Here is a 114,423-nt window from a genome sequence, read left to right on the forward strand (position 1 = left end):
CCGCACTTAAAATACACTTTCTACCACGGCAGATAAATGGAATCTTGAGCGATGTAACCTTCGGGGTCTGGCTTCTCTCACTCGGCATAATGCCCCGGAGGTACGTCCCGGAGGGGGTTGCCAGCTTCTTCCTTTTCAATGTCGAGAAGTATTTTATCCATGGCTTCATTCATCATCCTGATGATAGACAGTCAGGTTGTTCCAGCAGGGAACGATTTCAGACACAGCTGCTCTGAGCAGTCCTGTACCCAGCCCTCAACAGGCACCCGCTTTCATTTCTCTCGAGGAAACACCAAGGTGGGGAAAGCCTGGCTCCACCGTAGGTCCACCATGAACCTGGGCAGAAACTGCCAAGCTGCCCTTCCAAGGGGCTGGCCCTTCTGCATTTCCAGCAGCCTGGACGAGAGTCCGGGTCCCTCCTCGTCCTCGCCAGCACTTGCTCATGACAGCTTTTTCCTGTTAGCCTGGAGGCAGGAGATCAAGGTTGACACAGTGTTCTGGGGTGTGAGGTGCCAGTGGTTTTATATTCTACTTTTCTGTTTTGTCCGATTTTTTTTTTCTTTCCCAACGTCAAGAATATGTTACTTTTACAGTTGGGGACAACCCCATCTCCTGCACACAAACCTTCTGGGTGTTTCCCAAATAGGAGAAACACACAAACATTAAATGCTGATAAGACAGCAGCTTAGTTTTGCTCGGAAGTCGCATTAAAGGTACAAGGTTTCCTTTTAAGGTGATGAAAATGTTCTGGAACTAGAGAGAGCTGATGGTTGCGCAACATCGTGAATGTACTGAATACCGCTGAATTGCCCAACTTTAGCCAATGTCTTACATTTTATGTTACGTGAATTTTTTTTAGTTCAATTTTTTTTAATTCAATTTTTCGGGGCACCTGGGTGGCTCAGTGGGTTAAGCCTCTGCCTTCGGCTCAGGTCATGATCCCAGGGTCCTGGGATTGAGCCCCGCATCTGGCTCTCTGCTCAGCGGGGAGCCTGCTTCCTCCTCTCTCTTCTGCCTGCCTCTCTGCCTAGTTGTGATTTCTCTCTGTCAAATAAAATAAAATAAAATCTTGAAAAAAATTTTTAAAAAATAAATAAATTCAATTTTTCTAGAAAGGTGCATCAGAATAACCTGAGTACCTCCATGAGAAACCACTTTGCCTCCAGCTGGTAGGGAAAAATGACCAAGGGAGACAACACCCAGAGTGGTGGGGATGAGGGTCCCCAGGGAGAGTCTCACAGACGGTTGGGAACACGTTGCTGGTATGTTACGGCGGTGGCCGTGTGGAAGCCAGCTGGTTCTTCTCTCTGGAGTGGAATATTCACACGCCCTGCAGTGTGCCCGAGAGGAGTTGCTGGCTGTGTTGCAGGTGTCCGCAGCCGGGCAAACCTGAAATCTACCTCTACCCGAAAGGAGGTCAGAAAGCCATCCGGAAGTGCGCCCCGAGGGCTGGGCATCAAAGTGGCCACAGCTCAGACACAGAACCACCACGTGAAAAGGAGTAAAGCTCCCTAAGATCAAGCTAGCATGAGCACCTTTATAAAGTGAAACACAATCCAACTAAAAATGTATACACACTTTTTTTTTTTTTTCCTAAGCAGGCTTCATGCCCAGTGTGGAGCCCAATATGGGGCTTGAACTCACGACGCAGATCAAGATCTGAGCTAAGATCAAGAGCCAGACAGTTGGGACACCTGGGTGGCTCAGTCAGCTAAGCGTCTGCCTTCAGCTCAGGTCATGATCCGGAGGTCCTGGGATCGAGCCTCCCATCGGGCTTCCTGCTCAGGGGGAAGCCTGCTTCTCCCTCTGCTTGTGCTCTCTCTCTCTCTGACAAATAAATAAATAAAATCTTAAACAAACAAACAAACAAAAGCCAGGGGGCACCTGGGTGGCTCAGTGGGTTAAAGCCTCTGCCTTCAGCTCAGGTCATGATCTCAGCGTCCTAGGATCGAGCCCGGCATCAGGCTCTCTGCTCAGCAGGGAGCCTGCTTCCTCTCTCTCTCTGCCTGCCTCTCTGCCTACTTGTGATCTCTCTCTGTCAAATAAATAAATAAAATCTTAAAAAAAAAAAATTCAGAAGCTTAACTGGCTGAGTCACTCAGGTGCCTTTATTTGCCTCTTTCGTATCAAATAGGGGTACAAAAAAATTAGAGCACAAGGGCTGAACAGGGGGTTCGAGGTGAGGACTACTTGGTAGTTCGCTGGGGCTGCTGAAACACGTCACCACACACTGGGTGGCTTTCACACCAGGAATTTATTCTCTCACAGTTCTGGAGGCTGGATATATGGAATAAGGCATCAGAGGGACCATGTTCCCAGCAAAGGCTCTGTCTGGTGCTAACTGGCCTCTTCAAGCCTGCGGGGGGCTCCAGGCATTCTCTGACTTGCGGCCACATCACTCCAAACTCTGCCTCCGTGTCCACATGGCCTTCTCCGTGTGTGTGTGTCTCCTCTTCTGTCTCTTACATGGACACCTGGCATGGGGTTCAGAGCCCACCAGGATGATCTCCTCTCAAGGTCCTTCGCTTAAGTACATCTGCAAGGACTCTTTTCCCAAATGAGGACACATCCGGAGGTTCTAGGGGTCAGGACTTGGTTGTATCTTTTGGAGGAACACCATTCGACCTAGTATAGGAGGCAAATGTTAATTACGGCTTGTTAGGTTTTTAAAAAATGACTAGTAACCAAGTAAACAAAAGTGGTCATAGAACCTCTAGTGATGAGAATTTGGCCAGACCTAGCATTATTTTCTTTCTCATCCTTTCCATGTGATATCCTAAAAAAGCCCTTGTGGGGGTGCCTGGGTGGATCAGTCTGATAAGCGTCTGCCTTTGGCTCAGGTCATGATCCCAGGGTCCTGGGATTGAGCCCCGAAGCGGGTTCTGTGCTCAGCAGGGAGCCTGCCTCTCTCTCTCCCTCTGCCTGCCTCTCCCCTTGCTTGTGTGCGTGCTCTCTCTCTCTTTCTGTCAAATAAATGAATAAAAATCTTAAAAAAAAAAAAAAAGAGTATCCAGGTGAATCCCACCCTCCTCTCCCCCAGTGTTGGATTCAAAGGTAGTGGGTTTCACTGCTCTGAGCCTCAGTCTCCGCTCTTGGAAAATGGGCCAATGCCACCTATGCTCAGACTTCCCATGATGACAGTTGTCAGATGACGCTATCCCCATGTTTGTTTCACAGGAGGGGTTTCTCAACCTCAGCGCTTTCGACATTTGGGGCCAGATTTCCCTGGGGTGGGAGAGGGGAGGAGACTGCCCCATGTGTTGTAGGACTTCTAGAAGCATCCATGGCCTCTACCCGCTGGATGCCCATATAGAGTTGCCAAATTTATCAGATACAAAGCCAGGGTGCCTGGGGTAACTTTGATTTCAGATAGACGGAGTAATTTTTTTTTAAGATTTTATTTATTTACTTGTCAGAGAGAGTGAGCACAGGCAGACAGAGTGGCAGGCAGAGGCAGAGGGAGAAACAAGCTCCCCACTGAGCAAGGAGCCTGATGTGGGACTCGATCCCAGGACACCCGGATCATGACCCGAGCTGAAGGCAGCTGCTCAACCGACTGAGCCACCCAGGTGTCCCTAGACGGAGTAATTTTTTAGCCTGAGTATATTCCAAATATTATACAGCAGAAACACTGACAAGTGTGCCAACGCAATTCAGTGCAGAACAATTTTTTTGACAAATGGTCCTGGGGCATCTGGACGTCCTCATGCAAAAGAATGAAGTTGGATCCCCTTGGTGCACAGGAACAAATCTCTGCGACCTTGGATTAGGCCACATTCGCTTAGAAATGACCCTGAGGGGCGCCTGGGTGGCTCAGTGCGTTAAGCCGCTGCCTTCGGCTCAGGTCATGATCTCAGGGTCCTGGGATCGAGTCCCACATCAGGCTCTCTGCTCAGCGGGGAGCCTGCTTCCCCCTCTCTCTCTCTCTGCCTGCCTCTCTGTCTACTTGTGGTCTCTCTCTGTCAAATAAAAAAAAAAATCTTTAAAAAAAAAAGAAATGACCCTGAAAGCACCAGGTAATAACAGGAAAAACAGATAAGGTGGACTTGATCATAATTTAAAATTTTGGTCCTGCAAATAACACCATCCAGAAAGTGAAAAAGACAACCCATGGACTGGGAGAAAACATTTGCGAATCATACATCTGACTAGGGACTTGTATCCAGAAGAGAGAAAGAACTCCTACCGGGCAATAGTAAAAATACAAATAACTTAAAAGGGACAAAGGACTCAAACAGGCAGTTTTCCTCCAGAAAACAACCTTCAAAAAAAAAAAAAAGAACAAAATCAGAGGACTCATACTTCCTGATTTTGGAAATCACTCTCAACCACAGTAATTAAGACAGAGTGGTACTAGCGTGAGCATAGACAAATGGAATTGGGAATTGAGAAGTCAAGCCTGACGTTCGCGATCCGTTGATTTTTTTAAAAATTTTTTTTAAGATTTTACTTATCTATTTGACAGAGAGAGAGAGATCACAAGTAGGCGGAGAGGCAGGCAGAGGGGGAGGGGGAAGCAGGCTCCCCGCTGAGCAGGGAGCCTGATGTGGGGCTCGATCCCAGGACCCTGAGATCATGACCTGAGCCGAAGGCAGAGGCTTAACCCACTGAGCCACCCAGGCACCCCGCGATCCATTGATTTTCAAGAAGGGCCCTATCTTAGTCTGCTTGAGCTGCTATAATCCTGTAGACTTTGAGGGGGTGGGATTAAACACCAGGCATCCATTTCTCTCTGCTCTGGAGGCTGGATATCCAAGTCCAAGGTGCCAGACAATACGGTTCTTGGTGAGAGCTTTGTGGCTTATAGATGGCCACCTTCTTGCCGTGCCCTTGCCTGGCAGGAGGGGGACAACATGCTCTGGTGTCTCTTCTTATAAGGGCACGAATCCTGTCATGAGGGCCCCATCCTCAGGACCTTGTCTACCTCTCGCTACTTCCCAAAGGCCCCACCTCCAATACCATTGCATTGGAGGTTCGGGGTTCAACCCATGCTGTCCGTGATCTTTCCCCTTTCTTCAGGATGTCCTTTGATACAGAAAAGTTGGCACTTTTCATCAAGTCCAGTGGCCTAGTTTTCCTTTGGCTGATGATGCTTTTACTGTCAATGTCTAAGAAATCTTTGTCTATTTCAAGATCACACAGATTAGCCCCTGTGTTTTCTTATAAGAGTTAAGTGGTTTTAGCTCTTCCATTTTGATCTTGGATCTATTCTGAGTGAATTTTTGTATATGAAGTGAGGTAGTGCTCTGAATTCTCTCTCTCTCTCTCTTTTACCTGTGGATATCCAGTCGTCCCAGCATCATTTATTGAAAAGAATGTTTTCCCCTATATTGGGGCACCTGGGTGGCTCAGTGGGTTAAAGCCTCTGCCTCAGCTGACAAGCGTGCCAACCTCAGCTCAGGTCATGATCCCAGGGTTCTGGGATCGAGCCCCGCATCGGGCTTTCTGCTCTGCAGACAGCCTGCTTCCTCCTCTCTTTCTCTGCCTGCCTCTCTGCCTACTTGTGATCTCTGTCTGTCAAATAAATAAATAAAATCTTTAAGAAAAAAAAAGAATGTTTTCCCCTATATCATGGTACAGAAGTCAAGAGTCTCCAGAAAAATAGAACCAATAGAACAGAAAGTGAGAGAGAGGGAAAGCGGGAGAGGGAGAAGGAACGAGGGAGAAGGGAGGGAGATTGAGAATTTATTTCAGACAGCTGGCTTGGGTGATTATAGAAACTTGGCCAATTCAACATCTTCTGGGTAGACCACCAGGCTAGAGACTCAGGGATGGTTGCACTTTGAGTCCAAAGGCAGTTTCCTGGCAAAATTCCTTTTTTCTTGAGGTCAATCTTTTTCTATTAACTCCTTCAACTGATTGGATAGGGCCCACCCATACTATGGAGACGAATCTGCTTTTCTCAAAGTCTGCTGATTTAAGGTTCATCTCACCTAAAAAATACCTTCATGGAGACATCTAAAACAATGTTTGAGCAAACACGTGGGTACTGTGGCCTAGTGAAGTTGACACAGAAAATTAACCATCATAAGTCCACCTCTTCTCAGCTGGGCAATCATATACATGTCCTTAGATCATATTTAATCTTCAAATAAAGACACTAACAAGGTCATAATTTCACCTAACATGATACAACTCTTCTGAGTACAACCAGAAATGCACTAATCCTTTCTCCAGAAAGAAGGCAAGGGACGTTGGGCGATGTTTATTCTTGACTTTGATATCCTGTAGGTCAAATACTGTGATGTGAAACTGACCTCACTTAAACGCTATAATATAAAGTCAATACATCATGTCACATGAGAAGAGGAGCAAAGAAGGAAGGAAACAAAGCTATTTGCTATCTACATTATACACACACCTTCGTAACGAGAGAAGGAAGAAATACTCATGCCAATTCTAGTCCCCCTCTCTGTGACTGGTCTCGTGGGCATAGCTGGTATTAACTGTATTCTCCCGCCACCCATTCCATATTCCCTTTGCCCTCAGCAAGCACCTGGGTGGTCATAGTTTTTCACTTCATGGGGTGAACCAACTCTTGATTCCTGAAGCGTCTGGGCCATGAGAGGTCCTGGCTGAATTGAGTTGCAATTTTCTGTTGACCTTAATGGTCATACTGAGGACATGGTAATTCGAAGAGATAACTTCAGGGACCTCCCATATTCCAGAGCAGACATGCTCCTTCTTACCTGCATTGCTAGTTGCTGGCCATTTCCCCTTGATGGTCAGGATCAGTCACCCCTTGCAGGCACAGTAACTCCCTTCTTTGCCTGTTAATTTCAAGGCATGAGGAATCTGGGGTGGCCAGGTGACCATCTTAACTTCCAGTCCGATGGGATCATTGTTTCTCCTGGTCTACGCATTCCTCCCCTTGGAATGAAGACCTCTAGACTGGGAGAGCATGAAGTCACAGGAACAGGAAGCAGAAACTTCGCTAGTGGGTTACCAGGGGTACTAGTTCCTAGATCTTTGATTCCTGGATCCTTGAACCTGGTTGGGGGAAAATCAGCCCCAGATACTGGACGCTGATTCAGAGCACAGGCAGCCTCCCAGAGAATCACACCCCAATCCCACAGTGTAGTGCAACTCGTACCTGAGTCTTCCTATGGCTCTTCTACTGCTCTACTGAACCAGCTGCTTCAGGGAGGTGGGGAACATGGAAAACCAGTGAATCCCATATGCATGGGTCCCTTGCTGCACTTTCTTTGCAGGGAAGCGAGTTCCTTGGCCAGAAGGAACGCTGTGGGGAACACTGTGATGGTGGATCCTTCCCATAATGGAACCACCGTAATCAGCCTAACACTAGGTGGCTGGCTGATGATTTCAGGGAATGGGGCCATACTGGGGGCTCACCGTGGGTCTCAGCTACAGGGCAATCAGCTGTGGCTGCAGCCAGACTAGCCTTGGTGAGTGGAAGTCCATATTGCTGAGCGCACGCGTAACCTCCATTCCTGCCGCGTGGCCACACGGTTCACAAGCCCACTGGGCAATAGCGAGGGTGGCTGGGGAGAGGGGCTGCCTGCAATCCGTGGAAGCCCTTATCCTATCCGCTTGACTGAAAACCCTCCTCTGCTGAGGTCAGTCTTTGGTAAGCATTCACTCGGGACGTAAATATCTTCACACACACACCCCCATTCCGGGAGGTCCATGCACATACCGCTTTCCCAGATTTCTTTGTCATGAATTTTCCAATCGTCTCCTTCCAATTCTCCGACTGTCCAAACAAACCATCTGCAGCAGCCCATAAATCAGTATAAAGTTCCCTGTTTGGCCATTTCTCCTTCCAAGCAAAATGAACAACTAAGTGCATCGCCTGAAACGCCGCCGGCTGGGAGGACTTCCCTTCACCCTTGCCCTTCTGGGATGTCCCCAGAGGGACAGCAGTGTCGCAGTTGGCCCCTTCCGGGGGTGCCTACCTATTATAGGATCCCTGCCTCAGATGGCTTCCTCTGTGAGCCCGTCATAATGACCTTCACAGGAGGCCACAGATACAGATAGAGAGAAGGCAGCAGAGGACACGTGGGGGACCATGGGGTTCCCCATGTGGCTTAATTCTTCATGTGGCTTACCTGAGCCTCTGGGATCCGCTTGGGCCAGACCTTGCATACACACCACATCCCTTGAAGGTAGAGGGCTGCTGTGCCTATCCACCTTTCTGGGTTGCCGTGTCAGACGATACCGTCTTCATGGCGGGTAGCTCGGGTTGCACGCTAACTTCGTGGCTCGTGGTGAAGCAGTCAGTCATCACTAAGGCCCAGTAGCAGGCCTAGAGCTCTTTCATGAGAGGAGGGTACTTATCCGCAGAGGAGGGCCGGGCTTTGCACCGAAAGCCTGCGCTGTGATTCTCTTACAGCCCCCCAGCCAGCCACGGCCACTTTGAGCGCCATCGTAACTGCTGGGTCTCGTGGCTCAAGTGGCAAAAATTGAACTAGGTTTTTTGAGTCACCCAGTAAACAAGCCAGAGGAGCACACCCAAATGAGGGATCTGTTGTCTCCAAAATCAAAGGGGCCCATTAGGCGTTGTGCTTCTTTTTCGGTTGTGGTAGGGGACCAATGCGACAACTTAACCTTCGCTTTAAAAGGGGTATCTCGACATTTCCCCACACTGCCGGGTCTCTAGAAATTCCACTGAGATAAAGGGTCCCTGAAATTTTTGTCAGATTGACTTCCCGTCTACCCGTATGTGAATGTCTTGCCAATAAGCCTAGAGGATTTTCTCCTTCCTTGCTAGGCTCAATCAACATAAGGCTACTGATGTCATGGCCCCGAGTGGTATCTCGTGGAAGGGATGCCTGATACCTAAATTGTGACATAAAGCTGGAGAGTGGGTACAGCCCTGAGATAGGACGAGGAAGGTTTACTGCTGGCTTTGCCAGCTGGAAGCAAACTACTTCTGGTGGGCCTTAGGGATAGGATGGGAGAAAATGACATTTGCCCGCCCAAGAGCTGTCTGCCCAGGAGCTGCCCACCAGGTACCAAGAAGTGTGTTCATTTGCTTCAGCAGTGAAACCACATTGGTAGAGCGGCTGCAGTTAGCGTTACCACCTGGTTGAGCTTGCAGTAATCCATCAGCAAGCTCCCAGCTCCATCCGTCCTCTGCACAAGCCTCAGAGAAGCGTTGAATGGGAATGGAGTGAGAATCCCCACCCCTGCATCTTTTAAGTCTTTGGCTGTATCACTGATCTCTGGAATCCCAAGAGTGTCGCTTCAGTTTACCATTTTCTTAGGTGGAGGAATTTTTAGTGGCTTTCCCTTTGCTATACTCCCCTCTCCCCATAATAATCCTTACTCCACAGGTTGGGGAACCAATAGGAAGATTCTGCCAATGGTACTGATTCTAACTGTGCATTCCAGAACTGGGGAAATAACCACAGGATGGGTTTGGGGACTCTTGGACCCACTCCAGGAGGCCCTACTCTGACTGGCAGACAACAGTGATGTTTTGGGTCTCCTGGAATTAGTGTCAGTTTAGAACCAGTGTCCAGGGATCCCTGGGTGGCTCAGTCGGTTAAGCATCTGCCTTCGGCTCAGGTCATGATCCAAGAGTCCTGGGATCAAGTCCCATATGGAACTCCTTGCTCAGCGGGGAGCCTGCTTCTCCCTCTGCCTGCTCTGCCTGCCACTCCCCCTGCTTGTGCTCTCCCTCTCTGACAAATAAATAAAATCTTAAAATAAGTAAGTAAGTAAGTAAATAAATAAATAGAGCCAGCATCCAGTAATCCCTGAGAAGTCTGATTATTATTGCCTTTTCCCCAATGCACAGTCACCCTCGTAAAGGGTCTGCCATACGCCCCATGGGGGAGGCTGAGAGAAAGATTGATAGTATAAATTTTCAGTAGTATACAGGAGTCTTTCCTCAAGGTGACGCTGCCTCCCTTTTATTCAAGGGACTTAGGTTTGTGAACTGACTCAAGTCCATCTAGGAGTTGATTGAGGGACTGTGACTCTCTGTTTTTATGATTCAAGTTAGACTTTTGTTCACTGGATCTAGAGCTCCTCTGCTTATACAGAACAAATAAGAATTTAGTAAGTTTCCCATCTATTTCACCTGTGGGAGTACCATGATCAACTAGCCCAAACCACACACTATTCTGTGGGTCAGACTTTTCTGATTGCTCCTTTGACTCTGCTATCCATTATGGTAACCACACCTACCTTGTCTTTGGTGATTGAGGGCCACCACTGGGCCCCTACCACCCCAAAGTCCAATTACTCTCATTACATTTAGGTTCCCCAAGTCAGGGGCCACAGTTGCCACTCTAAGTTCTGGCCTATAGAGATGAGTGATCAGAGAGCTCATCTCAAGGACGCTGGGGCTCCCTCCAACCCCTGCCCCCCCAAATTCACCTCTCACAGTCATAGAGAAAAGTGTGTCCTGTGGAACCTCTGAAGGTGGTCTTAAACAGCAATCCACTCTAACATTCCAATCTCTGGTAAGTCTTTGACTTCTTTTCTCTATTGTAAACCATAGTTAACGTTAAATTGTTTATCTCTCCTTTCAGTTTTATCCCATTTCGCCTCATGTATTTTGGGACTTTGTTGTTAGGTGCATATATGTTTATAATGATTATATCTTCCTAATAGATTGAAACATTTATCGTTATATAATGTTCTTTGTCCTAACATTGTAGTCTTACTTTTATTTTATCTGATATTAGTATAGCCAATTCAACTCTATTTTAGTTTTTGTTTGCATGGACTATCTCTTTCTATCCCTCTACTTTCAAGCTATTTGTGTTGGTTTTTTTATATTAAGATTTTATTTATTTATTTGACAGACAGAGATCACAAGTAGGCGGAGAGACAGGCAGAGAGAGAGGGGGAAGCAGGCTTCCTGCTGAGCAGAGAGCCTGATGCAGGGCTTGATCCCAGGACCCCGGGATCATGACCTGAACTGAAGGCAGAGGCTTTAACCCAATGAGCCACCCAGGCGCCCCAAGCTATTTGTGTTTTTGAGTCTAAAGTGACTCTCTTGTAGACAGCATTTGTTGGACCATTTTTTTAAAAAAGACTTTATTTGAGAGAGAGAGAGAGAGCATGAGCAGGGGGAGGGGCAAAGGGAGAGGGAGAAGCAGGGACCCTAAGATCATGACCTGAGCCAAAGGCAAACACTTAACTGACTGAGCTACCTAGGCACTCCTATTTGGATCATTTTTAAAAAGATTTTATTTATTTATTTGAGAGAGAGAGATCAGAAGTAGGCAGAGAGAGAAGGGGAAGCAGGCTCCCTACAGAGCAGAGAGCCCGACATGGGGCTCGATCCGGGGCTCGATCCGGGGCTCGATCCGGGGCTCGATCCGGGGCTCGATCCGGGGCTCGATCCCAGGACCCTGAGACCATGGCCTGAGCCGAAGGCAGAGGCTTAACCCATTGAGCCAACCAGGCACCCCTGGATCATTTTTTTTTAAAAGCCATCTGACAATCACTGCCTTTGATGTGAAGAGTTTAATCCATTTACATTTAAGTAATTACTGATAAGGGCTTATTGCTGTCCTGTTGCTATTTGTTTTTTATATGTCTATGTCTTCCCCCCCAACAATTTCTCCATTACCAACTTTTTAAATGTTAAATAGATAATGTTTCAGTGTACTATCCAAAATGTCATTTTGCAAATGTGACTGTATGTAGAAATTAAGGAGGAAATCCTTAGAAGTGGAATTGCTAGGTCAAAGGATGGGAGGAGGAGGCATTTGAAACTCTGATAGGTGTTAGTAGGTGGGTTTTAAATGCTTCTATCAATCTAATTGAATATTTTCCAAAGAGGGCTTTGTGTTTTATTGAAACCATCCATTGGTTTGCTGGAATTTCCTCTTAAACTGTGACTTCCTGGGGACCTAATTATTCAATTACTATATTCCCACATTTTAATGCATGGTAAAAGGCCAGAAAAAGATGTAAAGAAAGAAAAAGGAACCTATTATCATGTAGTGACGGGAATATTGGAAAATGAGGAACCAAATAGGATCAGGAAATTTTAGTTTAGCTGTGCAAACCCAGGAGCACTGTGAACTGACTTCAAGCATTTAGAGGGCCCCAGAATCTTGCTACAAAAAAGGGAAGCGGAGGTGGGGAGGTTCTCTGAGTTGCTATATAAAAAAGGAAGTTGAGTCTTCGAGTTAAGTTCATAAATCAGTAGCTGAACTTGGACAAACTTTTACTGAGCACTTACTGTGTGGTGGCATTATTCTCCCCTTGGGGAAGACTGTGTGATGTGAACAAAGCCAACCTCTGTCCATGTGGAATTTTCCTTTATAAATACTTAAGGTAGTGAATAAGTTCATGTATTCTTCATCCCATTTTTTAAAATATTATTTTTTTTTTTAAGATTCTATTTTTAAGCAATCTCTACACCCAACACGGGGCTCGAATTCAGTCTGGAGATGGAGTGACAAGCTACACTCACTGAGCCAGTCAGGTGCCCCTCTTCATCCCATCATTTTTTTTTTTCTTTTTAAGATTTTACCCATTTGAGAGAGCGAGAGAGCGGGAAAGAGCACCAGGAGCGGGGAATGGCAGATGGAGAGGGAGAAGCAGACTCCCCACTGAACAGAGAGCTGGAGGGTGGGCTGGATCCCAGGACCCAGGGAACAGGACCTGGGACGGAAGTCAGACGCCTAACCGACTGAGCCACCCAGGTGCCCCCTTCATTCCATCTTAATGGACAGTATTTCCCTAAAGGAAATTTTAGGCCCAGAGAGGTCAAGTCACTTGTACAAAGTCACACAGCTGGCAGGTGTCCAGGTCTGGATTCCACCGCACAAGTGCTCCCAATCACTTTGTTATATACTGCCTCTGAACAGTAAGATTAAAAGTTATGTAGTTATAATTAATAATTACAATATGTCATGTTATTATAGCTAATATAATTATTTTATTAATAGTTAACATTATTGTTATGATTATCATCGGAAGCAGCAGCAATCACCATTACCCTGTGCCAGCAGGCTCCGTACTAAGGACTATCCCCATTCCTTTTATTCAAGCAATAAATACTGAGCACTGGTTCTGTGCCAGGCAACCCCATTTTACAGATGGGGAAATTGAGGCCGGGAGCTTCTCTCGGTGATGGGGGTACATCGTCCCTGCCAAGCCTCCTCAACTGGGTGTTCCGACACCACCTGTGTAAATCAACCAGACAATGCTCAACTAACCCGAGGCACAGTCGCCGCCCCTACGGAAGCAACCACGGCAGCCACGCCGGGCCCCACACAGCAGCGGTTGGGGCGGGACCACGTCCTCGTGCAGCCGGCGAGACGGCGGTTAAAAGCCCCGCCCCCCGCGCGTGCGTGCTAAGTGTTCCGCCAGCCTGCTCGGCTGCGGGGGCGTCCGGGCGCGGTTGGAGGCTTCCGCGAGGAGCGCGCGCGCTTGCGCCGGCGTCGGGCTCGCGCACGCGCACCTGCGCCGGCGTCGGGCTCGCGCACGCGCACGACGGCGGCGGCGGCGGCGGTTCCTGCCGGGGGCTGCGAGCAGCGGGCGACTCCAAGGGGAGAAGCGGCTCTGAGGGGCTCGGCGGCAGCGGCGGCTCGGCACGCGTGGTTCTTGTCCCGGCTCGCGCCGCGGCAGGCGTTTCAGTCCGGTTTAGGAGCGTGGGCGCGGCGGCGGCGGCGGCCCGAAGCCTGCGGCCTAGGCCTCAGCGCGGCGGCGGGCTCGAGTGCGGCAGGGAGCCGGTCTGAGGGCCCAGGGATTCAGCGGCACCATGAGCGTGGAGGCGTACGGGCCCAGTTCTCAGACGCTCACCTTCCTGGACACTGAGGAAGCCGAGCTGCTCGGCGCCGACACACAGGGCTCGGAGTTCGAATTCACCGACTTCACCCTCCCCAGCCAGACGCAGACGCCCCCGGGTGGCCCCGGCGGCCCCGGAGGAGGTGGCGCGGGCGGCCCGGTTGGCGCGGGCGCGGGAGCTGCGGCCGGACAGCTGGACGCGCAGGTGAGCGGCACATGGCGGCGCCGGAAGCCCGGGCCGGGCCTCGGCGCCCGGGAACTTTCCCCGGGTCCCGCACTCTGGCCGGGTCCGGAGTAACCTGTCCCTGGTCCTCCACTCAGGCCCGGGCTGACCTTCCCCGGGTCCCCCCATTCCGGCCGGGTCCGGAGTAACCTGCCTAGGTTCTCGGTCTTCAGTCGGGCCCAGGTAGATCTGTTTAGAGTCCAGCTCTGGTTTGGTCCGGATGATTTGGTCAAGATCTATCTCAGGCCCGTGTCTTAGGTCACCAGCCCGAAGTCTCTTCCGGGCGTGTCCGAGGTGACCTGCCCTCGGTCTGTCCCTGGCCAGGTCGGGGGTGATCTGTCTCCGGGTTTCCCTCCTGCTGGGTCCGTGCCCTTCTCAAGCCGCTCCCGGGGTGGTGATCTGCCCCGTTCCCCTTGTGGCCGATTCGTCCTCCCTGCCCCACCCCCCACCTGTGGTTCCCCCACCCCCCTAATCATGCCGGCTGAACCACGGGTTCAAATTTACCCGGGCTCGGGGACGCTGGAGAGGGGAGGGTCGAAGCTCCCAGAGCAGAAACGGAATTTTTTCCTCGAGTGGAGAAGCTCATACGCGGTGACTATTGAGATTATTCAAGAGACAGGTTGCGTTTTGTTTTTCCTCCTTGCGTTGCCTGTTGCTGAAACCGACCTGTTAATGTAACTCCACAGCCCTGCCTTGGAAAAGTTAGGCTTGAGTTTTTTCCTCCAGTGGGGCAGTGATAGTGGGTTTTACATAAATGGCACTGCCACGTTGGACAGTTTGTTTTCAGTGATGTGAATGTTTAGGGAAGCTACTTAAGTATTTTAAGTTTGGGTTTGTGTTGTGGGAAGTATCTCGCTCAGCCCTCTTGAACCTAGGTCCGTGCCCTGAAGAGGCAGAGGGAACTGGCTGGAGTCTTGGGCTGGGATCCCTTGTCACAGGAGTCCCTTGGCATGAGGACCCACTGTCAGGGCTGGGGAAGCCACCCCATCTCAGCCACAGTGAGCTCAGACTCTGGGAGGGCTTGCATTCTAGTTGATTGAGTCACTCCCGTGGGTAGACCACCCACTTGGATTTTCTTTTAGCCCCTAATAGAAGCAGAAAACATTTGACTCATTCTAACCCCAGATTCCTTAAAAATAGATGCCTGATGGGCGGAGCATCAGGGAGACAGGTGTGCAAGTATGTATGTTTTTTCAGTTTGGTTTACATATGGTGGAGGAAGGCAGAGTGGGGAGAGTTTGCCTGGAGAAATCAATGAGCTGTTGGAGGCTCATAACAACACCTGTAGTTTCATACTCTGTAGACCTCTCTTGTTCCTACAGCTGTGAAAAGGGGGTATAGGAGTTTCATTTTTGTTGTTTTTAAACATACATGAAATCTGGACTCATGTTTAGGTGGACCAGATAGCGCTGTCTATAACTTGTGTCCAGAAGGCTGAGGAGAAAGAGCTCCGAGTTGAGCAGTATGCCATGAATCATGGCAGCTCAGGAATGGGAAAGGTAATTGTTCTATTGGAAATTCTTTTTAAACTATAACTAATGTAATACAGCAGCTCTGACTTCAAGTTTTGTTCCTTGCATTTTGTGTGCAATTAATTGCAGGGTGTGTCCTTCTCTTTAAGTTGAAATGATCTGTTTTTCTGCACCTGGACACTGAGCTGTATAAAATAAGACCCTTAAAACTCTCCACTGTAGGTAGATGTTGAGTTGAGCTCACTTGAGTTCTGATGACATCAAAAGGGTTTATCCTTCCTTGCCTTTAAGTTAACTCTGATGATCCACTCACCTGTAGCCTACCTTTTGTGTTTGGGAAATGGGAGTAATAACCTTTGTATTGCAAGAGAAGGCCCTGAATTTGGGGACGGGAAAGTCTGAATAGAATTGGAAAGTGAAAAAAAGTTGTTTATCTCCTGTGCCAGTTGGTGGCATTGGCTGCCTACAACATCTGGGATTTTCCTTATTTGTCCTTAAGAGTTGGCTGTGTGGCTAATGGTATGATGGGGCTTTCAGAAAGACTCAAAAAACCCAATCTGAATGCATTTTGATTTTATCTTACTGGGTGAGTGGCTGTGACTTATCAAATGCTGTGCAGCCACTTTTGTTTCACAGCTTTCTTGAGATAGAATTCATAGACCGTAGGGTTTGCCCATTTAGAGCGTACAGTTCAGTACCTTTTAGTACATTCACAGGTGTGCAGCCATCTCCATAATCAATTTTTGGACATTTTCATCAACCCTGAAAAGAAACCCACACCTCTTAGCCTGTTCGTCCTGCCTTCTCCAACGCGAGGCAAGCACTAATCTTAATGTCTTGGGTTTACCTACTGTGGACATTTGATATAAATGATAATGTGTGGTCTTCTGTGTCTGGCTTCTTTCACTGAACATGTTTCAAGGTTCATCCATGATGTAATATGAATCTACTCCCATTTCTTGCTGGGACTGAATAATATTTCACAGTACAGACAGACCACATTCTGTTTATCCGCTTACCTGTTGGTGAACGTTTGGGTGGTTTTCTGCCTTTAGTTGTCATAGGTGATGTTGCCGTGGACATTTGTGTGCAAGTTTCTGTGCGGCGGTAGGTGAGTTTGCTGAGTTGTGTGGTACCTCTGTGCGCGACCCTTCCAGGAGCTGCCAGACTGTTTCCCAACATGCAGCCACATTTGATACCAGTTTTGCTTAGTTGGTTTTACCTGAAAGTTTGTTTAGAGGCGGAATGTGTGTCCCTGCCAGAGTAGGAGAATCGCAGGCAGGGGTGACTTCTACTGAGCTCTGAGTCCATTCAAATAACACTTGTTTTCTTTTTTTTAAATTAACATATAATGTATTATTTGTTTCAGGGAACATTTGTATTCTTGTTCAGGAAATAAAACTGGTATTTCTCAAAGCCCTTGAGATCCTGGGATGAAAAGTGCTGACATAATCCTGCCAAGTGTCTTAAGATCCAAGGGACCATTTTCTTTCGCTTATCTAAGTCTTTCCTGGGCCATTTCCCTACCCCTCAAAGGGCAGGAAAGGTAATTTCAGAAGTGCTTTGCATAATAGCTGGTGTTACAAACCTTCTGCCGTGTCTAGTTGTCATATTTCCTTTTGATGGTTGCTACTGTCGTGTTGTTTTTTAAATATGAGAATTACAGTAAAAATCTGAGTTGGGAACACTACCTGACTTTAAAAGAAAGAAAGAAAAAGAACGAACAAACTATTGATACACACAAAGATGTGGCTGCATCTCAGAATAATTACACAGAGTAAAAGTACTCTGACCAAAAAGTGTATACTCTGTGATTCTGTTCATAAAAAGCTCTAGAAAGTGTTAGCTAACTAGTAGTAATAGAAAGCAGATCAGTGTTTGAGGGAGGAAGGAAAAAAAGGAGGAAGGGATGGCAAAGGGCATAAGGAGACTTGGTGGTAGATGTATTCATTATCTTGATTGTGGGTGTTTACATACATTGATGTATGTCAGTTTATAAAATGTACATTTTAAACCTGCACTGTTTGTTGTATGTCAGTTATACCCCAGTGAATCTTGAAGACCACCCGGAGATACCACTACCCACACATAAGGGTGGCTCAAATTTTTTAAAAGGCTGGATGGAAAACCACTTGGAACTTTCATACCTTGCTGGTAGAATGGTTCACACCCACCTCTGTGGTCCAGCAGAGAAGCAAAGGCAGTTGTCCACATGTGGGACTGCTCTGAGCATTTATAGCTGCTTGGTTCGTGAGAGCCCCAGATGGGAAACAACCCCAACGGCCATCAGCAGGTAAACAGATCAGCAGAGGCTCCTCATCATTTATAGTCTTCTCTAAGTAGGCTCCGTGCCCAGCTTGGGGCTTGAACTCATGACCCTGAGGTGAAGCATTGCTCGCTCTACGAACTGAGCCAGTCCCTATCGGTTGTAGTCTTGAGTACATACACTTGGGCTTCTTTTTCCTATTTAAGCAGTGAGATACTTGGCTAAAGAGTTGCTACTTGGTCTTCAGAACCATAGTTGTGACTGCCTCCAGAATTCATCATGGAAGGTACTGTACTAACCTATTCATGACCAGCTAGGTAAACAGATCATCTTCTGCTTACTGGCATGTAGCTTATGAAGAGGAGGAATGAGTTTGATACAGTCCAGGGGTTCCTGAAAGTGGTGAGTTAAAAATTTGAGTGACTTTTCCCTTCTGGTTTCATGAACACTCAGTTCAGCTGTGATATAAGCACACCTTGAGAAAATTGGAGATAAAGGGCTGATAACCTTGCAGGAGCTCTGGCAAGTGTTCGTCCAGCACTTTCCCCTTATTGGATTTTCTGGGTATGTTTCCAGATGGTTAGAACTCTATGGGCGATTAGGGGAGAGGAAGGGCTTATGTGTCAGTCACATAAGTGAAATGACTTCTTTATTTACCCCAGTTTCTTAACCCAGATTCAGTATGATTGGAGGCAAAATTAACACTAGTACAATATCAATATATTTTTTAAAGATTTTATTTATTTATGACAGATCACAAGTAGGTGTTGCGGGGGAGGTGGGAAGCAGGCTCCCTGCTGAGCAGAGAGCCTGATGTGGGACTCGATCCCAGGACCCTGGGATTATGACATGAATTGAAGGCAGAGGCTTAACCCACTGAGCCACCTAGGCGTCCCTACAATATCAGTGTTAACTAAAAAAGTTCTTTTTCTGGCTCCCACAACAACAACAACAAAAAGGAGACATCTTTCTAATAGCTTTATTGAGGCATGATCACATACTGTAGAGTCTCTTGTTTGTATGTGTGCAGTTCAGTGTTTCTTAGTAAATCTGGGGAGGTTGATCATCCCACAGTTGTTCATTGTCTTTGATTCTCCTTCACTTGTCTTTTTCTTTCCTTCTCCTTCATTTTTGCTCCTGTTAATCTTTGTAGTGTGTCCTCAGCGGCTCTAATGTAGGGAAATGGAGTCATCCTGTGCTCAGCCATTCCCAGCCACATGTTGGGGAGATTCACCGCCCTGTGTGCTGGGCCCTCCACTTGAGCCTGGCCACACTGCTTTCAGGGTGAGCCTGGGTGCCCTCATATACCTGTTCACGTTTACTCTTGTCCCCACTGTACAGGCTGTCAGGCCAGCCTCTTTGGCATAGTCCTTGGTTTTTGCCACTCTTGGCAGTTCTTACCTCCTTGCCTTGCTGAGCTCTGTGAGGGCTGGAAGTCAAAGTGAATCCTTTGCCATCTGTAGCTGTTTTGTTTTTGTTTTTTTTTTTAAATATTTATTTATTTATTTATTTGACAGCGAGAGAGAGAGAGAGAGAGAGATCACAAGTAGGCAGAGAGGCAGGCAGAGAGAGAGAGAGAGAGGGAAGCAGGCTCCCTGCCGAGCAGAGAGCCTGATGTGGGACTCGATCCCAGGACCCTGAGATCATGACCTGAGCCGAAGGCAGCGGCTTAACCCACTGAGCCACCCAGGTGCCCCTGTAGCTGTTTTGTTAGAGATGACAGGTGCTGGCCAGACTGCAATTGACCTTAGGGATCATGAGGACCCAGAAAAGGGAGTGGTTTGCACTGCACAGGGAAAGCCTTTATAAGTAGTGGTCCTTGAGTTGTTCAGAAAGGCATGCCTCCTAGGCAGAGGGGTGAGCATGGGGCCCTATGCTTGGCTTGGTGTAGAGGGAGAGTGGGTGCAGACACAGGCAGGGATGCCATGCCAAGGGCTTGGGCTGAATCCTGGGGCCTCATGGAGCTGTGGAAGTGCTGGGACCTCACTTCCCTTGGAGAAAGGGCCCTTGATGGTGGGTAGACCCCGCAGAGTGTGGGTGAGGCCAGAGGGGAGCACAGGCAGAGTGGCATGGTGCTCAGATGTTTGCCCATGTGCGCTAGTGTGTGTGCATGAGCTGTCACTGTACCAGGTGGCCAGAGTGGACACTCCTCCTGGGACAGGTTCACTGTACTGGATACCCTGTTTGACCTGAGTCCTCAGAAGGAATTGTGGCTAGAGCAGACACGAGTTCTTGTGTGTGGTTTTCTTCAGAGCCCAGGATCCCCCAAGGGTGAGGCAGGGCTCCCCTCTGGTGGAAGGTGTGGGGCAGTGTTTCTGGTTAGTGGAGCCTTTGGAGGCACTGCCCTGAGAGGAGGGGCAAGAGGCCCCACCAGGGCAGCACGCACAGAGGCTGGAGGGGGCAGATTCTGGGCTGTGGCTCTCAGCTGGGGGGGGCAGTTGGGGTGGTCACTCTGGCAGGGTAGTCTTTCGGTGGTGCATGGTATTCCTGACCACAGAGAAGGGTCATGACACCTAGCTCTGCTCAGTGGGACTCAGAACAGAATGTGGCCTAGAAGGTGCAGAAGGGCAGCGAATCTGGCTGAGTCTTTGGTGTTCCTTTTCAGGTCTCAGGGTCCCCCTCTTGGGGGGGGGGGGCTTTGAACTCTTCTTGCCAGAGGATCTTTTGTTGAGAACAGAACCCTGCTACCTCTGATAAACACTGGATTCCTAAGTCCTGGGACCCCATGGCTGGGAAAGGGTCATTGTGCTGTTTATATGTGTCGGGCTGGTAGCAGCTTGTGAGCTGGACTACCGAGCCAAACCAGGCTTCTAAGGATCCCTGCAGACTGTTGCCAGGATGGCTTCTAGACATAGGAGGCTTGTTGAGCTCTGTGGGTAGCCCTTTGTCACAACTGAGGATAGCACCTTCCCGTCTGCTTACCTCCTTGCAGAGCTCAGCTGCCGGGATGACAGTGAATCTGGGGATGTGGCTTTCCATATCCTAGACTGGAAGGCGTTTTGTCAGAGCTGTGCTTGTTTTCCATTACTCTTTTTGAGTGTGTGGCTCCATGGAGTTAACCTGGATTCCAGGAGGCCACCTTGTCCAGCCGTATTGTGTAAAAATGTTGATTATGAATTCTCTGTAAGTAAAACAAACGCTGATACCCATTTCCTCAGTTTAGCCATTGTGAAGATTTTCCTCTCCCCATTTCTCTTCTTTTTTTTTTTTTTTTTTTTTTTATTTTATTTGACAGAGAGAGATCACAAGTAGGCAGAGAGGCAGGCAGAGAGAGTGAGAGGGAAACAGGCTCCCTTCAGAGCAGAGAGCCGGACGTGGGACTCGATCCCAGGACCCCGAGATCATGACCTGAGCCGAAGGCAGCGGCTTAAACCACTGAGCCACCCAGGCGCCCCTTCCCCATTTCTCTTCTAAAGCAAATCCATCTTGTCATTTTCACCCTTCCTTCTGAGGTTGAGGCATATGAGTTAGTGATACCCAGTCATTTTGACCTATCGTATTTAGCATGCAATTCTAGAAATGAAAGGCATCTTTCAGGGCGCCTGTGTGGCTCAGTTAAGTGTCTGCTTTCAGCTCAGGTCATGATCCCAGGGTCCTGGGATTGAGCACCATGTTGGGCTCCCTGCTCAGCAGGGAGCCTGCTTCTCCCTCTCCCACTCTCTCTGCTTGTGTTCCCTCTCTTGCTGTCTCTCTCTATGTTAAATAAATAAATAAAATCTTAAAATTTTTTTAAAAAGGCATCTTTCTGTCACAGCACTGCTGTTGTCAGAGGAACAGGACCGACAGTAGTTTTTCTGGGATCATCTAATACATGGGGTTTCCCTATCTCCACAGTCAGATTCTCACTAGTCAGAAAATGGCTTGGCTTGGTCTGGTTCTTTGTGAGGTTCAGTGTTAATGTGATTGTCTCGTCTCCTGGTCCTGCTCTCCAGGACAACCCCTTCCTCTTCCTTTAACACCTCTGAGGTGTCATTGTCCTGTGAAGTATCCTGGTTTTTGGACTGAACCCCCATCACACCTTGGCTGCTCCCTGCAGGTGTGGAGTGGGCTCCTTTGAGAGTGGTGATCCCCAGGGCTGGGCAGGCAGGGGCAGCCCAGGATGAGCTGGGGATGCTTCGGACATGTCAAGGATACTGGGAGCATTGAAATGAGCAATAGGGCTGAACTCAGCATGCTGACCAGAGAAAGGGTCCACTATAAAGGGAGAGGCCAGTGAAGATCCTTTTCTCTTTCCTTTCCTCTTTCTTTGTTTCTTTCCTCCTTCTTTCTTTCTTAAGATTTTATTTATTTGTCAGTGACTGAGCATAAGCAGGAGGAGTGGCAAGGGGAGAGAGAGAGAAGCAGGCTCCCTGCTGAGCAGGGACCTCTCCCCCCACCCCCGCCCCCCACCATGCTGGGCGATGATCTGAGCCGAAGGCAAATGCTTAACCAACTGAGCCACCCAGGTGTCCCTGAAGATCCTTTTCATCCAGAACCTGGGGACCACCCTCTCGAGTGGGACCATGTGACGTCATCTTTGTGGGTCAGACATGGTTGACTCTCAGCCATTACATGTGGTTAAAACTAATGAAATGAAGGCTAAAAAGACATCAACAGGTCTTGAATGTTTAAAAAACTATAAAAGACATTAGGATGTTGGGGAATTGTGACTATGCTTATTAGATAGCAGTATTCTGTTGGTTTCATCAGTATTATTCCTGAGTGGGAGGCTTGTGATTGTGTGGAGAAAGTGCTTGTCTTGGGGCCTGTGACTCTGAAATGGATCAGGAAGATAAACGTGTGTGTGTGCAAAGCAAGTATGGCAAAATGTGAATGACTGGTGGATCCAGGTGACAGGTGTGTGAGGTGTTCATTCTCTGTAGTTTTGAAACTTTCTCAGAAGCTGGGGGAGGCCAAAACTTCTGTTAGCCTTTTCCTGAGGTGAGGCTCAGGGGTTCTGCCGCCGCCACCCCCCCCCCCCCTGCCGCTCCCGCCTCGGGCCATACCGAGGGAAAGGTGATTTCCCATTCTTTATTTAAACCTTGGGATAAAAGAATACTTAATGAATTATTTTATATTCCAGCCTTTAGGCTTTTGGATGTGAAGACACAGCCTACACTATGAGGGCCTCCTGGGGTGTGGGCTCGTTTCTAGGTGCTGGGGTGATAGCTGGGACCCTTGCTGTGGGGCCCCACAGATGGGTAAGGGGAGGCCTCCCTAGGACCGAGAACCAGCTGTGCAGAAGCCAAGGGACAGTGAGTGCAAAGACCCTGTGGCACTGGCAACCTCAGGGACTGAGGGACTGTGAAAGATCCATTTCTTTCTGAGTGGTACAGCACTTTTGGCATAAAAATCTGTAGCCTAAAAGTTCTTACCAGCACATTTAGGAGTAATTTTTGAATTTACATGCTTTTCCTCTGTGGGTCTGAAGTGACCTCTCTTCCTGTTACTCTGCTATGCACAGTCTGAGTTCTGTAGTCAGTTGTATGAAACGGTCCCTGGCAGAGAGTGTCTGCAGGCCTTGATCAGCTCAGCAGCTCATAGGTTTACTTCAAATAGTACTCAGAGCAGAGGTGAAGAGGGAATCGTTTTCCCAGTGATGTCGTGCCTGGAGGTAGGCTTTGCATTTGGTGGAATGGGGATGGTCCTGTCCCTCAGTCTAGCAGGCACTGGGGTCCTGGCTGGAAGGGCGAGGTTGATAACCTCAGAGGACAAGGTCCCTTCTGTCCTCCTGTCATGTCACCTGGCACGGTTGTGGACCTTCTCTGTGCTGGGCACTCTTTAGTGCTTTGTTTTAACTAATTTAATTATAGTTTCTAAGGTCAAATGTATTTTTGAAGTTAATGTTTATCTTAAAACTTTCCAGAGAGTAGAGGGAGAAACTAACAAACCAGCTATAGAAGTCAGTTTGTATTGTGGCCAGATCATAGCTGGGGAGGAGTGGGGCTGAGTGGGAGCTGGAAGTGGGTGTGTGGGTGGGGGGCGCATGCACACGTTTCCCAACCAGGAGGCTAGAGGGCTACTAGACCTTGGGAAATCTGGACTCTTCTCTGCAGCCTCCCCAGCTTTAGAGAGGTGTGGAAAGTCTACCTGACCTTATATCTGTATCATGTTGTCTCCCAAGAGTTCTGAGAGCAGACCTAAATTTCCTGCCCCTTTTTAATCGGAAGGGGTGTGGTGTGGTGCAGGGAGCTCCCCACGTGGCTGGTCAGGATGTGTCCTCTGCTCGTTCAAGCCTCCCCCTGAGGAGGGGAGGTGAACTGTGGGATCTGAGGCCCAAATGGGGCAGGAGTGGATTGAAAGAGGGCACCGGGTCGTGTGCACTTTTCTATATTACTCTAGGTACTAATTCTGTTATTTCAGGGAAGTAAATACTCAGATATCACCAAGGGCATTTATTTATATGTAAAAGCTTATGCAGCCTGGTAAAAAATTTTATGAGTTGTTTTAGACAAGGAATCTGTAAGCATTTTCTTAAAGGACTAAATAGTAAATATTCTAGATTTTGTGGGACAAGAGGCAAAATTGAGGATATTATTAGTTATTTAATCCAACCATTTAAAAATGTAAGTGCCATTCTGAGTTTGAGAGGGGGGTCCCGCATGCTGATTCCTTACTGGACTACCTTCTTTGCCCTCTGTTGATCCTAGGTTTTACGGAGTTTTTCTGCGGAGATTAGATTGGAAAAGTAGCACATTTCTCTTTGGAAAGGTGAAAGCTGATCAAAGTTAAGTCATAGAAGGTGTCAATACCCATTTATCCAAGCTCAGGTTACCAGAGCTATGGAAAGAATAGTTTCAGATCAAGTAAAAAGTTCCAGTTTCATAATATTCTTAAAAACTCTGTTACCTCAAATACTTGATAAACCAGTTTATTGGGTTTAAGGGGTCACAAATGTTGATTTCTAATTGCTGCCTTCTGTATTGTGTTATGTGTACTTACTTCACTGCCATTAAGGTGAAATCCAGGTGCCATAACGTGGCTACACAGTTTCGGAAAACCAACCAGTGAGCGTGCCTGGGCACAGTCACACTAGTAGTGGCCCCTGCGGGTGGCCTCGCACTAGCGTTGCCACTGCATGTGTCAGGAGAAGCGTCGTGAGACAGAGGTGACTTTTTGAGTGATAGCCAACTATCAGAATTCCAGAGCACAACTCAAAAAGTCAAACAGTTGATTAAAAATAGGCAAAGGACTTCACATTTTTCCAAAGAAGATATACAGGTGGCCAACAAACAGATGAAGAGATGCTCAGTTTCATTTGCTATCGGAGAAATGCAGATCAAAACCGCTGAGAGACATCACCTCGCATTCATTAGGATGGCTATTTAAGAACAAGCAAAAATGATAATGGGTATGGAAGAGGCTGTGGAGAAGTTGTAATCCTTGTGCACCATAGGTGGGAATGGAGAATAATGTAGCTTCTGTGGGAAATACTATGGCAGTTTCTTTTAAAAAGTTACACAGAGATGGGGCACCTGGGTGGCTCAGTGGGTGGGCCGCTACCTTTGGCTCGGGTCATGGTCTCAGGGTCCTGGGATCAAGCCCCACATCGGGCTCTCTGCTCAGTGGGGAGCCTGCTTCCCCCTCTCTCTCTGCCTGTCTCTCTGCTTACTTGTGATCTCTCTCTGTCAAATAAAGAAATAAAATCTTAAAAAAAAAAAAAAAAAGTTACACAGAGAATTACCATAAGATGTGGCAAGCCCACTTCTGGGCATATCCCCAAAAGAATTGAAAGTGGAGACTTGGTCTTTGAATATGTTCAGAGCAGCCAAAAGGTGGAAGAAACCCAAGTGCCCACTGAAGAATAAGTGGATAAACAAAATGTGTGTCTATTCAGTGAAATGTTACTCAGCCTTAAAAAAGGAAAAAAAAATTTTTTTTTTTTTTGAGAGAATGAGCACATATGTGCAGCAGTGGGGGGAGAAGATGGAATGGGAGAGAGGGGGAGAGAGAGTCTCAAGCAGGCTGCACACCCAGCTCGGAGCCTGACATGGGGCTTGATCTCACATCCCTAAGATCATGACCTGAGCTGAAATCAAGAGTCAGATGCTTAACTGACAGAGCCACCCAGGAGCCCCAGCCTTAAAAAAGGAAGTTCTGACACCTGCTACATAAAACATGGATGAGCGTTGAGGACATTGTGCTATGTGAAACAAGCCAGTCACAAAAGACAAACTATGAGACATTTATATGGTGTCTCTAGGGTAGTCAAATTCACAAGAGACAGAAGTTAGAATGGTGGGTTCCGGGGGGCTAGGGGAGGGGAATGAGGAGCTGGTGTTTAATGGGGACAGATGAAAATTGGGCAGATGGAAAAGTGCTGGAGAAGGATGGTAATGATGGTTGCAGAATAATATGAATGTACTTCATGCCACTGAGCTGTGCACTTAAAAGTGGTTACAGTTGGGATGCCTGGGTGGCTCAGTTGGTTAAGCAGCTGCCTTCAGCTCAGGTCGTGATGCCAGCCTTCTGGGATCAAGTCCCGCATCGGGCTTCTTGCTCAGCGGGGAGCCTGCTTCTCCCTCTGCCTCTGCCTGCCACTCTGCCTGTGCTCACTCTGAGAAATAAATAAAATCTTTAAAAAAAAAAAAGTGGTTACAGTGGTTTGCACACAGTTTTAAAAAGAGATCAGGGATTCCCAAAGAAGTGCTTGTAATTCTGTTACAGCACCATCTTTACATTAAAATTCAAAAGTTGATTTTGACTTTTTTTTTTTCTTTTCTTCAAACAAAGTGTAGTTTTCTTGCTTTTAACCTAGTTGTTGCCTACATGAAAAAAGCATGTTAAAGTAGTGGTAGAAGCTGTGAAATGGGGTTCTGGTCTGGGCTGAGACCATAATAGACAAAGATGTTGACCCCCTACTTAACCCAAATTCACCACTGCAATTTCCAGAATGCGCCCTAGGGGGCAACATCCCCCCATTCCCACCTGCTCCCTCTCCATCCCCAAATGAACTGCTGTCTTTTTTTTTTTTTTTTATGATTTTATTTTCTTATTTATTAGAGTGCAAGTTTGTGAGTAGCAGGGGGCAAAGGGGGAGGGAGAGGAAGAGGGAAGGAATCCCAAGAAGACTCAGCAGCACGGAGCCCAGAAGCATAGGCTTATCCCATGACCTTGAGATCATGACCTGAGCTAAAACCAAGAATCCAAGGCTCAACTGACTGAGCCCCCTAGGCGTCCCCGAACTGCTGTCTTTAGAATCTTAGAGGTGACTTGGCTGGAGCAGTGGAGAGGGAAAGGCCCTGTGGGCACTGCTGGACCAAGCTGCACTGGCCTGAGCTGGCCCCACACGGCATGACTTTAGGTGGCAGGGCTCTTGGAGGGAAGGGGGCTGGTGTCTGATCCTCTCCCACAGTTCAGAGAAACCTGGTGTCTGCCCTGGGGCTCCTGTCATTCCTCCCTGTCCTTGTCACCACTCCACGCCCTTGCTGCCTGACCCAGCCTCATGTGGGAGATGTGTCATCCCCACAGGAGGGGGGAGATAACAAGGACTGTTGACTGCCACCCAGGGTTCCTGGAGATGGCTTTAGGAATGCCTGTTACTCTGGCGAACTGAGTTCGTGGGCCTCTGAATGGACATGTGAGCTCAGCAGAAGTGCCTGTGAAATTCATGGCTTGTTGTTAAAGTTGCCTGTTCGTACATTTTTGCTATTGTAACATATAAAAGGTAGTATGTGTAGTAAGGATATAGCCTGAGTTCAGAAGGTTATCCTAAACATTCAACTTCTAATTCATAATGAAGATGGGCTGCTCTCTGGAAAGGGAAACTGGCAGCGGAGGAAGTATGTTGACTAACGGGGGAACTGCTTTCTCACATCTCCAGTGGACACAGCCTTTTCTTCTGGCTTAGACTTTGGCGGGAACCTTCACTCTGGTGGGATTCCAGGCCTTCTGGCCTGACATTGTGCAACTGTCCCCAGAGGGCATTGCAACTGCTTTGTATAAAGTCATCTTGCTCCTTGCGGCCCCCCATCATGGGAACAAAGCGTCTTCTTCAGCATCCTGGTTTGGTCATGGCTCCGTGACCAGGTGGGGTTGGACCTGGATATGCAGGAGGCAGGGTGGATGACCTAGGCCACCAGCACCCTGTTTTTGGCCAGGTAGGTTTAATAGGGAGGTGGGAGAGTGTGGAAAGTCCATTCAGAAGAAGCTGAACTCTCTCAAGGTGGAGAGCAGGCCAGCGCTTCATGGGAAAGTCGTCATGGCTGCTCTTTCAGGGGGAAGCTGTGGGCCTGGTCTAAGGGGCGGAGAGCTGCAGCCTTGCATGGTGATGCTGCTGTTCTGCTGTAGGTCGGTGGACCAGAGGGCATTCTGCAGAATGGGGCCGTGGATGACAGCGTGGCCAAGACCAGCCAGTTGTTGGCTGAGTTGAACTTTGAAGAAGATGAGGAGGATACCTATTACACTAAGGATCTCCCTGTACATGCGTGCAGGTAAGTGTCAGTGGCGGAGGCACGGACTTACGTCCCAGAGCTCTTGCATTCTGAGTGGGTTTGCTGGCTTTGGAAGCCCATCTAAAATGATGGATTGTGACATTTGGTAGTAAAAAATAAGAAGGTTCAGGCCAGTGTATACATAGTCCTTGTTACTGGGCAGGAGGGTGGGATCAGCCCTCTCTGATCCCCGATTCACCCAGAGGCCTTTTCTCAGGTCCTGGTGAGTCCCAGTACCTGTCCACTCACTCATTTGAAATGAACTTATATTTGGTAAGGACTTGGATTTAGAGAGTAAAAATAGTAGCTAAGATTTCTTTTACAAACAGATGATTGTAGGATACTTTGAAATATCTGCCTCTCTGATGAGTTCAAAATTCCCAAAAAGTTGGTATTAAATAGCCAGTGGCTAGAACTGCTTGTTGACCAAATTTGGAATTCTCACCTAGAGCAGGACCCATCCCTTGTGTTTGGACCCATAAGATGAGACTTGTGTTTTTTGTACACATACACAAGGAAATTGAAACCAAAAGAGATGAATTGATCTTGTTCAGGGCACTTGGCCAGTCAGGGCCACATGTGAGCTATGTCACTGTCTTGCTGACCTCCCAGGCCACTGCTCCTCAGAAGGTTGTACCCACCACAGGACAGAGTGCTGCTCCATTCCCTGCTTTGTGGGGAGACTTTTTTTTTTTTTTAAACTTTATTTTGGTTTTTTTTTTTAACTTTATTTTGGCTTTTTTCTTACTTGTTTACAAATGTTTATACGTATATGTTAATGATGTTTTCGTGTTCCTGTTATCTACACATTTGCTGGTGAAGTGGTTCTGGTAAAGCTGCAGGTGCTTAAAGTTTGCACATGCCCCTACCCACCCAGCTGTCCCCATGGTTTGGGGGGTTGGAGGGAAGGTTCTTGGCTGGAGCACATTCTAGTTTGAGACTGAGGCTTGGCTTCATACACATACAGAATTCTGTGGTGATCCAGTTTTTGTTTTTGATGTATTTGTTGGTTTTCAGAAGAATAAGGCTGGGGGCTCTCTCCTGTGCTCCTTGCAAGCTTGAGCTCAGGCTGCAACCCGTACCCGGACACCCTCTGCTGCTGGGTCTGAGCTGAGCGTTCTCAGGAGCATGGCGCCCTCTGCAGGGAAGTGGAGTGTCTTGTGAACGCAGCGTGGTCCCAGCTTAACTGTGTGCCCAGAGCCAGGGATGCTGATTTCCCTGCTTCTAAGTCAGGGCTCCTGAAACTTAAGTTCAAGGCGGGGTAGCTAGGGGTTGCTTTGGGGCATCAGACCTCTGCTTTTGGGTTCCCCTGGAACCTTCCACAGCTCTTATCCCCCACCTGGCAGGGGCTTTGCTGTTTCCTAGCGCCTCTCTCTCGGGAAGCCCCATAGCACCCTGTACCCCTTCCCTCCATTTGCAGGATCAGGACGCCTTTGCAGTTAACTGATTGGATTTTGCTAGTGGGATCGTTGGGTTTGAGTATGTGTTTAATGAAAAATTTAAAAATGTTGTAAGAGGAAAGAATTTTACATCCTGCCAAATTAAAACCAGAGAGAGACCTTCCAGCTTTAACTGTTGATGTTTTGACTTTTTTAGTTACTGTGGAATACACGATCCTGCTTGCGTGGTTTACTGTAACACCAGCAAGAAGTGGTTCTGTAACGGGCGTGGAAATACTTCTGGCAGGTAGATAATCAGACCGCGCATGTGTCTTTAATCAGTGCTGTGCTCAGATTTGTGTGTAAATTATGGAAATGTTGAAGCAAAAGCACAATATAAAATCACGCTAACAAACCTGGTTTTTTCCCTCCTCTGTGACTGGTTTAACTTGAAACAGATGGTGGTGTGTGAATGCCTTAATGTATTTACCCTTGATTTATTCTCTGTGGTTCTTTTATTATGCAAGTAGGGTTGGCTTAATTCTCATTCCCAGTTTTTATTTATATTTTTCTGCAAGATGAGCTCCTGGCACACCCATTCATCTTCATTACTGGGTGCCTGGGGAGGATGTTCCCAGGACAGTAATGGGCATCCATGGGAGCCGCTTCCTGGGAAGGCTCCCTCTGGTCTTAGCTCATCGGAGCAGTCCTGAGGCTAATACGGGCCAGATCCTGAATCATCGGATTAAATTAAGTTCACTTGACTATCGTCTCTGGGCTTCCCTTCCTGCTGTTGATCAGCAGCAGCTGTGACTGGGTCTCTTGTTTTGTGTTTGGGGTGAGACCAGTTTTGTGCTGGTGCTTGGATTCCAGCACAGAATCCAGTCCTGGTGGCTCCTCCAGAGCTGCCGTGCTGTGTGACAACTCACACTACTGTCGCAGAGAAGCAGAGCAGAGTCTTGTAGGGCTCTAGGCTGCTAGCAAGAAAGCAGCATCTTTTGGGGTTCTTGTTTTGGAGACATACAGTGACAAAAGCCCATAGGCAGGTTTATTTGCACAGAGCCCCCGCCCTTCCTGTGTCTTCCACAGCTGCCCGCCAGGGCTCACCATCTTCTGCTGCCTGAGGACACAGTGGTCAGATCTCCTGTCCTCTTAGAGTTAGCAATGCAAACTGTGGGATCCTGGGTGAGGCAAAATGGGCTGATGTTTAATTCTAAAGATTTGAAAGAAAAAGCTTCTTCAGGGTAACCAGATTCATGTCCCATTTTTAGAATGTTCTGGGTAATTTCATCATTACTGTGGTTGCATTAGTTCCTCTCCTTCAGGAAAAGCAATTAAATAAAACTTCTTAGCTGGCAACCCCATCTTCTGGTCAGCAGAGCCAAGATCAGGGAAGTTAGTGAAAGGCCTCTAAGAGAAAACAGACTCCATCAGGAGCACTGAGTGTTTGCATGAGGCCAGATGGTAGAAATGATGGGGCAGCCACTTGCCTTCAGGGAGCTTCCAATATAATGCGGTGAGGTGGGTGTAGAAAAGACAGGAGGAAGTCAGTCTGGTAAAATGCCCAGTTGTGACAGCTTCAGAAGAGTGGGTGCTCTGTGGGTACAGAGAGTGGTGACAGCTGGTTAGATAATCTGACTGGCTCCCTGGGCTAGAACAGGCCAGAGAGGGTTAGAATGTGGAGCCTGAGCCGAAGCTTGCAACAGCAGGGGTTTCCCCAAGGTTCGGCCGGGCGCCATCTGACAGACCCGCAGCAAGGCTATAGGTAGCTGGGAGAGACTAAGGCAGAGCCATGCGCCACCCGTGGACCCCAGGCGAGGCCAGCTTGTCTTAGGTGGAGTTCACAAGCCCTGGGTGTCGGTGAGCTGTGTCCCGGAAATGGGAGGGACAGCAGAATCCTGGCCATGCGGCAGCAAGGAAGGAGCCGGGACAGCGCGGTTTCAGATGGTTCAGAGCCGGCCCTGTGCTTCCTGAGAGTAGCCCTGAGCCCTGCTGCTCAATATTTTTTACTGCCCTCAAGTTTCTAATATGTTTGGTTATCAAGTTTCCTGGCCTGCAGCAAGTTAGGAGGGGCTGTTGCTCCTGGAAGCAGGCACAGGGACCCGGAGAAGCGATCGAAAGCAGCAGCAGCCGAGAAGCCTCAGCAAGCCGAGAGGAGCTGTGGAAGGGGCGGGCCTCCTGCCTTTCCGGGACAGCAGCCTTGGCCCTAGCCATAGGTTCATTCAGGTCCCGTTCGGAGGATTTCAGAAAGCAGGAACTATGTGAAACATGTTAGGAAAGTTTTCCTTAAAGGCTGTTCAAGTCAGATTGATTTTTGCACTCAGTGGGGAGCCAGTGCAGGGGCGGGCTGGTCCCCAGGGACGCCAGATGGATGAGGTGTGACCGCCCCTGCTAATGGACTGTGAACGGTACCGGAACTTTTAACGGGGGGCTCGAAAATTGGAAGTGGTGAAAAGCCAAACTTTGGGTGTTAACTATTTATCATTTCCTGGTTTCAGCCACATTGTAAATCACCTCGTGAGGGCAAAATGCAAAGAGGTGACTCTGCACAAGGATGGGCCCCTGGGGGAGACAGTTCTGGAGTGTTACAACTGCGGCTGCCGCAATGTCTTCCTCCTTGGCTTCATCCCTGCCAAGGCCGACTCAGTAGTGGTGCTGCTGTGCAGGTGAGGCGGGGGGGGGGGGGGGGGGGGGGCGGACATTCAGCCCCAGTGGGTGGAGAGGTGTGAGGATATTTGGGGGCTGGGGCTAGTTAGAGAACTGGGAATGCTCCGTAACTCTTCTGGGGTGTGTTCTGGTTAAGGCATAAAAAGAATTCTGTAACAACAGTGTTAGGAGTTTTGAGAGTTCAGAGCTCAAGTGCATGGGGAGAGGCAATGTATTACTAACAATTTAAAGGTAATACGATCACATAGTAAGATGTAGGGAATGTCACTTCGGGATGAAAGGTAAGCCTTATGGGCGGAGGTCATTCTCACCTGGGCTCTCCCTGCCCTCGGTGTTTCTGTAGGCAGCCCTGCGCCAGTCAGAGCAGCCTCAAGGACATCAACTGGGACAGCTCCCAGTGGCAGCCCCTGATCCAGGACCGCTGCTTCCTCTCTTGGCTGGTCAAGATCCCTTCTGAGCAGGAGCAGCTGCGGGCCCGGCAGATCACCGCCCAGCAGATCAACAAGCTGGAGGAGCTCTGGAAGGTGAGGGCCTGCTGAGAACGCAAAACTGCCTCAGCGTGGTTCTTGTCCAGGGAGACCTGCTGGGAGTGTTTTCGGAATAGGAGATTCCGGAAGCAACTTGAGGGAGAGACTGCAGTCTCTACCTGGAATGGCCCTTTGGTGGAATCCCACGGGTACCTTCTGCTGGGCCTCTGGGAAAGGACAGCTCTGGTTGTTGGAATTTTTTCTCTTGTTGCAGAGGAAGAGGGAGAGCAGAACTGGCCCTGGGCGGCTGTGGGTGCACATGTCAGGAGGAGCCGGGCCTGGGGAGACAGGACTGTGAGGGTGCTAGGAGACCTTGTTGGGCCTATAACGTGTCTGAGCCAGGGTGACCCCAGGCCAGGGTTGAATGTTCAGGCGAAAAGGGGTCCAGGTCAGAGAGGCAGGGCCCACAACGGCTGGATGAGCAGAGGGGAGGGGCTTCCTGGTTGGGTGGTGGGGTGTCTGCCCTGCCCGACAGACCCAGTTCTCTAGGGAAGCCCTTCTCTGGTTCTGGCTGTTCAGCTTTTACGATAAAGTTTTAGTAATTGGGCTCTAAATTTTAATTAAGTGCCTGTATAATCCAAAATCTTAACCCACTGAGCCACCAAGGTGCCCCATAATCCAAAATCTTAAATGTGAATTTATTTTCACTTCGAGTGCAAGTCGGAATATTTCTTAAGTGTCTCTAGCAAGGTACCTTTCTGCTTCGATTTTTGGATGGCCAGAACTTTTTTTTTTTTAGATTTTATTTATTTATTTGACACAGATCACAAGTAGGCAAAGAGGCAGGCGGGGGTGGGGTGCGGAGCAGGCTCCCTGCTGAGCAGAGAGCCATACGTGGAGCTCAATCTCAGGACTCCGAGATCACAACCCAAGCCGAAGGCAGAGGTTTTAACCACTAAGCACCCAGGCGCCCCTTTTTTCAAGATTTTATTTATTAAAGGGATCAGAAGCAGAGGGGAGGGGAAGAGGGAGAAGTAGACTCCCCGCTAAGTGGCGAGCCTGATGCGGGACTCCATCCCAGGACCCCAGGATCATGACCCGAGTTGAAGGCAGACGCTTAACCGACTGAGCCACCCAGGCTCCCCAGAACTCTTTGACTTTTCCTGTTTATAGCGACACAGCCCAGATACTGTTCTGTCCCTGCCAGAGAAGAGTGTGTCACCCCTATTGGTACAGCACAGGGTCAGGAGGAAACTGGGGGGCTGGGAGAAGAAAAAGGGCCTCCCCTTTTGTTTACACAGCCAGAGAACTAGTGGTCTTCTGGCAGCTCAAAAGCAATATTCTCTCTCCTGGTTTAGGGGCTAGGCGTTTGTTGGGGAACGTAGCCATTTGATGGTCTAGGCGTGTCAGGCTGTCCCTGGGGTGACATCACCAGTATTTACCCTGCTGGTGTAGCCCTGGGCAGGGGGAGGGGTAATGGCAATGGCAACAACTGAAGGGTGTGCAGAGACCCCGGCCGGTGTCTGTGTCCCTGTGCCCCGTATACTTCCCCATAAGAGGACTCTCTTTGTGGGGTAGACGCCACCGACAATGGTGCCCTCTGTATGATGCTGCCGTGAGCTTGTTCTGACAGGTGACAGATAGGCCTTTCTCTTCTAGGGACTAGTGAGCCTGCCTGTAGTTCCTCTCGTATATAGGCGGAAATGGGGAAGAACAGGCACGGTGCTTGTCTTCTAGGAAAATCCTTCTGCCACCTTGGAGGACCTGGAGAAGCCAGGTGTGGATGAGGAGCCGCAGCACGTGCTCCTGCGGTATGAGGACGCCTACCAATACCAGAACATATTCGGGCCTCTGGTCAAGCTGGAGGCCGACTACGATAAGAAACTGAAAGAGTCCCAGGTGATGTGGTGTGTGCAGGAGGGTTTCGGTCGTTTAACACAGCATCTCTCCTAAGGTCTGGGGAGGGCGGTTTCCTCTGCAAACGGCGGATGCTGACGTGGGCCGAGGCGCAGTGCCCGGAGACGGATGGTGGATTGAGGGCAGGCGAGGGAGCGACCCTTGGGCTGATGCCTGGTTGCTCGGAGCTAAACACCGGCCTGAGTATTTTCTGATTTAAAATCCAACCAAAATCCCTCACAGTCAGGGTCGCGGCCTTTGCCCACGGCTGCGAGAGCCCGGGCTGAGGAGCCCGTGGCACGCCGAGGGCACTCCTGGCACCGGTCTCATGAAGAGCACGTGTAGGAAGCGGGAGCTCCGAGGATCGGCCGCCGGCTTCTTCTCCCTCCGCAGTTCACAGAGAAGCCGCCTCCGAGAGCAGCCGTCGTGTGGGGGTCTCCTGGTCGTCTGGAGCGGGTTCCGGGGGTCCTCATGGCTTCTGTCGCGGATGAGCCTTTGCTGGTGTTGCAGGTGGTTGGCTGCTGCACGCGGCACCCTGACATCGTGGCCCGTGAGGGCGCCGTAGGGCGCGCAGCTGTGGAAACCCAGACACGAGGAGTCCAGGCCCGTGTCTGTGTCTCAGGCTAACAGGGCTCTTATTTTTCATGTGCTCAGACTCAAGATAACATCACGGTCAGGTGGGACCTGGGCCTTAACAAGAAGAGAATCGCCTACTTCACTTTGCCCAAGACTGACTCTGGTAATGAGGATTTAGTCATAATTTGGTTAAGAGGTGATTTTAAGTTTTAAAATATTTGTGACCATAAGTAGCATAAAATTCCTAGTTTCTCCCTTGTAAAGTGTCCCTTAATTTGAACTCTTCATGGTGGCAGCCTCGGCACGTGTTGAAAACACTGACTTTCTTGCTGTGTTTTCTCTGTAAGACATGCGGCTCATGCAGGGGGATGAGATATGTCTGAGGTACAAAGGGGATCTGGCGCCCCTATGGAAAGGGATCGGCCACGTCATCAAGGTCCCTGATAGTATCCTTTGCGTACAGATGGGTGAGCTCATCCTGAGCACAGGTGGCCTGTGTGGGGGTCGCCGCAGGTGGAGGAAAGGGCATCGTAGGCGGCTTTGCCTCAGGGGGCCCCTCTGACTGGCATTTGCCACTGAGTCCTTGCTTCAGTTGTGCTCCCAGCTCTGCGCCCCAGGGCTCTGGAGGCTCAGTTGGAACCCCGGCTGGGATACGGCTGCTTCATGCTGGGTGTTGCCCTGGCGCTCACAGGGAGGGCGTGGGAGCTGGCGGTGGGGGGCCTGGACCCCACGGCGGCATCTGCTGGTGAATGTGGGCCGGGCGGGCTGTGTCTGCTAATGTTTGGCACAGAGGAGGCTCTTTCTCCCCGGTAACCCAGTGAAGGCTCCTCGGAAAGGTAAACCCAGCTTCTGACAATGACGAAACTTAACTCAGTGGCACAGATTATGGCGATGAGATCGCCATTGAGCTTCGGAGCAGCGTGGGTGCGCCCGTGGAGGTGACGCATAACTTCCAGGTGGATTTCGTGTGGAAGTCCACCTCATTTGATAGGTACGTGTGCCTTGGCCCTGCAGGCTGTGCTGGCTCTGCTTCCGTGCCTGGCCCAGGGCGCGGCTGCTGCCTCCAGCGTCTGAGTGATCGTCCTTATCTGCGAGGGCTGTATTCCCCTTGCCGACCTCGAGTTCTCCTTCCAGGATGCAGAGTGCGTTGAAAACGTTCGCCGTGGATGAGACGTCTGTCTCCGGCTACATCTACCATAAGTTGCTTGGGCATGAGGTGGAGGACGTGATCATCAAGTGCCAGCTGCCCAAGCGCTTCACGGCACAGGGGCTCCCCGACCTCAACCACTCCCAGGTGCCCACCTGCCCCGGGGCGCGGCGCAGTGCGGGCCCAACTGGCAGGGCCTGCTGGGGCGGACGTTCCCCCCACTTCCCGGGGCTGGCTGCCGCCTCATGACTGCCTGTTGTCTGAAGGTTTATGCTGTCAAGACTGTGCTGCAGAGACCACTGAGTCTGATCCAGGGACCGCCAGGCACAGGGAAGACAGTGACCTCTGCTACCATCGTCTACCACCTCGCGCGGCAGGGCAATGGGTAGGGCTCGGGGCAGCCCAAGGTGGGAAGAGAGAGCCCTGTCTGCCAGGATGCCTGGGGGCCCCTGTTACCTGGCACGCTGGGTTTTACATTATTTGTATGAGATCTGGCCTCTGTGGTTGCTCTTCCCATGCAAGCCTGCTGCTTCAGTAGGGACCGTGGTGGGGCAGCAGGTGTCGGGCCCGTACATATCACAGAGCTTCGAGAGTCTTTACGGCGCTGACGGTAGGGATGCAGGATTCCATAGCTGCACATGAGAAGAGTGTCAACCAGGTGGGAGCTAGAAGCTCCAGACCAGTTGGATTTTTTGCTTCTTCAACTTTGTTCACTCCTGGCTTTAGTCTTAGGTCTCAAGTTGGGGGACTCCACTGTTTGGGAGTCAGAAAAACAGTCCTAGCAGTTAGCATTTCCTGAATTTCCTCTGGCTGAGCTCTGAGACATTTGTTCACCTTGTGTTGAAGGCCCGTGCTCGTCTGTGCTCCAAGTAACATAGCTGTGGACCAGCTGACTGAGAAGATCCACCAGACTGGGCTGAAGGTCGTGCGTCTCTGCGCCAAGAGCCGTGAGGCCATTGACTCCCCAGTGTCCTTCCTGGCCCTGCACAACCAGATCAGGAACATGGATAGGTGGGTGTGGGGTAGCCTGCCTCGAGCGTGGCACGTGTCCCGGGCGCAGTCCCTGGCGTGGTCCCTGGCGACACCTGGCTCCCCTGCCTGCTGATGTGTCATGGTGCTTCCAGCATGCCAGAGCTGCAGAAGCTGCAGCAGCTGAAGGACGAGACGGGGGAGCTGTCCTCTGCCGACGAGAAGCGGTACCGGGCCCTGAAGCGCACCGCCGAGAGGGAGCTGCTCATGGTGAGCTCTTAACTGCTGGGCTGCTCGGTTCCGTTTGGCTGTGGGACCTGTTTCAGTGTGCCGGGCAGACCATGGCGCCTTTACGGCAGTTTATTTTGCTTTTGAGAAAACATTGATACCTCCCACGTTTGCCTTCTCAGTGGTTGCACATCTTGGCCTGTAGGTGGGTCTAGAACACTCTCTGCTCTTTTATAACAAACCAAGCAGGGTTTCCCCAGCTCAGCACTGCCTCTCGGAGGCTGTCTTGAGGCACAGAGCCACATCTGTGCTGAGAGGTTTTCGTGATGAAGCTAGATCAGTTAGGATCTCAGAAGGTAGTTTCACTACAGCCCGGATGTAGATATTGTCCAGGTGGGACAGCGGCCTGTTTTCGTAGGTGTCAGGGAGGGTGCAAACCAGTGCCCTGTCCCACCTGCCCTTGGGGACCTGGTAGCACTTACCATGCAGGTTCCCTGATCCTTTGCCTGCTCTCATCTTCAGAACGCAGATGTCATCTGCTGCACGTGTGTGGGTGCAGGGGACCCGAGGCTCGCCAAGATGCAGTTCCGCTCCATTTTAATTGACGAGAGCACCCAGGCCACTGAACCAGAGTGCATGGTCCCTGTGGTCCTTGGCGCCAAGCAGGTGGGCCATTCACTGTCGTCCTGTTTGAAAACCAGTGTGTGTTCTCTCTTTCTAGTTCTGTGTCATTCTCCGCGCTGGGGCTTTGTTTTTGGTAATGCTCTGTAGTGCTGTGTGATGTCTTGGCAGAGCAGAGGGGTGCCCAGCGGGCTTACTGAGGGGTTCTTGGAAGGATGGGTTCCCCCACAGAACACCTCTTGTGGGTCCTGAGTGCAAGTCTGTTGTTCCACGTATAGGTTGCCCCTGCTATCCAACAGTAAAGCGCTGCCTCTCACCAGCCAAAATGGGATAAAGCAAAGAATATCCCTGCTCTTTAAAAATTCATATTACACTGCTTTGCTTTTACAAAAGACCTCCGGTAGTATCTGTTTCTGACAACCAAAAGAAATCATAAGATTTTTGCTTTTAGGACAAACGCTGTTGCCATGCTAACGGAGGTGTTTCATAAAAGAGAAGTGATGTGACCAAGCTCGTTTAGGAAAGCGGGATACCTGGATGTGGGGGTGGTTTCCCGAGCTGATTGGCTCTTACTTCTTGAGTCCCACGTGACTGGGTGGTCGTAGAGCACCAGGGCCCTTTCGTGCCCCCTCAACGCGGACGTCTCCTGTTTCATACTTGAGCTCCTCACCTGTGTGGGCCTCTTACCACAGCTCATCCTCGTGGGCGACCACTGCCAGCTGGGCCCTGTGGTGATGTGCAAGAAAGCGGCCAAGGCGGGACTGTCTCAGTCGCTCTTTGAGCGCCTGGTAGTGCTGGGCATCCGCCCCATCCGCCTGCAGGTCCAGTACCGGATGCACCCCGCGCTCAGCGCCTTCCCTTCCAACATCTTCTACGAGGGCTCCCTCCAGAACGGCGTCACTGCAGGTAGTGCTCAGCCCGCAGTGGGGGGCTGGAGGGAACTCAGCCTGGCGAGATGACACCTGTTGTCGCTGCCTAAGTGGCCTTATGTGGTGATCACTCATGTGTAAGGGGCACCTCAGAGAGGTACAGTGGTCTGCGGGATGGCGTGTCCACCCTGGAGTGTGGGACATCCTTCGCATGTGGTCAAGGGGGACCTTGACCTGGTAAAATGCAGAGTCACTACCTGAGAACTCATACCGGGGGCTTATCGCACAGCGGACAGAACGGGAGGTGGCAGAGCTGACTGTTCCTCCCACTCCTTACCCTGTTGTTCTCGAAACCCGGGTCCTGGGGCTTCACAGGACAGAGGTCAGAACTACTCTCGTGATAATACTGAGGCATCATGTGCCCTTTTGCCATGAGGACACTCATGCTGAGGGTACAGAGGCAACCCTGGAGGGCTGCTGGCTGGTGCCTTGGCATGAGTGGGGACAGTGCTGCCAGACTGCCATGTGTCGTCACTTCCACATCCTTGCAGCAGGCAAGACCCTGAATGCCTCAGTGACGAGTACTCACTTGTACATCCGTATGACCCTGTGCGTGTCGAGGTAGGGAGCTCTTCTAAGACATTTGGCAGTATGGTAGGTGTTTTTAAAAGGACTCAAGGACGCAGTATGGTCAGTCATTCAGACTGGGGTGTTCAGCAGGTTCTTTCCCTGAAATGATCAAAGTGAGTCAGCTGTGGCTTCAAGGAAAACAATTGACAATATTTATCTCCAGTGATAAAACCTGAGGACTCAAAATGAAAAGCAGAATTTTGGCAAACTCATGTCCCTGATCTGGGCCAACCAAGTCTCTCCAACGCCAAGTGGCTTTTCTGATGAGATCTGTGGTAGTGACAGGTATCTGTGAAGTATGTGAGTCTTTGGGAGCTCTGACTTGGTGAACAAGTACTTCCCATTCTGATGGCCCACAAAGATGTTACAAAGTCAGAGGCCATCCCAAGGGCAGGCAGAGGAGAAAAGCCATCATCACCAACCTGTAGGGTGACCTCCTATGCAGCTTTGGTGTGGAGTCAAGCAGAATCCCATGGTTGTGGGGAAAGTTATAATGCATTCTTCCCTTTTCCAACTCCGTCCCTCTGTGAGGTACGATTGTCCTACTCTGAGGGCTGATGGGAGACTGAGCACAGAAGCAGTCAGCAACAGCTGAGTCGCAGAAACTCGAGATGTATATTTTAGTGGGAAATACTATTTTTCATTAAAAATTTTCACTGATATGTTTATTTTTAAAGGAACTTATAAGTATTTTATGTTTCTGGGTTTAAAATGTAGTAAATGTCACTAGATGTAAATTATGGAAATGGTAGCTGCTTGGATTCCTCAACTTTTTAGGGCATATAAGGGGTCCTGAGACTGGCATTCCTTTTTTTTTTTTTTTTTTTAAGATTTTTATTTATTTATTTGGCAGAGAGAGGCAATAGAAAAAGGAGGAGTGGGAACAGGGAGGGAGCCACCTCTGAGCAGGGAGCCTGATGCGGGGGGTTGATCTCAGGACCCTGGGATCGTGACCTGAATTGATCCACTGAGCCACCCAGGCGTTCCTGAGACTGGCTTGCTTTTTTTCTTCATTTTTTAAAAAGATTTTTATTTATTCATTTATTTAGTTACTTATTTGACAGAGATCACAAGTAGGCAGAGAGGCAGGCAGAGAGGAAGAGGAGGAAGCAGGGTCCCTGCTGAGCAGAGAGCCCGATGTGGGTCTCGATCCCAGGGCCCTGGGATCATGACCTGAGCCAAAGGCAGAGGTTTTAACCCACCGAGCCACCCAGCTGCCCCGAGACTGGCGTTCTTAATGTCTGGTTAATGCCAGCAGCCTGCCATGTTGACCTTGTCTGGCCTGCCATCTAGGTGAGATGGAGGCTGAGCGTGTGCGCCTGGCCAAGCTGTGCAGCCATGGTGCCGTGTGGTCCTGGGAGTTGATGGCACTATGAGTGTTCCCATGACCATGACGCTTACAGCATTGTTGGTCCATTGGGTGGTGGCGCTAGGAAAGGCCAGGCTACGAGGAACTTGTTTGCAATTTGATACTAATTGGGGAAACCATGCTTAGCACTGATTCTGACCCTTGCTGGCCCTGCTCTGCCTGCCTCCATGGTGGCAGATCTGGGAGGCAGGGAGCAGGGGTGGTGGTGGCTTCTCCCTGTGGTGTCCTCTGTGCCCAGCACATGGTCAGCACCTGCTAAGTACATAGATGTATATATATATATATTTTTTAAAGATTTATTTATTTCAGAGGCACCTGGATGGCTCAGTTGTTCAGCGTCTGCCTCAGCTCAGATCATGATCCCAAGGTCCTGTCTGGGATCAAGCTCCAAATCAGGCTCCCTGCTTGGCGGGAAGCCTGCTTTCCCTCTCTCGCTCTCTTTTTGCCAAATACATAAATAAAATCTTTTAAAAAACAATAATAGGGGCACCTGGTGGCTCAGTTGGTTAAGCTGCTGCCTTCGGTTCAGGTCATGATTCCAGGGTCTTGGGATCGAGTCCCACATCAGGCTCCCTGCTCAGCAGAGAGCCTACTTCTCTCTCCCTCTGCCTGCCTCTGCCTACTTGTGCTAGTTCTCTGTCAAGTAAATAAATACAATCTTAAAAAAAATAAAAATAAAAATGAAAAGATATAAAAAACAATAATAACAAGATTTTTTTATTTAGAGTGACTGAGCATGAGCAGGAGGGATAGGGAGAGGGGAGAGAGAATCTGAAGCAGATCCATGCTGAGCTCAGAGCCCATCTCAGGGCTTGATCTCACGACCCTGAGATCACAACTTGAGCGGACACCAGGAGTTGGACGTTTAATTGACTGTGCCACCTAGGCACCCTGAGTACACATTTTTAAATTCTTCATTAAAGTGTAAAGAAGTGCCCAAGTCCTCAGTGTTCAGCTTGGTGAGTCTTCTCTAAGTGAACACACCTGTATAACTAGTATCTGAACCCAGAATACAGCCTAATTCCCAGGAGCACCCTTGAGGTCCAAGATGGCCCCTGTCCGAGGCAGTGCTGGCACCCACCCAGACCCCTTCTTGGGGTAGCCTGACATCAGCTGTGGTGGGAGCATTTGCACTACAGAAACTGGAGGCCGTAATAGACCAGCCTTGCCCCCACCACCCCCAGTGGTCAAACATTATCCAGCAACCCCTGGGCTAATGTGCCACTGAGCTAGCCGGTTGGCTACTGCCCTCGCTAGAACGATAGAGATGGACGTGGACTCTTTCTCAGCTTGACATAAAGTGGATCATTGGTGTTAGGCTGTTTTGATGCAAAAACACCATTTTTCTCATGCTGATCTATAGATTAGATGCAGCTCCAAAATTCCCAAAGAGGTCACTGGGGCAAGTGAATGGACGAGCTAATTTTTGAAATTATAAGGAAATGCACAGGGCCCAGAATAGCCAGGGTGCACCTGAAGAGCCCCGCGGAGGTGGTGGCTTACACGGCCAGATGTCCCGAGTTACTGCAGAGCTGTCGTTGCTTGGGTAGTGTGGGCACGGTGCCCAAGGTAGAATCCAGGGGCAGACCCACCTGTTGGAAGACTTTGGTCTGTGACAGGAAGAGATTGACTCAGCAGTGTCATCCATAAAAGCCAGTTGGAGGGATTTATGGGTCCTTTAAGGCACCGCAGTAAAGCTTCTAGAAGAAAACAATATATTCGTGACCCTGGGGTAGGCGGAGATTTCTTAAACAGGCCACAGAAAGCACCAGCCGGGGAGGTAACGTTCAGTGAGTGAGCCAGCTTTGTGCAGTGGGCAGCTGGGTGTTGGTATGCACAGCTTCACTCCTTCCGGGGCATTTCGGGGCGGTGGACCTGCTTGAGTCCACCTCAGAGCCCCACTGACCGGGGTCTCTTGCCTGAGGCCTGCTGCTGACTGCTGTAGCACGGGTTTCTGCACTGTTCCCTCTACATGCAGTCCAGGATGGGCGGTGGCTTTCTTCTCTAATGGGAAGTGTTGCCTCTTTTCCCTCCCTGGTGATAGCGGACCGAGTGAAGAAGGGGTTTGACTTCCAGTGGCCCCAGCCTGATAAGCCAATGTTCTTCTACGTGACCCAGGGCCAAGAGGAGATTGCCAGCTCAGGCACCTCCTACCTGAACAGGTAAGTGGAGACTCGCCCTCAGTGTCTGCTGGCTTCAGTGGCAGCTTGGCAAGTAGCCGCCGCGCACATGTTCTTTTTCTGCCTTGGTTCTGAAGCTTCTCCTAGCCCTCCTTGTCCCTGCTGTGTGTGGACACCTAAACCAGCAGCGGTTTCCACTTTCCGTCTTCAATGTGTGTTCTTCTATTGAGCAGATACTGCTAAGCCCACGTGTGAGCCTCCCCGTCCCCTCTGACTCCCTTGATAAATGGTGGGGAGCCCGGTTGTGGGCACAGCGGGCAAAGCCTTCTCAGGGCTGCCCTGGACATGGAACTGCCCCGCACCTCCCATGGCTTCCGGCCTCGGTCTCCGGGCCTGCGAGGGCAGCGGAGGAACTGAAAGGCGGGTTTTCCTAGGACGGAAGCTGCCAACGTGGAGAAGATCACCACGAAGCTGCTGAAGGCAGGGGCCAAGCCCGACCAGATCGGCATCATCACCCCATACGAGGGCCAGCGCTCCTACCTGGTGCAGTACATGCAGTTCAGCGGCTCCCTGCACACCAAGCTCTACCAGGTGCGCGCGCCCAGCCGGGCCTGTGGCTGGCACCGCCATCCCGGGAGGGCATGTGTTCCCTTCGGATTTTTCTCAGGATGATTTTCAGAGCAAAACTGAAAGTACTTCCAAGTTGAACCGTATGGTATGATTACCTGCTGGCCTTACGGTGGATGTTATGTGGTCAGGAAAATGCCGTTCACTCTTGCACCATTGTCTGGGTGAGGCATCCAGGGTGTGTGTGTTGGAAGGGTGCGGGACCACAGAATTCTCTTTCTCTGCAGAGATGAACCAAAACACGAAGTAGCGCCCAAGTGACCATGTACAGGTGGTCTTTATTTTGTTAACTTGGGTGCCGTCTAAGGGCTTTTGCAGCAAGGATGTATGCTTTTATTATTGGGTAACGAATTGCCACAGTTAAAAAAAACAACCAGAGCACAGGAAGGCCAGGAGAGAGGGGCTGGGGAGCAGGAAACCCCGGGGGGAGTAGGTCCAGCCAGAGGGGCTCCCTCCTTGCTGCCGGAGGCTGGCGCTGGGGGCTCAGCAGGCTTCAGGTCCCAGGCTCCTTGGTGGGACTGAACAGTTCATCCCAACAACATTCCCACAGTCTGAGGGTCCTTGAAGGCAGCCAGCTGGCTGACTGCGACCATGGGTCCCTTGTAGGAGGTGGAGATCGCCAGCGTGGACGCATTCCAGGGGCGAGAGAAGGACTTCATCATCCTTTCCTGTGTGCGAGCCAACGAGCACCAAGGCATCGGGTTTTTAAATGACCCCAGGCGGCTTAATGTGGCCCTGACCAGAGCGAGGTATGGAGGACTGTGTCCCGTTGGGCCTTGCTGGTGGCAGGTGCCTCCCTCCTGCCACGGGAGTTCTTTGGAGGGACTTTTCCCTGAAGCCGGGAGGGTTTGCCCAAGGCCTGCTCCTGGCCTGGTTCGCTACCTCCTCCAGTTCTCCCACCACAGCTGAACTTTGGGCCCCACGCGGGTGGGACTGGGCTTCGCCAGCGCCAGAGGTCAGAGTGCTCCCAAGCAGTAGTTTAGGGAGAAGGCGTCCCGACAAGATGCCTTTGTGTCCTGTCCTGGTGGGCTTGTGTGGCCTCAGTTTTGTGGGCAGGGTCATCTAGGCCCTTTCGACCTAAGCTTAAAACCCACTAGTGCAATTTGTATCTCTGTGAAGACAGTTAATCCCCGAATCTTACCTTTTGGTCTTGTCTATGTTTTTAGCCCTAGAATGTAATATTTTTTGAAATGATGATGATAGCAGAGGGGACCTAGAGAGAATAAGGTGGCTGTTTGTCACGTTTGAGTAAAACCAGACCACAGCTACCCCCATACCAGCCGGAAGTCAGGCTCGCTTCTTCCATTGGTTCTTTCCCTGTCAGGGCACATTGGTGGTTATTTGTTTCTGCCTCCCTCTTCTAGGCTGCCGTCTTGTTTGGTGGCTAGCACTGGGGTATGGGGGTCCTGAAATAGCTGGGTGAGGTGAGCGTCCACCAGAGAAGCCAGTCCCCGGCTTGGTCACTGAGGTCTGTGCCCTGGCCTGTTGGGCTTCCCGAGGCCACGGAGCCTGCTGGGGGCTGTGGCTGACCCCCCAGGAGGCCGACCCGTGGCAGCAAACAAGGAGGCTCATCTGAGCTCCTTTGCTCATGGAGGAGTTTTGATGTCTGGGCGCCTCCCAAGTTGTCTGCAGATACGCCCTGTTTGCTGGGGACAGCTTGCCTGGTGGGCTCCAGCGCCAGGTCACTGTGACAGCAGTGTGCTCGTCTGTGCCTAGCGCTCATGGTGGGCGCTGTCGGAGACAGGCCGGGCGCCCGGGCAGGGAGGCATATGGGGCACCAGGAGCGCATCCTGTGACCTTGGGTATGGATTTCGGGTTTTTGCCCTATCTTGCTTCACTGTGTTACGTGGTGTTCTGCGTACCATGCAGAGCCCCAAACACCTTGTTTTTGTGGCCACACCTTGCAGGTACGGGGTCATTATCGTGGGCAACCCGAAGGCCCTGTCCAAGCAGCCGCTCTGGAACCACCTGCTGAACTACTACAAGGAGCAGAAGGTGCTGGTGGAGGGGCCGCTGAACAACCTGCGCGAGAGCCTCATGCAGTTCAGCAAGCCCAGGAAGCTTGTCAACACCATCAACCCGGTGAGCGGCCGCGGGCGGGGGTGGGGGCCCGGGCCCAACTGCTGTTCCCTGCAAGTGTGAGCTGAGGGCAGTCGCACATGTTGGTGTGGCTTGTTGTCACGGATCTCCCCCGTCCCGTGTCTCCCAAGCTTTCCGACTTGGCCTTTTGGGATGTAAAGTCCTGGGTGGCAGCTAGGGGATGGACTGGGCAGTGGGAAACCCTGTGAACCCAGGGTGCTCTGGGGGACCTAGAAGCTGGTGCTGTTTGAGGTGAAGCCTGAAGGCAGATCCGTTCAGCGTCAGAGGCTAGGCTGGTGGAGGAGGGGTGGGCGAGGCCCAGAGCCCAGCAGTCAGCAAGCCTGGGGTCGGCCTTGGCGTGGCCTGGCCCCCAGAGCTTGAGAGAGTTCTTGTGTCAAGGTGGTAAATTCCTCACCTGTCTGAACCCTTGCAGGGAGCCCGCTTCATGACAACAGCCATGTATGATGCTCGGGAGGCCATCATCCCCGGATCAGTGTACGATCGTAGCAGCCAGGGTGAGTCTGCTCTCCGGGGGAGCACACCGGCCCTGGGGATGTTGATAGTTCCCACGCCTGCAGCTTTTGGCCCTGCCACTCCTGGGGTGACCTCCCAAGCCTCAGTCCACAGAAACCTGTCTGATGGAGCTCCTTCTCACCTTCTCTTGTCTGAAATCAAAGACTTGGTCTGTTTCAGTGTTTACGTACATTGTGGTTTTTTGTTTTTTGTTTTTGTTTTTTAAATACCAGAGCTCTGCTTGTGGAGGTTTGCAAGCAAATACTGTAGTTCTGTCTGCTTGCCCCTGGGCCCCAGGGCGCAGTGCTCCCTGCCCACCCTACACTTGGTTCACCCACTCAGTTGGGGGGCACCCCTGTAGCTCTCCAGGCCGCCCACAGACTTGGTTCCCATTTCACCAGCCTTCCCGTTTCTGCTTGCTCTCTTGTGTGGGGTCTCTGTCCTGGGGCTGAGCCTTACCCCTGCTGTGTGCAGCACCTCCTCTTGCCTGAGCCAGTGTCTAGATGGTTCTCATTTATCCCCCAGGTCCCTGTCTCCTGGGACCCTTCCTTGCACCAGCCTCTACAGAGGGTGACTCGCTCACCTGGGTACTTGGTGCCAAAAGCCTTCATTTTACACTGAGCTTTGTCGTCTTGTGGGCTCAGTGGCCATCCTGGGGCCAGGTGCAGCCCAGCAGTTCCTCCCACTGTGAAGTAGGCAAGCCCCCTTTCCCTGCTTCCCCTGTGTTCTGGTTGCTGGGCTTAAGTGACAGATGTTGCCACATCCAGTGAGTTGCCGCGTAGGGAACTCTGGGCCCGTCTTTCATCCCTGAGCTCCCTGTGGGCCCAGCTAAGGCTCTCGGCCCTGGAGGGCGGACCAGAAGGCTATGCTGTCCTGCCTTGGCTCCCTTTGACTACCCAGCCCTCAGGCAGCTCTGTGCAGATTGGGATATGCCTAGCCCGGGGGTGCCTGGGGGCCTGCATTTTCAGTGGGATCCACTGATCTGTCCACTTAGTTATGGGGGGGCAGGTGTTGCAGGTAATGTGAGCTTAAAATTTCCCTAGAAAGAACTTTTTCTCAGTTGGAAATGCATCACAGCTTCAGTCTTTTGGATGCTTACAGGCCAGGGATTCTCCAGTCCCCGGAGAGAAAAGTCTTGTTCCCAGGAGCCACCCCAGGGAGGCTGTCCAGAGCGGGGGTCAAGTCGTGAGATTCTGTATCGCTGCAGTGGCTTTGCTGTCAGGCTGCCCCGAGAAACCCTGTGACAGTAGCGGCAGGATGAGAGTGACATTCCAGCTGCTCAGCATTCATTCGTGGCCCAGGCGTGAGCGCAGTGGATGTGGCGATGACGCCCGCCGTCCACCTTGTGTCTTGCAGGCCGGCCCTCAAACATGTACTTCCAGACCCACGACCAGATTGGCATGATCAGCGCGGGCCCCAGCCACGTGGCCGCCATGAACATTCCCATCCCCTTCAATCTGGTCATGCCCCCCATGCCACCGCCAGGGTACTTCGGACAAGCAAACGGGCCGGCAGCAGGTGAGCACCGGGTGGCTGCTCGTCGGGAAAGGCACGCTGGCACCACAATTTTTTCACGTCTGGGCTTCGGGCAGCTGGGCTTGTCGGTTGGGTGCAGATCTTCAAGGAACCTGGACTGCTGTCTTTCAGGCCGGGGTACCCCAAAAGGCAAGACTGGTCGTGGGGGGCGCCAGAAGAACCGCTTTGGGCTCCCTGGACCCAGCCAGACGAATCTCCCCAACAGCCAGGCCAGCCAAGACGTGGCATCACAGCCGTTCTCCCAGGGCGCCCTGACCCAGGGCTACATCTCCATGAGCCAGCCCTCCCAGATGAGCCAGCCCGGCCTCTCCCAGCCCGAGCTGTCCCAGGTGAGCAGGGAGGGCAGGGCTGCTGGGACTGAGCCCACACACTTACCCCTGCAGGCCTGAGCACCACTCTGTCTGGCCGCCCTCGGCAGGGGGACGGCAGGGTCTTAGCGGACCTGGGTGACCTGTATCGGATGGTGAGGTAAACCCATGTGGGTCTCCTGCCACTTAGATTTCAGATCCTTCTCCGGGCAGGTTCTTGAGGCTGGAAGGATGTCAGCACATCCTCCAAGGGGATGCTTATCTCCCCAATTTTGTTTTTCAGGACAGTTACCTTGGCGATGAGTTTAAGTCACAGATTGATGTGGCACTGTCGCAAGACTCCACGTACCAAGGGGAGCGGGCATACCAGCACGGCGGCGTGACAGGGCTGTCCCAGTACTAGAAGGCAAGCTGACCCCCGCAGGAGGTCTTTATCGGGATCTGGACATGATGGGAAATCAGGGAAACGTGTGGTAGGGGTCTCAGGTCCCCAAGGGCCAGCTTGTCCTGTGCGGGTCATTTTGGCCGCCGTGCATCGGCTCGTGGTGGCCAGGGAATAGGGGCTTCATCCCAGCTCCCCGCATGATGGTCCTTTCCTGAGTCCTGGAACTCCGTGAGGAAGGGGTGGATGTGGGAGTCCTGGCTGCAGCTCCATGGGGCACCTCTGCACGAGGGGCTTCGGGGTGCCATTAAGACCCTGACATAGGGTTCCCCTGAACGTGCTGTGACCAGAGCTGGGTAAACCTAGGCCCGGGTCCTCTATCCGTGTGTGTGCTGGGTGAGTGGGGTGGTTGGCTTCCCTCTTTGGATGGGGAGTCACTAGTCGGGGCGCCGGGCCAGCCTCCGAGGTCCTGTTTCACAGGCACACAGTGGAGTGGGGGGAGGAGCCCTGCACCTTCGCCCCCCCCCCCCCCAGCTGCTCTGATGGCCCCTTGCCCTCCTCCCTCCCTGCAGGTGGCAGCGGAAGAGCTAAGCTATGTGGCTTAGTCCATCAGCATCTTATTCTGGGTAATAAAAAATAAAAATAAATGGATACCTGTTTTCCACTGCTAAAACTGAAGCACCACTGTGAGCAACAGGAGAGGGAGAGGAGCACCCGAGGGAGAGAGGAGCCCGAGACAGAGCGAGCGCCCACTGCTGGCCCGCGGCGGCGAGGAGAAGGAGAAGGGAGAACGGGAAGCAGGCGGCCGCGGAGGACCGCCCGCCAGCGAGCCCTGCCAGCCCCGCTCGCCAAGGAGGCCCAGCGCTCGCCGCGTCCACACCTGGGTCTGCGACCAGGGCGGAGGGAGGAAGACCCTCATCTCAGAGTAGCCCTTTCCTCTGTTCTTTTCTTTCTGTTTCTCTTTTATTGAAAGGGGACTACGTTTTAGCAGGAAAAACTTCGCATTTCTGTGCCGAGCAGGCTCCTTGCCGGGGCGGCCGTGCCGGGAGATCCCCGCGGAGGTGTGGGTTCTGTCCCCGCCAGCTCTGAAACTGCCCTGGTCACGCTGCCTGTGTTCTAAGAGGGTTTCATTTAAAGAAAACACGGTGTTTTGGGTTTTTCTGTTTGTTTTTTAAAGATTCTTTCAAAGGAGTACTGAAAAATATACTTTCCTGAGTTTGTCTCTCAAATCTTAGTGGTGGACCTGGGAGACGCGAGAAGCTTCCAGAAACGAAGTTTAAACAAGTAAAACAAGGCAACACATCTCAAGATTAGGATCAACACCTGTGACGGGATCGCGAGGAGAATTTTTGTTTTCAGATTTAGCTTCCAGCGGCTTCTCCCTGCACGTCAGGGCGGTGAGAGAGCACGGTCTCGTCCCGGGCCAGGCAGCCCCAGTCTCCGCTGGACTCTGAGAAGCAACCTGCTTCCCACGCGCCGCGGACTCATGCCCCACCCACCCCGGGCAGGCCTTGGGCAGGACTGGCCGGGAGGCCAGAGGGTGGGGAGGTGGCTGTTCCCTGACCAGTGGCTTCTTCCCCGGGGTCCTTCCTGAGGATTTGGTGGAAGACAGCAGCCAAGAGGACCTGTACCCCGGGAGGCACCCACAGTCCCTGTGGCTGGTCGGACACGCCGAGCGCCCCACCTACCTTGTTCTCTACCCCACCCTCCACGTTGGGAGACTTTCTACCTGTGGGTACAGCTGTGATGGGGTGGGGTGATTTCTGCTTTTTTTTGGAAAAGGAGTAAGTTTCAGAAAAAAGTTGGTTCTATGCCGAAGGAGCTTGGAGCAGTTTGTCACCTCAGCTGGTAGAGGGGGCCTCTGTGGGGTCTGGGCCAGGACTCAAGGAGCTGCTGTAGCTGGGAGAGCCACCCCCAGCTCCTTGCACACCACGGTGGGATAGTAGTCTCCTGACAACCACCTCTTTGGGGATCATCCCCTGCCTACCTAGGCCCTGGTGACCCTACACTGCCTCGCCCCCCCCCCCCCCCCAGCTTCCCCATCCCTGTGAGGCCGACACTGGCCCTTATCGAAGCCTCCAGATTCCAGCTTGTACTTGGGAGACGGGGACACACAGGCCACCTTCCTTCTGGCAAGGCCTCTTATTTATTACCATTGCTGTAGGGCTTTCGGTTTCCCCCTTCTTTTGATAGGCCACATAGAGGCATAGAGTTTGGATAGGTTTCCGCTATGACCCCTAGTGCGACACACCCCGTGGGCGACACCTGCGCCCGCCCACCCGCCCTATTCTGTCCTTGGCATGCTTTGCCTCCGCTTTGTGCTGTTTGCTTTGTTCTCCACCTTCATAGCAGCAGTTCCGTTTTCCAGATTGAGGAGCATCTGTACCAAGGCAATGTAACTTTTGATTTCTGGTCGATTTGTTTTAAACTCTATTGTCACCAATAAAATCTTAATAAACAGCTCTTGTGTTCACACGGGGGCAGGTGAACTGCAGGGAGATAGAGCACTTGGCCTGGGGACCTGGCTGGTTGGGAGCCGTGGGGTCACCTGGACGGCAAAGCTGAGAATGACCAGATCTGTGCTGCAGGGCAGGGGTGACCTCGGCCCCTACAACTGGCAGCACCTGGGCCTGCAGTGGGCGGCTCTTGGGCTCTTGGGCGGGTTAGTTGTTGGGCTACCTGGGGATGGGGATCTAGGACCCCAGCCCTGGCAGAGCTAGGCAGGTGGGGTCACTGTGGGTCACTGTCCCACCACCCTGGCAATGGGTGATGGTGGAAGTGGTTGCTTCCTCTCCCACCCCCATGTGACCAGACCAGACGGGGGAGCGGACCACGCAGTGTTTATTGTTTGGGCCCCCCTCTGGCTCCGTCAGCGGCAGCCACACTCGTCCACCACCATGTCCTCGTAGTGCCGCAGCACCACGTTGTCGCTGTTGTCGAAGAAGAGCACAGAGATGGGCGACAGGCGTGCAGGCACGCAGCAGGGCAGGCCGCCGGCGCCGGGGGCAGCCGCGTGCATGAGTGCGCGGAGCACGGCGTGGTTGAGCGGGGGTGACCCGCCGGGGCCCGACAGCGTGGCAGGCAGTGCGCACTGGCCCTGGCAGTAGTTGGCCAGGAAGCCGCGCGGCGCAATGACCCAGCGGTGCCAGCCCACCTCGCGGAAGCTCACGTAGAGCCGTCTCGTGCGACACGCGCCCCCGGGGCTGCCGCTCACTACGGGCTCAGCTTCGCGCCGCGGCCGGACCAGTGGGTGGCACAGGCGCGGGTCGAGGGTCACCAGCAGCAGCGAGGCCTCGGCCAGGTGCGCGCAGGCGGCGGGGGCCCGGGGGCGCAGCGCCAGAGCCAGGCGAAGGCTGCGCGGCGCCGACGTGTTGCGGGGCCAGGCGGCGCCCAGCAGCTCCGCGCGCACCGGCGTTCCCAGGGTGGGCACCGCCTGACGGAGCAGCACCGGCCCGGCGCCCGCTCCCTGGCCCTCCGCCGCCTGCCTTATGCTCAGCTCCCAGCCGGCCGGCGCCTCAGCCGCCGCAAAGCGCAGCTCCAGGCGTGCTCGGCTCGGGCGCTCTGCAGGTTCCACGGCGGACAGATCGAAGACGACGGTCCACTCAGGGCACTGCCCCGCGGCCCAGGCGGGCTCCGGGGGCCGAGTGGACGCACCTGGGGAGGCAGGGAGAGGGCTGGGCTGGCGCTGCGCTCCCGCGCCCTGCCTGGCTTGCCCGCGAGGGGGTTTCTGCTGCGGACCGGGAAAGGTGAGCCCCCGGGGCTGGGGGCGCCAACTGTTAGAAGGCGTCAAATGGTGTGAAGTGGCGCGCGGGAGGCGGGGGGCGGGGAGTGGGGGGCAGGGCATCAATTCCAAGTAAGAGAAAGCCTGGCCGGTGAGGGCGGCCTGACCGCGGGACCCAGGCAGGGCGAGAGATGAACGGATGCCTGGGGCCCCTGGGGAAGCGATGCTGGAGATGTGGTATCTGCAGGAAAGGCATCAAATGGTGTGAAACAGCGGGGGGAAGGAGGGGAGAGTGGGGGCAGGGCTTCAGCTGCAACCTAGGAGCCTTGCCTAGTGCAAGGGAGCCTGGCCTTGGGACCATTCCAACCGGTCCCCGCAGATGCCCACGGGGAAGAGGACATGGAGTGCGGGCCGGTCCAGGTGTCTCATGGGCTGGACGGGGCGGGTGGGGACATTTGGAGCTGCTCTGGCTTCCCCCACGCGGCGCTGGAGGCTCCTGGCGGGGCGCACAGCGGGGTCTCAGCCTCCCCGGCACACGCCCCCCCCCAGCACGGGCCCTACTCACCGCGGTCCGGGATGTGGCGCACGATGTTTCCGGCGACCCCCAGCTCCTCCACGTGGCACGGTCTCAGGGTGGTCTCCTGGGGCATCCGCCGCGGGCCCACCCTGGCTTCCTGGGGGTCCCGGTGGCGGAAGAGGCGCCACATGACGGGGGGTACGGGCCGAGGTGTGGGGGCGCCCCGATGCACGTTGGGCAGCCCGAGAGCCTGGAGCAGGGCGGCGGCGGGGCCTGGGGGCGCTGGGGCGCGGGTTGGGGTCAGTGAAGGCAGCAGCAAGGCCAGGAGGAGGAAAAGGACGCGGCGGCCAGGACGGTAGCACGGCGGTGACATCTTTCTCGCTGGCGGCGGCCGGACGAGTGCTCAGGAGCCGCCGGGCACCCTCGACTTGCAGGCTGGGGACGGGGCCGAGGTCCCTGGAGGGGCCCGGACGGAGGTCTGGGACTGGGCGGGGTCAGGGTCCCCAGGGAAGTGGCCGCGGTCCTGAAGCCGGACTGGGGTAGACCCCGGGGGCGGAGTCAGGGGTCCAGGGGGAGGTGACCGGGAGTGGCCAGGTCCTAGTTGGGGCGGAGCTGGACGGAGCCAGAGTCCCAGGGAGGGGCGTGGTCGGTCCCTGTGGAGCGTGGTCGGGCGGGGCTGGGTCCTAAGGGGAGGGACGGTGATCAAGGAATTCAGAAGCGCTTGTCTTTCACCAGGCCGTTCCTCAGCGGCTTCCTGGGGGGGGGGGGGGCCAGAACCGGGCCCAGGTTAGCCCCGGGACCCCATGCCCCCACATACTGCCCTGTCTCGCCTGCATGGCCCTCCACATCCATTCTTCCAGCCAGGCTGCAGCCCACCGGTGTCCCTCCTCCCTGCTCACAGGGCCCCTTCCGCCTAGTGGCCAGGGCATCCCTGATCCTCCCAATTAAACCCTCCTCTCTCCTCCCTCCTGAGCTACCCACGCCGCTGGTCGGCTTTTGCCCCGATTTAACCCCACCACTTGGGTCTGGATAAACCCTACAATTTATACTCCTCCCCTTCCAGAGAGTGGGCAAAATTGGCCACAGCTCCCTGACACTCCACCCAGAGTAGGGCTCCTCCCTGGCTCTGGTGGCCCCGTCTGGCTTGCAGCCCAACAAAAAAAGTCTTCACAGCCCCTATGATTCTCCATCCACTGGCCTCTGTCTACAACTGCCACAGCCCCTACTTTCCTTCCACGTTCTGAAAACAGATGATGCAGCGTTTTAAAACTCAATCAATATGGTAAGTGTCCACCAGAGAAAGGCCCCTAATTTCTAAATCACATATGACTTGCATATTTCAAACTATGAAGACGTCTTCTGGGGGCGCCTGGGTAGTCCAGTCGGTTAAGCATCTGCCTTCGGAGCAGGTCATGATCTGAGGGTCCTGGGATCGAGCCCCGCATCGGGCTCCCTGCTCAGCATGGAGTCTGCTTCTCCCTTCCCCTCTCCCTCTCAAATAAATAAAATCTTTTAAAAAAAAAGTCTTCTGCACCCCAATGTTCCAAAAAAGTCGACACTGAGATCGCTGCTGTGCGCACCACTGTTCTCCATCAAATCCATTTGCCCTACCTGAATTATTGGCAGGTCTCAGGTTCCGACTCGGGGTCTGCCCAGGACCACCTTACCAGATTCAACAAGGGTTACCGCCCCTGCTCCTTGGTGCCTTTGTCACATCTGCTGGTGCTGAAACAGCATCTTGCTGCCGCTTACTGGTCATGGCACTGGCTAGTGCTGTTCCCACTTCGGGGAGCCCCTCATGCCTTTGCACATTGCTCTGTGTCTTTGCAGAAGTGGGTTCTACGGTCCGGTTTACGTACACATGTATTAAGTTTTTTGAGCTGGTACTATATTCTCACGATCTAGACATCAGAAAGCACAGAGAATTCACAGTTTGCCTGGGCCGCTCCTGGAAATGAACCTGGGTTTCCTGGCTCTGTGCAGCATTTCACACACATCTTGCTGGTATCTCACACGGATCCTAGCACACGGGGTTGTTTTGAGGAGCACTCTAGCTCAGAGACCCTTCCGTATAGGAACCTAGATGACCTCAGTCACTTTAATTCATTCTTCCCTTGGTCTGGAGCCACTGGGTGTCCCTTCCTGGGAGTACGCGTCCCGTTCTCTGCCCACTTTCCCGGGGCCTTGCTGCCCTTTCTCTTGCTGCTGTCACTGGCAGGAGCCGTAGTTCTGTGAGGTTAGAGATAAGGCCCTAGAGATAAGCGCTCAGGTCTGTCCTCTGTTGTCTGTTTCTGCTTGCCGGTCCTCCAGACGGAGCAGAGGTGGGGGCTCCTGGCTTCTGGACTCGTCTCCTAGCTCCTTGCTAGATGCCACAATCTCCCTTTTCGACTCTGGTTTCATTTTGCAGCTTCTGCTCCTGCCTCAGGCTGATCCGAGATACACGAGTCTGTGCTTTTCTCCAGATGGTTACTCTGATGGCTCTTCCCTCCCACTGATATTTAGGACTGGAGCCTATTCTATTCATGGACTCAGCTCTGTTCCGTACTGTTTTCGTTCTTATACGTTCATAGTAGGTTTAATACATTCAAGGATCTGCACCACACCAGGTGACGTTTTATCAGAACTTTCCTGATGATGCTGGTTTATTTTCCTGTACAAGCTTCCAAGCACCCCTCCCTGCTCAAAACCAGTGTTCGTGTTAGCATTTGGCGGGGGGTGGGGGTGTGTGTGGTTTCTCTATGATGTCAGATTTGTGCTTTTCGGTTTCATTGCACCATTGTGGGGAAAAGAGAATCAGAACAAGGGCGGACGGAGACCGGACGGAGATGAAGGCAGGCAGCATCTTGGGAGGGCTCTGGATACTTCCTCAGAGCTAAAGAGGACAGGGAGTGAGGGGACTCCCCAGGGTTTGGCATGGTTTCCCTCCACTGCGATGGGCCAATATTCTGGACAGGTGGTTTGGGGAGGGAAGGGTGGGGCTGATTCTGGATAGTTCCGCAGATGCTCAAGCAGACCAGGAGACAGAGAATGGCACGTAGAGGAGCACCGGGAGCTGGGGGAGCACCCTGGAAGTCAGGTGAATTAAATGAAGGGGCTGCAGGAGGGGGAGGCCACGGGGAAGTGGTGGGGGCCGCGGGGCAGGTCGGCAGGCCGAGCGCGGGGGTGACGGCCCTTGATGGCTGCAGAGACCAGCAGCCCCTGAGGCGACAGTGGGGACTTCAGACAGAGGAGCTGGGTCAGGAGCTGGGCACAGGGGCCCTTCCAGGGAGCCAATGGCGGAGACGGGGGAGGGGTGGGCGAGGGGGGGGTTGATTGTCCCTGAGGGTGGTCGGCCAGAGGAGCAGGGGCTCTGGGAGGCAGAGGGAGTGAGAAGAGAGAAGCAGCTGGAATGAATGGAGCCGGGCACCCTGAGGAAGGGGGCGGAGCTACTCACTGGCCGGGTCCTGCGTTACTCCACAGCGCTCTCTGTTGTCATCTCCTTACTGTTCTCAAATCTTGCTGAATTTTTGTCTAAGCAGCCTGCAGGATCCTGGTTCTAGGTCCGGGAGATGTCTCCTGTGGCTGGGTGTGGTCAAGTCTGAAACAGCCTGTGCTCGAAAGGAACGTCCGTTCGCCCTGCTTCTGAGCTGCTCGATGATGTGCGAGGACTACCTCCCGTGGTCCGGTCACGTGGAGATTTAGGACTGTATCCCGTGGAATGTTCCAGATCAAGGATTGCATCTGAATTTCTTGTCCTGTCCTTTTACTTGCAATGTTCACGTACCCTGGACTTGAAGTCTTTTAACCAGTGGAGAGGTGAATTTAAAAAAAAAAAAAAAATCTTGTGGGGTGCCTGGTGGCTTAGTGGGTTGAGCATCTGACTCTTGGTTTTGGTTCAGGTCATGATCTCAGGATTGTGGGATCGAGCCCCGTGTGTGTGTGTGGGGGGGTCCACATTCAGCAGGGAGTCTACATGAGTTTCTCTCCTTCTGACCCTCCCCCTTGCATGCTCTCTAAATAAATAAATAAACATTTCTTTAAAATAAAATAAATAAAAACCCAATTTTGGGCGCCTGGGTGGCTCAGTGGGTTAAGCCTCTGCCTTTGGCTCAGGTGATGATCTCAGGGTCCTGGGATCGAGCCCCGCATTGGGCTCTCTGCTCGGCAGGGAGCCTGCTGCCTGCCTCTCTGCCTACTTGTGATTTCTCTCTGTCAAGTGAATAAATAAAATCTGTAAAAAAAAAAAAAAAAATCTTGTAACTGTCACGATTATTCCATGTCTCCTTGTTTGGATGTGTAATACTCGAGAGTCTACCCTCTTGTTTTGCATTCCTTATCCTACGTTTACTAACCTTCCCTTTTTGCACTTATTTATTTTTTTGTGCCTGTCCTGGGTTCCTCTCTACACCCTACTAGCATTCCCAGACGTCCTTAATATAGCCTAAAGGTGATCCCTGCCCTCTTGCAAAGGGCAAAGGCCCCAATCCCATTTCAGCATTTACTACTTCAGTTCTCATTTTTTAAAAGCTCCAATCAGGCATTTAAATTTTTTTTTTACCCAGACATGTGTCATTTCTCCTGCTGGTCTCCCTCTTGGGATAGCTTTCCTGTGTTCTGAAACATACCCATCGAGATCTGCGGGCGGTAAACTTTCCTAGTTTTTGTTCCTGTGGGTTTCCTGTCTCCTCATTGTTTTTGTTTGTTTATTTTTAAAAAGATTTTATTTTTTTAAGTAAACTCTACACCCAACATGGGGCTCGAACGTAGGACCCCAAGCTCGAGAGTCCTGTGCTCCACTGACAGAGCCAGCCGGGAGCCCTCAGGTAAATGTTTTCAAAATTGTGTATGAAACTCCCAGTTGCTGGTTCCTTCTTTTTGGAATTGGACAGGATAGTTCCCTCCACACTCGTCCAGAATCCCTCGCTGTGTCATTGTCACGTAGCCCCTTTCCTGTGGCTGTTTTGCATTTCTCGCTGCGACATGTCTGGGGCACGGATGCCTTTTTATTCATCCTCTTTCTGATTTACGTCTTTTATGTTGGAAAATTCTCAGCACTGCGTCTTCTCATGTTGTCTCCGCTTCCTATCAGAACTCGGTGAGGCCGGGTCATTCTCACAATTCCAGCCGTCATCGCTTCCAGCTGCGGCCACTGCAATCTGGGTCCCTTTGCAGCTTTCAACTTCCTGATTCTCTCTCTAGCAGCATCTAATCATATGAGCCTTAACATTCGCAGCGGGTTGAAGGGCGGTCCCCAAAAAGGTCTAGTCACATCCTCATCTCTGGAAGTTGGGCAGGTGACTTGATGAGGAAAAAAGGCTCTCTGCAGATGTGATTAAGTGTAGCAATCTGGGCTGGGAGCAGACTGGACTTAGGGCCGGCTCTAAATCAGAAGACAAGAGTCCTTGTAAGAGAGAAGAGCTCTGAGAGAAGGTCATGTGCAGGCAGAGAATGGGCACTGGAGTGACACGGCCAGAAGCTAAGGGACACGTGGGGCCTCTGGATGCTGGAAGAGATGAGGACATGCTCTCTGCTGGAGATGTTGGAGCGCGCACGGCCCTGCTGACAATGTTAGACTTCCGGTCTCCAGGACTGTGAAAGACACATTTCTGGTGTTCTAAGGCCCCCTCCAACTCCTGGTACTTTGTTAGGACAGAACCGGCAATGCACTGTGACACCTGATGTCATCTCTGACGGTCTTTTGTGCTTTTTGTTTGTTATTTTTTTTAATAAGATTTTTACTCTAGGGTAATCATCAGTGGGCAGAGATGTTGTGAAGGCAGGCCGGGTAGCCACGGGGTAGCCCTCGCCTGGCTTCCCTGAATGTCACCGTCTCACACCTCCACCGTGTACCTGTCACAACTAGGACACTGAGGCTGGCTACGAACGAAACGTAGACCTTATTTGATTTCACGAGTTTTTCTGCGGATGTCCTTTTGTTTTGGCCCGCCAGCCCATGCCGCATTCAGTCACTGTGTCCTCGTCTCCTCTGATCGGGGACAGTGCTTCAATGGCCTTGATTTCCATGACCTGAGGGTCGGGGGGGCAGTCCTGACCACTCTGGCAGCACGCTCCACACTCTCCTTGCTTCTTACCCCACATCACACGTGACTGCGCGAACCCTGGCCAGCCTCGGGGAATTGAGTTCTGCGGGTGACCGCCGGGGTGGGGGGGATCACGGCAGTGCATTCCATGGTCTGCCCTGTCCTTTCTGGGCGGAGTTCACGCTGTCACCCTACTGGACATGCTGGCCAGGTGCCAGTACTCCCGCCCCAGCCCCCACCCCACGTTCTGGACGGGCGTTCTCAGGGCAGAGAGATTAGGGAGCTGCACCCGGCGGGACTGGTTGGTCTGGACATCTCCACTGGGAGTTCACGGGTCTCCAACAGAGACATCTTTCCAGTGTTCAGTTTGGGACAAGCAGGTGCCCCCCTCTCCCACCCGCTGCTTTAGCCGTTGCTCTTTCTGGAAACCTCTGAGGGCTCGTCAGACCCCTTGGTGACACCTCACCAATGTCTTCGTGGAATTCTCAACTCATGCTCACTGGACATCGGACGATCGAACAGTCCCCAGACTAGATGCCTGATTGCCCCTCCCCACTCCCGGCAGGTGCACACAGCCCTCCCCCTTCCCCCCTCTCAGCCCGGTGCACACAGCCCTACCCCAGCTCAGCCCCAACTTCCACCTTGGGAAATGGCAGCTCGAGCAGGAAGTCATGGATTGTCCTCATTTCTTTTATTTCTCTTTCACCTGAAACAAGTCTGGTGGGTTCTACAGCAGAGTTGGGATCTGACCACGCTCGTCCTGGCTACGGCCCCTGTGCCCACATGCCCCGATGACAGAGATGGCCTTGTGGTGATCAGTCACCTGGGGCCCCGCACATCAGCCCCCTGGGGAGACCTCACCTGCTGCCCAGCCCTCTCGTGTCTGTGATCCCTGCTCACCTGTCTGGTCCCTCTCTGGCTTGGACGCTGGCTTCTTGGCCTTAGCACCCCCCACCTGCAGTGCCACGCTTGGGGGGTGCAAAGTGCTTTCATATATGTGAACTGGCCACAGAGCTCTCCACGCTGGAACCCCCAGTTCTCTCCTCCCCCTTCTTATGTATCCCAGTAAGACTTTCAAGATCTCTGCTTCTCTCATCCTCCTCGTGGCCCATTCTGACCCACCTGCTTCCCTGAAATCCCCTCTCCCAGCTGGTCACTGATGAGCACCCCCAGAAGTCAAATCACAGGGTCAACTCAGTACCTTGCGAGCTGTAAGCAGCCCCCCCCACCTTGCTGCAGCTTGCTCCCCATGTTCCCTCTGTGGCGTCATACTCCCTAGACTCTGCTGGTCACCCAAACCTGCCTCCATTCACTCCTGGGGCCCCCTCTAGGCTGAGAGCGTTGGACACTATCTGGCTTACACCCCGGGGCTGGCGAGTCCTGGGGGTCCTACCTCTGTGATGCTTGATGAGGCCCTGTTTCCCCTCCTTCCCTAGGACTCCCGCCTGGGCCAGACTGGGTCTGAGCCCCAAGCCCCCTCTCCTACCTGACTGACCAGTGGGCTGCCCCACTGGACCTCAAGACCAGGGAGCGTCAGCATGGACCAAGCATGGGGTCTCCGGGCCACCAGAGCCCCCGTTCCTCCCCACCTCCACGCCACCTGCTTAGAGGCTCCCCTGTGGCCTGGATCACGGCTGCTCACCCACTGGGCCAGCGACCCAGTCTGGCCCTCATGCTCCTACCACCAACACCCCAGTTCTCTGCTCCTGCCAACCTGCCCCAGCCCCAGGCTGCTCTACCCACTTCCTGTCTGGCCTGACGGCGTCTAACTCTGTCGCTAATCTTCCGTGCCTTTATTGCAGTCTCTGTGGGACGTAGGCTCCAGGGGCAGCGTCCATGGTGGCATCATTCACTGCCTCGTCTCCAGGGCAGGCCCCCAGAGCGCACGCGGCCGGACAGACGTGGCTAAAGGAATGAACCGGGGCGGCAGCCCCTCCACACTCACTCAGCTTTGCTGGGCTTGGGGCTCTGGGCCTCTGCCGCGTCGTATTCCCGCACGTCCTTCAGTTCACGTACCTGGCCCGTCAGCACCTTGGCAGCAAAGGCCACGATGTACTGGGTGGGGGGAGGGAGCACGGGTGAGAAAAAGGCACTTCCCTCCCCCTGCTACCCTCCCAATGGCTGGCCTTGTGCTTCTGCCACAGGCCCTTTGCATGTGCTGTCCTGGGGGACGAATATGCCCCTCGCTGGGCGTGCCTGAGAAGGGCCTGCGCCTACACCAATGCCTGGGGACTGCCTGCTGGGTGGGCAAGGAGCTGTGGGCTGCCGACTCACCAGGAACCAGTAGAGGTTCATGAGAGTGAGCAACAGAAGGAGTGCGTTGAAGAAGAAGTAGAAGGGGATGTCAGGCACCGAGCGCAGGCTGCTGTGGCACGTGGCGTACAGAACCTTGAGCGGAAACCAGTAGAGGCGGAACCAGAACCTGCAGTGGGGAGGGGGACTTGGGGAAGCTGTTGGGGAGGTGGCTTGCCCCACCCAGGCCCTATGCTATCCCAGCTGGACTCATCCATCTGTCCCTGCATACCCGCACCCATCCCGGTCCCTCTGTCACCTCCCTGCCCACCCCTGCCCATCTGTCTCCATCCCAGCTCTGTCCTTTCCTGCCCAACCCTGCTTCTGCCAGGCCCTGCCCACGTCACCAGGCCCCACCCTCTTCCCCCGCTTTGCCCCACCCATTCCCTCAAGCCCTCCCTCAAGCCCTCCCTCCCCAATGCTCCACCCCTTCTCACCAGCCCCACCTTCTACCCTGCCCACTTCGCCAGGCCCCACCCACTTTCTGCTTGGTCCCACCCCCTCTCACCAGCCCCCTCACCAGCTGAGGCTGAAGCTGAGGCAGCCCAGGTCTGCCGCCAGGGCGTGGAGCCGGTGGTGGGAGCCTCCGCGGGATTTGAAGTAGACATTGAGCTTGGTGAATTCCAGCTGCACGTCACTAATGTCATGCAGGAAGAGCACGAGGATGCCCACGTTGTGGTACCTGGGGAGGAGGTGGGAAAGGAGAGGAGAGAGGGTGGGTCACACTGGGGACTGTTACCCTGCACCAAGTCTGCACCCCAAGCCTCCTGCAGGGCCCTTCAAAGCTGTGGTCCCTTGCCCACATGACCTGCCCATTTCCCCACAGGGCCAGATCAGGGGCAAAACCCAAGCTGTACCTGACCCTTGGTGGCCCTGCCCGCACCCTCACCCTCCCTGCCTCACTGTCCCCAGGTGACCCAGGAGCCTCCCTGGAGGCTCCTTGTCTGCCCCATCTTGCCTTGACCCCTGACCCTTGGTGGCCAGGGCCATTTTGCATCCAGATCCTCCGCAAGTTCGTCCCTCACCTCCAATATCATTGCCACGCTGACCCTCCTAGGTCTGTTCATTTAACCTGAACCTTGCTGCAATCTGCAGACCTGCCTAGGGAAGACCGAGTCCCCAGCAGGCTCCAAAGAAGCCTGAAGGCCGTCCCCCCGTCCCACCTCAGCATTCCACCTGACAGCTGCTTGGGCCACTGGACCTGAATTCAGCCTGGACACGGCTGGGCATCTCTCTCACTCCACCCTCCCGACAGCTCATGTACCACAGACCCTTTGCACATGCTGGTCCCAACACCCAACACGGAGTCTTCCTTCACCTTTCAGACTTTGCTCACCTGTCACCCAACCACCCACACCTCACCACCCCCAGGTCCTTATCTTCTGACTTTTCTCCATAGTTATCACCTTCAAACCAACTGTTAGTTCTCTTCTTGTCTGTTTGCTTGTTTGGGTTTTATCACCTGATTCTACTCTAGAGCAATGCTATCTCATAGAACTTTCTGGAATGATAGGAATGTTCTAACCTGCATTATCCTGTATGAGAGCCAGCAGCCACATGGGTCCACTGAACAGCTGCCATGTGGCTAGTGTGGCTACAGAATGCAGTATGCAACTTTATTTCAGTTTAATTCCAGCTGACATGGGCACGGGTGGCCAGCAGCTGACTCGCGGGGCAGCCCGTCCAAGAGGAACAGCACATAAGCCGTGAATGTTATTTCAGATTCCCTATCAGCCACATTTATTTTTTTTTAAAGGATTTATTTATTTATTTGACAGACAGAGATCACAAGTGGGCAGAGAGGCAGGCTCCCTGCTGAGCAGAGAGCCCGATGAGGGGCTCAATCCCAGGACCCTGAGACTACTACCCAAGCCAAAAGTAGAGGCTTTAACCCACTGAGCCACCCAGGCGCCCCTATTAGCCACCTTTAAAACAAGAGGTAAAGAAGAGGTACAATTAATTCTAACGCTATATTCTAACTAACTCAGTAAGTCCGAAACGTCATTTTCACGTGCAACTGATACAACAAAAGGATTGGCAAGAGAGATTCACTCTCCACTGCCTTTGAAACACAGGGGAGATCCTCCACGTAGGGCAGGCTGAGGTGCGGATGGGCTGCGCTGGAGGCCCTCAGGGGCCACGTGTGGCGGCTGCAGTGGGCTCCAGAACGCCAAGGTGGGTCTGCGGCGCTCCTAGCCACACCCCCCAGGGCAGCGGGGAACAGCGGGTGGCCCAGGAAACGCTTTTTTTTTTTTTAAGATTTTATTTATTTATTTGACAGACAGAGATCACAAGTAGGCAGAGAGGCAGGCAGAGAGAGAGGAAGAAGCAGACTCCCTCTCTGCAGAGCAGAGAGCCCGATGCGGGGCTCGATCCCAGGACCCTGGGATCATGACCTGAGCCGAAAGCAGAGGCTTTAACCCACTGAGTCCCCCAGGCGCCCCCCAGGAAACACTTCTAAGTGTCCTGCCCGAGGCTGCCACAGGGTTGGAGGGGCCGGAGGGAGATGGATAGTGTACGAAAGGGCCGGGGGTTTCTCTGCACCTGACACCCCCCCCCCCCCGCCGCACCATCCTTCTAGCTGTCTTTTTCCAGAACTCAGCCCCATGGATACTTGCTGTGGCCCCCACCAGCCTCCCCTCTCTGCTCATGCTGGGCCCTTTGCCCTCCTGCCTGCTGCCGGACTCACCGGAAGGCATAGGAGGAGACGATGAGGACCAGGGTGACCACGTGGTGGATAAGCATGACCACTGAGTCCTTGCGCCAGGCGTCCATATACAGCGTGGCGTAGATGGAGTGGCCGTAAAAGCTTCCTTGCAGCAGGTAGGCGGCTGCGATGTCCGGGGGCACCGCCATGCCCGGCGTCCAGTCTAGGGAGAGCAGGCGCGTGTGGTCAGGGGCCTCCCAGACCCCCTCCGACTAGGGTGTGCCACCCCCTTCCACAGGCGCCCTGGCTGCTTTTCTGCTCCCACTCTACCCATGATTTTTTTTTACAAATGGGTGTTCTTTTGGGGGGAACGGTTCTAGATTTATAGGAAAAGGTGTTCCTACCCCTGAAATCTGTCCTTTGCAGGATTTCCAACTCTGGCTTGGTTTCCCCGGCCAGTGCCATTCGGGATGGGCTGGCCCACCTCGTGGGGTGTGGCTGCTCCCCCCCCCCCACCCTGCTCCTGCCCCTGGCTTCTCCTGGCACCTGTGCCCACCCACTCAGGCTTCACCCCCTTCTGGTGAGCCTGACTTCTAGCTCTCCCCATTTCCTGTCTCAGGACCATCTGGCTACATCGACCCAGACTTCGCTGGCCACTTCCCAAAAACAGCCACCCTGGGCTCCCTCCGGGGCCTCCCGCCTCCAGCCTCAGAGACCTGGAGCCCCCTGGAACCTGGCCATCCCCTAAACCACGCCCCCCTACCCCCCAGTGCCTCACCTCGGCGACAGTTCCTCATCTGTGCCTTGACCTCATGCCTTGACCCCGTGTGGGTCCAGGCCTCTGCTTGCTTCCCCTGCCCTCGCCACCCTGCCCCTGCTCCCGGCACCACCGTCTCCTGCTCAGCTCGGCCCCAGCTCCCCCTGCCCCACCGGCCTTCCAGAGCCTGTCCCTGACCGTCCACCCTCCCCGTGGCCGCCATGAACACACGAGCCCCAAGCTCCGGCAAGTCCAGTCCTAGTGAGGTGCCCAAGGGAGCTGAAGCCAGGGCTCCTTGCACACACGCGTGCACAGCAGCACTGCCGGCCGCCACCAAGCACCCGCCGATGCGTGAGTGGGTGAGCAGAACGCGGGCCCCCACAGAACGGAAGGCTGCCCGGCAGTGCAAAGTGGTGAGGCACCGACTCCCACGAGGAGCCTCAAAAACCAGATGCAGAGTGAGAGAAGCCAGACACAAAAGGTCACATGCTGCCTGATCCCATGTCTAGGAAACGTCCAGAATTGGCAAATCCAGAGACAGAAAGCAGATCCGTGGTGGCCAGGGGGAGGGAGACAGGGTCTCCCTCAGGGAGGATGGCGGCACAGCACAGGGAATGGGCTACGTGCCCCTGAACCGTCCACTTGGACATGGCGACTCTTTAAAAACCATGACACGCTGCCCCCCAGCCATGTTTACGTTCGGTGGCGCCACTGTGCTTGCGCCGTGGCACGGCGATCTCCAGAACACTCCTAGAGGTGCACACTCGAACCTCTGCGCCCATGAAGCACCGGCTACCCGGGCCGTTCCCGGGCCCGTCTCCCGGATCCACGCATCTGGCTACTCCAGGGACCTCAGACAAGCGGGCAGAACCGATGACTGGCAAATTACGGTTGACTTTACGGCATGTATATTTCACCTAATTAAAAAAAATGCAACTCCCCCCCCAACCACCAATGGATTAGCTTTCCTCCTACTACTTTATCAGGTCCAGGGGCTCCTCCAAGTTTGACAACAAAACACACTTGCAGGTGGAGGCTCCCACACACACACCTGCGGGGCGCTTCTGTCCCCCTCGAGAAGGAAGGGACACAGAGGCACCTCAGCACACAGAGCCAGCCCGCTGTGGAAACAGGACACCGAATTTTCCACCCCTTGCAGGGGCAAGACGTTTACCACTGGGCGAGCGCCCCCTTCCAGCCTCGAGCCCCGGATGCGGGGCAGGGTAGGGAGAGTGCGGTTCACATGGGATCCCCCATCTAGACTCCATCTGCGCCTCCCTGCACTCGCGGGCCACGGAACCCCAGCCTGCCTTCAAAACATTTCTCGAACCAACCACTTCTCTCCCATTCTGGGCCCCGTCCTGGGCAGAGCCCCCTTGTGCCCCCAGCGTCCTATTCAGCTGGGCCCGTCAGTATCCGCCCCCCTCCTCACAGTCCTCCAGGAGACACCCGGTCCTGGGGGGCTGCTCTCTGCCTCTGAGCATCTGCCAGGAGTGGGCCTGTCCCACAGTGGCCTTTGCATTTCATCTCTGCCTCAGGCCCCTCCAGGTCCCCCACAGAAAGGTCACTTTTGGTGGGTCCATCCCCATCTCTAGAATATTCCCGAGCCCTGCCTGGAGTTTTCTCATCAGCTGTTAACAGATTTCGTACTTCACTGTCTCCACAAGCTATCAAGGTGGGGGGGGGGCTTTCTCTGGAGCACTCACAGCTGTGTCTGCATAGTGCCTGGTACACAGTTGGTGCCTAGTAAGTGCACATGCAAAGCAGCAGCTCACGTGCAAGCATGTTATCACAGCATAATTTAAAAGAAAAAGCCAGAGGCAACGCCATGCCTGAAACTGACAAGAATCCGCGATGGTTCATTCACACAAAGGGAAATGGAATGACAGCTAAAACCTGCCAACAGGGATTTATAACAAGGGCAACACACGTGGGAGAGTGGCCATGTGGGCGATGCAGTCCCACCGAGACAGACAGGTGCCCAGCAAATGCGGTACTCGTCACTGGGCTACTGAAACACCAAAGTTGTGTGCCAAGCCCTCAGATGGGGGCGTGGGGCTTGGTGCCACCAGGAGGCTACAGAAACTGTTTACGTCCCATGGCAGGAAACACATCCACGTGGTCAGCATAGGAATAGAGAAATCTGGACGCCCCCATCACAGATCGGGTTTTCTAGAACAGCCTGCCTGCCGGTGATATAGGACACTGCAGTCACCTTCCTGCCTATCCCACCAAGCTCAGGCCTTGACCACCCCCACATCTAATCCAATCAATGGATGCAGCCGTTTCTCGTCATCTTTATCTCTTCACCAAGCTGGTCCAAGCCACAGTAGTTCCTCACCTCCCCACTGGGCCACTTTCTTCCTTATGCAAGACTCTCCTGCCTCCACATGGCAGCCAGAGGAAGCTTTTTTTTTTTTTAATATTTTATTTATTTATTTGACAGACAGAGATCACAAGTAGGCAGAGAGGCAGGCAGAGAGAGAGGAGGAAGCAGGCTCCCCACTGAGCAGAGAGCCCGATGTGGGGCTCGATCCCAGGACCCTGAGATCATGACCGGAGTCGAAGGCAGAGGCTTTAACCCACTGAGCCACCCAGGCACCCCCAGAGGAAGCTTTTTATGAGCCACAAACCCATCTCATTTAGAATGAAACTCAAACTCTTCCTATCCTCCCCTCATCCTCATGCACCAAACTCATGCTGGCCCCAGGGCCTTTGCACACGTGGTTCCAGACACCTGGAATGCCCACCTGGGTCCATACAAGGGGTCACCTCATTCAGGACACTTCCCTGAGCCCTAACAGCACCAGGTCCTAAACAAGACCCTTTCCTGTCCCCAGAGCCTTTCGGGCACCCTTGTCTTGGAGCTACCTTGGTGGGGGGGGGGGCTGTCTTGAGGCAGACATCCAGCATGAGACGTGTGATGAGTGTCCAGCTCCCCCATGCAGAGAACCTTCCCCCACCCTGCTCTGTCCGGCAGGGCCCCTACCGTAGAAGACAGAGGGTGGGTCGTGAAAGAAGGGGTAGTCGGTGCCGAAGAGCAGGTAGGCGCTGTAGCTCCAAGCGCCCAGATAGAAGAGAAACTTCCAGGCGCTCTCAGGCATCTTGGCGGCATCTCTAGGCTGTAGGCGACACCGCTTGGCCAGGGGCTATGGGTGAGAAGGTGGGTGGCCATCAGTGCTGGGGGCCAAGGGCCAGGGACCACTCCTCCAGGGTGGAGAAAGCCAGGCTCAGGGGCTCTCCAAGCTGGGCGGTGTTGGGGAGGGCCGGGCCCCAGTACCCACTGCCGCCTGGAGCGTAACCAGAGCCCACGTGTGCCAGCCAAAGGCTAAACTTAGTGCCCAGCTGTCCGGCGCAGTGTGGGGAGGGGAGTGGGGGGAGACCTGAGGAAACGTAAGGGAAGGGTGTGGCAGGGAGAAGGGGGACATGTGCAAGGAAGACCAATGGGGCCAGCCCAGGGGAGTTGGGGACCTGGGGTTCCCAGAGGGAGCTGGAGCTCCGCCAGGGAGGAAGAGAGATTAAAGATATGGAGGGGCCTGTAGGGGTGAAGCTGTGAAGAGAGCATGGAGGTGAGTATGGGGGCATCTGGGAGAAAGTGGGGAGGCTGGAACCCCAAGGGATCCCCTTGGGAGAGAAACCTGAGGGGAAGGGGTACCTCGGAGGGAGAATCTGGGGGTAGGCTAGAGAAAAAAAGAGGTTGGGGAAGATGGGGTGGGTAGGTGGGGGAGAGCATGAGAATGTGGGGGGACAAAGGAGGAGAGAATGGGGCAGAGAAAGAGAGGGCAGGGCATGGAAAGTATGTACCAGGCAGGGGACATGAACTGAGCCACCTAAGGACAACCAGGGAGGATCAGAAGGAAGAAAGGTCATGCAGCAGTGAGGGATGGAGGAGTCTGAGGGGTGCAACTCCCCCCACCCCACCCCCAGTCCAGGAGTCCCCGCCTCCCGCTCCCTGGGGGCGGGGCTCCAGAGCTGCTGGGTCAAGCCCGCCCCCTTCCCTGGAGGAGAGGCTGGAGGGGGCCTGAGCACCATCAGTTGCCATGGAGACAGGCAGAGCCAGTTCCAGTCACCCCTGGCAACCAGGCGGCTGCCAAGAAGATGAGCTTTGGAGGAAAGGACAGCCCCTCCACCCCTTTCTTGGGAAGGGCGAGCCTCGAACTGTTCTGCCCCACCCGGACTGGCGGGACTGGCCACGGCTGTGGGGATTCCAAAAGGGAGGGTGCACATGCTCTTGCTGTCCCCCACGCCCTCCACCAGGCTCCCTCATTGTCAAGCCTCCTCCTCAGGGAGGGAGCCCACTCCACTCTGGTTGTCCCAAAGCGACCACATCCCCCTGCTTGAGGCTCTGTCTCTCAACCTCCTGGACCTCCCACTTCCCAGCTGGAAACTGGGAAAGCAAGGGGACCAACAACGCCAGGTGGGGATGAAGGCTGACCTGTGCAGGGGCCCTCGTGCCTGCCTCCTCCTCCCTGAAGAAGGGTGGTGGCCGGGGTCTTTTCCCCATGCGGGTGATAAGGGATGATTGTGGGGACAGTGGCGGCCGGACAACACCCTATCCTTGACTTAACAAGGGCTAGCCTCTTCCCAGCCAGCAGAGAAAGGCCCCTTTGTTGCCGCCGGGCTCTCTGTCCCCGCACCCCCTGCCACCTCCAGCCAGATTGGGGCGGGGTGACCCCAGTCAGTCCAGGAGGGAGTCGCAGCCAAGCTAAGGGGCCAAACGCCTTCCCACCAGCTCCCATAGCAGCGACGCCTCCCTAAGGATGGGAGGGAGGCCAGGCGCCAATGTCACCCACAGGGTCACTCTCCAGTTGGGGCCGTAGCCTCCCCAGACTTGCTAGAAACTGGGCAATTCGGACGCAGCCCCTAAAAGGCAGCTCGGTCCAGCTCTGAAGACCCGGGCCGCATCACCTCCCAAGACCACCGGCGTGGCCGGGGAGTCCAGGCCTTTGCCTCCCCAGGTCGGAGGGTGGCGCTGACTCCAGACATGCGCGAGACCTCGACCGGGTAGCTCCTGCCTCTTCCCAGGAGCAGCGGACAAGTCCGCTCTGCGGCCGCGTGGACCTCCGGCCCTGCTCCGGTTCCGGGCACGCCCCGCATGGCCCCAAGGCGCAAGGCGCCGGCAGCTTCTGTGCCCCGAGACCACCCCGCCCCGCGTCCTCCGCTCCTCTGCCCTCGGTTCGGCCCTGCCCGAAAGGGCGCGCGGCGGCCCGGGCCCTCCCACCGGCCGGGGCCCCCTTGTCCCGCACCGCCCGGCGTAAGTCGGCCCCGGTTTCCCCACATCTCGAACACTCCATCCGTGCAGGGGTCCCCACGTTCCGGCCTTCCTCCAGCTCGGCCACACCCCCGCATCCACCCCACCCCCACCGCCCTCAGCCCGAAAGCTCCAGCCCGAGGCCCCCCGCGTTCCAGTGACGCCGCCTGGAGAGGCAGAAAGGGGTCCGCGAGGGCCCGGGGTCCGCGTCCCACGACCCCCAAAACAGCCCGGCCCCCTAGCCCGCGGCCCTGCGGCCCGGCCCCCGGCGACACTGACCCGAAAGAGGCGCGCGGTGGCCGCGGAGCGCAGCGCCGTCCAGCCAAGCGCGCCAAGCGCCAGCAGCAGCAGCTCGGGCGGCGCCAGGTGCGCGTGCTCGGCCAGGCCGCGGCGCGCCAGCCCCCAGCCGCAGTCCGCGCAGCCCCGCGCCGCCGCCAGCGCGCTGCCCCAGCTGCGCTGCACCAGCTGCGCGTAGCTCGGCATGGGCTCGGGCCCCGCCGGCCCCGCCGCCGTCCCCGCCGCCGCCATGCCTCCCGCTCGCTGGACGCAGCCGCTGCCGCTTGCGCCCGCCTGCGGTGGCCGCCGGAGCCGCGCGCCCCGCGTCACGCGCCGCGGCTGGGCCGGGGGCGCGCCGGCCCGAGCTGGGGACGGGGAGGGGCGGGGCCGGCACAAGCTCCGCCTCTGTGGGGGCGCTGGCGGCGGGGACTTGGGGCCTGGGCGAGATGTCTGAGACCCTGAGGGCCCGCGGGCGCTAGGTCTCCTGGAGGCAGCGGCGGCGAGCACGGGCGATTAAGACCCGGCGCTGTCGCGACGTGTGCTGGAGACGGGCCCGCGCTCCTGCCCATTTTCCAGGAGAAAACCAAGGCGCGGAGCAGCGGGGGAGGAGTTTCTGCCAGGTGCCCGCCTGGCCTGGACCCCGTGTCCGCAGCCCCCGTCTCCGCTCCGTAACTCCCTTGCCCACCCGGGGCACCCCCACGCCACCACTCTGGGACACGGTGAGCACCAACAGGCAGTGCCCTCCAGCGGTAACTCCGTCTCTGGTCCTCCACCCTTCCCTGCCCTCAGGGCCACCTGCTGCTCTCGGTGACCCTGAGGACCTGGAAGGCCTCCCTCCCCCGCAGCAGGTTAACACAGGCCTGCGGGAGAGGCAGAGGGAGTGGACACCCACCCGCTGGGACTCAGGCTGGATCAAGACCCCTGGCTCCATTGGGACCACCCCTGGTGATACTCTACTAGCCAGCGACCAGGTCCTGTGCCTGAAGCCCTCAACAGCAATGACCAAGGACACCAGTCACCTGTTGGGAGTATCACCTTCTCTCACACTGACAGCCCCCCAGGACTCCCACATTCCTGTGTTCCTCCTCCCCTCCCAACAAGGTCCTCATCCCAAAGCCTTTTGGGATGTGTGGGCCCCGTAGGAGTCCTGACCTAACCTTCAGGTGCATGGGGGAAAACAGGCAGGAGGGCCGAGGAGGTAACATCTCTCCTCCTTCCCCTCAGCCTTCATCCAGTCTGGCCACACAGTGTTGGCCCTACTTCGAATGTTCACGAATTCCTCCACTTCTCTGCACCTGCACAGCCTCCTGTGGCCCTGGGCCCCCCTAGTGCCCCTTGCCTGGTATCCTGGCTTCCTCCTCAGCCTGGACAGAGGCTGGAGGGTGACTGCTTGTGGCCCTTCCGCTGCTCACAGCACCCACAGCTCCCATCGTGCAGAGTAAAAGGCCAACTCCTCACTCACTCATGACCTACTGCGATGCTCTTCTCTCCACCTCGCTCCTCCTATGCCACACTGGCCACCTCACTGTTCCTCTGGCACAGTCCTGCCTCAGAGGCTTCGCACTGGCTGTTCCCTCTGCCTGGAATGCAGTCCCCCCAGGCGCGAGCAGGGACCCTCCCTCACTTCCTTCACACTTTACCTACAAATGTCAGCTGCTCAGTGCACCCCTGACTTTCCCATCAGTCTTCTTGGCCGTTGTCACCATCAGCACACAGTACCTCCCCCTCACTCTTGAATGTGCACTCTGTGTGGGCTGGGGTCCATCTGGCTCATCAGACCAGGAAGTGAGAGGCCCAGCACATTGGGGTATGAGGGCTGCCTGACCTGGTCAAACATTAAGGCTCAGCCAGAGGCCAGAGACCTGACTAAAGCTGCAGCTTGCCCAGCAGGCAGAAGGGGCCTCGGGGATCCTCAACTAGCTAACTACCTGCACCCCCGGAGGTCTGACTGGGCATGTGGTGCAGACCTGGGCCTTCCAGTTCCCCCTCCTCCTCTGCCTTCCCACCGAGCACTACCTGTCCCTATCTGGTCACCATGGCAGCCATCAGTAATGGGAGAGGAGCCCCCGCCCACCAGCCCAGCCCCAGCGCCTTGAGTTTCATCTTGGGGGGGCCAGCTGGGAGGCCACCGGTCCATGGGTGCAGAGCAGAAATGGAAGGTGGCTCCCCATGCTGGCAGCTGGGACCTGACAAGGGGCTGCTAAGGCCCCAAGGCTGGCGCCCCTTCCCTGTTCCACCTGAGGGCAGGTCTCCTCTCTCCGGAGAGCCCATCTCCAGGCCCCCCATCCCCACCCCTGCCGGACGCCTCTGTCACCTCTCTCCCCTGAGCTCAACAGGCAGGGAGGGGACAGGGTGGGTCCTGCGTCCCGCCCCTGGGAATCCTGAGCTCTGCGTCCTGTCCTGGCCACCAAGCACCAGGTCTCAGGCAGCCACCTCTGAGGTGGATGAGGCCAGACTCCTGCAACACAGGTCTTCCCTCCTTCCTGGGAGAGGCCCAGACACTGACCTAGGGACAAAGGGCACAAAGCCCCCAGCTCACGGAGCCCAGCACAGCCGCAGGGGCTTTGCATGGGCTGTTCGTGCTGCCTTGAATGAATGCTGGTCTCCCCCATCCCTCGAACCTGGCCTCGCAGATCCTTCTAGTTGTTTGGGTGGTGACCTCATCTAAGAGGCCCAGCCAACAGCTCTCCCTCGCTCGCCTACCACCCTCTCTTGACAGGAGACGCCAGCTGGTGCCCTGGCTCTTTTTCTTTTTTTTAAGATTTTATTTACTTATTTGACAGAGAGACATCACAAGTAGGCAGAGAAGCAGGCTCCCTGCTGAGCAGAGAGCCCGATACAGGGCTCGATCCCAGGACCCTGAAATCATGACCTGAGCTGAAGGCAGAGGCTTAACCCACTGAGCCACACAGGCGCTCCAACCCTGGCTTTCTCTTATGGAAGGATGCTCGCCATGGGTTTCTCCCCCCAGGTAGACAGCGCAGCACTGTGGCCCTCCTGTGCCCACAGCCAGACAGCAGCAGGTCTCCATCTGGGCCAAGGACCGCCCACAGGGCAGCAGCGAGGAGCAGGGGACAATCTGGAGGAGTGGGGGGTGGAGAGCATTTGCACCCAGCGCACATACACTGTGCACGTGACTGAACTGAGGCCTGAGTACTTCCTACCTCCCTGGCCACCTACAGGCCTCCCTGGGATACTGCCTTTGAGCTCTGATGCCCCTGGTGATGGCTGTCACCTCGGTTTCCCTGGGTACCACGAGGGCTTGGGAGACAAGGCTGTGCCACCCAGAGCACCATACGGTAGTTGTCCGAGGGGCGGGAGTCTGCACATCGGCTGCTCCCAGGCCCTGGTCTCCAGGGGACCCCCTCCCAGCAAAAGCCCTGGGAGGACAGTGCCCAGAACACTCCCTTCTGAGCCTTGGTTCCCACATGTCCCTCCCAAAGTGGCCACAGCAAACACAGACTGGGGGGGGGGGGGGGGCTCCCACAGTGGATACGTTTATTGACAAGAGGGGGGCTGGGCTGGGCTTCCAGCCTCTGCTTCTGGCCAGAACAGGTGAGAGAGCTTGAGGAGGGGCGCCCAGCAGGGAGGGCGGCACACGTTGCTGTCCCCTGGCTCGGGAACCGGTCTCATGCACTGGGAGCGTACTGTAGCACCAGCCGGTCGAAGTCGTTCTCCTTCAATGTGGTGGGGGAAGGGGGAGAAACGGAGAGAACATGAGTCAGGACCCCAGTCACCCGCCTTCCCTGGCCCTGCCTGGGGTGTCTGGGGACCTGGGACAGACAGTCCGCCTGGGCTCACCTTGGCCTGGTACTCCTTGATGAAAGGGTGGGATCGGTGTGCATCCTTCAGCTGGGACAGGTAGCGGTTTGTCACCTGGACAGGAGGGGGACAGGAGGCCAGGTGAGCTGAACAGGGGGGTGGGGGGAGGCCCTGGTGCTGCTCACGTACAGGGCAAGGGGAGGGGTGGGGGGGAGGAGCTCCCCAGCTTCCCAGCTGACCCCAATCAAGAGCTTCCGTCTCCTATCACCTCCATCACTCCACCCGGAGTTGGGTGCAGGGTTGGGGCAGAAAGAGGGGACACGTGGCACAGAGCCTCTGCTCAGCACACAGTGGAAGGATGTGCCACGGGGCTCAGTGAGTGGGTTGGGAGGGACCCAGGCCCAAGGAGGGGGCGGAGGGCAGGTGAGGGGGAACAGGGCTGGGAGGGGAGGTGGGTTTGTTCTGGGCACACTGTGCAGAGAAACCCCAGAGATCTTGGTGCTAGAACCCGGACCCTGGACAGAGCCCTTGCTGCCAGCCTCGCCCCACCTCCTCAAGCCCACCCTGACTATATGGGGCGGGGGCAGCTGTCTCCCCGAGCCAGGGTCCAGTGCCCTCTCCGGGGTGAGTGGAAGACTTGCTCTGTCTGCTATATTACGCTAGTCCCGAGGCCACCCAGGGGCCCTGCTACGGGGATGGGTGCCAGACAGCCAGGAAGCCCTGGGGTGGGTCCCTGGCCAAGTGGGTCAGTCAGCCACCTAAACAGCCGGGCCCCCGAGTTCTCCCTCCCTCCCTGCCCTCAGACAACATGGGCCCATGGAGATGGGAGCCATCTCCCATCTCCCATCTCCCAGCGGAGCGCTGGGTCCCTCTTCTCTGTTCTTCTGCCCAGCATCCTCCCGGAGGTGGCATAGGTCAGGGGCTCGGCTTGGCTGGCCCTGGCTTGGGCACACTCTGAGACATGGCCCACTAGCTCACACAGCCCACAGCCGGCCTACAGCCTCAGCACCCGCAACACCAACTTCGTAGCGACCCTCGTGCTGATGGCAACTGCACGCGCCCCCTGCCCCCCAAAGGAATGGCTTTCTGCCGGAGACCCTGAGCTTCGTCCGGGGCTGGGGCCACACCGCAGAGACCTGCCCACCGCAAGCTGCTGCCGTGGAAGCCAGAAAACTTCCCTGCGCCAGGGGGCCCTACCTCGGGGGGCTTGCCCAGGTGCTGCGACAGGACGACGAGGTTGATCAGTGTCTCCGGGTGGCCACTGTCCTGGAAACACAGGAGATGCCAGGCGAGCGGGGTCAGCTCCCCCAGGCCCCCAACTCGGCCTGTCCACCCCCATCTCTGGTGGGAAACCGGCTCCTGTTGAACCAGGGGAAAGACAGGACCCACGCAAGGTCACACCCTCAGAGCTGGGGCAGGGGGCAGGGCTAGGGGACCCAAAGCACGCCCAATGGCCACTCCACAAGGCCGTGACTTCAGGGCCCCCCTTCTGTCTGGGAGGCAGTGTGGTGGCAAGTGAGGAGCCCCGGCCCTCACCCGTCTTCCCGCCTCCCCGCAGCAGCAGCTTCCCCTCAGCCCGACGTCTCATCTGTGGGCAGGATGAGACCAACCCCCTTGCTGGTGGCAGTCTTTGAAGAGTAATTTATCACACCGATGGCGAAGGAACAGAGCCCAGCCCCCGGCGGCCTGAACACCATCACAGGCAAGCTGTCCCTCTCGCTGCAAGAACGAGATCTGAGACCACGGGGCAGACCCCACCTGCCCCTCCGGCTCTCTAGGGGCCTTGGCAAGAAGCTGCTGGGAAACTACCAGAACATCCAAGCAGGTGACCGAGCCCTGCCCAACCACATGGGGCGTTGAGGCGCAGGGAATGTGGGGAACTGGCCCCGGACCCCCCTGGGGCAGGAAGGCAAGACCGCTGCAGGGAGCCCTGACCGTGCCCTTGGAACAGAGCCACGGCAACCTGGACGCGAGGTGTCATAGGTTTGAGGGACTGCATGGACCCCAGCCTCCTGCATGGACCCGGCTCTGCTCCGCTGCTGCCCCTCTCCGGGGCGACTCAACTCCTCCCCACCTTCGTCTCCTCAGACGTTGTCGAGAGGGACAATGGCACGTGCCCACGGAAGCAAAACGAGGGGAATGCCAGAGGAGTGGGAAGGACAGTGGAAAGAATGGGGTGGCCCACAGGCACTGGGACAAGGGAGGCCGTGGCATGGCAGGGAGACAAGGGGGTCAGGGCCATAGGCAGCAACCCGCCCCAGGTGGGATCTCAGAGAATGAGGACAGATGGGTGTCATTTCACCGGGGACCCCGCTGCCTTCTCCTTCTGGAGCAGAGACATCCCACCAAGCCAGACATTCCTGACTGCACCCAGCAGTCCAGCTAAGGTCCAAGCCTGTTAGGAAGGCACAGCGGCCAGCACAGACAGAGGCGCCCTGGCAGGCCAAGGCAGCTCCACGCGGGCAGCCCAAGGAGCACGCGACCAATGGCCCCCGGCCTGTTCATGATCTGCAAACACCCTCCCGATGGTAACTCAACCCCTTATGCAGGTACGGGGGAGAAAGCTTCCTACCGGTGTCTTTTTCTTGTTACATCAAAAAACGTTTTCCAAAAACGGAAAAAACTTTGACGTTTCCTCTGATCATAAAAATAACACACAAAACCTCATGCGTCAGTCGGGAGAAGGCCATGGGGGCTGCCCTGCCAAGGCCTCACTAGCGGTCCCTCTTCTAGACCCAAAAGGCCCAGGCAACGCCTCCCTTCGGCAGCCTGCTCTCCCCTTGGTAATGAATGGCGGGCATCTCTTCCAAGTACAGGCTCAGGGGAGAAGTCACATCAAGATGCCCCCAGACCAGGCAGCCAAGACCTTTTTGCTCAGCTCAGGCCTGCTTAAGTCCAAGCCGATTGGATCCTCCCATTTCCGAGAAAGGCCACAATCAACGTTTCTATTTACAATCCGAATCTTAGCTGATATGATATTAAAATAAATTCCCATGTCACATGCCAGGCCCGTGGGGTCTCCCTCTGCCCAGTATGCCTCTGCAGCAAGGCCTGCGTCCCCTGCCACCCCCACCGGGAGCCGCCGTGTGGGCTGGGCCTGTCGTACCTTGTCCAGAGCCTCCTGGAGCACGCCTTCAGCAGCCTCCCATCGGCCCTGGGCCATGTGGCAGGCCGCCTGCCCATTGAGCAGCAGCAGGGTGGACGAGCACTTGTCAGCCATTTCCTGAAAGATGTAGTAGGCGTCCTGCAGCTTCTCGCCACCCTGCGGGGACAGTTTCAACATCACCGGTTTGTCACCCTGCTCCCCAGCCCTGCCACCGCTGCTCCCGCACACAGCAGGGCGATGCCAGCTGGCACTTCGCGGAAGTGACTCCGGCATGGCCAGTGCGCGGCAGGCCGTCCCTGGACCCCCCTGTCACCGACAGGCTGGGTTCGGAATGAAAGGTTCTGTCTGCGTGCTAGAGATGCAGCATCACTTACAGGGGAGCCTGAGACCAAGACGGGCTTGTGAAAAAATGCAGAGCTGGTGAACAGTGGGCAGGGCTCCCCCCGCTAAGCTGCAGGGACTGGAAAACAGCTTGGGTGAGGCCTCAGCCCCCAAGGCCAGTGCAGGCGCATGCGGATGGGGAACACATTTTAAGCAGCCATACAAAAAAAAAAAAAAAAGAAAAGAAAAGCTTAGAGGAAACCCAGTGCCAGAAGCCAGAAAAGGGGCTGCTGCCGCCGGGCAGGAGGGGAAGACATAGCGGGGAGAGGGGCTGGGCGCAAGGGAAGGTGCACGGGAGACACTGGCCAGTACCCAGTGCCAGGAGCCCAGGCAGCAAGCTGAGTGGGAGCCAAGCCCAGGGTCAGCCCCGGGAGGCTGCACCACCAGGCACGCCCACTCGGTCCATCAAGTCTGGTCCCAGAGCCCCCCAGCTCATCTGCTCTGGCTCTGGCCAAGATGCTCGGCTGTGAGGAGCCAGGAATGGGGCTGCGGCTGAGCAAGGTGCGAAATGTGCCAGGGCGCACTGCGCTGGGGGTTCCCCTAGGGGACGGGCCCTGGACCCAAACGCAGGAGCAGGTCCAGTGTGTCCACAGAAGCCTGTATCAGCACTCTCCCCCAGGGAGCGACCAGCGCTGGATCCAGGGGGTGCCTCCCACCTCCTGGGTCTCTGATGTTCCTTCATTCCCCCAGCAAGGCCCAGGGGCTCACCACAGCCAGATTGACCCACGCTGTGGCCAGCTGGGTGAGGGTAGCGTCCTCGTCCTGGTCCTGCATTTTCTTCAGCTCCTTCCTGGAGACAGAGGAGAAGGGTAGGAGGGAGCCCCCCACATTCTGCTCATGGGACACATACTGGTGCCGGCTCACGTCCCTGACCCGGCTGCCCCCACTGCACACTTGGGCAGCCCACCCCAACTCTGCAGGCCCCACCCTTCACGCCACAGAAGGAAACTGAGACAAGGACAGCACCATCCCTCATCCCGGGCAACACCCTGCAGGGAGGGGCAGGCAAACCAACAGTGTGTCACCCCCATGGGCTAGAATGAAGTGACTGGAGAAGCGACTGTACTCCTGATGCTCTGGGCCTTCAGAAAGGGCCCAGAGAGGGTCCCCAAGCTGGGTCCCCAAGCCCCAGAGGCCTGGCTTCTGGGGAGCATGGCGTCCTGCTGCTCTGACAGTCCTGACTCCGGGGTCCCAGCCTAGGAGCCACAGCTGGGGACATGTGGGAGAGACGTACCGGGCGAGGTCCAGGCGGTCCAACTTCAACAGTATCTGCACGGTCATGGCCATGCTGTGGGACAGAGAGGCAGTCAGCCGGCACCCTCACCACTCTGCTGCTCATCGGGGCTCACTCTGTGTGGGCGCCACCTCCGGGAACATTCCTAGGAGTCCCTGGGCCGGCAGCCCTGCCTGGCCGGGGGCGATGCTGAGCTGCACTGGACTGACCCAGGCTCTATGCACCGGGCCAAGCCTCCCACAGTTTCCCGGGGCCCTGGCTTCCCCATTTCACCGCTGAGCACGCGTGGGGCCGGAGTTTTCATCGAGTCCCAAGTCGTCCCACTCGGACTACCCTAAGACTGGGCACCGTATCTGTGCCCCAATCCTGGTGCGAGGGGGACACTGGCCACCACCCAGTGGCAGGAGCCCAGGAAGCGAGCTGAGCAGCCAGACCCAGGGTCAGCCCCCAGGGAAGGATGTGGGTCCAGTCACAGCGGGGCTGTGAGGGGCAGGTGCTCACGCCCCCCAGGGCCCACACCTATGGCTTCCCTCTCTGCCTGAGAGCTGTGGCCACTGCTGATGTAGGAGTCACTTGCTCCCTCGTCTCCCCGCCCAGAGCAACGGTGTAGGAGTCTGAGAAACAGTTACAGAGTCTGCTGCTTTGTAAGCTGTGCGCTAGACCTATTTCTAAGCCGCCACAAATCCCTTTCTGGATGGGGGGGGGCCAGAGACAGATACAAAAATGAACCTGTGGGGACCAACCAACCAAGGGACAACAGGCACCCAGAGAGTTCACAGGGGAGGGCAGTCGCACCCTCCAGGCCGGAGCCTGGACACGGCGCCCTAGATGAAGCGCTGGCCCAGAGTCACCTCCTAGGGCAGGGGGTGGCACCCGTGGTGCGCTGCCAGCTCTGGAGTGCCCTGAATGGGGGCCGGCATCAGGGGAGGGCCTGGGGGGACGCGGGGAGGACACAGAAAGGCCAGGGCCCAGGAACACAAGGCTCCGTGGTGGGGGTGGGGGTACAGAAACCATGGGCAGAACAAAGGTGCTTTCTCCTCTGCCATCGGGAACAGAGGGTTTCCAGCCCTGGGAGCCGTGTCCTTGGGAACAGCAGCCCAGCCGTGCAGAAAGGAGTGTCTCCTGGACCAAGAACGAGAGCTGCAGCCTGAATGGGAAGCCTGGGCCCCACCGGTCTCTCCCAACAGCCCCCCACTGTTCCCATGACAACGGCCAATGAGGCCTTGAGCAGCCTGGAGACCAGAGGGGCCGCTCAGGCCTCCAGGCCTTCCCGCTGGAACAGGGAGGACACTCACCACTCCAGGCTGTCCCCCTGGTGCAGGGCACGCAGGGCTGCATCTGGGTTCTGGTCGTGGAAGTAGATGGAGGCCGCCATCAGCAGGAAGGTGGTGTTGGTCACGTCCACGCTCCGACTCATCTCTCGGTCCAGCTCGGCCACAATGGAGTCCCTGCGAGACAAGGCTGCTGAAGGCCTGCAGCCAGGGGTGGGTGGCAGCCTCGCCCCTGTGGGAGCAGACAGGTCCAGGGAGGGTGGGTCAGGCCCCCAGGGGAACACAGCAGCTGCAGGCAGAACGGGCCGCACGGGACGCCTGGGTGGCTCAGTTGGTTAAGTATATGCCTTCGGCTCGGGTCCACGTCCTGGGATTGAGCCCCATGTTGGGCTCCCAGCTCAGCAGGAGTCTGCTTCTCCCCCTGCTTGTGCTCTCTCTCTCAAATGAATAAATAAAATCTTAAAAAAAAAAAAAAAAGAACAGGCCCAGCTGTCGCCATTGAGCCCCACTGGGCGCCAGCTTCACCGCCTTTCCACATGGTACTTCTTGCCCTTACGCAGAGAGACTGAGGCTGGGTGCTTTCAGGCCCCATGAGGAGGTGGGGGGCAGGAGGGGCCATGTCCACAGAGCAGCACAGATGACTGCTAGGCCTACAGACCTCCTAGCCCTCAGGGACAGGGGGCTGTAGTGTCCACACCACCCTAGATGTGGAGGGACACACTGACTTGCCAGGGTCGCCTCTCTGGGGACAGGAAGCCACACAGATAACTCCCACTCCGGTGACATCGCCGCCTTCTGCTGCAATGGGCAGCTGCGACGGCCAGCTGCTCCGGGCAGGGGGGCCGCGTGTGGGCTGGTGGCCGGGCTGGAGCGAGGGCTCCGCCAACAATCAGCCGGGTCCCCCACAAACCACAGGACACCCGAACCTATGATCTGCTTAACTAGAAAACAGAGCCCAAACCCCTTGCTTCGAAAGGCTGCTGAGTAGCTGACAGAAGGGAAAAAGAGCCCGGCCCCGAGTCGCCACCAGACCAAAACTGCTGTTCAGGGTCCAGAGATCCCCAGAAATGTGTGCATGTCATGTGGGCTGCTCAAGGGCCACTGGCCAGAATCTGCATTTAAGGCCCTGGAGGATGGGGACACGCCTGTCACTGTCCTTGTGACCAGCAAGGTGACTGAAGGACAAATGACTTCAAACCTGAGACTATCTCCCACTCCGCACACCCGGAGCGCGTGCAGGGTGTGGCACAGGGTTGGCACAGAAGCCTTCGCACACGACGCTCCCTGCCTGGTTTGTGGCCCCAGGACTAGACACGCCGCCTGCTGTTGTTGATGTGATGGGAGCATCATACGGTGTTACTTTAACACGACACCGGTCACCTGCAGGTTCTGGGACTTTCTCCACAGCCTGCTTGCCGCGCTGGCTGTGGGGATGCCAGGATGGATGCACCCTGAACCCCTCCGCCTTCATGAGCTCCTATCCCAAGGCAGCCCCTGCTCCTACAAGGTCCCTGGGTCCCCTCCTCTTCCAAAAGGAGAACAGGGCTTGTCGCCTTGGCTCATGAAGTGTGGGGAGGGAGAAAGGACAGCCTCAGGAACCTGCCTGCCTTGGCAGCCTGGGGCTGCTGTCACAAAGCCCCACAGACCCGGAAGATGCAAACAACGGGAACAGACTCTCTCACAGAGAATTCTAGAAGGCAGAAGTGTGATATCCAAGTGTGGGCAGGGAAAGTTCTTTATGAGGCCCCGGAAAGTGAATCCATCCCAAGCCTCTCTCCTGGCTTCAACTACTGCCCACAGTCCTTGGCACCCCTTGGCTTCTGTGTCACCCCGATTCTGCCTCCGTCTTCACGCATGCCTCCCCTCTGTACCTTTTCTGTCTTCTCATCTGTCTCTAATGAGGACACCAGTCCCGGATTCAGGGTCCACCCTACATCCAAGACGACCTCAAGATCCTTAACTAACTACATTTGCAAAGACCTCATCTCCAATGATGCTGCATTTATGGGTTCTGGGGATCAGAACCTGGGGGCCCCCATTCAGCTGTCACTGCTGACAAGTAAATTCCCCCCAGCCTCAAGCTTCAAGGGCTAAGGACCCCAATCAGGAGACAGGGCACAGAATGCTGCCCTTCATCAGGGCAGAGGCCAGGGGTCACAGCAGGCGGTCTCACCCACACCTGGGACCTAAAGACAGCCTCAGTGGCCCATGAGAGTAGCACAGTATCAACAAGGTCATGATCGAGTCCTGGTGTCTAAGAAGTTCCACTAGGCCTTTCTGGGAGGCTCCTTGCTACTGAAGCGATGCTCCGGGTGGTGGTGGGGTCTCAGGGCTGGGCAGGTGGGCAGGGGAAGACTATTGCCCTACCCCAGGCACCCTGTGGGGAGGATATTTGAATGTAAAACTTCCTAACCCCAGGGGGCCTCAGGACCAGCCATTTCTGGGCTGGGGAGACAGCACAGAGGACCATGGAGACTGCCGGGTCATGCTGGGGCTCCAGGCCTGGGCAGAGGCAGAGTCCATAAGCACCAGGGCAAGTATCCCAGCCAGCAACACAACGAATGGCTCACACAAATGACCCAGCAGGGTAGGAATGCTCAGGGAGCTGAGAAGGCGGGGAGAGATGCCCACCCGCCCCTCCCATCCTCACCTCTGGCTGTCGTTGGCCAGGTACTCAGCAAACACACGCACGGCCTGGAGCTCAGGGGCGGAGGAGGGTTTGATCTCGTCCAGGACCACACCATACTTCCTCTGCAGTCAAGATAAGCATGCTGTCAGCTTGGCCTGCTCTCCCCTGTGGGGCTCAGACCTCAGCCCCCAGGAACACACAAGAGCTTTGTAGGGCTCTAGGAGCACCCTGGTAGAGCCCCGACGCCTGAAACCAGTGGCTTCCCCCAGCACCCACTGCCCGAAGGGGCCCCTCAGCCTGCCAGGGCCAGCCCTGCCACAGGACCTGCTGCGAGCCAGCACGGCATCCCCTGCCACCTGTCAGGCCACAATGCCCACCACTCTAGCTGGAGACCCCAGGGCTGAAGCGAAGGGCGAGGGCCCTGCCAGCTCCGGATGGAAGGCATCACCCAGGGGCAGGGGGTCTAGGCATCAGGACACACACCCCCTCCCTGCTGATGCTCAGAACCAGTGGTGGTGCTCACTGCTGGGAGGGGAACTGGAGTCAGGGGCCCATTTTCACCACATTCCTTTCCAGGTGGTTTTGATGTTTTTCCTGCCACCTCCAGGTGTCCTTTTGTACATATACATTCACACGCATACATCGCAAGGAGACGCCGAGGTACACCAGAGCAGCCCCTCTGCTGGGGGCCACATATACTGTTCACGGTACGGGCAGGGCATGGCAGCAGAGTGGGGAGGGTTGGTCAATGGGAGGGCTGGGGTCCCATCAGGCTCCAGAACACTCCACAGAGGGAAAGAAGTGAAGAGAAAGTAGGAAGCCACCCAGGGCCTGATGTGAGGGGGAGGCAGCCGCAGAGCCATGTGCCCAGGACAGATCACAGTCCGAGGCTGAAGCTGGGGAGGAGAGGCAGGTGGGAGGCCAGCTGCCAGTGGGCCTTGGCAGGGGCGGCCAGGGCAGGGCACAGCTCGGTCTGTCTACACCATCTGGACTGCCTGCATGGCCAGTGCAAGAAGAAAAGCTGCCTGTGGACTGCAGGGGGTTACACAGGATTCTCTTTACTACCGACTTGCTTATTCCAAAAACCTAAAGCTGTACTAAACAAACAGAGCCTATGGATTACATAAAAAAAAAGAAAGAAAGGGGGAGAAATCCCTATAATGGTCGCTGGGCCTGGTGAGTCCAAAACCTCAGGAACACAGCCACCTATGGAGGCCATACTTGCTGCTCAAGGTCCTGGACTCTGCCCTCCTCCGTCTGTCGTCCCCACCCCAGTCCCCGCCCAGCACTCTGTTCCTTTACTCTCCTGTCCCCGGGGCCTTGGAGGTCACAGGCCCACACTCACCTGTGCAAGGTATGCTCTGTAGAGGAAGACGTCCCTTTCCACATCTCTCTCTGGGCTTGAGGGCTGCAGAGAGAGAGGGAGACCGGTCAGGATGCCTAGAGCTGTGTGTCAGACCTGTCCTCAGGGGAGGCCAGGAGCAGGCAGCTTCCCCAGTGGCTGCCGGGCCTACATCCCAATCCTGATCTTGTCCCAGACCATCACCACCCCAGGAAGGGGGCTCGATCCTCACACTCATCCACCCAAGTAAAGAAAGTGGGGCACCCACTCCAGCTGCATGGCAAGGGGCCAGGCTGGAGCCCACGCCTTTAATCACTGGACAGATGCCCTCAGACTGCGATGGGTCAAAACAGAAGCTGCTCAATGGTGTGGGTGGTCCAGGATGCTGGTGGGGAAATGCCCCAGTGCCTGGGTTTGTAAAAGTAGAGAAAACAGGGGCACCTGGGCGGTTCAGTTGGTTAAGTGTCTGCCTTCAGCTCAGGTTGTGATCCCAGGGTCCTGGGATTGAGCCCTGCATCGGCAGTCCCTGCTCAGTGGGAAGCCCGCATCTCCCTCTGCCCCTCCCCTGGCTCATGCTCCCCGCAACCGAAATGAATAAAATCTTAAAAAAAAAAAAGGTAGAAAAGAGAGGCCTGGGAGGATTCCCATCCAGAAGCTGATGTTGATTCTGAAGAACCAATGGGACCCGGGAGACATGCATAAAGGACTTTACTTATTTAACAAATACTTCCATGCAACCTGTTATTGTCCTGTTTTTGTTCCAAAACACTTTTTAATCATGGAAAACAGAAGAGACAAAGGTCTGCCTCACCAGAGGAGAGCTCAGCGGGACTGCCCAGGGAACAGTGACATCTGCGTCCAGCCTGGGCCATGCCACTCAGCCCCGGCACCTCAGAGCCGGGAAGCCCTGCAGAGGGGATTTCACACTGCTCACTCGGGGACTGTGGGAAGCCCCCTGAGCCCTGGCCAGGCCACGAGGCTATGAGGGACACTGACCAGGGCCAGGAAAAGAGGAAGGCTCATAAGGACTCGGGCAGAAGCTGCGTGGTGAGTGCTGGGCCGATCTACAGATCTGAGAAAACAGGGATGGAATCTTTCTGAGCAAATGCTTTCCTGCCATTTATGGCTTGGCGAGAGCTCACCTGAATTACCTGAGAACAAAGCCAGGAGGCCCACACCCACCAACGCCAGCAGACCCAAGTGGCCCCTGACTGAACTCAGGCAGCTCCAAGGTGCAGCCAGTCCTGAGGACAGTAAGTACCATGGCGGCGTTGGGTAGTGATGGGATGAGGGCCGCCATCAGGATGGCCCCACTAGACCTGCAGCTCCTTGAGGCCTCCTGCACTGCTTCGTCCCCAACGCTAGGCAGTACCTCTCATGGGCACTTAAGAAATGTCTGACAAATGACACAAATGACAAACTGACACAGCACTACATCCAACCAAGGACAGTGACACCCCAGGTGTCCCACGTGGGGTCACCTCAGCTCGGGTCTGTCAGAGATTGCTGGGGCCACTGTAATGAACTACCATAAATTGGGTGGTGGGAAAGAACAGAAAATTATCCTCTCACAGTCCCGTAAGCTAGCAGTTCGAAATCAAGGTGTCAGCAGGACCACACTTCCAGCAAAGGCTCCATGGGAGGATCCTTCCCGGCCTCTTCCAGCTTCTGGAGGCTCCAAGCATTCACTGGGTTGTAGTGCGCTCCCCCCCCCAGATCTCTGCCTCCATCTTCTCTGTCTGCCTCAAACCTCTCTTTGCCTTTCTCTTAGAAGGCATTTCTTTTTTTTTTTTTTAAGATTTATTTATTTGACAGAAAGAGTGAGAGATCACAAGTAGGCAGAGATGCAGGCAGAGAGAGAGGGAAGCAGGCTCCCCGCTGAGCAGAGAGCCCGATGCGGGGCTCGATCCCAGGACCCTGAGATCATGACCTGAGCCGAACGCCAAGGCTTAACCCACTGAGCCACCCAGGCGCCCCTCTTAGAAGGCACTTCTCATTGGATTTAGGGCCTATCTGAAATCCTGGCTGACTGCATCCAGATAGCCTTTACTGAATTCTATCTGCAATGATCCTCTTGCCAAACAAGTCATGTTCCCAGGTTCCAGGTGAACATATCTTTCAGGGGACACCGTTCAATCCAGTACGGGCTGCCCAAGAGAGTTTAGGTGGCCCGTGGACCAAAATTAAACCACACTGAATGGCTCAGTGGGGACAGTGTGCTCATTCTGGATGCATCAGGGTCAATGACATGGTTTTGCGCTAGTGCATATTTCCCATGTCACCAAAGAGGGAGCAGTTCCCCGGCTCAGAGGCTGGGTTGCAGTGTGCCTCCACCCGCGGCAACTGCCAGTCCGGTTTCTGTGACTGCTTCCAGTCCCTGAGTACAGCAGGGCACGTTGGTTCTCTCCCCTTCAGCAGTGACAGAAAGTCTGAACAATACCACAGGAGAAGACTTGCCCCCTTAAGCACTCAAGTTATTACACATTCACTCCCTTCTTTATCCATCTGACATCTCCAGGACACAAGGTTGTGTGAAAATTAATAAAAAGAAAACTCGTTGAAAATAGAGTCAGGTGGCCAGAAGGGGGAGCTCTCAAGCCAGGACACTCCAGGTCTGTGACAGACCCCAACAGAAGGAGAGGTACCATGAATTCCCCACAGGGGGATGAAAGATCGTCTCCTTGCCTGGCAATTGGCTAGCCAAGAAGACTGTCACAACTCAAGCAACGAGAAGCCACTGGACTCTCAGCTCCCAGTTCACTCCAGTGGGTTTTTTGTCTATAACAGCCCCTCTCGATTCCCTTTCCCCTATGAAAGAGCAGTCCTCTCTATTCTCTGGACTTTCCTATGGTTTTGCCATAGGTTACACATCCCAAGATGCAATTATCTGTTAATCCCCAATAAACCCATTTTCCTAATAAAATAACTGAGTTTCCTTTTTAAGGTTAACAAAGAGGGCGGGCAAGACCCTGTCAATTTCATGGCTCTTAAAGAACCGCCAGTAGTTCACTCTCAAAGTGTCAGTAATGTCCATGTCCCTCCCTAAAAGTTCCTGCTGAAGGACCTGCTGCCCCCTCTTGTCATCCACTGGCTGGGACCTGTCTAGCAGGGCTACTTTCTAGCTCTCAAATGGCCAACCTCATTCCCACCCCTGTCCGTCACACCACCCCCCTGACTTCTTGTTTATGCACTTGTTTACTGTCTCCCTGAGGAGCTTAAGGTTTCCAAGAGACCTCGGAGTTTTATCTATTTTATCACTGCACTGACCCAGCACGAACACACTCCCTGGTCCACAGAGAAGCTCAATGAATGAATGAAGGAACGAAAGAAAGAAACGAATGGTCAGATTTGAGGAGAAACAAAGCTGGCTCGTGGAGCAGGGTAATGTCGAGGAAGCCATTTCTCTCCCAAACAGCAGTGTCAGCATCGTAAAGTGAGAACAAACAACAGTTCCTACTTCACGGGGATTGAGGGTATGGTACCATAAGTGGGCTCTTAATAATACTACTATTATTACTACAGAGGCATAAACACCTTCCTTACTCAAATACCTTCCACGGCGCGGAACGAGCTCTGAGTGAGAAGTAAGTATCAAAATCTGTCACAGCTGTCACAGCTTTGACCTTTGAGGTAAGGGTAACTAACTCCTCACAGTGCTCTGAAGAGATACACTGGGGGGCAAACGCCGCGAGAAGAAGGAAGATCTTAAAAATTAAGAGAGCGACCAGTAGCCACCTGGAAGCGTCTTTCGCCACCACCATCCCCTCGCCCCCGAGTGGCCGCACCTTCACCCGCTGCGCCTCGTTAATGCACTGCTGGTAGCTGCCAATGTAGAAGGCATTCTTCACGTCGAACAGCTCGTCCACTTCTCCGGAGCCGCCGGAGGCCGGACCGGGAGCCGGAGGCGCCATACTGCTGTGGTCCCAGTCGCTCCTCTTCCGGAGGGACACGTCGGCCGGAAGCAGAGAGTCGCCGCAAGGCACGCTGGGAATTGTAGTTTACTCGTTTCTACCTGATGATGAACCAAAGGGAGTTAAAGGACGGGAGTCGCAAGGCCTCCTCGCAGGGCATTCGGGAATTGTAGTTTGATTTTATCGCGCGAGCCAATGGAAATCGGGGAACCATGGTAAGCATGTGGTCCAGGCTGGGAATGGCCGAGTGAGCTAGAGGTGGGTGGGACCACGCAGGTAGCGATCCAGTAAACGCGAGCGGTTCAGTGACGCCATCGGTACGCGCCGGAAAGCACGGCTCACACGGGTGATCACACGAAGCTGGCGGGGGGGATGGCCGGTTTCGCGGAGCTTGGACTGTCATCGTGGCTTGTGGAACAATGTCGGCAACTGGGTTTGAAGCAGCCTACGCCTGTACAGCTCGGCTGCATCCCCGCCATCCTAGAGGGTAAGTGTGTCTCGGCCTCTTCCCAGGAAGCCTACCCCCTCTTATCGGCTCCCTTTCCTTCCCGCAGCCTTTGCCCACGCCACTTGTGCGAGGAGAAGGAATATGCTTGGGCGTTATTGGCGAGCCTGGGTCCCAGAGGTAGACTGGGCAGTGTTGGCGTTTGTAATGCACAGTTGATTTTCTGTGTGTCCGCACACAAGTGATGTAATCCCAGAAACTTGTGACTTAAGAGCACAGGGATGAATGACTCAGGGCCACTGAGAAACTTTGGTAGTTTGCACTACCATCTTAATTTTACAAACGGAAACTGAGGTTGTCAAGATTACTAGTAAATGCAGGACTCTGGTCCCGTGAGTACTCCCCACTCCCCACTCTGGTAGTCCAACCCCGTTTGCCATTAAAGAGATGCTGTTAGGGGCACCTGGGTGGCTTAGTTGATTGAGCGTCCCACTCTTGATTTCCACTCAGTTCATGATTTCAGGGTGGAGATCAAGGCCGGCGTTGGAGTCCATGCTGGACGTGGAGCCTGCTTGGGATTCTCTCCCCCTCTCTCCCGTGCTTCTTTCCCTTCCCCGCGCTTTCTCTCTCTCTCTCTCTCTCTGTTGAAAGAGAGAAAGAAAGCCAGCCTAGGTTATAATAAGCTGAGGGATGAGGTATTAAATAGACAAAGATGGAGAAATCGATAGCAGCCTAGGATACAGATTGGGGGAAGGTTTTCAGGTTTCCCCAAGCTGGGATGCTCTGTGAGGGAGTCAAATGAGATGGCGAGTAGTAGATAGTAGCGGGGCACCTGGGTAGCTCAGTTGGTTAAGTGTCTGCCTTCAGCTTAGGTCATGATTCCAGGGTCCTGGGATCAAACTCTGTGTCTGGCTCCCTGCTCAGCGGGTAGCCTGCTTCTCCCTCCTTTCCTCTGCCACTCGACCTGCTTGTGCTCTCTCACACACACGCTCGCGCTCTCTCTCTGTCAAATGAATAAATAAAGTCTTGGAAAAAAAAGATAGTAGTGGCATCTTGGGTCAGATAGATGTGGGTTCCACTCCAGCCTGCTACTCACTGGCTGTGTGTTCTGGGCACATCTCTGAGACTCTGTTTCCCTTTCTGTTCAATGGAGATAAAGGTCACACTCTCCTAGAATTTGTCCATATGCCCAGACCGTAAATGACATAGGACACACTGGACACATGGTAACCGCTCATTAAACGTCAGCTATTGTGAACTGCCCAGTAGAACCTTGTCTGCACCTGGTGTGTGTTGATGCCTCTTTGCCCTCTGCCCAGGTCGGGACTGCTTGGGCTGTGCCAAGACAGGCAGTGGCAAGACAGCCGCATTTGTCCTGCCCATCTTGCAGAAGCTGTCTGAGGATCCCTATGGCATCTTCTGCCTCGTCCTGACACCCACCAGGTGAGCCCCCCCATAGGCCTTCTGGGTGAGTTAACCATCTCTGTTTTCTTGGGCAAGCACCTTTACCTCTCTGAGTGCCCTTTCCCTATGTTTAAAATGGGGACGGAAATCATTCCTGGCTCTTAAGGGAGGCACAGAATTTACCGAGATAGTGCGTGAGAAGTGCTGAGCACAGGTCTTGTCCCATGGTAAGCTGTCAGTAGTCTTGTAGCCCGAGACAGAGACACATTTCTTGTTCTTGGGCAGATAAATATGGCAGTTAACATGATAAGTCTTCTAACGGCAGTAAGAGAGGTAGGTACTGTATGTTGTAAGAGTGTGGCCTGGGGAGGGGGAAGTCGAGGAACACGTCATTCCAGAGAGATGCCTTAAAGGGTGACAAGTATCTCTCAAAGGGACAAGTTTGTGGAAGGATACGCTAGGCAGAGGAAGCTGCTAGTGCATTCGAGCAGAGGTGGGAGAAATGCAGGGAACAGAATAGGTACTTGGGGCCGGGCAGGTTAGAGCCAACTTGAGAAAAGCCTAGAATGCCAGGAAGAGAATTAGAACCAATTCTGTGGGCATATGAGCAGGAGAGAGCAAGGCAGGAGGACAAGAAGTGGGCACGTGACCCAAGGGCAGGCCTGGGCAGAGCTGGGGCTGAAGGGTAGGGAAGAAGGGACTTGGACACTGACCAGCCTCAGGGGAGAGGGGACTGATGCTTAGGTTTTGGGCTTTGGTGACTGTGGTGTCGAGGCCACTGCCGAGGAAGAGAGGCCAGGTTGGGTGGGACTGGTGAGAGAGAGGCCATGGGATGTCTGCATCAGAGGGGCTCCAGCGCTCCATATCAGAGCCTTTATCAAGAGGGAACTGGGAGCTGTGGTGGGTGTGTAAACAGGAGAGGGACAGTCAGGAGGTCTGAGGGTTGGCTATGGGAATGGGAGGCAGGCACAGAACCCCTATCTAACCCAGCCTGACCCCTTCACACCCACAGGGAGCTGGCCTACCAGATTGCAGAGCAGTTCCGGGTCCTGGGGAAGCCTCTGGGCCTGAAAGATTGCATCATTGTCGGCGGCATGGGTACAGAGGGCCCGGGGAGGCACCGGGTAGGGAACCCCCGTGGTCTCAGGCCACCCACCCAGACCCACCTCTCCCTCTCCACCTGCAGATATGGTGGCCCAGGCCCTGGAGCTCTCCCGGAAACCGCACGTGGTCATCGCCACACCAGGGCGCCTGGCTGACCACCTCCGTAGCTCCAACACTTTTAGCATAAAGAAGATCCGTTTCCTGGTGAGTCGGCCCAGGGCCCGGATTCATCCATTTGGGACATGTGTCCCATAGGCCATCCAGGAGAGCCGTAGGAGGGGTGACAAGGACAGCAGAGAAGCAACATGAGGTAGCCTAGACTAGCCAGGGTGGTCGGGGGCAGGGCCTCTCTGAGGCGCTGAGATGGTTGAGGGAGCGGTTGTCTAAGACCTAGAGGGAGAACACTCCAGGGCCCATCTCCGGGGCTGGGAAGGAGATATGGGGCGAAGCAGGCTGGGCACATGGCCGTGGACAGCGCTCTCACTCCAGATCCCCTAGCCCCGGCTACTGGTTCTCAGGTGATGGACGAGGCAGACCGGCTCTTGGAGCAAGGCTGCACCGACTTCACCGTGGACCTGGAGGCCATCCTGGCGGCCGTGCCCGCTCGCCGGCAGACCCTCCTCTTCAGCGCCACACTGACTGACACACTCAGAGAGCTTCAGGGCCTAGCCACCAACCAGCCCTTCTTCTGGGAGGCTCAGGCCCCGTGAGTCCACAGCCAGGTCCCGAGGGTCAGGGCAGGGCAGGCAAGGGGTCGGGTGGGGAGGCCACACCCAACGGAGGTTCTTGCCCATGGACTATGCAGGGCATTGGCTCCCTTCAGCAGTAGGGGAAACTGAGCCCCGCCCCCCACCCCCCCATCCCCAGGGTACGCACAGTGGAACAACTGGACCAGCGCTACCTGTTGGTGCCTGAGAAGGTCAAGGATGCCTATCTGGTCCATCTGATTCAGAACTTCCAGGACGAGCACGAGGACTGGTCCATCATCATCTTTACCAACACGTGCAAGTGAGCACAGGCTGCCTCTCTTCTCCTCAGACCCCCTCCCGTAGCCCTTTACAAAGGCCTAAGGTGCGAGGCACATGGCCAGTGCTGGCACTCTGGGGCCTCTGCTGAGACCAGAGATTTCAGAGGATTCACTCAGGGAAGCTCAGATCAAGCAGTTTGCTGAGGCCACACCTCCTGAAGAGGGAGCCAGGACTTGGGGTTCCTCAGACTCGCCTTTTTTTTTTTTTTTTTTTTTTTTTAAGATTTTTCTTTATTTATTTGTCAGAGAGCGAGTGAGCACGCGGCCCATGTGCGCGCACACAAGCAAGGGGGCAGCAGGCGGAGGGAGAAGTGGGCTCCCCACTGAGCAGGGAGCCTGATGTGGGGCTTGATCCCAAGACCCTGCTACCATGACCTGAGCTGAAGGCAGACAGACACTTAACCGACTCAACCACCCAGGCTCCCCAAGACCCGCTTTTAACCAGAAGCCGTGGGGGCCTCTGGCTGTCCCCCAGAAACGCCCTGCCGCAGCCGGGAAGGCCTCAAAGCAGCAGCTCTTTACTGTGTCTCGGGCTGTCACTGAGGCCCAGCACATCGGCTCCAACAGCCAGGCCCTCCTCTCTGCAGTCCCGGAGGCCTTCAGAATCCTTTGAAGCTCTTGGGGAGGTCGTTAGGAAAGTGTAGCATGAGCCGGAGTGGAAACGCAGCCTACGTCACATGGAGGAGACCTCCTGAGTGGCTCCTGCCCCTTAAGAATTTATTGGCTACCAGAAAAGGAAAGTCTGGGTGTAGGGCTGACTCTCATTGGCTTAGGCCAGGGTCGGCAGACAGGATACTCCGCACCCCTGGTGAAGAAAACTTCACCAGCTGTGCAGGTTCCCCTACTTGCGGTCTTTGGGTGCGCTGGGGCGGGAGTGCCTTCCCCTGACTGGGGCTCTGGAGAGGCTGCCAGCGTGTCCTTTCCCCCAGGACCTGCCAGATTCTGTGCATGATGCTGCGGAAATTCAACTTCCCCACTGTGGCTCTGCATTCCATGATGAAACAGGTGTGGGGTCGGGCTGCCCCAGAGACACACCCCTCCCCATCCCTAGCGGCGGCCTCAGGGCCTTTGCCCACGCCTCTTCCCTCTGCCATGCGCTAACCTTGGTCTGTCCTCATGGGGGCGCCCGTGAGGGTGGGAAGCCTGGACTCCCATGTTCCCAGGCCTCACAGGGTAAATGCTCAAACGTTTGCTAACCCTGACCCCCAGTCTTCCCAATTCTCTCCCTGACCTGGCAACAGAAAGAACGCTTTGCTGCCCTGGCCAAATTCAAGTCCAGCATCTACAGGATCCTGATCGCCACAGATGTAGCCTCCCGGTGAGCAGCCCCACGGTACTCCCTCCTGTGGGCTGGCCAGTGGCACCCCCACAGAGGGACCAGAGGGCTGACCCTGGTGAGGGGTGGGGCAGCCCCGACTTCTGGCGGAGTGACCTGGGGTGAGTCCCCGCATTGGCTTCTGCATGTGGATGGCAGCATTGACTGGCCTCTGCCTCCAGGGGCCTGGACATTCCCACAGTGCAGGTGGTCATCAACCACAACACTCCCGGGCTCCCCAAGATCTACATACACCGAGTCGGTCGGACAGCTCGGGCAGGTAAGCAGACAGGGCGGGGTGGCCTTTGGACCCATGTCCCTCCACCCTGCCCACCCCCCAAGGAGCCCAAGTCAGGAGCCAGTGGGAGAAGACGTGGGGGTGGAGCCCACAGGCGAGAGGCAGTAGTCAAAAGTTGGGGGAGTCATCCTTTCGAAAGCAAAGGCAGGGAATGTTCTGGTTTCTGAGATTCTCATGCCTGGAGTGGGCAGAGACAGGGTTTCTGGGGTGGCCAGCCCAGGCCTGGGACTTCTTCCCTGTCCTGTGGCCAAGGGGCAGGGCACATCAGCTCTCTAGGTCCGTCTCGTCATCAGAGGACAGGTAGCAGGAACGATGCGTGTTTGTGCTGCTCCAAGGGTCGTGAGCCTCACCAGCTGTGAGTGCTGAGGGAGACACCGTCACCCTCACAGAAATGGGGGACAGAGAGACTAGTGGACACAACTCTGCACTGAGGCATGTCAAGGCTTCTCGCTGACAAAACTCCCCAACAGCCGTGTCCTGGAGGGAAATCAGCCACATCACCAGCCCCTGTGGACGGCTGGCCTGGCAGGAGAGCCGCCTCTCCCGGGGCCCTGTGTCTCCTCTGGGAGGGACCTGCCCTCACTCCGTTCCCACCAAGAGAGCTGCCTGGTGGTCGCAGCCTGTCTCTGTTGGTCCCCAGCTCATAGCAGGTAACTGTGGCGTATCCTCACAGGGCGGCAAGGACAGGCCATCACACTGGTGACGCAGTACGACATCCACCTTGTCCATGCCATCGAGGAGCAGATCAGTGAGTGGAGGGGCGGGAGAGGGGCCGGGGAGAGGCGGGTGCGTCTGGGTGAGACGCCCACTCACCCCCCTCAGACACCTGCCCGGCTGCTCGCGAAGCCCCGCTTGGACTGCACTTCCCGCCCTGTGCAACCCCAAGTGACGGCTTTTAGCCCGGTTATCAAAACCAGCTTTCCACAGTGGCCCTCAGCTGCCAAAAGCCACATCCCGTGGGAAGGGACTTCGGTTTCTCAGCCTGGGATGTATCGGTTGTCCCTGTGGATGAGTCAGAGCCCCCAGGGCCAGGGTCTGGGTGTGTTTAACAACCCCCTTGGGTGTTTTAATATGCAGCCCAGACCAACCAGCACTGGAAAATCTGTAATCACTGCACAGACTGCCCTAAAATTCAGAAACTTCTGGACTGCAAAGGGCAGTGTTTGAGTAATCCTTACACCCAACGTGAGGCTCAAACTCATGACCCCAAGATCAAGAGTTGCACACTGTTCTGATGGAGCCAGCCAGGCGCCCCTAAAGGACAGTGTTTAAAAAAAAATATTTCCCGTCAAATTCATAGTGTTGCTAACAGCGACAAATAAAAGGACAGCCTATCATCTTCAGGTCTACGATCCCTGATCTTGCTTACCTGACCCTAATCTGCTATGATGCCAGTCTTGCATGCCCCACTGCATGGGAAGCTCACTCCCAAGCCAGAATCTCTCCCTTGTCTGCTCTCTCCCACCCCCTGGGACCCCTGCCCCTGCAGAGAAGAAGCTGGAGGAGTTCTCTGTGGAGGAGGCCAGCGTGCTGCAGATCCTCACGCAGGTCAACGTGGTGCGGAGGGAGTGTGAAATTGTGAGTATTAGAAGCCGTGAGGCCCAGGGTGCCCCCTAGGAGATGAGGGCCCCTGTGACGGCCTCTCTTTCCCTCCCCAGAAACTGGAGGCGGCAAACTTTGACGAAAAGAAGGAGATCAATAAGCGGAAGCAGCTGATCCTGGAGGGGAAGGTGAGGGCTGAGCTGGCAGGTGGATGGCGGGGAGGGCTTATAGGAGGCAGACGGGCAGCTCGGTCACCTGCGGGTCCTCCCATGCCAGGATCCCGACCTGGAGGCCAAGCGCAAGGCTGAGCTGGCCAAGATCAAGCAGAAGAACCGGCGCTTCAAGGACAAGGTGGAACAGGTGCTCCAGCGGCAGAAGGCCAAGGGGGCTGGCCGCAGGGGGCGTCCACCCAGGGCCCCGCCTGGAGCACGCTCAGCCCCAGCGCCCAGCCAGGGCCTGTCCTGAGCACCACTGTGGCCCCCACCGGCCCCGCCTGGGATTCCTTCCTGGAACTGACGGTCAGAGGGCTCCTCCCCTCCTCCCAGACCTGCTCAGTCCCTGTCAGTTGGACCCAGGGACACCCATGTTGTGCTCCACACAGCTTTCCACCTTGCAGTCCCCGGCTGGCCCCTTCTCGGAGCCCCTGCCTGCAGATGAGGAAGGAACACTGGCTACGAGGTTGGGCCCAGCTCCACACACAGTGACCCTGGGGGGTGGATGCTGCAGGGCCCCAGAGCAAAGGTGTGTTGCTTGCAGGAGTCACCTAATAAATGGGTCTCTCAGCTTCCCCAATTGGATTCTGCGGGAGTAGGGGCAGGAGAGGAGGGTTCAGCTGCTGGTGCTTCCCAAGGCTCTCAGAACATCATGTCACCCCCTCCCCACCCCAGTCCTCCATTCCTGTCAGGCCAAGCCAAAGGTTTGAACTACAGTGCTGGCCATTCTGGCCAGGTGACCTTGGGTTTGAGAAGCCCCCTGTGGGCCTCAGTTTCCTCATCTAGAAAATAGGCACTCCAAGGACACCATTCTCCAAACATGGCCATCAGGTTCCCCAACATGAAGCCTGTGTGTAGTGAACACTACATGTTCTAGAAGCTTCCCCACCTGCCTACCTGGTGGAATCTGGGGTTTATAGCCAGAGTAAAAGGAGGGGTGCTTAACCAGGGGACACCTAAGGGCAAACTGGTCCAGACAAGAGGAGTTCAGCCCAAGGGAGTGGGGACAGCTGTGCTGGGCAGAGCTGGACTGGCTCTGTGGCATGATGTGCTCCTTGGACTCTGAAACTTACTCTTCTCGCAGCCAAGTGGCTTGCTAAGCCCAACAGAGCAGCTGAGGTGCCTCCAAGGGGAAGCAGGTAGAGGGGTGCAGTGACGGCGGTTAGATGCCCAGGTGTCCACACAACACACACACACGCACCGCCGCTCTTAGAAATGTAATCTGGGCGCCAGCGCACGCCCTGGGTATTCTAGAAATTCTACACAATGAAAAGCCCCCTAAACAGCCCCTGAGCTGTGAGCGGCCAGGGCCAGCTGGGGCACTGTGGCCGGGCCCTCCCCAGGCCGAGTTGGGCCGCCCCGCCCCGGTCCCTGCCAGGGTGAATGGCCCACTGTGCCGCCCGTGGCCCGCCTCGTGCTCCAGGCGGGAATCATGCGTCTGAAACCAGCTCCTGCAGGCCCCCGGCTCCCACGGCTCCCACGCAGACCCTGCAGCCAGGCTCAAGGGGTGCCCTCAGCCAGGCGGGCAAGGCCCTCTCGCAGCTCGCTCAGCTCAAACAGCCTGACGTCCAGCAGCTGTGCGGCCCGGCCCACCTCAGCCCGCGCTCGTTCCCGCTCGGCCCGTGCCTCCTCCAGACTGCGCTCTGTTGCCCGCAGCTGGTGTTCCAGCTCAGCATTGCGGGTCTCCAGGTCCTGCAGCGAGAGGGTAGACAAGATTTGGGGCCCCAACAAATCTCTAGGGTCACCAGTCCTGTTTCAGGCATCCAGCATCTGAGTGCCATCCCATCAGACCCCACTCTGGACCATGCCATGCCCCCTTCGTCTCTTACCCTCCCTGCAGCTTCTCCTAAGACACTCCCTGAGCCCTTGGCCAATATAAAGGTCATAGAACTAATCACATCCCTCTTCTGCTGAAGACCCTTCTGTGACCATCAGGCTAGGAACAAAATCCACATCCCTCCCTCCTTGCTCATTCCAGCTCAGACTTGCTGGCTTCCTTGTGGTTCCTTGAACATGTTGAGTTTCTCCCCACCTCAGGGCCTTTGCACAGGCTGAGCACTCTGCCCAGAAGACAACAGGGAGCATTTCCCCAACTTCTCTCTTCTGGGTCCCCAGATCCTTTAACATCTTCATCTGCTGGACTCAGGACTTTCCCCATGAACATTTCTCAGAAAAAGTCTTCAGTGAAAGCCAGACCAGTCAGACCTGGGTTCAAATGCAGGCTCCTGACCCTGAGGACTTGATGGGGTCAAGCACAGCAATTCAGCAGGGATTCAAAAATTGCTTGTTGAGGGGTGCCTGGGTGGCTCAATTGGTTAAGCATGTGCCTTTGCTTAGGTCATGATCTCAGGGTCCTGGGATCGAGCCCCATGCTGGGCTCCCTGCTCAGCATGGAGCATGCTTCTCCCTCCCCCTCTGCCCTCCTCCCCCCCACTGCCATACTCTATGTCAAAGAAATGAATAAAATATTTTTTAAAATTTCTTGCCTAGTCAAAGAATGAAGCATTGTACTAATAACTGTCTTTCACAAAACACTGACTGCAACGCAGGGTCCTCCCAATCCTTCACAACCTTGGGTAAATCTTCCTGACCCCACTTACAGGTGAAGAAACTGAGGCTCGGAGAGGCATATAGCTGCCCAGGACCCATCAGGAAGGGAAGACCCCAGGTCCGTCCCACAGAGGGGGCGGGCTGGGACACCCTGTCCTGAGATAGCAACACACACCTGCACTTTCTGCTGCGTCTCCTCCCGCTCGGTGGCATCCACGGCCTCACGTGGTCCACCGGTCTGGTTCTTCAGCGTCTGGATCTCCTAGAGAAGAGTTCCTAGGGTCTATTCTGGGGGTCCTGGCTCCCCTGTAGGAGGTCAGGGAAGATGAAGCCCAGGGACACACACTCAGTGCTCACCTGGTCCTTCGTCTGCACTAATGCCTCCAGCTGCTCCAGTGCCTGGCTCCCTTCCTTCTCGCTGGCTGAGGGTTGCTCGCCCGCTGCCTGGGCCTCCAGCTCAGCTACCTGTGTGGACAGGAAGGTCTGGCCCTGACACCCCAGCCTGCACTCTCCTGACCCCTGGGGAATCTGTCCTTTGCTCAGTCACACCCCTGACGAGGCACTCAGCCCCCTCTGATTGGGGGTACCACCTCCAAGCAGGGAGGACTTTAGGGGGTTTGACAAAGGTTGGCATTCTCTCAGATCCATAATACAGAACAAGAAACTGAGGCTCAGGGAAAGGACCTGCAGAGATCACGCAGCCAGGCAGTGAACCCAGGACGGAAAGGACATGCGAAGGCAGGGGCTCCCCAGCTGCCTGGGCCACCTGGAGTCCCTGAGCCCTGGAAGGGGTCCCCTCACCCGCTGCCGCAGCCTCTCAGCCTCCGCGCGCTGGGCCTCCAGCTGCTGCCTCCACTGGGCGGCCGCGGCGTTGGCTTCTCGCAGGGCGCCCGCCAACTTGTTGTTGCTGTCCTGCAGCGCGAAGAACTCGGCCTCCCACTGCACCTCGCCCACCGAGCTGCAGGGACGCGAGGGTTGGCGGGGGCCAGGCCAGGCCGCACCCGGTAGGGGGTAGGGGCGGGCGGAGGGGCGGGGCGGCGCGAGGGACGGGCGGTTCTGGGGGCGGGGCCACAGGTGGGGACATCCCGGGGGATTGCGGTCTAGTCGGGGGCGGGGTCAGCCCATCGGGGCGTGCTCAGAACTGGGCGAGGGTCGGAGAGGCGTGGCCGAGGCAGGGTTAGTCCTCAGGGGCGGACGAGGTAGGGGCAGGGTCAGCCCCGAAAAGGCGTGGTCAAAGAAGGAGCGCCTTCGAGGGACGCGGTCCGCTCCAGAAGCCGCAGGACCCGAGTCAGCCCCCTCCCCTCCCCGGCCCTTGAGTACACAGTCAGATCCCGCGGCCGGTCGCGCCCCGCCCCCCCCGGGCTTCAAGGAAGCTCCTCTCCGCGCCTTCCGTCCCGCCACGCGCTATGCCCGCCCCACCAGCCTCACCCCTCCGACAGCATCTTCTTGAGCCGCTCGCGCTCCGCGGGGCCGGGGACGTCCGCGCTCTGGCTACGGAACAGTTTCTCATCGCCGGGGCCGTTGGCGCTGACGAGGGGACTTGGGGGCACCTAAGGGTATGGGCAGAAGCGAAGTCACACTGGGGGCCTGCTTCGGTAAAGGACAGGTTGGTTAGGTCATGGTTGGGGTCAGGGCTGATGTTACTGGGGTTGTGACGGAAGACGGGAGTCCTTTCTAGCGCTGGGATGCGAGCACGCCCTTCCTCTCCTCATCCACCCTCTATGGCTCCCCTGGGTCAGAGCTCCGGGAACTGTACGCCCACCTTGCCTGCCTGGGCTCTCCAAGTCCCCAGGAGCACACCTGATCAGACTAGTCTAAATAAACCCACTGAGATATTCAAAATCTGCAAAGGTGCAGGGAGGGATGTGAAACGTCTGTGCTATCCCCTCATGGCACTACCCTTCCCTGGAGCCAAATTTCAGCACGAGTTTGAGATTCAGACGGGACGCTCTCTTCCACGCTGAATTCACTGCCTGGACCAGGAGCCTGCTTTTTCATCTCTGTAACCCTCTTTCCCAGCCCAGGGCCTGGCACACAGTAGGTGGTCGGTAAATTCTGCTGAATAAATCAATGGGAGAAGGCTCCCAGGACAGTTTTTCACTCTGTCGCCTACCTGCTACTTAGCTATTTCAACCTCCAGGTTTCTACTTGGCCATCTAAGCTGGTTTCCAGGCCTTCGGGGATCCAAGCCTACCCAGACCCCCAGGTCGTGCTCCTGACACTTTCCCTCCAAGGCTCCTGCTGTAGGTCTAGTTTGACCCGATCTGTGAGCACTGGTCCTGGGCACCCGCACAGCACCCGGGCCCTCAGTAGCAGCTGAGTGACTAGGAGGCATGGGACAGGGAGTACTGACCTGGTGGGCAGCGAGCCCCAGGGCTGGACTGGTGAGCTCCCCCCCATCCTGAGATTTCTCCCTGGCCAGCCTTGCTGCTTCCTTTACTTCCTGGAACTTCTCAGCAAACTGGGGCGGGGGGGGGGGGGTAGAAGCAGAACAATCAAAGAAGCCCCCTCTCCCAGGGCCCCACTTGGTCACCCCCACCCAGCGCCAGCCCTGTCACTCTGGAAGGGACTTTAGGAGCCACACATATCCTCTCATCTCATGAACTGGAAGAAGGCTTGGAAAATGTCCCAGCGAGCAGACTGAGTATCCTGGCGGGGGTGGGATGTTCACAGAAGTGGATTACACCGAGCCACCTTGAGAAAGGGGTCCCCTTTTCCTCTCAGTCTGGCTTATTTTAGCCAGGAGAGCCTCAGGTGGGTGCTCTCTTTAGTGCCTGGGACACTTGTGAATATCGTTTTATAACAAAGAAAAAGCAAGTCTTGGGCTCAGAGCCTCTGAGAGGGCACCTGTGCCCAGGGAGAATGTAAATTGCCCTGTTCTCCTACTGTATTACCTTTCCCACGCTACCAGTTTTCCAATTAGGGTGGGTAGGATATGCTGTGTTTCATTTTAAAATAAATTTCTTTCATTGAACAATAATTTTTAAAAGAAAATGTGTACACACAGTCACTTGATTGGGGCAAAGGGGCCAGTACCATTCATTGGTGGGGCGGGTGGGGGGAGGGAAGAAGTCATTTCCAAAAGCAGTCCAACAGCAACTGAATACTCAGTGGGAAAAAAATACTCCTGCCTTATACCACCCACAGAAATTAATTCAAAACCTAAATTTGAAAGGAAAATGAAAGCTTCTAGAAGCAAGAGAATCCTCACGATCTCATTAGGAATCAGAAAGCACTATCCATCCGGGGAAAAAATGGGATGAGACAATATTGAAGTCTGGAGACAGCAGAGGGGGGAGGGAGGCGATGATGAAGGTAGTGAGTGCTAGGGTGTGTGAGGGAACTCCCAGTCTGTCCCAGGCACCCAGAGAAGGTCAGGGTGTGTCCAAAATAGGAGTGGGTGGCCCGCCGAGCTGAGACATGATCCAGGGAACCAGGAAGGGTTGTCTAACTCTGAGGCCCACCCTGCAGCACCTGCCCAGGGGCCCCAGTGTACCTGGGAGAAGACCCAGGCCCAGCCCGGTCCCTCCCACCATGGAACCCTGCAAGCCCACCTGGGTCAGATGCTGCTCAGAAGCAAAGCCAAGGCCATAAACAGTGTTGGCGCGACTGTCTGCCCACTGCCCGAACTTCTGGGAGGTTTTGGTAAAGGTCATGTTGGGGGTGACAGTGCTGTTGATGATGGCCTGGGGGGGCACACAAAATTCAAGGTTGATGAGAATGATAATAATGAACATGAAACCCCCAGGGTGTTATTTTATATTAGCTCCTGGGAGGTCCTTGGTGTGAGCCATTGCAGGAGGGAGACTGATTCTGGGCTCCTCCCAACCCCAATCCCCCAGGCACACAGCAAGGCAATGACCAGACCCAGGCCTGCGTCTGAGACTCCAGGAGCCTGCCACCCCACCCAGGCTCTGCCAGGACCTTGGCACCCCCAATGCTGATGATTCGGTAGACATTGCGGGTGGCATCGTAGAAGTAGGAGACAGTGAGTGCGTGCTTGCCCGCAGGGATCCAGTTCCTCTTGGTGGCTGGGTCAATCTGGAACACGTGCGCCCGTGTGCTGAAGATGGGCTGCTCCCTGCGGGGGGGGGGGGGGGGGGGGGCATTCTCAGAGGGGCCGGACAGCACCCAGGAGACTCAGGGCCAAGCTGGGGAGGCGGGGGCTCACCTGGCTGTGGACATTGGTCAGGCTGGGCTGGGTGGGCTCCAAGAAGCAGCCAGAGGGATGGCAGGAGCTTCGGGCTCAGTCTCTTGGGGGGGTGGGGGAAGAGGGGGCTTGTGAGTGTCTCTCCAGGACAGGCTTAAGGAAGCCAAGCAGGTCCAACCTCAGGACCCACTGCCAAGGTACACCGTTCATAGAACATCAGTCAAAAAGGTAAGGGCATCAGCAGATCACTCAGAGCAAAAAGACCCTGTCCCTCTCCATCCAGGAAGCCCCCACATACGCTGAGCAGGAGACGGCTCTCTGAGAGCAGACAGGTGGCCCTTGATATCCCAGCATAAACTTCTCAGCATGCTGTTTACTGAACCCCCAGTGACACCCCCTCAATGTTGGGGTAGGTAGAGAAGGCCAAGGTGAACTCCTGCTTGGTATTTTCTGCCACATTCACTCATCACTCCCCAAACCGGGATCTCCATCCAAATGTGGGGCAGGACCAGGCGCCTACTAGGAGACTAGTCCCCCACCCCCAGAATCCGCAGGAGGATCCCTCAACTTCCACTGTACGGCACAAGCACACCTTGGAGTCAGAGTCCAAATCCCCAGGGAGCTCCCAGCCTAGTTAAAAAGATAAGATGTAGCCAAACAAGTTTATCTCGGTGCCCAGTTCCTGATCACCCATACCCACTCAATCCCAATAGGGCTGGGTGGCATCAAGGATTGAGAGAGGGGGCCCTCCAGCCCCTCTTAGTGCCTTTAGTCACAATCCCACAGAAACCAGGAATGGCTGCCCTGGAGAACTCCTGACCCTCACCTCTGTGCCCCCAAAACCTGCACCGGGGGATCCCTAGAGGACCAGCAGGGACCTGGGGAAAGGAGGTGGCAAAGTGGGGGAAGGGAGGCCCCCCGCAGAGCGGCCTCCATGGGTCAGAGGAGGGATGCCCCCCCACCCTGTCCTGGGCAGCTGCTGCCCGGGTCACAGGGTCTGAAACCGGAGTCCCTGTGTGGGGGAGGGGCGGCAGCTCTGGCCTGGGTTGGGAGCAGGTCCTGGAGCGAAGCAGGGTTCCAGGGTGCAGGGGTCCCAGAAACACAGGCCCTTCCGGCCCTGAAGGTCCTGCCACGACTTGCAGCTTTGGGGAAAGTTACTCACCAACTAGTCATGTGCCTCGGACGCCGCCGGCTCGCGGGGCTCCCGGAGGAGGCCCCGACCCCGCCCGGTGCCCAGGATCCCCAATTGCGTGTGGGGGCGAAGCCCCACCCCATGCGCCCCAGTCCGGGGGGCCTGATATTCAGTAAGGAAGGAGTTCCCATCCGCGTCAGAAGCGGGGCGCCCAATACGCGCCCCGACTTCGGGAAGTGCCACCCTCGACCCGGGAACTTCCGAGATCCGCGCGACGCCCCCCAACTCCGGGCCCAGAACTTCGGGGACACATTCTCCGCCTCCTCCAACACCAGGTCCAGAACTTCGGGGATCCCTCGCGCCACCTCCGACTCCTAAATTTCGGGGACTCCCTGCCACCTCTCCAACCCCGGGTCCGGAATTTCGGGATCTCCTCGCGCCGCCTCCCTACCACAGGCCGAGAACGTCGGGGACACCGCAGCCTCTTCCAACGCCCGGTCCGGAACTTTGGGAACCCCTCGCCCTGTGCCCTCTCCGACCCCGACTCCGGAACTTCGAGGCCCCCGCGCCCTCTCAAGCCCCGGAATTTCGGGGCTCCCCGAGCCGCTCCCAGCCTCCCTGTCCGGAACTTCGGGGACCCGCCGCGCCCTCCCCCTGGTCCTGGAACCTCGGGCCCCCCGCGTCCCCGGCGCAGGCTCGGACAGCCGGGCTCACCCTGCGGGCTCGGCGCCCCGCGAGTGTCCGGGCGCGAGTCGGGTGCTGCCCCGCGCCGCCGACTCCCCGCAGCCGGGCGCCCCGCTCGCTTGCTGGCTCCGGGGCCCGCGCCCTCCGCGCCGCCCTCCGCACCGCCCGCGCCTTTGTCTGCGCCTCTGCCGCCGCCCGCGCCGCCTCCGGTCCCATCGCGGCCGGTCCCGACGCGGCCGCCGCCCGCCCCGCCTCCCCGGGCTGCCGAGACCGCCCCGCAGCGCCCCCTGCCGGCCCTCCGCGGCGGGGGGGAGGGGGAGAGGGAGGGGCGGAAGCCGGGAGGAAGGCGGGACAGGACCGGCCCTGGGAGGGAGTCCCAGGGAAGAGGGACCGGGGCTGAGGATGGGGACAGAGACCCAGACCCAGTAGCAGAGATATGGGAGATAGACACTGGAGACAGACGGGTGGAGAACGTGGCTTCATCGTCCTGTCAGGGGTGGCCCTGACCCTCCAGGTCACTGCTGCCCATTCTCTCGCTGCCTGAGGTCATGACCTTCTGCTTTTGATGGGAATCCCTCTCTACCGGACAGGGATTTGGGGCAGGGCACCTCTACAGCACAGAGGACGGTGCCTGCACACAGTAGGTGCTCTGTGGGTGTTACCAGGAAATGAAAGAGGCTGGGAGAGAGCTAAAGAGGCTGAGAGAGGCAAACAGTAGGCACTTCATGAGGCTTGATCAGGGATGTCCCATCAGAGTCCTTCCTGCCTGACTTCCCACCTAGCTCTGATCCCCGGTTGGGGAGGGGATTCTGCCCACCTTGTCTCCCAGGAGAGGAAGGAACGGATACCAACCATGGTGGAATTATCAGTATTGCTCTGTTGCAGGGCCCCAAGAACCTAGGGCGGATGGAATGTTGGGACCCCGTTCCCACCAAATGAGTGAATCCCCTGGAGGTCCTCAGGTCTGGTTTTGCCATCTCTGATCAGAGGGAGCCCTTTGTACACTTGCCAAGAGGGGGTCCTTCTCAAGATGAGCTGCCAGGATCATCTTCCCCAGACCCGAGTCTGTGGGACCCACTTGTCTATCCTGTGGCTGCCCTTTCTCTGGGCTCCTCCAAAGTCACACAGGGCCATTGGAGTCGTGGATAGAGGGGCTGCAGCTCCCCTGAACCAAGGCCCACAGATCCCTAAAGCTCAGAACTTCAGGTCTGAACTTTCTGATGACCTCAGAGATTTTGCTTTTCGTCTTCTCTGTCCTGTCTTCTTTTCCTGTTCTTTTCTTTCCGCTTCCCCTGCTGACAAGAATCATACATCTGGGCTGGTAGCTATCTTCAAATTACCTTTAGGTGAATTCTAGGTCACGTGGTTTCTGGAGACTTATGCCTGGGCCAAGATGGAGTTACCTTTGCCCAAGCTCTTCCCTCCACCTGGAAAGCCTTTTCTGCAGGCGTATATTCTGCCTTGTCCTTCCAGGCTCAGCTCCACTGGCCCCTCTCTTCTTGGAAGCTTTTCTGACTCTCTGGGGCTTGGAAGGGATCCCGCCGTGTTTTGCACTGGGCCCCCATCACTCTCTGGGATCCCTGATCTGTATTATCTGTGATCACTTCTGTTGCGGCCAGGTCTGAGCACTCTTTGGAGGCACTCCAGGAGCCCATCCTGGAGCCCCAGCCTCACCCAGTATGAGAGGAACTGCTCACCCCTGCTAGGGAAACTGAGGCTCAGGCTCAGTTTCCCCAACTGCTTTCAACTTCACCAGGCATCTGCACAAGCAAAGGATTTGGCTTGGCTTTCAGGCCTGAAGCCACAAAACGCTTTGAACATTGTGGGGAACAAAGAAAATACCGTCTGTTCTGTGCAAAGAGTGACTTTTCCTTATTACCAAAAAAATGATTAAAAAAAAAAAAGTAACTGGGAAAGGTGCCGACAGGGCTTAGGCTTCTGGAAGCCACTCAGGGTGTGCTGAGTGCTGGCCGGCGGCAGACCCAGGGCCAGGTGGCCATTCTGTGGGGGCAGCCAAGAGAGGGGCCCAGGCAGACTTTACTCCTTGTGTGGGCAGAAGGCAACAACATGCGGGAGAGTGGGGAGTTGAATTCTTTCCCTGGGCCTGACTCAAAGACCTCCGGGAGGAGTTAGGATGGGGCTCACCTTGAGCAGCCCTGACCTGAAGTTGTGTTATTCAAGTACAAATTGAGGGAGAGGCTGTGTCAGTGTGGACCTCACTTTTTTCACCTGGAGAATGGGCTGATGCTTACAGGGCCAGGGGTACAGGGAGGAGGCAGGAGAATCCAGGTAACACAAGCAGCTCCTCACCTTCCTCTGGGTAGACAGGTAGGGGCTGCCCTAAGCTACTACCTCCAGCCCAGCCTGAGCCCTCTTCTGCCTGGGGATGTCCTTACAGACTGGGCAGAGGCCACCACCCCAGGGTGGCTGATAAGAAGTGATAGCTTTCCGACTGGCCTGAGAGAAGATAAAAGACAATGAACTTCCTCTCACAGAAGGGAAGAAGGAGAGACTTGAACAGTTTTTCTGGCTCTAGGGAGGCTGCATTTGCAGAGTGGCTCCTGTAGGTTAGACTCTGGCCTCTGCCTAGTTAAAGCTGACCCACCTGTGAACTGAGTTAAATTGTCTCTCTTCCCTAGAGGGTTCCTATCACACCAGATCAAAGGGAGTTTGTCACCTTTTCTCAAAGCCACATGCCCAGGTGTGGATGACAGTGGCCACTTAGATCTGTTTATGACATGATTTGGTTACGTCCACCTCTTCCATGGGTCTGCACCTAGAACAAGCCTGACTTGCAGCAGGAACTCTTTAAATGCCTCAAGAAGGAGAGGATCTTTTGGGACGCCTGGGTGGCTCAGTTGGACTCCGGCGGCCTGGGATGAGTCCCATATCCGGCTCCTTGCTCGGCAGGGAGCCTGCTTCTCCCTCTGCCTCTGCCTGCCTCTCTGCCTACTTGTGATCTCTCTCTCTCTGACAAATAAATAAATAAAATCTTTAAAAAAAAAAAAAAAAGAGCATCTCTAATCCCTGGTCTTGGTCCTTGGTGGTCTCCAGAATCACATGACCAGGGACTGACTTCCAGCCCTGCCTCTTACTAGCAGTGTGACCTTAAAGAAGCCATTTTCCCTTTCTGTGCTTTAGTTACCCCATCTATAAAATGGACATAAAAATGGTGCCCATTTCTGAAGTTTCCTTTCAGGATCCAACAAGTCCTTGTGTGAAAAGGGCATGACCCTGAGAGCTTAATAAATGCTGGTTGTCGTAACATTACACGTATTCTTGGCTGTCTGGACATATGGTTTTGATCCTGAGCCAAATTCTTCAGATTTTCTTTTGCAGGTTGAAGGATACCAACTAGGCATGAGCTTTCAATGGCAGAAATGGGTCCAACTTGGCATGATAACCTCTAAATCTTTAGCTAGGGGGCCGTTATGTGCTCCTCTAGCCACACTCCTCCTCTTTCTCCACGTTCCTCTGGACATGGGCGATAGGGCCAGTCACCAGACCTTAGCATCCTAAGAAGCTCCTATTCATCCCTCAAAGTCCCACCTCCAATGCCCTCTTCTCTGAGAAGCCCTCCCATGTCTCCCTCCAGACCTTCCCCAACATCCTCCCTCCTTCCAACCCAACCCTGATCCTAGGTGCTAGGGGCATCTGTGTCTAGCTGTCACTCCCTGAGCCTGAAGGCCTCTCAGGGCTGAGCCGAGGCTACTCTTGGGCTTGATATCTCCCAGCATGGAGTGGATGCATGGGGGTCCTAGCACAGGTGAATTTGATGACTTGATATTGATGCTTCTTCATCACTAGAAAGAGACCCCACCTTAAATTCAAATCCAACTCAACTTCTGCACAAGGCCAAGGTTAATTCATTAAACAACTAGCCCCCAGGAAGGCATGAAGGGGCTGGGGTAGGGGAGGACATCTGACACTGGGTTATGGACTTAAGCTCCCAGGAGCAGGATTGGGTGGGGGGTGGGGGTAAGCAGCACTTGAGCCCCCTCCGAACTCCGAACCTGGATCTGTGGCTTGATTCCCACAGACCTAATTACTCTCATTTGCCACATGCACTAATTACCTCTGCGGTGCCAGGTGGCTGGGCGGGGCTGCCCCACTTTTGGGAGGTAGGTCGGGGCCCGATTATTTTTGGCTGTATCGTCCTTGAAGGCTCCGCCATCCTTTTGCATGAAGGGCAGAAAGTGGGGCGGGATAATTGCGGCCACATCAGGAGGGAGAGTGGGAAATTTAGGGGTCAGGTTGGCCCAGAAGTTCCCTGAGCTGGGGGGGCGGTTTGGGCCCCAGGCCTCAGGGTCTTTGGCACCCAGCTGGAGGCCGCAGATCTGGGGGGAATGAGAATCATGCAGCTCTAAGGTGCGTGGCTCTGGAGGCCTGTTTTAAATGTGACACCACTGTGAGGAGAAGGTTAGGGTGGCTAGTTGGATGGTTCTGGGTGCAAATCCCGACTCCCACCAGTTTGATGAATGTTACTGAACACGTGAGCTCCTCTCTTTGCACCTTTCCCGAGGGATCAGATGGGGATAACAATTCACAAAGAGTACTCTGGGCAGAGGGCACTGCATATGCAAAGGCCCTGAGGTGGGCTGGACTGAGTGTGTTGGAGGAACAGTGAGGGGCCCAGGATAGCCAGAGAGGAGTGAATGGGAAGAGAGTAGGGATCACTGAGGGCTAAGATGGTCACAGGTGAGATCTCATAAGTGGTGGTGTAATGTATGAGTTTTGTCCCAAGGGTACTGGGGAGCCATGGGAGAGTTTGGAGACAGAGAGGGAGGGACATCATCAGATTTACATCGCAAGTTCCAGGGCAGCTCTTGAGAGAGAATCAGGTATCTGTACATGTGCAGAGTTGGGGCAGACCCTCCCTCTCTTCGAGCCTCCATTTTCCCTCCCTCAAGACAGAGTCCTGAGGCCCAGACATTCCCAGGACACACTGGACCCTCAGCCAGGGAAGCTCCCTTCCCCCCATGCTCCCAAATTCCTACATGGCCTCCTCTCTGCCTGCCCTCTCCTCCTACTCTCCTTCTGTGGCCTTGAGGAACAGCTGTGGGAACAGAGAGCGGGAAGCCGTGGGGAAAGCAACACGGAGGGGCTCCGGGGGCCGTGTTCCCGCTTGGTGACAGCCCACATGGGGCCGCTGGGTGCCGAATGTTCTTTCAGGAACGGGGTGACTCAGATGCTGCAGCCTCCTCCCTCGGTCTGCCAGGGGAGGCCAATCCCGGTGCCGAGGCACAGGCGAGAATCAGCATGTGCCCCTCTGCGTGGCCTCCAAACCAGCTCCGTGGATCCCCGTAACTGGGTGCATTGCTCACTTTCCTGCTCTGGTAGCTTCCATGGCTCTGCTGGAGACTTCAGAGGGAGAATCTGGCTTCTTGTTCCTATTGTCCTAGCAGCTGAAGCCCAGCTCTGAATGCTTGCCCTTAGCCCCACCACTGAGCCTTTGTACTCAGCCCCACCAATGGCCTGAAACTCCAGCTCTGACACCGGTCTCCTCCAGGAAGCCTTCTCAGACTCCCTCCACCGCCACAAACCCCAACCCCACAGGACCAGCTGTGTCTGTATCCAGCTCTGTCCCCACTGCAGATGGGATATAAGGGGGTAGGAGGGTGCTCCTTGGAGTCCCAGCTCAGGGAAAGGCCTCTCAGGGGCCCTATTGTTGCCCAGCAGGGGTAGGAGCAAAGGGACCCTAGAGGAGGAGGAATCTCCTTGGCCCTATTAATTCCTTTCTTTTTAAGAGCCAGAGAATGGGGAGGGGCAGAGGACGGGGGAGGGGCAGAGGACGAGGGAGAGGGAGACTCTCAATAGGGCGCCACGCCCAGCGCAACGCCTGAGGCGGGACTCAATCTTACGACCCTGAGATCCTGACCTGAGCCAAAATAAGAGACAGACACTTAACCAACTGAGCCACCCAGGCGCCCCCAACTCCATTTTTATAGAAAAGGAAACTGAGGCTCAGGAGGCTCAAGCCAATTTCCCAAATTTCTACTGGCTAAGTAGAAAAGCTTGGCCTTAAACCCAGGTCTGAGAGACCAGACCCTGTTCTCTGCAGCTTTTGGAGGCTTATTTACCCATAGGAGGGAGAAGGGAGAATTCACTTTCCTGTGGGTGGATTAGGTACAATCCAGGCTCAGCTTCCAGGGGTCTGACAGCCTGTCTCCATGGATGCAGTGGGGGCCTTTCAGGGGGCTTCCTTCTCTGTAAGGTGGGGGTTAATCCATTAATGCATGTTTACTGAGCACCTACTATGTGTCAGCACTGCAGAAGGCTCTAACCTCAGGGCGCTTCAGCTACCTGCTGAGCAAGTCAAATGGACCACAAGGTAGGATGATTCTGACAGCAATTTACCAAGGAAAGGAAACCAGGCAAAACAATAAGCAAAGATGGGTGGTCAGTAAAGGCTGCTCTGATGAGGTTGTGATTTAGGGGAACAGTATGTGCAAAGGTCCTGGGGTGGGAATGTGCTCAGCTCCTTGGAGCAGCAGCATCAAGGAGGTGGGTGTGGCCAGAACAGGGTCAGTTGTGGGGAAGGACTAGGGGTGGGCAGACCCATAGGCTGGGTCACAAGGGACCCCATAGTCCCCAACAAAGAGTATGGGCTTTATACTCTGAGCACTGGAGAGCCATGGGAGGCTTTTGACAGATGGGCTAATTTTAATACTTTCCTCCTCCATTGTCACGATGCAGAAGGTATCCTGGGGCTGTGCTTGACAAACAAATGACATTGTTGTGAGCACTATCATTATTTCTTTGGGGATGTCCACAGGCTTGGAGTTTATATCCCTCCCAGGGCCTCAGGGAGGAAGTCCATCTCAGCAACCCTCTTTCTGCCTTGTCCAGCCTTCCTTTCTCTCCCACACATTAGCCCTGATCTTGGCCCTGGACTTATCGCTGAGATCCCAGGCCTCTGACTGGACGGAAGCACCTGCTTCCCTGAGCGGCCCCAAAGGAGGTCACAGAGGAGCCTCTGTCCCCTGGGCTGGGGGAGGGAGGCCACTGCGGGGAAGAGAAAAGACCATACACCGGGCACCAACTACATACACGGGGGAAACCCTATGTCCAAGCTGCAATCGGGGGACTTCCCAGGCACCCCTTCCACAAGGGCCTGGGGTGCCTGGGCGCACATGACACCCCGCCCCCACCACCACCACTGCTGTGAGGGTTCAGGTGAGAAGGGTGAGGGACAGGAAGGCGAACGTGCACTACAGACCTGGGAGAATGGCCACTCCCAGGGATTTCCCCAGCAGGCTGACCCGTCTCCCCGGGGGCGCCTCTGAGCCCAGCTGGAAACTGAATAGTGGGGCCTGGGTCCAAGACAGGGTGCATCTGGCCAAGGGACCTGCAGGTGACACCAGCCAGTGCTCTCCACCAGCCGGCAGTCATAGCGCCCAGCCTGGGTCTCCGTGGTGTTGGACAACATCAGACAGGTTCAAGGTCAGGTGTCCAGGAGTCAGATGAGTGAAGGGGCTAGCCCTTCAAGAGCCCCCTGTCGGGGGCAGGTGGGAGAAAGGGCCACAAGGCAGGCGGCGCTGGGGGGCTCCACCACTGTGACATTCTGCATTGGGGTTGCTGGGAGGTGGGTGGGGATGGTGCTTACAGAGTGTAGAGGCCCAAGGCCAAGCGCCTCCTCTCCATTCCCATACCTCTTTGTCCACCTGCCCACCCACCCACCCACCCAATTCACCCATTCACCACCCACCCATTCACCCTGCCCCCCCCGCCCACATTCCCACAGATGCAGGCATCATCCATGATTCCCTATCCGTGCATCTGTATACCTCTTCTCAGTCTAACATTCTCCTTCTTCAAGCCCCAGTTCTGTGTCCCTTCCTCCATGCAGCCCTCTAGGCTCTTCAGACAGAGCACCTGGCTCAAGCCTGACCCAATGGAGCTGAGAATGAATGTGTCTGACTTGGCCTCCCCAGATTTGGGGCTCTTTGAGGTCCTGGGGCTGAGGCTCCTCGGGGGCCCAGCAACCCCAGTGGGAGGTGGGTACTGAGGAGAAGACCAGTGATCTCTGCCCAAAGTTCATGGAAGAATCAGCCAGGCCTCCATGGAAGGGGGTGCCATCTCCCCCCATCAGCAATAAAGCCACTGTCATAGAAGCCCAATAAAAAGGCCACAAGGAAGAAAGGAATCTGGGGTTGACTTGTGTCCAATTTAAGGAACAGTAAGGAGATCTGGGAGGAGACAGCTTCCCCTGACAATTCTACACTGTGTGATATCGGAGAGCTTACTTTACCTCTCTGAGCCTCAGTTCCTCCATCTGGAAATCTCTCCGTCTCATCTTAATTGCCCACGTTCCAGGAGCCCAGACCTGCCCCAGGCCCCCCACTCTTGATGAGAAGCCAGGAGGAGCCAGGCTAGAGGAAAGGAGGGGTGGCTGCGAAGGCAGAGGGCTGGGGGGTGGGGGCAGGGAGGGCGCGGGACTCGTACATCTTCCAACACGTCTCTCTTCTAACACACGCACGTCTTCTCCCATCCAAGTACTAACCAGGCCTGCCCCTGCTTAGCTTCCGAGATCAGACGAGATCGGGCGCGTTCAGGGTGGTACGGCCGTAGACCACAGGCACATCTTCTAACAGAAGCATCTTTACATGTTTTCTTTTCTGATCGCCAAAGTAATATGGACTCAGTGTAAAAACAGCTTCAGAAAACACAAATGTAATGTAAATAACCGAAATAGTTCCCTTGTCATAGCATTTAATTTCCTGAATAAATCTTTATTATACACTTGATGACGTGCTTGGTGCTCACTGGTAAGTTTGCAAACCACTGGCGAAAGAAACTCAGGGCGCCTGGGTGGCTCAGTGGGTTAAAGCCTCTGCCTTCAGCTCAGGTCATGATCTCAGGGTCCTGGGATCGAGTCCTGCTTCGGGCTCTCTGCTCAGCAGGGAGCCTGCTTCCTCCGCTCTCTCTTTCTGCCTGTCTCTCTGCCTACTTGTGATCTCTGTCTGTCAAATAAATAAATAAAATCCTTAAAAAAAAAAAAGAAACTCAATCCAGATGTGGTCTTTGCCCTGGGCACAGGCTGGCACGCACCATGTGCTCCCAAAATATCCGTTGAGTGCATGAAATTTTTACAATAAAATGAACACCCAGAAATCCTTGTTATGAACATGATGGCTAATTTCATTTTAGATTTTTTCTTTTTTACGTTTTCCAGCCGCAACTCTCTCCCGCTATACATGATTGATTGATTGATTTTAAATATTTGATTGATTTATTTGTCAGAGAGAAAGAGAAAGAGCATAAGCAGAGGGCGGGGTGGAGGGAGAAGGAGAAGCGGACTCCCCACCAAGCAGGCAGCTCCATGTGGGACTCGATCCCAGGACCCTGGGATCATGACCTGAGCCTAAGGTAGACACTTAATGGACTGAGCCACCCAGGCGTCCCGTGTACACATGATTTATCAGTCGAGGATCACGTTCCGCATGGAGGGACACCCATTACCCTCTTGTGTTGACAGACTTTACTGTGGTCCATCTGGGGCTCTTTGTGATTTCTTAAATGCTTGGGCATTTGCTTGGGCATCTACATCACTTCCCGCAGGGACGCCTTTTGAGGACAGCCTTAAAAGTGGAATCAGGGGCACCTAGGTGGCACCGTCGGTGAAGCACCCAGCTCTTGGTTTCAGCTCAGGTTATGACGGATCTTGGGGTCGTGAGATCGAGCCCCTGAGTAGGGCTCTGCTCTCAGAGGGGCATCTGCTTTGGAATCTCTCCCTCTTCCTCCCCCTCTTCCTCTCTTCCGGCTCACTGGTGTGTGCACACACACACTCCCCCTCAAATAAATAAATAAAATCCTTTAAAAAAAGGGGGGGGGGTTTGCACCTGGGTGGCTCAATGGGTTAAAACCTCTGCCTTCGGCTCAGGTCATGATCCCAGGATCCTGGGATTGAGCTCCGCATCGGGCTCTCTGCTCAGTGGGGAGTAAGTTTCCCCCCATCCCGCCTGCCTCTCTGCCTATTTGTGATCTCCGTCAAATAAATAAATAAAAATCTTTAAAAAAAAAAGTGGGGGGCACCTGGGTTACTCAGTGGGTTAAGCCTCTGCCTTCCGCTCCCGGTCATGGTCCCAGGGTCCTCGGATCGAGCCCTGAATCGATCTCTCTGCTCAGCGGGGAGAGCTGCTTCCCCCTCTCTCTCTGCCTGCTTCTCTGCCTACTTGTGATCTCTCTCTGTCAAATAAATAAATAACATCTTAACAAAAAAATGTGGAGGGACACCTGGGTGGCTCAGTTGGTTGACCCTCGCCTTCAGCTCAGGTCATGATCTCAGGGTCCTGGGATCAAGTCCTGCATCGAACTCTCTGCTCAGCAGTGAAACTGCTTCTCCCTTTCTCTCTGCCTGCCTCTCTGCCTACTTGTGATTTCTCTGTCGAATAAATGAATAAAATCTTTAAAAAAAATTTTTTTAAGTGGAATTACATTTTCAAGGCTTTTAATGGGTACCTAGGGCCACACTGCCTTCCATATTGGTACTCCATGTCTCAATTTGTTCCCAGCAGCAGTGGCTGAGTGTGTCCATTTCCTTGAACATCTGACATTTGCAAACAAATATTAGAGACGGTTGATTTGCAAGACGTGATGTGTATTAAAATCAGAGACGCCCCCCCCAACCTGACGTCTCTGGTTTCCAGAAAATCCCGAAAACTCTGCTCAAATGCCACCTCTTCCAGAAGCTTCCCCTTGCCACACCCAACCACCTCCCCCATACATCTTCTAGCACTTTCCATGGGTCCTCTAACTGTCTTCATAACTCCCATCTCTCCCTGACATTGTTTCATTCATGTATTGGTTCACTCATCCACTAACCTTGCTGGGCACACAGTAGGTCCTCAGTAAAAATTTGTTGAATACATGAATGTTCCTGAAACAACCATCAGAATCCAGGGATCGCTGTCATGTCCCGCAAAAAGTCTGGGCATGATATACCACAGAGAGTGGGATCAGGAC

General features: G+C 55.0%; 6 protein-coding genes across 8 annotated transcripts; 2 read left to right on the forward strand and 4 right to left on the reverse strand.

Moving 5' to 3' along the window:
* The first annotated feature begins 13,435 nt into the window (after window positions 1–13,435).
* Window positions 13,436–50,938, forward strand: UPF1 (UPF1 RNA helicase and ATPase). Of its 2 annotated transcripts, none has more exons than XM_045990077.1 (24): window positions 13,436–13,927; window positions 27,953–28,095; window positions 29,692–29,781; window positions 31,973–32,140; window positions 32,485–32,665; window positions 34,346–34,507; window positions 35,159–35,276; window positions 35,428–35,526; window positions 35,963–36,071; window positions 36,215–36,374; window positions 36,494–36,612; window positions 37,074–37,238; window positions 37,352–37,466; window positions 37,947–38,090; window positions 38,738–38,951; window positions 42,958–43,075; window positions 43,468–43,624; window positions 44,267–44,409; window positions 45,568–45,742; window positions 46,173–46,254; window positions 47,609–47,770; window positions 47,900–48,117; window positions 48,380–48,502; window positions 49,051–50,938. In XM_045990077.1, exons 1-23 carry the CDS (start codon window positions 13,697–13,699, stop codon window positions 48,497–48,499), a joined length of 3,393 nt encoding a protein of 1,130 aa, XP_045846033.1. In that variant the 5' UTR covers window positions 13,436–13,696; the 3' UTR covers window positions 48,500–48,502; window positions 49,051–50,938. The 2 variants fall into 2 exon arrangements, with proteins under 2 accessions (XP_045846033.1, XP_045846034.1); XM_045990078.1 differs by having other exon boundaries at window positions 13,437–13,927; window positions 35,159–35,243.
* A 364-nt stretch (window positions 50,939–51,302) lies between these two features.
* GDF1 (growth differentiation factor 1) lies at window positions 51,303–53,089 on the reverse strand. The gene is made up of 2 exons (XM_045990079.1): window positions 52,765–53,089; window positions 51,303–52,132 (listed from the first exon to the last, which is right to left on the reverse strand). Exons 1-2 carry the CDS (start codon window positions 53,087–53,089, stop codon window positions 51,348–51,350), a joined length of 1,110 nt encoding a protein of 369 aa, XP_045846035.1. The 3' UTR covers window positions 51,303–51,347.
* Window positions 53,090–53,338: 249 nt separating this feature from the next.
* On the reverse strand, window positions 53,339–70,232 carry CERS1 (ceramide synthase 1). The gene is made up of 7 exons (XM_045990080.1): window positions 69,963–70,232; window positions 67,422–67,581; window positions 63,718–63,898; window positions 61,549–61,710; window positions 61,011–61,158; window positions 60,682–60,791; window positions 53,339–53,470 (listed from the first exon to the last, which is right to left on the reverse strand). Exons 1-7 carry the CDS (start codon window positions 70,209–70,211, stop codon window positions 53,428–53,430), a joined length of 1,053 nt encoding a protein of 350 aa, XP_045846036.1. The 5' UTR covers window positions 70,212–70,232; the 3' UTR covers window positions 53,339–53,427.
* Window positions 70,233–73,440: 3,208 nt separating this feature from the next.
* Window positions 73,441–87,636, reverse strand: COPE (COPI coat complex subunit epsilon). Of its 2 annotated transcripts, XM_045991928.1 has the most exons (10): window positions 87,470–87,633; window positions 83,688–83,750; window positions 82,364–82,464; window positions 79,738–79,890; window positions 78,443–78,496; window positions 77,917–77,998; window positions 76,828–76,983; window positions 74,919–74,987; window positions 73,761–73,835; window positions 73,441–73,636 (listed from the first exon to the last, which is right to left on the reverse strand). In XM_045991928.1, exons 1-10 carry the CDS (start codon window positions 87,593–87,595, stop codon window positions 73,589–73,591), a joined length of 927 nt encoding a protein of 308 aa, XP_045847884.1. In that variant the 5' UTR covers window positions 87,596–87,633; the 3' UTR covers window positions 73,441–73,588. The 2 variants fall into 2 exon arrangements, with proteins under 2 accessions (XP_045847884.1, XP_045847886.1); XM_045991930.1 differs by lacking the exon at window positions 74,919–74,987 and having other exon boundaries at window positions 87,470–87,636.
* Window positions 87,637–87,933: 297 nt separating this feature from the next.
* Window positions 87,934–95,522, forward strand: DDX49 (DEAD-box helicase 49). The gene is made up of 13 exons (XM_045991563.1): window positions 87,934–88,082; window positions 89,360–89,483; window positions 90,457–90,542; window positions 90,631–90,752; window positions 91,067–91,254; window positions 91,416–91,556; window positions 92,505–92,580; window positions 92,817–92,893; window positions 93,073–93,170; window positions 93,862–93,936; window positions 94,678–94,766; window positions 94,847–94,918; window positions 95,007–95,522. The coding sequence occupies exons 1-13, from the start codon at window positions 87,968–87,970 to the stop codon at window positions 95,193–95,195; spliced, it is 1,452 nt and encodes a 483-aa protein (XP_045847519.1). The 5' UTR covers window positions 87,934–87,967; the 3' UTR covers window positions 95,196–95,522.
* Window positions 95,523–96,144: 622 nt separating this feature from the next.
* Window positions 96,145–103,671, reverse strand: HOMER3 (homer scaffold protein 3). Its single transcript, XM_045991564.1, has 10 exons — window positions 103,489–103,671; window positions 101,664–101,745; window positions 101,417–101,573; window positions 101,047–101,178; window positions 99,846–99,953; window positions 98,921–99,042; window positions 98,294–98,450; window positions 97,850–97,957; window positions 97,668–97,754; window positions 96,145–96,634 (listed from the first exon to the last, which is right to left on the reverse strand). The coding sequence occupies exons 2-10, from the start codon at window positions 101,675–101,677 to the stop codon at window positions 96,443–96,445; spliced, it is 1,077 nt and encodes a 358-aa protein (XP_045847520.1). The 5' UTR covers window positions 101,678–101,745; window positions 103,489–103,671; the 3' UTR covers window positions 96,145–96,442.
* Between the last annotated feature and the right edge of the window lie 10,752 nt (window positions 103,672–114,423).

Source organism: Meles meles, chromosome 20 (genome assembly GCF_922984935.1).
Source record: "Meles meles chromosome 20, mMelMel3.1 paternal haplotype, whole genome shotgun sequence".
In the NCBI taxonomy this organism is placed as follows: domain Eukaryota; kingdom Metazoa; phylum Chordata; class Mammalia; order Carnivora; family Mustelidae; genus Meles; species Meles meles.

Bases quoted from the DNA above. Each gene is read 5' to 3' on its own strand.
- UPF1 (XM_045990077.1), top strand. From the start codon at position 13,697: ATGAGCGTGGAGGCGTACGGGCCCAGTTCTCAGACGCTCACCTTCCTG. The intron at 35,527-35,962 runs GTATCCTTTGCG...TCAGTGGCACAG, and splicing joins CGTCATCAAGGTCCCTGATA to ATTATGGCGATGAGATCGCC. The intron at 36,072-36,214 runs GTACGTGTGCCT...TTCTCCTTCCAG, and splicing joins AAGTCCACCTCATTTGATAG to GATGCAGAGTGCGTTGAAAA.
- GDF1 (XM_045990079.1), bottom strand. From the start codon at position 53,089: ATGTCACCGCCGTGCTACCGTCCTGGCCGCCGCGTCCTTTTCCTCCTC. The intron at 52,133-52,764 runs GTGAGTAGGGCC...CTGCCTCCCCAG, and splicing joins GCGCCACATCCCGGACCGCG to GTGCGTCCACTCGGCCCCCG.
- CERS1 (XM_045990080.1), bottom strand. From the start codon at position 70,211: ATGGCGGCGGCGGGGACGGCGGCGGGGCCGGCGGGGCCCGAGCCCATG. The intron at 67,582-69,962 runs GTCAGTGTCGCC...TCTCACCCATAG, and splicing joins CCACCGCGCGCCTCTTTCGG to CCCCTGGCCAAGCGGTGTCG. The intron at 61,159-61,548 runs GTGAGGGGGCTG...TCCCCACTGCAG, and splicing joins CTCAGCTTCAGCCTCAGCTG to GTTCTGGTTCCGCCTCTACT.
- COPE (XM_045991928.1), bottom strand. From the start codon at position 87,595: ATGGCGCCTCCGGCTCCCGGTCCGGCCTCCGGCGGCTCCGGAGAAGTG. The intron at 82,465-83,687 runs GTGAGTGTGGGC...TCTTGACTGCAG, and splicing joins ACAGAGCATACCTTGCACAG to AGGAAGTATGGTGTGGTCCT. The intron at 73,836-74,918 runs GTAGGGCCCCCT...CCTCCTGTCCAG, and splicing joins ACCTGGGCAAGCCCCCCGAG to GTGACAAACCGCTACCTGTC.
- DDX49 (XM_045991563.1), top strand. From the start codon at position 87,968: ATGGCCGGTTTCGCGGAGCTTGGACTGTCATCGTGGCTTGTGGAACAA. The intron at 93,937-94,677 runs GTGAGTGGAGGG...CTGCCCCTGCAG, and splicing joins TGCCATCGAGGAGCAGATCA to AGAAGAAGCTGGAGGAGTTC. The intron at 94,919-95,006 runs GTGAGGGCTGAG...CTCCCATGCCAG, and splicing joins AGCTGATCCTGGAGGGGAAG to GATCCCGACCTGGAGGCCAA.
- HOMER3 (XM_045991564.1), bottom strand. The intron at 99,954-101,046 runs GTGGGCTTGCAG...CCCCCGCCCCAG, and splicing joins CTGAGCAGCATCTGACCCAG to TTTGCTGAGAAGTTCCAGGA. The intron at 96,635-97,667 runs GTGTGTGTTGCT...CTCTCGCTGCAG, and splicing joins AGACGCAGCAGAAAGTGCAG to GACCTGGAGACCCGCAATGC.